At 38.4% G+C, this 144,179-nt stretch overlaps 2 protein-coding genes across 3 annotated transcripts in view; both read right to left on the bottom strand.

Moving 5' to 3' along the window:
* Positions 1-34,208, bottom strand: part of map2k5 (mitogen-activated protein kinase kinase 5) — a 92,572-nt gene extending 58,364 nt beyond the window's left edge. For both annotated transcript variants that reach the window (XM_049470984.1, XM_049470985.1), the window contains exons 1-8: positions 33,755-34,208; positions 32,751-32,799; positions 32,413-32,480; positions 17,104-17,173; positions 15,598-15,638; positions 13,676-13,737; positions 11,431-11,479; positions 7,568-7,632 (exon numbers count right to left, since the gene is read on the bottom strand). In XM_049470984.1, the coding sequence (XP_049326941.1) occupies positions 7,568-7,632; positions 11,431-11,479; positions 13,676-13,737; positions 15,598-15,638; positions 17,104-17,173; positions 32,413-32,480; positions 32,751-32,799; positions 33,755-33,886 (536 nt within the window). In that variant the 5' untranslated portion in view covers positions 33,887-34,208. The remainder of the gene's footprint in view (positions 1-7,567; positions 7,633-11,430; positions 11,480-13,675; positions 13,738-15,597; positions 15,639-17,103; positions 17,174-32,412; positions 32,481-32,750; positions 32,800-33,754) is intronic.
* Positions 34,209-87,411: 53,203 nt separating this feature from the next.
* Positions 87,412-137,991, bottom strand: smad3a (SMAD family member 3a). Its single transcript, XM_022665238.2, has 9 exons — positions 137,542-137,991; positions 114,034-114,227; positions 112,732-112,866; positions 109,588-109,662; positions 108,297-108,347; positions 106,009-106,221; positions 103,938-104,075; positions 103,557-103,701; positions 87,412-93,842 (listed from the first exon to the last, which is right to left on the bottom strand). Exons 1-9 carry the CDS (start codon positions 137,742-137,744, stop codon positions 93,719-93,721), a joined length of 1,278 nt encoding a protein of 425 aa, XP_022520959.2. The 5' UTR covers positions 137,745-137,991; the 3' UTR covers positions 87,412-93,718.
* Between the last annotated feature and the right edge of the window lie 6,188 nt (positions 137,992-144,179).

The following is a 144,179-nucleotide window of genomic DNA, read 5'->3' as shown; positions in this document are numbered from 1 at the left end:
CACCGTATAAATCAAAATGAATCATTCTGCTCTGAATCGGTTCCAAAAGAATCACTACTGAACTGAATCCTGACCAATTTAAACCCGTAACAATATGTTCTTTCTCCATGATGCAAGTATCTTTTGTCTTCTCTTCCTTTTTGATGAATTGGACACTTGCTTGCGTATTTGTGTGTGTGTGTGTTTAATTTGGAAGAGATGGCCGATCTGGTTTCTGCCCCAGACACCTCGTAACTGCCACGGGCCTTTAATTAATGACACCTCTAAAGTGAGTCGCCGGCTAATGTGCCTCACTTACGCCACGGACACTCGATCCAGTCTGACCCGCCGGACCGGAGAGGGTAGACTTCACCCTGGAAGATTCAGAGCCTTCCACCACACCTTCAGATGCCCACTGATAAGCTGCGTATTGAGGACAAGGCCAAAAAAAGAAGAAAAAAAAAAAAGAGGCCAATTTGATCCTTTAAAGGTGACGTATATTCCTTCTTTTAACATGAGTTAGAATAGGTATATGGGCTATACAAAACATGTTCATTAAGTTATTTATACAAAATCACTCTCACATAAAGATAAAGATCTCACCAGCTCTCCTCCTACCAGTTTCAGCCCCCTTTTTTCAGAATGAGCCGTTTAAGGGCTCTGTCACATTTATGTAAATAAGCTGTTGTTGGTGATGTTCATGCCAAGCGTTTACCACACGTTTTTAGCTACTTCATGCTTAACTAACAGAGAGAAGTGCTAAACTAATTGTTTGAAATTTCTTACATCTTCCTCATCTTCTGACTTTCTACAGACAGTAGTTACAGATCCCTCCCTCAGACGAAGCCTGCTGGATGGACGGGTGAGGGGTTGAGCCAGGGTGGTTCTATTTAGGTTTTCTTATTGTGGCATTACAATAAGGGAGTCATTTCTGACTGATTCCTGACACTAAACTGTTTCAGCTGATTACCATTTATTGGTGCTTGGAGTGTTTATAGGAGCAATCGAGACCAAAGTGGAAATTAAAACAAAAAAAGCATGGAAAAAAAGAGAGTTCTGCATAATATATCTCCTTTAAATATCCTTATTAAATTCTATTTTTTAAGCATTCTAGCTAATGTAATTGGAGGGAAAAAGCACCTTCAATTTTCAGTTGAAGTCAATGCAAAAAATAAAAATAAACATAAAAAAATAAAATAATAATAAATAAAAATATCAAAATTTTATCATTGTTTAGTAAGTGTGCAGTGTTTCTTTTGTTGTTTTTTTCTAATCAGTACAGTGGGGCTACAACACATATCAAGTGCAGGGTTCATACACTTTTTAACCAATAAATTTCTTTTTAACTTTTCCATGCCTTCAGAGCAAATTTTCTAAAACTAAAACTAAAGTCAGAATTGATAATATTAGGTCTAAAATAAATCTGTCACACAATCTTTAATAATAAAATGTGTGTCAGATCCTGAGAGCTCCACTCTGTGGGGCTAAATTACTAAAATAACTCAGAGTTGACGTATTGGTAGCTCAAAAAAGATTTTCTCAGTCGATAAATGGAAACACAAAGATTTGTAGAGCAAATTTTCATGACTTTTCCAAAACTGTCTGGGTATTTTTATTTTTCCAAAACTTATCCAGGCCTGGAAATTGCTATTTTCAAATTCCATGACTTTTCCAGGTATTTCATGATCGTACGAACCCTGCAAGTGGACAGATTTAAAAACAACACTTATTGAAACACTTCTGACACCAATCTAATTAACTAACTAATGATTAAAAAATTGTGATTGTGTTACATTTTTGTGTTACGATACAATTTTGCTAGCCAAAATACTGCAATACGATACTCTACCGCTCTTTTCTTACACCCACACACAGCAGCATGCCTCTAAAGAGCTGAAACAGTCATCAAAAACAGCGAATACAGAGAGAATACACTTCACGGACAGAGACGGCCACTTCACACAATATGAAAAAGTGCCTTCAATAGCACTGTGCTCAGTTATGAGTGTAATAGAGAACACATAAAGCCCACTTTATGGCTTTTTAATGTGCTCTGGATATGGTCCCTGTCCTTGACCTGTGAACTCTGCAGGCCGGCCAGAGGAAGGGATGATTGAGGACTGACAGGGTGAGGTAACTGTAGCAACGGTCGCTAACCGGTCCTGACCTCGGTAAACGTGCCTGTGTGCAGTGTTATTTAAACTCCAGCGCTGCTGTAATGAAAGCTCCGTCATGCACTATTCATGGGCCTCTTGACGGCAGCCATCAGAACACACACATACACACGGGTTTGGGTTTCAGAAGCCACCAGACCGTACACTCTCTCCCTCTCGGCCTCCGTCTCTCACCTGAGACGACCCGTGACCAGGTGATGACCTCAGACAGAGAGAGGGGTGGGAGGGGTGGAGAGGACACCAGGACAAGATATGATGAGCGAGGTAGGAGTCTCGAATTTTTCACACTGTACGGCACACTTAAAATCCTTTAATCTTTTTTTTATATTTTAAGAATTTATGGGCGACTTCTCTTTTTAAACTGACGTAAAAATGTTAACTGTGAAAAAGTCGAAGAATGAGTGAACAAAATAGAGTCTCCAAAACAGAAAGTAAAAAATAGGGGTGTGGCGCGAGATTAAAACGTGATAATATTTCTCGTCAAGCTTAAACATGTCTCGCGTGAAAAAAACAGTTTAGCGTGGACTATTTAAGAGGGATCTGGCAACACAGTAGTGATAGCAGCGAGTGTGGTGGCTGAGCAATGAGAGCTGCTCTCAGCAGAAGAGGAAAATTTGGGCATTTGTATAGAAGATGCTTCTGCTACTTTTAAGTTGTATATCTGGCTGCATTTTGGCTCCAGTGGAAACAATTAGCAAGCATTCAAGCATAGTCTTAATATGACTGGTTATGGTTATGCATAGTTAAATTACAAGAGAATTAGGAGTAAAAAAAACACAAACCATAGGCTTAATATGACTGGTTGTGGTTTGCAAAAAAAATAAAAGTTTTTTTATTCTATTTCTATTTCTTATAAAATCTGTGTGAGAGAGAACGCAGTTATTGAGTTATATGATTTTGTCAAATAAAACTCTAGTTTTCAACCATTTTTCATTTTTGATGTTTTCTTTAAAAAGTTTATTTTTAAATCTCGTCTCGTCTCATTCTCGAGAACCCAGCATCATGTGTCATCTCGTCTCGTGACATTAGTGTCTTGTCACACCCCTACTAAATAATGTACTTTTCTGCAGAAAAAATGGGTTTTGTATCATCTACACCTGTAGCCCGTATATGGAACAAGGTCTGTTAAGGGTTGAAGCAGAATAGGTAGTAATTTAGTTTGTGTGTTTACAGTGGAACTGTAATGTACTCTACCTCATTCTACCTCGCACTACTTTGCTTTGCCTCGCTCTACCTCCAGCCTGATAATGTCACATGACCACAATCTGCAGTGTGAAGGGCTCCCATTGTTGGTGTACAGGGATAATGCAGTTAAAAAATTTAATTTAAGTTATTCACTGTGGTTATATTGCAGCTCATTCAATGTGTTTATAATAAAAACTCTAGCAGCCCACTATACAATAATATCGTATATCAGTCAGGCTGTAATAATTTAACATCAGCTTGGAAACAGGAATGCATTTGGAAAAAAGAGCATTTAGCCTTTAGTGTCCCATTCAGCCGAAATCACAGCAGGCAGATAACCCTGCCCAGTCTGGACCACTGCAATAAACCACAGGGGCAGGTATTGATCCATTTCCAGATCAACACCGCAAAACAATCACCCTGCACACACCGCGGTGTAATTGTGAGCGGCTGGCTGAGGTTCATAAACATGGCTCAGATTTAAAGGCTGAGGTCAGCATCACAGCCAGCGCACTCCTGCATATGATGACTGGGCTACTAGGCCACTGTGGGCTGTTCTGCGTAGCTAAGAAGCTTTTCTTACGTTTTATTTGACGAAATAACATATAGCTGACACAATTTTGAGGACTAAATCAGGGACTGGCTAGCTAGGTAGTTAGTTAAAGCTCTCATTCCATCATTTTTTCATGTATTTGTGCTACCTTGTCAAACCGTGCTTCCCTAGTGTATATATTTAAGGTCTCTGTAAAACGTAAAATCAACCGGAGATCCGATTTAAACCTAGAATTACTTACACAAGATAGCTAACGCTAACTAGCTGGTGTAAAGAGAGCTGTAAACTCCTCCTTAGCTATAGCTCCTAAATGCTATAGCCTGGGTTTTGTTCCACCTGTGGGCGGTCCTGAGGCGAGGTGGGCGAGGCCATGAACTCACTGGTTGGCGTAGACACCCTAACGTCTCTCTGATCAACTCGTATTTCTGAGGATTTTCTTTTACTAGCTACTGCAGACAATGAAGGTTGAGGAACAGTTTCATATGCAGCATGCCAATACAACTCAGAGAGACCTATCTATAGTATTTCACAAAAAAAAAAAAACAAGACAAAGTGGATTCTAATAGAAGGACAGCTTTAACATTAACTTAACCTGTGCACAATTCTAAAAAGAAAGCTTAGCTTGGTCAGACAGAAACTAACAAGCTAACAAATTAGCACCCATTTAACCATTTTTTGATTGCATGGAAGCTTTTATACCCAAGTTTCTCCCTCATGTGTCGGGGGATGTGTGCTTTGCAGGGTGACTTTCATCGCTGGCCTTTTTTTGACAGTTAGCTTAGTGTGGCTTAGCTACCGCTAACACATTAGCACCAATTTCACCACTATCAAATTCCATCTTTCGATTGGTGTTTTGCTCTCGAGTGCTCTCCTTGGCTGGCTAGAATCTCTTTACTAGAGTAAGCTTAGTGTAGCTTAGCAACCTGGCTACAAATTAGTTTTCCAGTGGAAACAATAAACAAGCATTCAAGCATAGTCTTAATATGACTGGTTATGGTTATGCATAGTTAAATTACAAGAGATTTAGGAGAAAAAAAAAAACACAAACCATAGGCTTAATATGACTGGTTGTGGTTTGCACTTATTGTTTGCACTATATAAGACCTGGAAAAGTTTTATTTTTATTTTTTATTCTTATTTTTATTTCTTATAAAATCAATGTGTGAGAGAAAGCAGTTATTGCATTTTATGATTTTGTCAAATAAAACTCAAAAAACTCAAAACTCAGTTTTCAAGCCATTTTTCATTTTTGACGTTTTCTTTAAAAAGTTTATTTTTAAATCTCGTCTCATCTCTTGGTGTAGCTTAGCTACCTGGCTACAAATTAGTGCCCATTTCACCAGTAAAAAAGCTTATCCATGTCAAATTACAGCTAACGATTACACCTTTTAATCCCAAGTTCCCTTGTGTTTTGCGTGATTTGCAGAGTATTTTCAGATTTATACATATGGAAACATGTTCACAAAATGAAGTTGGACAATACTGTGTGTACGACTGAATTAATGAGACAAAAATATAGACGTGCAGTAATAAAAATGAGTAGGAAATCCAACCTGTAGGAGCTTTCCAGTTAATATTTCCTAATAGGAATATATACACATATATAAGCTCAAACGAAACACAGCATGAGCTCTCATTGCTAAAAACTGTAACTAGCTATGGCATATGCCATATATCTAACCAGATAGATATTTATGTGTAATTTCTTTACTGATGGAATGGGCACTAATGTGTGCGAGGCATTTCTGTTGATTTGTTTGACCTGGTCATTAAGGTCAGGTTGTCTGGAGAACCTCACCAATCTCGAGTACCCGAAGTACAGAATCCAAGATAGCTGCACTGCACATCAACAGTAGTGAAAGAAGTCGTGTTATACAGTTCACTATATAGCTGTAGCCAATATATTGACATTTTATTGGAACATGAATAATTTGCTTTAATAAACATATGAAGGAATTGTATCGTATTGACTGAAAATAAAAAAAATATATTGTCCAGCACTGCGCAAACACATACGTATTGCTACCCATGCTAACCAGAGGCAATGCTAAAAGTGATAGCGGATTTCTCAACGTTTAACTCGAACGCAGTCGACGCTAGTGTGATGTCATTCCTAACATCCGAGTTAAATGGAAAGCAGCATGAAACCCTAAATTAACTGGGTTGCCAGGTATTGAGAGCAGTAAAACTTGCCCAAAGAGGAGGCAGCAGTGTAGGACGGCGAGTAAAGCACATGCGGTAAAATGCAGAGTAAGGTGGTTTGCATCTATTTTCCAAATGTAGGTTTAAATACCCCGGGGGCGAATCGGAGAAACCTTCTTTTTTGTAAAGGTGTGGATGTAAGCAAGAGGCAGGGTTATCAAGCGCTCACGCTCTGACACATAATAACAGCACACCTGGAGGCACAGCAGGTTAGGTGAATACCCCGTGGAAGAAAAGCATACTTATTTATTTTTTAAGGAAAGCAATTTAAGCTAATCCCCCAGGCGCTGTGGAACAGACAGGCTGTGTGACGGCCACAGAGGTGTGTATTTTACATAACGCAGAGAGAGAAAGCTGGGGGGGATCGGGGGAGCATGGAGTAAAGGTGATTCAGGACAGTGGTGGAGATGGAGGAGAACATGGCCTGATTTTTAAAGCATTTGTTTGTTGTACACTTTTACATTTTACCCAGTTTTACATAATGTACTATATGTGTTTTTTAAAAAAGAATACTTATTATTAGCAGAATGTGCTGTGATTAACAGTGATTGATAGCATTTTTACTTCTTAGCGCTTCAACTTTTAACAAAATATATTTTAGGGTTTTAAGAAAATATCGATATATCGAAGTATCGCAATATTTTGTTTAGCAATACTGTATTGTTTTTCAAAAAATACAGTATTGATATTTGATTATGTGTCAGAAGTGGTTTATTTTGTGTTGTAATTAAACAGTGATCACTAGATAGCATGTTGTATTATTAATAATATAAGTATCACATGCATTGACTCAGGAGCCTCACCAATGGGACGCACAGATGGAGGACATGACAAAAAAAAAAAAAAAAACTGTGACTAATCAGAAAAAAAAATAATAATAAATCAAGATATTAGTCGACTATTAGAATAGTCATTAGTTGCATTAGTTGCAGCTCTACTTAATATATACAATATATACACATCCTGACTAGTGCTGATGGTCATTTTTGATCAAGTACGTCGGTAAATATACTGTAGCAGACAGGCGACATTAGGTCAGGCGAGGTGAGACCGAGTGTGTTCGAGAGTGTGTGTGTGTGTGTGTGTGCGCTCTACAGTGCTGACCTGTCATGTTAGCCGTTTGCCACTAATAGATCATCTGGGTAATTGAAAGCGGCTTCACAGGAGTCAAACTGAATCAATTCCATTCCTCAACGTCAAAATCAATATCGCCTGCGTTTGGCAACCTTCACTTTATCAAATAAATCATCTCAGGCTTCTCGCCTCACGGCTGCTGCGCTCCAGTGTGTGTGTGTGTGTGGGGTGGGATGTGAGGAGGGTATTGGGGGGGGTGTTTGGTCAGGCTGAGTTGCTTCAATTACAGCATGTCTGTAATTGTGTCTGTGTTCTATATGGGAAGGCCAGCGAGAGCAGAGATAAGCACATGATGGGTCTGATTCAGACCGGAGGTAAAGAAAAGGTGAAGAGCACTCACTTGTACACGGTTCCTCCGTTTCCATGGCCGAGCTGCTCCTGGTACTGGATGTCTTGTTCGTTTATCTGGCGAAAAAAAAAAAAAAAAGAAGAATTAGAGGATAAAGAAAGAATAAGTAAAAAGGGAAAAAGAGCGGGAAGAAAATGGAGGTGGGCGATATGGCAAAAATATAATATATTCACATCATTCATTTGGAAATGTATTAATTTGGAGTCGTATTTTGTGTTTTTTAGCAGTATTTAGCTGTACTTAGTGGTATACTTATAGCCCACAAGTTCAGAAAGTAGATTGCTTTTTAATATTTTGAAATATGGGCTAAATATGGATACCCTCTCCCTCTCACATACACATGCTCTCGCTCTCACATGCTCTCTCTCAAGCTCAATCTCGCTTTCACACGCCATCTCGCTCAAGCCATCTCGCTCTCACACACTTTCATACACTTATGCTATCTCACTCTTGCAAACTTTGTCTTGCTCTCACTCTTTTACAAGCTCTCACACACTCTTGCTCTCTCTCAAGCTATCTTGCTATCTTGCTCACATTCTTACACGCTATCTCACTCTCAAGCTATCTCTCATTCACATACTTTTATGGCACATACATTTATGCTATCTCGCTCTTACAAACTCTCACACTCTCGCTCAAGCTGTCTTGCTCTCACATTTTTTTTTAAATGCTCTCACACTCTTGACTCTCTCAAGCTATCTTGCTCTCACACGCTATCTTGCTTACACTCTCACACGTGCTCTCATACTCTCTCACTCACACACTCTCTCGCTCTCTCAAGCTATCTCGCTCCGACACTTTCTCACATGCTATCTCCCTTTTACACTTTCTCCCAGGCTCTTTCACTCTTACATGCTCTCGCTCTCTCTCAAGCTATCTTGCTCTCACACGCCCTTGCTCTCACACTCTCACACGCCATCTCACTCACAAGCTCTCTCAAGTTATATTGCTCTCACTCTCTCTTATATGCTCTCACACACTCTCACTCTTTTACACTCTTGCTCTTAAGCTCTTGTTCACTATCCATCTCACACTCTCATGCTTTCTCACGCTCTCAAGCTATCTTGCTCTCACATGCTAGCTCACTCTCACAAGCTCTCGCTCTCTCAGGCTTGCTTTTGCTCCCACACTTTCTCACATGCTATCTCACTCTCACACGCTCTCGCTCTCTCTCAAGCTATCTCGCTCACATGCTCTCAAAGGCTCTCAAAACACTGATTTGATGTAAAATATTATACAATTATATTATTATCTTTACTTTAAATATTATATTATGATATGGCTTGTTTTTACCCATTTAAAAAATGATGACGATATTCTTGTGTATGATAAGATATACTGTAACACACCACTAAGAGAGACACAGACATAAAACAGAAAGATGTCAGCAGGGGAGTGAAATATCTGAGGAAGGGGAAATTCTCCTGCAGGCTGTAAACTACAGACGAGCCTCTCGGGTCACTCAGCGTTCAGCAGCTGAGCGGGATCAATAACAGCACCCGCCGTCCAATTTATAAAAGGACGAGAGTTTTGGGTGGAGGGGAGCGAGTGATGGAGAGTTTAACGGACGCTTGTTCTCCTGAACCGTCCTGTTCCACTTTGATAAAAACTGTCAGAAGAAGTGTGTAATATAGTTTAGCCCCCGCTGACTCCGGGGGGCTACAGGGAGAAAACTCCATCATCAGTAAACAAAGTGACCTGCTCTCTCTTACACACACACACACAAATACCACAGAGTACACCAACAATCCCCTTGAAACATCCTACAGTGTAATCTTTTTAGGAGAGCACGCCATTGTACTGTTAGAGCTGGGCAATATGACAATACTTAATCACATTGTGATAAAATTGTTAATGTCATTTACAGGGGTTGGACAATGAAACTGAAACACCTGCTTTTAGACCTCAATAATTGATTGTGGTGACGGACAGTTCTGGTGGAAACAGGAGAGTTGAGGTGCACATTGAATTCTGCGTGATTTGATCAGCCGTGGTTTTATGTTTTTTTGGATACAATCCGGGTTAGCACCCGAACATCCCTTTCAGACAGCTTCCTCTTACAGCGTCCACAGTTAATCCTGTTGGATGTGGTTGGTCCTTCTTGGTGGTATGCTGACATTACCCTGGATACCGTGGCTCTTGATGCATCACAAAGACTTGCTGTCTTGGTCACAGATGCGCCAGCAAGACGTGCACCAACAATTTGTCCTCTTTTGAACTCTGGTATGTCATCCATAATGTTGTGTGTATTGCAATATTTAGAGCAGAACTGTGCTCTTACCCTGCTAATTGAACCTCCACACTTTTACTGCTCTTACTGGTGCAATAATGTGCAATTAATGAAGATTGAACACCAGGCTGCTCCAATTCAGCCATGAAACCTCCCATACTAAAATGACAGGAGTTTCAGATTCATTGTCCAAAAATCCTTTAATTTTTCCAAAAATCTACAGTGTGCCTTATTATCCGGTGCTCCTTTTGTATGAAGTCTACCATCTTCTAAAATTGATTTTCTCCATCGATAAACTGAAACACGAATTTGTAGACTAAATTTCCATGACTTTTTATGACCGTACGAAACCTGTTCAATGTTCTTGAACTTTTTTGAATTGACTGACCTTCATTTCTTCAAGTAGCTTCTTTCTTCATAATATGGATTACAACATTACTCAAACAGGGCTATTCACTGTATACTAATGTTTTTCTTTATAGTTTGGATGACTTTTTTTTAATAATATACAATGATAAAAATGTTTAAAATAATGAAAAACCACTAAACTTAAAGGATTGTCCAAACGTTTGACTGGTATTGTATCATATGAGACACACGCTACCTTCACTTTTTTTTGCCCACAAATATCTCTATTCTATTCTACGCCCCACCCCCTGATATTTGATCTGATTGGTTTACCAGAGAGACAGCATGTCAATACCTGGTGTTATGGGCGGACAAGTATTTTCCCCAGCAGCTGAGGTTGAAATGAAGTCAATGTCTGCTGTCAAGCCTCGTTTTAACTGGGAAATATGGCGTTCGCTCCAATGCTGGTCCATTGATTAGGCTTAAGTGTGTGTGTAGATGCGTGTGTGTGCGTGTTGTGAGGGGAAGGAGGCCACAGCTCCATTAGTTGTGCATGTTACAGGTGTCACAGGGGGCTTGACTCACTTAATTGTCTATCTGACACCACTCCCCCAATGTGTCTCCATCCCCCAATGACCGGGCGAGCGAGGGACGAGATAGACAATCAACAAAAAACGAATACAGATATCACTCCGCTCAGTCAAGATAAAGATCTCAACCGGACCGTGGAGAAAAGGGGCCAGAACAGACCCTTCAAGAGGCGATCGATACGAATCTAGTGACACACACGCACGCATTCACGCACTGTGGTCAATAGGAGCTAATAGGACAGGCTAAACGATGTCAAGCACGAGCTGATTTAATAGAAGTGAGCACTCACTGACTGTTTTTTAGGACACGGTAACAGATTTCCAGAGAAAATCAGGTCAGAACCTGTATTTATTTTGTCCAAACCAAGTCAAGTGCACGAACAGAAAGAGAGCACAGTGTAAAAAAAGCTTTAAGTGTATAAAGATAGAGTATATACTTCACACAATGTGGTCAAACGTGGCTAAAAGAACAAGAGTGGCCAAGAGAACAAGCTAAGAGTGAGTCAAAGCTGAGTCAAAGTTCAAGTATCATCTCAATAAGATTGGAGACCTCTACTTCACTTCTACTACAGCCTGTACACAGAAGAACCTCGACACTCGAGCTCTAGAGGTGAGAAATTAATCAATAATGCAGATATGTGAGGGCTACAGTTTAAAAGAAAAAAAAAAAAAAAGGCTTTTAGTACCTGGCCATTGGTCAATATTTTCTTCAGCTCCGCCGAGGACTTCTTTAAACTGTTGAAAAAGACAGAAAAACACATATAAATTAAATTAAATCCAAGCCAATCCGATCAAAATCGTTTTATTGGCACATCATATACATCACAGGTGTACAGGTGAGAAAAAAAAAGATGGTTCGTAGATGACATGTCTCCGCAATTTTCCCAAAATCGTATTAGCATTAGCCACTAACCGCAGCGCTAGCTCTTTCTTTATTGAAAGGCGAGTATAGTGGACTATAGTCTGCTTGTTTAGCTGACAGCGCCCTAGCTTACCGGAACACTCGGTGTTCCTCAGTGTAGTGCTGTCGGGTGGCATTTACTAGCACTAAGGGCTGCTAACCGTGGCTAATGCTGTTGCTAACCTAAGGTTAAGGATAAGTTAGCTTAGATAATGTTATTATCCAAGCTCTGTACAGCTTGAATCTTCAGCTACAAAAAATGATTTTAATTAATTAACACAGCTCTGGAAAAAAGGATGGATGGATGATCAAAGCCATCAAACCAAGCTAAACTGCTTGCATTTTGCACCAGGAGCAAAAGCATAAAGCATAAAGTTATCCAAAAGCACTGTGTAAGACTGGTGGAGGAGATCATGATGCCAAGATGCATGAAAACTGTGTCTAAAAAACAGGGTTATTCCACCAAATATTGATTTCTGAACTCTTAAAACTTTATCAGTATGAAATTGTTTTCTTTGCATTATTTGAGATCTGAAAGCTCTGCATCTTTTTTTGTTATTTCAGTCATTTCTCATTTTCTGCAAATAAATGCTCTAAATGACAATATTTTCATTTGGGAGAAATGTTGTCTGTAGTTTATAGAATAAAACAACAATGTTCATTTTACTCAAACATAAACCTATAAATAGCAAAATCAGAGAAACTGATTCAGAAACTGAAGTGCTCTCTTCATTTTTTCCAGAGCTGTTTGTCAGCTCTTAATTCGTTCAAAAATATATTTCTGGTAAAATATTTTCAGTTGCCAAATATTTGGTGCATCCCTTCCAAAAAACAAACTAGACGTCATAAAGTAATATTTGGACCACATTTGAAGCAGCAAGAACTGAAGCAACACCCACATGTAGTTTCTGCATCTTCAAAGCGGCTTAAAGGATGTTTATAGCCAATTACACTGTCTGACTGTCCATGCATACTCTTTTGTTGTTTTTTCCTCATTGCAAGACATATTGCAAGATGGTTGCTATGGTAATCTAGGCAAGTTGCTATACTGTTGCTCAGTTGCTCAGGTAGTTGCTACGATACTCCAGGTGGATCCTACAATGTTGCTAAATGATTGCTGGGTTGTTGATATGGGATCTCAGGTGGGTGGTTGCGCTGACCTCACTAACTGATTGTAAGATATTTGCCATGGTACTCCTGGTGGATGATATGGTGTTGTTAAGTGGTTGCTATGGGATCTCAGGTGGCTGGTTGCTATGGTGTTGCTAGGTGGTTGCCATGACCTCACTTATTGATTGTAAGGTAGTTGCCATGGTATTCCTGGTGGATAGTATGGTGTTGTCAGGTGATTGGTATATTGTTGCAAGGTGGCTACTATGGCATCTCAGTTGGGTTGCTAGAGGGTTGCCATGACCTTGATAATTGATTGAAGGTAGTTGCTATGGTACTCCTGGTGGATGGTATGGTGTTGTCAGGTGGTTGGTACAGTTTTGCAAAGTAGGTGGTTGTTATGGTGTTGCTAGAACATCACTAATTGATTGCAAGGTGCTTGCTATGGTACTCCAGGTGGATTCCACAGTACTGCTCAAGTATTGCTTGATATGGCCTAGGCAGTTGCAAAGGATCAGTCTCTAAAATGGATCCTACAGTGTTTCTAAGTGCTTGCTATAGTATTGCTGGGTGGTTGCTATGAAGTTGCTTACTGGTTGTTAAGGTACTTCTGGTGGATCCCACAATGTTGCTTAAAGTGCTTGATATGGTGTCCTAGGATAGGCAGTTCCAAAGGTTCAGTCTCTCAAGTGGAAGCTATGGTGTTTCTAAGTGGTTCCTATGGGTGGTTGCTATGATGTTCCTTATTGATTGCATTGTAGTTGCTATCATACTCATGGTGCGTCCCATTTTGCTGTTAAGTCATTAATATGGGATCACTAATTGCTATAATATGTCAGGTGGCTGTTTTTTGGTGTTGCTATTTTAGTACATGCTATTGGGTTGCCAGGTGGTTGATATGGTATTCCCGAGCATCTCACCTGTTGTTAGGCAGAGGGTCAGAAGGTCCACGGCTGCTGGACGACACGGGCCGGGTGTTCACCTACAGAAAAACAGAGAAACGAGAAAACGAGAGCACTGAGGAACGCGGGAGGGGCAGAAAAAAAAACAGAGCAAATGAAACAAGCTTGAGGAAACGGGTCACTTCATTTACTCTGTGAAATTAAAGACAATTTCGGGAACATCGTTGTGTATATAATAAAAAAATAATAATTACAAATCAACATGTCGTCCTTTACTTGTCATTCAGAAAAGGGGGATTAAGAAAACTGCCGTTCACCAGCTGGGGCTGATAAAGGAGAAAACGGGGAAAAACAAAGTGAGTAAAAATAACTCGCTTAATTGAGGTCTTTAGGTCAAGGTGGGAAGTCCAGCAAAGCAGTGATTCTCTGCTTAATTAGTAACCATGAAGACCTCATTTAAATGTCTACTGCTCCGCCCACTGTTTCAAAGCCAATTAACTTTAGATTAAAACTGAGATAAAGATAAAGAGCTTTAGATCAGCTGAAAAATGCTGAACTCTGATATTTTTTCTTGATTAACAGAATTTACAATATTGCCGGTTTTACAGTGATGTTAAAAAAAAATGAGGACACCCCATGAGAACCTCTCTGCTTGTTCGTTGCTATGGGGTTAATATGGTGCCCTAGGTAGCTGCTTTGGTTTCCCAGGTGATCCCTATGGTACTGCAAATGGGATGTTAAGTGTTTGCTTTAACATTGCTAAGTGTTTGCTACGAGGTTGATATGGTGCTCTAGGAAGTTACACTGGTCTCCAAGGTGGTTCCTCTGGTATTGCAAACTGGTTGTTAAATGTTTGCTTTAACATTGGCTAAGTGGTTCCTTCTGGGTTGCTACAGGGTTCTACGAAACTGCATTGGTGACCCAGGTGGTTCTTCTGGTATTGCAAATTGGTTGTAAAGTGTTTGCTTTAACATTGCTAAGTGGTTCCTTCTGGGTTGCTATGGTGTTCTAGGAAGCTGCCTTGGTTTCTTAGGTGATTCCTATGGTATTGCAAATTTTGTTGTTAAGTGTCTGCTTTAAAACTGACTAAGTGGTTTCTATGGGGTTGATATGGTGCTCTAGGTAGCTGCTTTGGTGTCCCATGTGGTTCCTCTGCTTTTGCAAAGTGGCTGTGAAATGTTTTCTTTACCATTGGCTAAGTAGTTCCTTCTGGGTTGCTATAGGGTTCTAGGAAGCTGCGTTGGTGTCCCAGGTGGTTGCTATGGTATTGCAAACTTGTTACGTGTTTCCTTTAACATTGGCTAAGTGGTTCCTTCTGAGTTGCTATGGTGTTCGAAGAAGCTGCAACGGTGTCCCAGGTGGTTGCTAAAGTTAAGTGTTTCTTTAAGCACTACTAAGTGGTTGCTATGGAGTTGCTAGGTGATTTAGCACTACTACCTGGTTGCTTGGAAGCTGCTTTTATGTCCCAGGTGGTTGCTAGGTAATTGATATTGTGTTGTAAGTAACTGTTTTTGTGTCACAGATGGTCGCTAATTGTTTTGCTAATTGGTTTACAAGTGTTTGCTTTAATACTGTTTGTTGCTTGGGAGTTGCTATGGCACGAGAGATAAATGCTATTGGGTTGTTAAATAGATGCTAGATGTTTGCCATGGGATTGATAAGTGATTGCTATGGTACTACAGGAAGGTTAATATGGTCTTGTCAATCTTCTACTTATCTTCTATATTTCTTTGTGTTTTTTACTATGTACAGCCAACTGCTCAATGATGAACACAATACGAGTTTCAACACTCCTTCATTTATGAATCAGAGATGATGGTCGACATGCAGAAGCAGAGACCAGGAGCACAATGTTCTGACTTCAATTGACATTTCAGTAAGTGGAACACAGCAGAAACCGTCCGTGGGCAACTCCGCTGAAACAATCATGGAACACCTACCTTCAGGCCGTGGATGTTCCGGATCCCGGGAGTCTTGCCGGCTGCAAAAGTAATTGTCTGGACTGTAAAGCATGTTGGGGACAGTGCGAGATGATGAGCAATAAAGGAATTTCTGAAACACTCCTCAAAACGAGGCCGAAGGATAAACTAACAGACAAACCTTACAGAATTAAAGCCCAGTGCAGGGACTTCCTGCTGGACCAGGGCTAGTTACTGCTGCTCCTGGAGGGCTGCAGTCCAGCACATTCTGCTGATTTCCCTGCTGAGACTCACCTGCCTCATCTCAACTGTTAATCATCATATTTACATGTAGTACGAGCTGTTCTGGACTGAACTGCAGCCGTTCTGCAGTAAATTTCAGTCGTTCTGTCATAAACTGCAGACATTCTGTATTGAACTTAGTGCTGGGCATTATAACGGAAGCCGATTTAGAACCGGTATGCGTTTCTCTCATACCGTCAAACCACTAGAGGCGCTGCGGAGCGCTGTGTAGAACAGCGCCGCCAAAGAAGAACAGTAACGACAGCTCAGCTCAATCTCACGCTGTGAGATTGCTGCTACTTGCAATATGAGTAACTATACCCCTGTTTACATACATTAATACTTTAGCTATACCTACAGAGATCGCCAATTCGAATCCAGTTTATGTAGCTTGCCATCGACTACCGGAGCCCTGAGAGAGCACAATGGGCCTTGCTCTCTCTGGGTGGGTACAGTAGATGGCGATCTCTTCCCTCATCACTCCGAGGGTGATGTCTATCAGCAAAAGGCTGCGTCTGTGAGCTGATATATCAGAACCGAGTCTGACTTTACATGTATCGGAGGAGGCATGTGCTAGTCTTCACCCTCCTGGGGTTGGGGCATCACTAGCAACAAGGGGATTCCTAATGAGTGGGTTGGGTAATTGGCCGTGTAAATTAAGATTGCCGGTTTGAATCCAGTTTATGTAGCTTGCCATAGACTACCGGAGCCCTGAGAAAGCACAATGGGCCTTGCTCTCTCTCTGGGTGGGTACAGTAGATGGCGCTCTCTCTTCCCTCATCACTCCGAGGGTGATGTGGATCAGCACAAGGCTGCGTCTGTGAGCCGAGTCTGACTTTACATGCATCGGAGGAGGCTTGTGTTAATCTTTACCCTCCTGGTGTTGGGGCATCACTAGTGATAAGTGAAGTCCTCCTAATGAGTGGGTTGGGTAATTGGCCGTGTAAATTGGGGAGAAAATGAGGAAAAACTATTGGAAAAAAAACAAAAAAAGCATGTACCGAGACTGCAAGTAATGTGGTGGGAGTATAGACAGGCTGATTTATGTGAAATCTTTTCGACTTCTCTCTCACTCTGACTTTCTTTAAATGCGTCTGTACATGTATTTTACAAAGTGAAAGAAAAATACAATATGAAACACTTGCGATTATGGATAAAAAAGTACAATAAGAAATGCCATAACCCAGCATATTGAGATGCGACCTTCTGTCAAACGTGGAATTGTGACTTAAACAATACACCTACCTCGTGGAAAGATCTGCAGCGGCTCTGGCAGGAGTCCATTCATGCGCTGCTCCATGACCGTGTTACAGTACTGTGTGTAGAAAACACACGCACACAGGGACACACACACACACACAAACACAAAAATGTTCAGCAGTTGTTTGTTTCATACCATGTTTCAATACATTACAGAAGAATAGTGCCAATAACGCTATGGACAAAAGCATTGGAACACCTGATTTTTCACCATGTCTAAGCTAAAGTGGTTTATGTGATGTGATTTGTATCCATTTTAAGTGCGTCTCAGACCATCTTGTGGTATCAGTTAAAGTAGTTGTATCCTTTTTAAATACATCTCAGAGCATCTCCTAAAGTGGTTTAAGTGATCATATTTCTTTCTATTTTGAACCCGTTTCAAACCACCTGCTGAAGTGATTTTTTTTTTGAGTGAACTGATTCATAGACGTTATAAATGCATCTCAGATCATCTTATGAAGTGGTTTGAGTGATGGGACTTGTATCTGTATCTGTATCTGTATTTGTTTTAATTGTGTCTGAGAACATCTTCTAAAGTGGTTTCGGTTAAAGTTTTTGTATCCTTTTTGAGTGAGTCTCAGACCACCTGCTAAAGTTATGTTTTTGAGCGATGAGATTTTTATCCTTTATAAACGCATCTGAAATCATCTTCTGAAACAATTTCAGGGATTAGACTTCTACTAGTGCTGGGCGATATGGGAAAAATCATATATCATGATATGGATTTTTTTATATCATGATAACGAGATATATATATATATATATATATATATATATATATATATATATATCTCGTTATCATGATATAAATCATGATACCACATTAAAGTATATTTATTCTTCAAAAAATATGACAAAATAATATCATTGCTTACTTTTTTCCGACTTAATTTCAAAGCGACATTATACCAAATTTTCACAAATGAGAGTTACTACCTTTTAGTGCAGCAAAATATATACAATGAGTCCAAGAAGTATTTGATCCCTTGCTGATTTTCTTTGTTTGCCCACTAATAAAGACACTATCCTTCTGCACTTTTAATGGTAGATATATTCTAACATGGAGAGACAGAATATCAAGACAAAAATCCAGAATATAATTTTAAAGAATATATTTTAATTAATTTGTATTTCAATGAGGAAAATAAGTATTTGATCCCTCTTGCCAAACACACTCAATACTTAGTGGCAAAGCCTTTGTTTGCAAGCACAGCGGTGAGACGTTTGTTGTAGTTAACCACAAGTTTACCACACACACCAGGCGGAATTTTGGCCCACTCTTCTTTGCAGATCCTCTCTAAATCATGAAGGTTGGTGGGCTGTCGCTTGGCAACTCTGACCTTCAGCTCCCTCCATAGATTTTCGATCGGATTGAGGTCTGGCGACTGGCTGGGCCACTCCATGACCTTAATGTGATTTTTCTTGAGCCAATCCTTTGTTGCCTTTGCTGTATGTTTAGGGTCGTTATCATGTTGGAAGACCCAACCACGGCCCATTTTCAGATCCCTGGCAGAGGGGAGGAGGTTGTCCCTCAGGATTGTGCGGTACATGGCTCCATCCATCTTCCCAGTGATGCGGTGAAGTAGCCCTGTACCCTTGGCAGAGAAACACCCCCAAAACATTATGCTTCCACCTCCATGCTTGACGGCGGGCACAGTGTTCTTGGGGTCATAGGCAGCATTTTTCTTCCTCCACACATGGCGGGTGGAGTTGAGGCCAAAAAGTTCAATTTTGGTCTCGTCTGACCACAAAACCTTCTCCCAATAACTTGGTTCATCTTTCAAATGATCATTGGCATACTTGAGGCGCGCCTCCACATGTGCTCTCTTCAGCAGGGGTACCTTTCGGGCACTGCAGGATGTGAATCCATTATTGCGCAAAGTGTTGCCAATTGTTTCCTTGCAAACTGTGGTCCCAGCTGCCTTCAGGTCATTTGCTAACTCCTGCCGAGTGGTTGCAGGACGATTTCTGACCGTTCTCAGCATCATTGCCACCCCACGAGGCGAAATCTTCTTTGGAGCACCGGGCCGAGGTCTGTTGATTGTCATGTTATACTCTTTAAACTTTCTGATAATTGCACCAATAGTTGTTACTTTCACATCCAACACCTTACTAATCTTTTTGTAGCCCATTCCAGCTTTGTGAAGGTCAACAATTCTGACTCTGAGGTCCTGTGACAGCTCTTTGGTTTTACCCATGTTGGAGACTTGAAATCTGTGTGATCTGTCTGATTCTGTGGACAGGTGTTTTTCACACAAGTGATTAGTGAGAACAGGTGGCTTCAGGTCAGGTAACAAGTTGATTGGGAGTGTCTAACTGGTCTGTAAAAGCCAGAACTGCTAATGAATACTAAGGGATCAAATACTTATTTCACTCCATGAAATACAAATCAATTAATATATATTCCTTAGATTTATTTTCTGGATTTTCTTTTTAATATTCTGTCTCTCCATGTAAGAATACATCTACCATTAAAAGTATAGAATGATCATGTCTTTATTAGTGGGCCAACGAAGAAAATCAGCAAGGGATCAAATACTTCTTGGACTCACTGTATATCAAATGAAAACAGATGGGGTAGATGCAGTAGCTAATTTTTTCAAAAGAACAATGCGTCTTCATTGTTCAGCTCTCAAGAGTTTAATAACATAAAGCATGTCACAAACCTGCGTGTCCGCGTGTGACCATCAAATAACGTAAAGCAGCGTCACGTCGCAAAACCACATTATTAAGCTTTTTTTGCGAAGATTACTTTATCACTTATATAAACCGAGTTTATGCAAAGTGACCACGCCCATACATTTCATCGTAGCCTACTTTATATATGCGAATTAATAATTGATGAAATTACTGCAGAAACGATAGGGTTTCTAAGTAGCAAGATAAACACTTTTCTATCGTCCCCACGATATTTATCATCACATCGCACAGCACTAACTTGTACCCGTTTTAAATGCATCTCAGACCATCTTCTGAAGTAGTTTCAGTGATTGGATTTGTATCTGTTGTAAATGCATCTCAGGTCATTTTATGAAGTGGTTTGAGTGATGGGATTTGTATCTGTTTTCAGTAAGTCTGAGACCATTTTCTGAAGTGGTTTGACTGATCAGATTTGTATCTGGTTTTAAATGCGTCTCAGACCACCTCGTAAAGGGCTGTGAGCGATACAATTTGTATCTCATATAAATGCATCTCAGACCATCTTGTGAAATTATTTAAGGACTGGATTTGTGTCTGTTATAAATGAGTCTCAGACCATCTTCTGAAGTGGTTTAAATGATCGGCGTAGTATCTGTTTTAAATGTGTCTCAGAACATCTTTTGAAATAGTTTAAGAAATTGGATTTGTATCTGATTTAAATGCGTCTCAGACAGTCTCCTAAAATGTTTTGACTGATCTGATTTGTATCTGCTTTATATAGCCATCTCCTGAATCGGTTTGAGTGAAAGGATTTTTTTCTGTTTTAAACGCATCTGATACCATCTTCTGAAGTGGTTTAAGTAATAGGTGTTTTTTTTTTTATCTGTTTTAGATAGTCTCCGACCATCTTCTTAAATAGTAATCTTATTTGTATCTGTTTAAAATGCGTTATGTTGAGCCTCCTTGAGGTCACACAGGGTAGCACAAATATCTAAATATTGTGTCACAAAACTGGGTTGTGTCGTAAAGCTGGCAAAAAAACTGTGGTTTTATATGATTTGTTCCTAAATATATTTAGGACAGTTAAATAAACACACACATTGCAATCTTAATGTTTGAATATTCTTAATTACCATCAGTATGTTGTTCATTAAAATGTTCATATATTATTACTGTATGAGTGCCATTAAATCATGATCATAAAATTACAATAATTCCATGTATCGCTATTTATTTAACTATAAATGGGACAATATATCATCTAAACAAAAAGTTATCGTGTACAAAACAAATGCGCACACACACACACACACATACGCCCGCGAGAGCTCACACACTTGCGAATGCCTTGCCTCCTGCCAAAGGACATTTCAATTGATGCTTATGTTAACAGAACCATCTGGCCTTGAGCTGGGCCGCCCCTCCTCTTTGTAGAGCATGAGACTTTTGTACCCAGACACAGGCCCCAATCTCACACAATCAACCTCCTGCAACCACAAATCCAGATGGACACCAGAGGGGGAGGGAGGGACGGGTGGGTAGGTGGGAGTGAGTGAGAGAGTATGTATGTGAGTGTGTGAATGGTTTATGTAGAGAAAACACTAAAAGTCAACTTAAGTCAACTGACTAACACTGACCAAGACCAGGAAATCTCCAAAAAATACCACAATTATTAATAAATGTGATAAATGGACCTACAGCATGGTAACATAGTGTGGAGTTGTTCACTGAAGACCAATAGCAGGGGTGTACAATATGTATAGAAATGTGTAAGAGAGAGAGAGAGAGAGAGAGAGAGAACACTTCAGTTTCTGAATCAGTTTCTCTGATTTTGCTATTTATAGGTATATGTTTGAGTAAAATGAACATAGTTGTTTTATTCTATAAACTACAGACAACATTTCTCCCAAATTCCAAATAAAAATACTGTAATTTAGAGCATTTGTTTGCAGAAAATGAGAAATGGCTGAAATAACAAAAAAGATGCAGAGCTTTCAGACCTCAAATAATGCAAAGAAAACAAGTTCATATTCATAAAGATTTAAGAGTCAGAAATCAATATTTGGTGGAATAACCTTGGTTTTTAATCACAGTTTTCATGCATCTTGGCATCATGTTCTCCTCCACCAGTCTTACACACTGCTTTGGATAACTTTGTCACTCCTGGTGCAAAAAATCTTCCTCTTGGTTATATTCCAGAGTTTTTCAATTAGGTAAAATCAAAGAAACTCATCATTTTTAAGTGATCTATTATTTTTCTCCAGAGCTGTAGATATGTATGTGAAACAAAATAAATTAAGATCCTAACTTATTTTAAGCTCTTCCAAAATGTAGCAGCACTACTTTCTCCCAGTTTAAGAAGTAGTTTGGATTGAGGTTTCAATGTAGAACTTTAACTCTGCCTCGTTCTACATCCAGCCTTGTTTAATCACGTGATCACCGTCTGCAGTGTGGAGAGTTTACCCTGTTTCAGCATATGAGTAAGTCAAATAGTAATCAAAAGTTAAAATCAGATATTAAACACACTAAAAAACTTAATATAAAACTCTGGGAAAAAAATAAGAGACCACTTAAAATGATGAGTTTCTTTGAATTTACCAAATTGAAAACCTCTGGAATATAATCAAGAGGAAGATGGATGATCACAAACCATCAAACCAAACTGAACTGCTTGAATTTTTGCATCAGGTGTGAAGCAGCATAAAGTTATCCAAAAGCAGTGTGTAAGACTGGTGGAGGAGAACATGATGCCAAGATGCATGAAAACTGGGATTAATATTGATTTTTGGATTTTTAAACTTTATGAATATAAACTTGTTTTCTTTGCATTATTTGAGGTCTGAAAGCTCTGCATCTTTTTTGTTATTTCAGCCATTTCTCATTTTCCGCAAATAAATGCTCTAAATGACAATATTTTTATTAGGAATTTGGGAGAAATGTTGTCTGTAGTTTATAGAATAAAACAACAATGTTCAGTTTACTCAAACATATACATATAAAGAGCAAAATCAGAGAAACTGATTCAGAAAATGAAGTGGTCTCTTAATTTTTTTATATTAGTCCAGTCTCATGATTACAGTTATATTAATATCTAAATCACTGAAAATGTACTTTTTTAAGTAATACATTAATGATTTAAGAAATATAAATATGCAATACCAGTCAAAAGTTCTCACCTTCTCATTCAATGTTTTTCCTCTTTATTTTTAAATTTCATTCATTTTCTACATTATAGGTTATATTAAAGACATGAAACCAATTAAGGGACACATATAAAAGTACACAGTAAACAGTATAAAAAGAGTTTTGATCTTCCACATTAATCCCCTGATCTAAACCTGATGAACTGAGATGGTGATTTGAGGTGAATAATTGGGATGAGCTGGAGCTTCACAGCGTAAAGGAAAAGCAGCAACTATTGTTCAGCACCTCCAGGAACTCCTTCCTTCAAGATGCTGAGAAAACTATTCCAGGTGACTCTCCCTCATGGAGACACTGAGATTAAAATCTCACCAAGAGTGTGCAGATCTGTCCTCAAAGAGAAATGTATAAAACATATTCTGGTCTTTAATATTAAATTTACAATGTAAAAATCTGGTACTGTAATACATATAAAATATATAAGCAAATAAATAAATTGATGTATTGTGCAGCATTTTGTTCTAATGGAATCACACAGGCTTTGCAATCTGCCTATGCAGTAAATTCCCACCATTTTATTCAAACCAATCAGAGCCAGCAGTGCACTGCTGTCACGCTGCTGTGTGTGTGTGTGTGTTAGGGAGAATGTGTAAGATAAATACATAAGTGTACATGAAGACATGCAGTGGAAGCAGAGCTGCTGCAGCTGTTATATTAAAAGCCCTATTTATCACTGTCACCTCACCACTGCCTTTCTCCATACTGCTCTCGCGCTCTCTCTCGCGCCTCGGGCACTGTCACCGGGTCGTTCGGAAACAATAAGGTCCTTCCAAAACATATGTGTGTTCACACACACACACACACACACAAACACACACCTTTAATTTTCCGCTCCACTACTTTATTGATTAGACGTGCAATTACCAGCTAATCTGTAAGATTTACCCCAGAAAATGGAAAGCACTAAAAACCCTACTACCTCACTGGAGTCTATTGCACACTGTGTAATAGAGTAATTACTACCTCACCTGGTCTTTTTTGCACACTGCAAAATTTGCACACTGTCTTGTTATTTATTATTCTTTGTCTGTATGGTGTTGTATTGTCTGTCTGCACTTTTGTACTGTTGCACTATTGTTCTGTCTACACTGTGTTTATGTGCACCATGGTCCTTGGAGGAACGTTGTTTCGTTTCACTGTGTACTCTGTATATAGCTGAAATGACAATAAAAACCACTTTGACTTTGACTAGAGTGTATTAAAGAAATCCCCCTTTTGTTGGACAATAACTAAAGGCATTTTGATCAGAGGTAGACGGCGGGAGCCGGAGGTGGACGCCGTGAGCCGGAGGGGACGGTCTGAGCAGACCCGTGTCTCCTGCTGGAGTATCATCATCATTAACACACCCAGAATTAGAGTGCTCCTCAATTAGTGAACCGAGACTAGGGGGGATAAGCGCTGAGAGAGGTACAATAAGTGTGTGTGTGTGTGTGTGTGTTTGTGTTATAGTCATGTTATAGTCAACACAAACACATGCATTTAACTATAATCAGGAGATCGCTGGTTCGAATCCCAGTCATGCAGCTTGCCACCAGCTGCCAGAGCCCTGAGAGAGCTCTCACTGGGTGGGTAGATCTGGGGTGATTATTCTCCTCATCACTCCTAGAGTAATGTGGATCAGCACAAGGCTGCGTCTGTGAGCTGATGTATCAGAACCAAGTCGCTGCGCTTTTCTCCGAGCTTTAGCACTGTGATGCTACTCGGCTACATGCTGCATCATGTGTCGGAAGAGGCATTTGCTCGTGTGTTGGGGCATCACTAGTGATAGGAGATATGGGTGGCTGATGCATTTAACTTTCCACCAGTTTTGAATAAACATGCATTTAATTTTTTTTCATTTAGTTTATTCTTATTTTTACCTTCTTTTACTATCAAAAAAAGGGTTTCATAAACACATCCATAGTACAATCCTAAATCAGAAAAGATCTATAGGACTACATGCAAAATGAAAATAAAATAATAAAGCAGTGCTTCTAATGTTCACTTCAGATAAATTTTATTTCACTCTGTTAAACTAACATATTTAATTGTCTTGTATTATTTTGTCTGCTCAACTTAATTGCATTCATTAATAAACCTCCATTCCTGCATTAGTGGGCCGGGAACTTTTACAAAAAATTTAATTATATAAAATAAGTTGGTAGGCAGCAACAAAAGACTATAAAATAAAGTAAAATGCTGGAATATGAGCAGTGTACACTCAACTCAACATGACTGGGTATTAGGGGTGTGTTACATTGCATCATACACAATAATAGCTAAAATTTTAGAAAATCATTATCGCAAAAATATTGGAATATGTTGATTTTATTCTAGGGGGACATGCTTCATCAGAGTACAACTTTTTTTGCTGTTTGTATCAAAAGAAAAATTCAAACTGTTTCCATTTCCCATTAAATAATATCTACTAGAGACAGATTACATCAGATTATATCTGTTCAGTATATTTTATTTTATTTTAGTCCTGGATATATGGAGAGCTTTATCAGTATCATGACATTTTGCATTATTGACCTCTATTACAAAATGTTACAAATCTCAATTAGGTGTTTGTCAAATCATACTGCATGCAATAATTTCGCCAATTAACATTTTATATTTATGTTGTTGCAATACAATACTGATGAATGTCGGTACTGGATGTTGGTGATCTTTGGGCCCTCAGGTGGGCCTGCATTTAAAACAGGCTGTACACAGTTTACTGTACTGTAATTCACTAACACAGGTTAAAGCTGAACCATGTAGAGAAAGAGCCATATTTCAACACCATCTAAAAATGCAACACAGTATTGTAAACCAAAGAGGTAATATTTCAATAGATCAATATTTTCTTACTACACAGATCAGTTCTTATCTGTTTTAACTGTGCTAGACGAAAACTGTGCCAGAGGAAACTGTAGTGGGCTTTCACCTGCGAAGAGCACAGCAGCAGCTGAATCAGAATATTAACATATTTCATCATAATACCACTTCAACCGCACAAGGCGCTGGAGAACTAGCGAAATTACTTGTTTAAGTACCCAGAAAGCAGCCATCTCTTAACCTCCAACAATTCAACATAATAGCTATCCCTTCATCTGGAATTAATGACATCAAAGCAATTCCCCACACACACACACACACACACGTCTCAATGGAGATCAAATGACCACGTAGGCAAAAGAAAACCCCATGTGCTCGAATACGAACAAAATTACGGGTAAAAATGAAAAGCACATGCATTGCAAAAGACCAGTGGCGTCTGCGGTATTAATTCATCCACTGTATTAAAAGCTTTGCTTTTTTTCCACTGCATTTTTCCCTAAAGGACTACAAGAGGCCATAAAGGGATAAAAATAAATAAATTAATTAATTAATTTTAAAAACCATCACAACTGAAATGTTTGTACTGAGCGTGTGCAGAATTCTCTGTTGTAAAGCCTTCAGTTGGCTAAAAATCTTTCATTTCTTCTCACTTTTAACTGTAAATATCCAATTAAGAAGTGTTAATTAAGTACAGCATCAAGTGTTGAAGCAAGATATAGTCTACAATAAACAATAGAAGAAAAAGAATAAGAACTGGAAATCTGACTCCCCTTGGCGTGCAGGTGTGTTATGCAACAGTATGGGTACACCAGATTATGATGCTGGTGATTCTGTATCTACTGTAACTGTAGATTAAGTATTAGTAAAAAGGTCTTACTAATAGTACAAGGGCCTGTCCATTGGTATAACATCCTTACTATTGTCCTTGAGGTCTTAGTATTAGTACAAAAACCTGTTTATAACAACAAAATCCTTACTATCAGTCTAAAGGTCTTAATTCAGTGGTCTTACTATTAATTCAGTGGTCTTACTCTTAGTCTAAAGGTCTTACTATTAATTAAAAGTCTGTACAATTAGTAGTACAAAGGTCTAACTTAGTACAAATTTATAACTATTATAACAAAATCCTTACTATTATTACAATGGTCCTACTGTTAGTAGATCCAGGGTCTTCCTATTAGTAGGGCCTAACTATTAGTAAAAAGTTTGTCAAATCAGTAGTACTATTAGTCCAATGGTTTTATTATTAGTACAAGGGTCTTGCTATTAGTACAAGGGTCTTACTATTAGTACAAGGGTCTTACTATTATTACAAGGGTCTTACTATTAGTAAGCTATTGGTACAAGGATCTTACTAATAGTAGTAGAAGGGTCTTACTATTAGTCCAACTGTCTTACTATTACTACAAGGGTCTTACTATTAGTCCAACGGTCTTACTATTACTACAAGGGTCTTACTATAAGTACAAGGATCTTACTAATAGTAGTAGAAGGGTCTTACTATTAGTCCAACGGTCTTACTATTACTACAAGGGTCTTACTATTAGTCCAACGGTCTTACCATTAGTAGTACAAGGGTCTTACTATTAGTACAAGGGTCTTACTATTAGTACAAGGGTGTTTCTATTAGTACAAGGGTCTTACTATTAGTACAAGGGTGTTACTATTAGTACAAGGGTCTTACTATTACTACAAGGGTCTTACTATTAGTCGTAGGATCTTACTAATAGTAGTAGAAGGGTCTTACTATTAGTCCAACAGTCTTAGTATTACTACAAGGGTCTTACTATTAGTAGTACAAGGGTCTTTCTAATAGTATTACAAGGGTCTTACTATTACTTCAAGGGTCTTACTATTACTTCAAGGGTCTTACTATTAGTAGTACAAGGGTGTTACTATTAGTACTAGGGTCTTACCATTAGTAGTACAAGGGTCTTACTATTAGTACAAGGGTCTTACTATTACTACAAGGGTCTTACTATTAGTACAAGGGTCTTACTATTACTACAAGGGTCTTACTATTAGTCGTAGGATCTTACTAATAGTAGTAGAAGGGTCGTACTATTAGTCCAACGGTCTTAGTATTACTACAAGGGTCTTACTATTAGTAGTACAAGGGTCTTTCTAATAGTAGTACAAGGGTCTTACTATTACTTCAAGGGTCTTACTATTAGTAGTACAAGGGTCTTACAATTAGTGCTAGGGTCTTACTAGTAGTACTAGGGTATTACTAATAGTAGTAGAAGGATCTTACTATTAGTCCAACGGTCTTACTATTACTACAAGGGTCTTACTATTAGTAGTACAAAGGTCTAAAATGTATAACTAAAAGGTAAAAAGGTAAAAATGTATAACTATTAGTACAAAGTTTTTTCAATTAGTAACTATTAGAACTAAATCCTTACTATTAATTAGCACTGCACTTCTCCCCGAAAGAATAGGGGGATAAAACAACTCTCTCTACTGAGCGTGTGCAGAAGTCCCTGTTTGTGAAGCTTTTAATTGTTTATATAAATCTATAGCTTCTCAATGCTGTAAATATCCACTCACGTATTGTTAATTAAGCAGAGCATTAAGTGTTGGAGGCGTTAGCCGTTTTGCAATACATTCGTAATACAGCTCGGTTTTAATTCAGAACGCAGTCAGAGCCGTGAATTATAAAAGCAGATGGCTGGTAGATTGAAATAAATAAAGAAATATCCACTTTCTGTTACTGAAACAGAGTCAGAAATAGTGGTTATTGAGCCCGTGGCTAGCATAGTCATTGGAAGCTGATGGGGGGTAAAAGACAACACCAGCTGAAAGTGGATTTTGAAAAATTTCTCTGCCCAGAGGGGGGCATGCTTCTAATGAGGCGAAACTTTAAGTACTGAATAATAAATAATAAAAGTTGATAGTTCATTTAGTTTCCCCTGTACTTCAGAGAGGAGCGTTTCCACGCCATTACTCCAGACGTCCGCAGTCTGAACAGTAAGTATTGAGGAATGCATTTAATATTGGCTCAAAGGGAAAGTTGAAAACGATAAGCAGAACAGGGATAAACAGCTGAGAAAAAACAAAACAAAAAAAAACATGCACGATAAACAATATTATGCTCATTTTAAGACCATGTAACTTACATAAGACTAAAACAGTGATCAAGGATACACCAATTATACATAGTTTCAGCTCCACTGATCATACAGCACACTTTAGTAGTTCTATAATAATTACAAACTGTAGTTCTGTATCTGTTTCTCTGCATACTTTATTATTCTCCTCCTCCTTTCCCCCTGTTCTACAATACTCAGAACTCCAAAAGGGTGAAAAGTATTCACATTTATTACTCTGTAGGTAGAATTATAGATACTAGGGTTTAAAATACTTCTGTAGAAGTTGAAGCATGAACTCAAGCTTTTTACTCTTTAGGTAAAATTGCAAAAAATCTAGTTTCAAAACTACTTAAAGTATAAAAAAATAGGATTAAAAAGTAGGATAGGATTTCGGCTCTTGCTTATGAATATTCATGAATGCAAGCCTATTGTCTCCGACTGGCTAACAGCACTGCAACATCAGCAAGATGAATAACAGTTAGAAGCGTTTTAAAATAAAGACATTTTTACACTAATAACAGTCTTTGAAATATCATATGTTACTTTACAACATGTGTAATAATGCCCTGCTAAGTGCAGTTCAGCCACTGAGCTAGTCTTAGAGTCTCTGTAAAACGCAAAATTCACCGGAGATCCTATTTAAACTTTGTTTGCTTGTTTGTGTTTTGTGCCATATCAGCAACATTTTATGGCATCAACAATGTTGCACACTTGAGCATCACAGACTTAAACAGTTTCTGATTTAAGGACTTTGAGAACATTAAGTATTTTAGCTGGTGAAATTTTTTCAAACAGTTCTTTTATATTTGTAATGCTATAAAAGTAATTTCTAGTGCTTAAAACAGCAGGGCAGTCTAGTAAGATGTGGTTAATAGTATGAGGAGTATCACAGAACTGGCAGGCTGGAGCCTGTTCGCAAACCAGGAGGTGGCGGTGGATAAGAGCAGTATGTCCAATTTGGCACCTAGTCATTATTGTCTGATCTGGTTTATTAAGGAAGTACATATTGTATTTAATATTAACGATTGGGGATATGTCATACAGTTTATTTTGTGGATTGCTGGACCATTCATCTTGCCATTTTCTTCTACAGTGAACTTCAACTAGATGCTAGGCATTCGTAATCAGAACATAGTTCCAAGTGAGTTCCTGGTTTCTTGCTTCATGTAAACCTATAGTTACACACAGAGGTAAGTAGTCCAGGTGTGGAAAGTAAAAATTCACCCTGGATTAACTAGTGTTAACAGAACTGTTCTAAACATACACCTACCTATCTCAATTGTATTTTGCTGGTGGTGTTCCTCCATAGACAAATTCTAACAAATTGTTTCTTACTGGGTAAAGCATATAATACTGATGTGTTATTCGCACAAATAACACAGGAATGAGCTGCATGCCGTTCCTAGCGCTGTTAGTTAGCTCCTATCTGACGAGACGGCATCGGTGCCTGGCTTAAGCACTGCCTGTGGACGGTCGCGAGCCAAGGTGGGCGGGGCCATGAATACTAATTCACGGGTTGACTTTACCTGATCAATTCGTTTTGCTGAATATTTTGTTTTACCAGCTGCTGCAGACAATGAGGAGGCTGAGGAGGAGATTCATGTGCAGCATCATACACAACTCAGAGAGACCTACTGTATTTCACAAAGAAGAAGAAAGAGTGGACCTTTAAGCCGCAGAAAAAAGTTGTATTGAAGTACAGAGTGAAAGGTGGATGATAATAAAATATACAGTCTGTAATTATTATACAACTACAAAGTATTCTATATGATCAGTGGAGCTGAATAAATGTAGAATAATAATAAATAAATAAATGTAGAAACAAGGAGATGGTCATAATGTCATGTAATGTTTGATCAGTGTACAGATGTGGTCCAAAAATGCCTCTATTAAAGAAGGTAATATTGTATAATGCGTTTTTGGCTCAGGGTGTGGAATTTTAAACCTGAACTAGAAAGGAAATAAAAATTGTATTGTACGTTTTGTCCATTCATTGTGCATATTTAATACCCGGCCTAATATAAAAATCCAGGAATGAGGCTGTCCGAGGTCACAAGTTGGCATGGAAACACCATGCCCAAAAAAATGCAAGACGACGATAAAGAGATAGGAAGAGGAATGTAGCTACTTATTATCCCAGCCAATTCGCTAAGTAATGAGAAGATTTTGCCCAAGGATGAATAGATAGATATAATAATAGATTTTTAATAGCTTTTTCCTCCTAACAAAAACACTTCCAAGACTCAAAAGCACAATGAAAGCAGGCTGAGGTTCAGACTTCAATAGTCTGAGGTCAGTAATTATAATTCACTGGGAGCACAAATACTTTGGATATTTTCACACAAAGCAACAGCTATCTTCAAATACAAGGTTTTATCATCTTTTTTAGCAATGTAAATAATGCAATAATAACATTCACCTTGTGCACATCCAATCCATTTCACAGAAAATAAAAAACTGTTTAACCTATTTAAAAAAAATTATATGTATATTCTAAGATTTTTTTTATTATTATTTTAAACAGAGATTAATAGGATTAATAGCAGCTTATCATAGTTTAAAGAAAAAATTGGAGAAAATTTAGTCAAAAGCTATATCTGCTTAATAGCATTAACATTTAGCCATTACATTACAATTACTCTAGCTCAGGCATACTTGGGTTCTGCAGCAGGACAACGACCCAAAGCATACCAGCAGTGAGACGTAAAAGACTTATTGCCAGTTATCTGCCACAACCAAGTTATTAGGTTTAGAGGGAAAATTGTTTTTTCCACAGGTTGGTTTGGGTGGATTATTTTACTTAAGAAAGGAAATTAACATTTAAAAACTGCTTTCCATGTTTACTCAGGTTATCTCTGTCTGATATTAAAATGTGTTTATTAAGGGGAAAAATGTAAGTGTGGAAAAAAAAAGCAAAAACATTAGAAATCTGGAGGGGGCAAATACTTTTTCACAGCACTGTATATATAAAAATATATATATTTTAATGAGATAACTGCTGAACGTGTTTCACGTCTAATACTTAAGGTGCTCTTGTCTCTCCACACTACCTGAGATCTCCAGTCTCCAGACTACAATACCCAGAATGCACGACACACTGACATCACTCCCTGAACAATCACACAAAAATGCACATGGCACTTCCCAAAGGCGAATCACCAGGATATTGATTTCACCTGTTACACACTACACATACACACACGCTAATTGTTCGTTGCCAAGTATTGACGGATTTATCGTCGTATCGTCATTTTCTCGATTCTGGTACATTTACTCCCTCTTGCTGCTGTTTATCAGTGTTGACCTTGCTTGTTTTGACTGCTCTCTGTGCCCAACCCTTCTTTAATAAGGTTCTTAAACTGCGTCTGCATGTGTGCTGCCAAGCCATGCCAATGTGTGATGACAAAGGGTCACATAGTTATTTAGAAAGAAATCTGATTATCAGATTACTAAAGTGCATGTAAACTGATTATTGATTAAATGCCTGAAAACGGCATTTGCTACAAGATGTTTTATGCAGTCCACTGCTGAAATAATAATTTAAAAAAATACTCACATAAGACAGCATGGCTTTGAGTTCTTCATCACTTCGGACTGTAATTCTATCACCAACTTCATCTTCATCTAAAACAGAGGAGCATTCAGAATGTGCATTTCAATCCTGCTGCCATAATGAATTTTCTATAGGTACAGCTTGTTTATGTGAGAAGAACCTGCCTGCCAATCGATACTAAAGATAATATTTACTGATTTAACCAGTTAGTTATAGCTTAATGAGCAGCATTATAGTGACTATACCAAACAAATTTGAAAAGTTAATGCTTCTATTCAGGCTAAAACTGATTTTTTGATAAATTGCAGCAAATTTCTAAAATAGAAATGATCAAACCTCACATTCAAATGCTGTAATGGTCGCCTCTGGCATGACATCTCTGATTGCGACCTGAAAAAAATACAAATAAATAAAAATAATCAGCAATTACAGCAATTAATGTATTTCTGTTCATCTATATGTGTCTATCTACTTGTCTGTTTCTGTCTCTCCTATATATATATATATAGGTGCCTGTGTCTGTCTATCTGTCTGATACTGTCTGTCTCTTTTTCTATCTATATGTCTGTCTCTCTACCTGTCTGCATCTGATTACTTGTTTGTCTCTCTGTCTGTCTTTCAATCTATCTACCTATCCCTCCATTTGTATGTCTATCTATCTGCCTGTGTCTGTCAACCTGTGTGCATCTCTTTTTGTGTTTATCTATCTATCGTCTGTCTACCTATAAATCTTTCTATCAGTCTGTCTGAAACAATATGTCTGTCTGTCTTCCTGTCTATCTACATGTCTGCGTCTGTCTTTCTATCTGTCTGTGAATCTTTATTTTTATCCATCTATCTGTATACTGGTCTAGACGTCTGTCTGTCTGTCTGTCTGTCTGTCTGTCTGTCTGTCTATCTGCCTGCCTGTGTCTGTCAACCTGTCTGCATCTCTCTTTGTGTTTATCTATCTATTGTCTTTCTACCTATACATCTGTCTATCAGTCTGTCTGAAACAATAGGTCTGTCTGTCTTTGATACTGGTCTAGACGTCTGGCTATCTGCCTGTTTATCTATATATCTATCTATCTATCTATCTATCTATCTATCTGTCTATCTATCTATCTATCTGGCCACTTCTACTGTCTCGTGTCTCAATGTTTTGGTATATTTCACTATGAATAATACTAATACTGATTTAAAGGGTACGTTAACTTGAACTCAGTCAGTTAGTGTTAGTTAGAGTTTCTGAGTGTTTAATATGAGTATATTTTCTGCAGGTGTTTAGTACAGACAGTAAGGAACCCCTCCCCTGCGCTGGTTACAGGTCTGAGCCCCGGTTTATCAGTAATAGAGAGAGTTTTACCAGCAGGTCGTTGAAGCTGAGCAGTGAGGGGCAGTCCACTGAAGAGTCCATGTCTCCTACCGGCGTCTTTATCCGAATCACTATAGCCTCGGTGTCCATGGTGCAGGCGTTACTCAGAACCAGTAAAAGCATAACAGACTAATATAGTGTGTGTGTGTGTGTGTGTGTTATAAAGAGTATAGCTGAAGCTGGTTTAGCTCTTCATGGCTGAAGTTACAGTAGCTAACCGGCTAGCTCCGCTCGCTACCCGGCCCCGCAGCTCCTAAACCCCGCGGTGTATTGCCGCAGCTCCCGGTGGGCTTAAAGCGCCGTAGTTAGGACATTTTTTCCTGAGGCGGAATTATAACGAATTAATCCCGAGTTTAGCGAAATTCCGGCTAAGTTTCCTCACGTGCTAACTGTCAACACACACTCACAGCAAGTTTACCGGAAGAGTGCAGCATCTAGCAGGAAGTGGGGAAACTATAGACGCCCCCTAGAGGCCTAGCTGCGTAACTGAGCACAGCACCACCAGCACCAGCTTTAGAGTTCTGCCTTATTGTTTTATTTATTTGTTTATTTAAGCCTTTTTACAAGTTTATTACACATTTTTAAGCTAAAAACTATAATACATTTGATTAATTTGATTAATTTATCAATTTTAGGTATATATCATACAAACAAAATGGACTTATATAATCAGTCAGAATATAATTGATATGATGCATGTAATAATATTTTTTTGGGGATGTTTATCTATTTATTTATTCATTTTAATTCGTTTTTATTGACCAAATAACATGTTTATTTGGAGTTTACTGCACATTTATAAAGAAAACATATTAATGTAACAGAAGGAAGAGGAGTGGGTGTGTGTAAGTGTAACAGAGTTCAAATATACAAGTGTTTTATTGTTAGAATTCCCCAAAATTCTTCTCCTTATATTTTGCCTGTACTGATATAGAGTGGCTAGGTTGGAATGGCTCCTCCCCTTCCCCCCTCTTATATTTCCTCCCCTCACCCTGCCTCTTCCCTTTTTGTACATGATGTGTAATGGAGAGGTAGGTGTCAGAAACTGCTTTAATTTTAATCCAAAATAATCCTATATTTTAATATAATCTTAAAACTCCAAATTGCTCTATATATGTCCCCAAGTTTATTAACAATTATTGTACATTAAAATATCTTGCTAGTAATCAATATTAAAACTTTTAGATGCATGTTTCTGCACTGCTAATGCTACAGCACATGGTCTATGCTAGCATGCAGGCTAACTAGCTAATTATTCCCTGTTTTTACATGCTTTTATACTTAAGAGAGGAGTGGAGAGGAGAAAAGAGGTGCCAATCTAGCCAGAGCTAAAGCCTGTTTCTGTTTATCTGTTTATCAGGTATGAGGAGTTTTTATTTTATATGTGTTAAAAAGTTTTGTAGAGCGCTTAGGCTAAGTGGCTAAATGGCTAAGCTAATTATGCTAGTTTGAGAATGGTCTAACCTATTAAACGCTAAGCTAAATATCTTTGACTCTGTTATTAAGTTTATTATCTTGTAAGCCTGTAAATCTCTGCAAATATCGCCCTTTTTGTACATGATGTGTAATGGAGAGAGAGGAGCGGAGATGAGAAAAGAGGTGCCAATCTAGCCAGAGCTAAATCCTGTTTCTGTTTATCTGTTTATCAGAATAAAATCCAGTTAAGACACAACGCAGAGTCTGTCATCTCTAACCACCGGTTACATATGTAAATGGATGGGTATGTAAATGAAGATAATATAAATGCACCATAGAGTGTTTTAGGATAATTTATTTGTTCGTTCATTCAGTCATTCATTTGTCTGGTATACTTAAATTATTCTTCTACTGCACTACTTCATATCTACGACTACTTACTTCCACACTTTGTATAGCGTTTTGTATTTATATATTTATGTATATATTTTAAAGTCTCAGTTTTAGAATTTTTATTTTATAGTTTTAGAGTCTTATATCCCTCACTGTGCTCTCTTATTGTACTACACTTATTGTTTGTTTGTTTCTACTGTGTTGTGTAACTGCTACTGGCTGCTAAATTTCCTTCGGTATCAATAAAGTATCTATCTATCTATCTATCTATCTATCTATCTATTTTATTATTTTTACAAGTTTATCAAACAAATTTTAAAAGAAAAATCATTAATGTAAAAAAAAGAAAATCACTTGTATGATTAATTATACGGTAAAATCTGAACATGAAAGAATCATCGTAATACACCACAAAATTTGGAAATATCAAATTTTCATGTATTATTAAGGGCTTAAATCAAACTGTTATCAAAGGACACCATTACATTCATAAAGAACCCTTTTCATACTATTAATCACTTAAGTATTGAGTGATATTACTGTAGCATTTTGGAGTACTGGGAAGTCTATTCGGTTTAGCATAAACCAGAATTTGACATGCTGAATTATTGTTCATTCTGATCAGAGTGGCCAATATGATATAAAAAAAAGGAAAATCTGTGAAAAAACAAGGAAACCACAAGATGGTCATAATGTTATGCTTGATCTGTGCATCTTCTGAGGCCTGGTCAGCTCACTCACTTAATCATAGTTACAGCTTAAGTGCTCAGACCTCGACAGACACTGATCACTCCTTAAACAAGAGACTTTTACTCTCTACTCATGCCTATGTAATGTTGATACCTTACCCGGGTGAGCGGGGTAATGCACAGCGCTGTAGTGAACAGTGATGGGATGGCTGGCTGCTGCAGGGGCTCAGGTTGCATATCGCAGGCTAAAACAATAGCGCCCTGAGGTCTCTCCGTGCCACTGGGGCATTTTAGCTCCGAGCTGCTGCTCCCTCAATGGGCCTGCTTTCAAAGGGCTGAATGGGAAGTGGAAGAATGACACTCGTAACGTTCCCGCCGCTCACTTTGTACGAGGACAAAAGCTAAAAGCTTAAATACTCCGCCGAGGTAAGTGCGACAGCGGCGTGCAGCTCGTCTCAAGGTGAAAGTTAAATAACCTGCTTTCAAACTCCTGTGTTTGCAAACTCATTAGATTCTCGTTCAGTTTCAGCAAAGAAAGAGAAAAAAAGCTTTTGCTCAGGTACGAAATAATAGGACGAGCGGACACGCGAGCAGGGGACGGTTTGTGCAGGTGAATACACACATTTAGGACGCACACAAACGCATGACCATTAGAGTAGCATTCACTAATATGGGTGGTTAACTTGGTGGTTAACTCTTTTGTGTCAGTATTTTACAAAGCAATCACAAGCTTTGTAGCTGAAAATGACAAAACAAATCACAGCGCATCCCACGATAACAATGATATCACAAAACTGTGATTCTGTGATACTCAATATTAATATATTACAAGACAATTCTCTACGATACTTCACAGCATATGTGTTGCTGAAGAAGATAAAAGAGGATAAAAAAGCAAATTCCAGGAATTATTGATTTACTGGTGTCAGTTTTAAAGAATTTAACAACCAAAATTCTGCACATTCATTTAAACATCACCACCACAGGAAGCAGTAACTTTAGATTAAAGACTAAGACTAAATGGGGGACTGAGACTAAAGACTAAGACTAAGATGAATTGGGGGACTGAGACTAAAGACTTAGACTTAAACTAATTGGGGGACTAAGACTAAAGACTTAGACTTAGACTAATTTGGGGATGAGTTTAAAAATTCATTTACTTGCAATGTTTTCTCCCGTGGTTTGGTTTGTTTTCACACAGGCACAAACCTAAATGCACCAAAATGCAAACATGTTGTCTCTTTTGATTGGTCAGCAGCACATACCGTATTCAATGGGTAAACAGCTTAGCATGTAACAAAAAAGTGTTTGTCCATAGCTTTGGTAATTATCTGGCAAATATATCAGGTTAAACTGCACCTGAACAGTCAATTAGCTCAAACAAGAGGAGTATATTGGATAGTCAGGTCGGATCGAGATCAGATCATGTTCTTACCACAAACAAACCGCTTCGGATCCAGACCGAGGTTGTCTTGTTACAGGTGATTTGGTCCACACCCATTGCTGAAATGAACCACACCAAGGGTACAGAGCCCATTTTAAACAGAACAAATAGTGCTGATGTTAAAAAAAATCTCCTTAGGGAGTTTAGAACATATATGTTTTAATAAAAGTATTCATATATATATGTTTTAAAAGTGAAGAATCCTTTGTATATAGCCGCAAAATCCAGCCAAAGTGATTTGAAGTGAAGGGCGCAGCTGAGGTATCCTTCCCATTTAAGGTATTTAGCAGATGCCCTTATCCAGAAGGACTTACAACAGTGCTTCGTTGTTTATTTCAAATGATCCATAGCTAGTTTGTAGCGAGTAGGATCAAGAGATACACAAAGCTTTATAATGTTTAGAACCCTATGAATATTTTTTTTAAGATTAGTTTAAGATTTCTTTGAAAAGACGAGTCTTCAGTCGGCATTTAAAGACTGCAAGTGAATCTGGTGTTCTGCTGTACACTCAGTTACTCACTAACCAACTTATGGTTACCCACAATTCACTGCTCACGTCCAATGAAAAAGGGATAAAAAGAAAAACAGCACCACAAAAAGATTTTGTCTTGTCTTGTCTTGTAGAAAAAAGCAGGCCATAAGTGCTGATGTTGGTGATTGTCGGGCCCTCAGGTGGCACTTCATTAAAAACAGGCTGTATTGGGCTCAGAAACAAAAGCTGTATCATGCAAAGAAGAAGCTGTAAATGCCAAAACTGTGAGCTCTGAACTTTCAATTATGCTATTTCCAGTAACGGCAACTTTCTCAACATTCTCTACTTCCTCTTTTCTTTTGGCTGCAAAAAGTTAAATACCTCCAGCTTGTACGTCTGGAGTCAAATGCAGCTTCGTCTCGGCTGAGCATATCCTTAGGGAGTTTAGAATGCCTGTTTTAATAAAAAATATCCATATTTGACACCACATATACATAATGTATAGCACATGGAATCAGTATGATATATCACAATATTGATATGTTGTCCCATCTGTAAACCTAGTTGCATTTTTTGCCTGTTATGTCATAAAAGACTGTTTTAAAAGTGAAGAATTCTTTGTATAAAGTCGAGAAATGCAGCCAAAGTGAGTTGAAGTGAAGGGCGCAACTGAGGTGTCCTTCCCATTTAAGGTATCAGGCTATTTCCAGTAATGGCAACTTTCTCAACGTTTTCTACTTCCTCTTTAAGTTAAATACCTCCAGATTGTACGTCTGGAGTCAAACATAGCTTCGTCTCAGCTAAGCATAGCTTCGTCTCGGCTGAGCATATCCTTGGGGAGTTTAGAATGCCTGTTTTAATAAAAAAATATCCATATTTGACACCACATATACATAATGTATAGCACATGGAATCAATATGATATATCACTATATTGATATGTTGTCCCATCTGTAATCCTAGTTGCATTTTTTGCCTGCTATGTCATAAAAGACTGTTTGTATTAAAAGTGAAGAATCGTTTGTATATAGCCGAGAAATACAGCCAAAGTGATTTGAAGTGAAGGGCGCAACTGAGGTATCCTTCCCATTTAAGGTATTAGGCTATTTCCAGTAACGGCAACTTTCTCAACATTCTCTACTTCCTCTTTTCTTCTGGCTGCAAAAAGTTAAATACCTCCAGCTTGTATGTGTGGAGTCAAACGCAGCTTCGTCTCAGCTGAGCATATCCTTAGGGAGTTTAGAATGCCTCCGGTTTAGTAAAATATATCCATATTTGACACCACATAGAAACAATGTATAGCACATGGAATTGATATGATATATCACAATATTGATATGTTGTCCCATCCCTGATCCTAGTTGCATTTTTTGCCTGCTATGTCATAAAAGACTGTTTGTATTAAATGTGAAGAATCCTTTGTGTATAGTCGAGAAAAGCAGCCAAAGTGAGTTAAAGTAAAGGGCGCAACTGAGGTATCCTTCCCATTTAAGGTATCAGGCTATTTCCAGTAATGGCAACTTTCTCAACATTTTCTACTTCCTCTTTAAGTTAAATACCTCCAGCTTGTACGTCTGGAGTCAAACATAGCTTCATCTCAGCTAAGCATAGCTTCGTCTCGGCTGAGCATATCCTTAGGAAGTTTAGAATACCTGTTTTAATAAAAAAATATCCATATTTGACACCACATATACATAATGTATAGCACATGGAATCAATATGATATATCACTATATTGATATGTTGTCCCACCCCTAATCCTAGTTGCATTTTTTGCCTGCCATGTCATAAAAGACTGTTTTAAAAGTGAAGAATTCTTTGTATAAAGCCGAGAAATGCAGCCAAAGTGATTTGAAGTGAAGGGCGCAACTGAGGTATCCTTCCCATTTAAGGTATCAGGCTATTTCCAGTAATGGCAACTTTCTCAACATTCTCTACTTCCTCTTTAAGTTAAATACCTCCAGCTTGTATGTCTGGAGTCAAACATAGTTTGTCTCGGCTAAGCATATCCTTGGGGAGTTTAGAATGCCTGTTTTAATAAAAATATCCATATTTGACGCCACATATACATAATGTATAGCACATGCAATCAATATGATATATCACAATATTGATATGTTGTCCCACCCCTAATGCTAGTTGCAGTTTTTGGCTGCTATGTCATAAAAGACTAGTCTAAAAGTGAATAATCCTTTGTATATAGTGATTTGAAGTGAAGGGCGCAACTGAGGTATCCTTCCCATTTAAGGGATTAGGCTATTTCCAGTAACGACAACTTTCTCAACATTTTCTACTTCCTTTTTTTTTCATGCTGCAAAAAGTTAAATACCTCCAGCTTGTACGTCTGGTGTCAAACGCAGCTTCGTCTCGGCTAAGCAGCTCATCAATACCGAGGAACAGAAACAGAGAGAGAGAGAGTTTGGGCTGATAAAACTGCTTTTAATTACCCACCACTGTGTCTTTCTCTCTCTCTCTCTCTCTCTCTCTCTCTCTTTTCTCTCCCTCTCTGATCTCTCTCTCTCTCTCTGAACTGTCTCCTAAGTTTGATTTCTGATAATTGGAACTGCTGACTGGATGTTTTAGATTCACACCAGCAGAAGGCCTTAACACCGCGCCCTCAGAGGGTCAGTTTGACAAACTGCCATCTGCATTTGTTTCCTCATCAGCACTCTCCTGCTGGGCACATTAACCCGGCTCCTCCATTAACAGCTCAGTCTGCCTCTTATAGACAGGCCTTGATTTGAAGAGGTGGGTGGGCGGATGCAGGGGGACGCCACTCTCAACACTCTCAACACTCTCAACAAAAAACATCGCCTTTTTACAGCTAAAATCCCTCACGCCAACTTTATTTGAGGGCCTAAATTAAAGTCTACAGTTTGATTGTAGCAAACTTACTTTAGACCTTCTGTAAAAACATTGATCTATATAAACTAATGGGCATCATAATCTATATATCTATCTATCTATCTATCTATCTATCTATCTATCTATCTATCTATCTATCTATCTATCTATCTATCTATCTACCTATCTATCTATCTATCTATCTATCTATCTATCTATCTATCTATCTATCTATATTTACTATATCATGATGAGTTCTGTAGAAGTAAAGTTTTTTACTTTTAAAGTCAATTTTAACACAATTTTATTTTTTATGAGTATCACAAAATCAATGCCTTGCTATTGCAGAAATAAAGGCTGCTATGAAACATCATATTAAAGCGCAGTTTTTTGTAAATAATGCTAAGTATATATTTTTATTAAGTAAAATTAGCACAGCCAAATAAAGTAGACCTTTTTAAAGTATACTGAAATATAGATTAAGAAGATAAAAAGGTAACTACAAGGAGAAAAATACTTTAATTATTCTGTATATAATTTAAGTACACTATTATTATATTTAACTTTATTAATATACAACTTTTTACAAGGGGCATTCCTTGCGCCATTAGATCTTCAAGCACTGTTCAACTCTTCAAAGCAACACAGCATGGTCCATGTGAAATTTTGACAGCACTACATTAAATTAAATTCATAAAGAGACACAGAAGGATGAAGTAGAATTTTTTTCCCATTTTTAGCCATTTTTTTTTAGTAGAAAAACAGGTACAAGTGAGTTCCTTCAGCTAACATTACTATGCTAGTCCTGTACAGCCTGAGTGGGGAAAATGAACTTAAACCTGCCATTTTCTGCAATTTATAGGGCTTTAAATTGTTTTTTTGACATCCAGAAAGCAAAATATCAGTCCTAATCAAATGGTACTTGTTAAATAAGGGAAGTGGACTGCTTATCTGAACAAAGTAATACAAAAAAAATGAACCGAAAAATGAGTGGTGTCTGTTTGCATTAGTGCATTTAGTGCATCACAATAGATCAAAATGTACGGATTCACTCTGATACTCCTGTAGTATTAAAGTGGAAGAAGAACTGTAAAGACTTTAAATGCTTCAAAACTCCAAGGCTATTGCTAAAGGCAGCCGGGTCGCAACCATGTACACAGTAACGAGGGCCAGAGACTGTAAGAATATGTATGATTACACTCTGTATCCAGTTCTGACCCTGTAAAGCATCTAATGTGCTGTTTTAGCGTGTGATTTATGGTGTCTGCAGAGGTCACGGATCATGCTCGACATTGGTTTATACATCCACACAATCAATAACAAGCCTCTCACACACTGCCTGACATTCAGCGTCAGATTTACTGCAGTGTTTTACACCCAGCACTGCATTAAGCTATTATTTACCCTGATAACCTGTTTACAGCACATTATTTACACATTGCATAGTAATAAGATTGTGTCTTAGTGTTATAAATCCAGTGGGTAAGGTAATATTTCTCTATATATAGCTCAGTTTCTGAATCAGTTTCTCTGATTTTGCTATTTATAGATTTATATTTGAGTAAAATGAACATTGCTGTTTTGTTCTATAAACTACAGACAACATTTCTCCCAAATTCCAAATAAAAATATTGTCATTTAGTGCCATTATTTGCAGAAAATGAGAAATGGCTCAAAATAAAATAAAAGACGCAGAGCTTTCAGACCTCAAATAATGCAAAGAAAACAAGATCATATTCATAAAGAGTTTTAAGAGTTCAGAAATCAATATTTGGTGGAATAACCCTGGTTTTTAATCACAGTTTTTTTCATGCATCTTGGCATCATGTTCTCCTCCACCAGTCTTACACACTGCTTTTGGATAACTTTATGCCTTTACTCCTGGTGCAAAAATTCAAGCAGTTCAGCTTGGTTTAATGGCTTGTGATCATCCATCCTGGGTTCAGGTCCCTATCTGCGTGATTTTTTGCTCAATGTGGCTCAGATCTGTTTTTTTTAATGGCAGTGTGAATGGGCAAAATCCTTTTTTTTTTTTCAAATCAGATTTGAGTCACTTTGGCTACATTTACATTAATAGGCTGAAGTGACTCAAATCTGATTTTTGGCTCAATGTGGCTCAGATCTGATTTTTTGATGGCTGTGAGAATGCGCCAAATCTGATTATTTGAAAATCAGATTTGAGTCACTTTGGCTACTTTCACATTACAAGCCACATTGCTCAAATTAGATTTTTTGCTCAGATCAGATTCTGAGCAAAATATCAGATATCTTGACGGTTCACATTCACAAGTGTAAGTGATCCGTATCTGTGTGTAATGTGAACGAATCTGTCCCTGAAACGCGTCACATGCTGCACATTGATACATGTATAAACCTTGTCTTCTTCACCAACAACGAAAAAACATATTTTTATATATTTGAGAGACGACTCACAGCTTTATAAAGGGAAATGGATGAGTTAGCAGCTCATATGCGGAGCATCTTTTGCTGGAGTGGAGAGTAAACAGCTGGTTTTGAAGCTTTTGCTGTATGTTACAGTACCATTCAAAAGTTTGGACACACCTTCTCGATTAATATGATTAATATTAAAGACATTAATATCAAAAACAATAAAGGGACACATATAGAATTACATAGTATACAGTTAAGAATTTGTTTAGTCAGAAATTAATGCAGAAAATGAGTGTAAATGAGAAAATGTCAGCCGGGATGATTTAGTACGGAGTCAGATTGAGGTTAGAAACACTTGAGAAACAGGAGGATATTTAAACCTGGTGTGGTCAGACTGTAAGTGTGGATCAGGGTCAGGATGGGCAGGAGGTGCTGACTTTCTGACCACAGCTCACTGGAGTTTCTCAGGGTCAGATTACAGCTCAGCCTCCTGAAACATTCATCACACTAAATCCTCCCAAAGTATAGCAGAGTTTGAAAGTTCCATCCCTGATCAATAATAAATACATGCTGGGTGAGGTAAACCCAGAGAGTCATGAGCAGAGCTGTGATCATGTGATTATGCATATTTGATCTACAGCTGTTGCATGGTGTTTTAAAGGGCAAATATTCTGCATTTATTTATACATAGAGGTAATTCTCTGAATGGGGCACACTTACTTTAAATATTTGCAATTGATGGAATCCACAAAATGCATTTAAAACCATCATTAAATAAAAAAAATGTCTTTGCATTATGAGGGAAAAATAAACAATAATTATGGAGAAAATTACACATTTATAAATGCTAATACCATGTGGTGCTAAATATGAAAAAATTAGCCAACTGAGTAAATCAACTCTGTCACACGCTACCATTTCACACTCAACCCTGTCACACTCAACCCCGACAGACTCAACCCTGACACACTCAACCTAGTCAAATTCAACACCATCACATTCAACCCCGTCACGCAACTCTGTCATGTTAACCCCATCAAACACAAACCTGTTAAACTCAACCCCATCACACTCAACCCAGACACACTTAACCCCGACACACTCAACCTAGTTACGTTCAACGCCATCACATTCAACGCCATTACAGTCTACTCTGTCACATTAAACCCCTTCAAACTCAAATCTATCACACTCAACCCCGTTATACTTAACCTCGACACACTTAACCCCGACACACTCAACCTAGTTGAATTCAACACTGTTACATTCAACACCGTTACGGTCAACTCTATCAAATTAAACCCCTTCAAACTCAAATCTATCACACTCAACCCCGTTATACTTAACCTCGACACACTTAACCCCGACACACTCAACCTAGTTGAATTCAACACTATTACATTCAACCCCATTATGGTCAACTCTGTCATGTTAACTCCATCAAAATCAAACCTGTCACACTCAATCCCATCACACTCTACCCCAACACACTTAACCCCGACACAATCAAACTCGTCATTTTCAACACCATTAAATTCAACCCCGTTACGGTCAACTCTGTCACATTAAACCCCTTCAAACTCAAACCTATCACACTCAACCCCGTTATACTTAAGCCCTACACACTTAACCCCGACACACTCAACCTAGTTGAATTCAACACTATTACATTCAACCCCAATTTGGTCAACTCTGTCACATTAAACCCCTTCAAAATCAAACCAGTCACACTCAATCCCGTTATACTTAACCCTGACACACTTAACCCCGACACACTCAACCTAGTTGAATTCAACACTATTACATTCAACCCTGTTACAGTCAACTCTGTCATATTAACCCCATCAAAATCAAACCTGTCACACTCAACCCCGTTATACTTAACCCCGACACACTTAACCCCGACACACTCAACCTAGTTGAATTCAACACTATTACATTCAACCCCGTTATGGTCAACTCTGTCATATTAACCCCATCAAAATCAAACCAGTCACACTCAATCCCGTTATACTTAACCCTGACACACTTAACCCTGACACACTCAACCTAGTTGAATTCAACACTATTACATTCAACCCCGTTACAGTCAACTCTGTCATATTAACCCCATCAAAATCAAACCTGTCACACTCAACCCTGTTATACTTAACCCCGACACACTTAACCCCGACACACTCAACCTAGTTGAATTCAACACTATTACATTCAACCCCGTTATGGTCAACTCTGTCATATTAACCCCATCAAAATCAAACCTGTCACACTCAACCCCGTTATACTTAACCCCGACACACTTAACCCCGACACACTCAACCTAGTTGAATTCAACACTATTACATTCAACCCCGTTATGGTCAACTCTGTCATATTAACCCCATCAAAATCAAACCTGTCACACTCAACCCCGTTATACTTAACCCCGACACACTTAACCCCGACACACTCAACCTAGTTGAATTCAACACTATTACATTCAACCCCGTTATGGTCAACTCTGTCATATTAACCCCATCAAAATCAAACCAGTCACACTCAATCCCGTTATACTTAACCCTGACACACTTAACCCTGACACACTCAACCTAGTTGAATTCAACACTATTACATTCAACCCCGTTACAGTCAACTCTGTCATATTAACCCCATCAAAATCAAACCTGTCACACTCAACCCCGTTATACTTAACCCCGACACACTTAACCCCGACACACTCAACCTAGTTGAATTCAACACTATTACATTCAACCCCGTTATGGTCAACTCTGTCATATTAACCCCATCAAAATCAAACCTGTCACACTCAACCCCGTTATACTTAACCCCGACACACTTAACCCCGACACACTCAACCTAGTTGAATTCAACACTATTACATTCAACCCCGTTATGGTCAACTCTGTCATATTAACCCCATCAAAATCAAACCTGTCACACTCAACCCCGTTATACTTAACCCCGACACACTTAACCCCGACACACTCAACCTAGTTGAATTCAACACTATTACATTCAACCCCGTTATGGTCAACTCTGTCATATTAACCCCATCAAAATCAAACCTGTCACACTCAACCCCGTTATACTTAACCCCGACACACTTAACCCCGACACACTCAACCTAGTTGAATTCAACACTATTACATTCAACCCCGTTATGGTCAACTCTGTCATATTAACCCCATCAAAATCAAACCTGTCACACTCAACCCCGTTATACTTAACCCCGACACACTTAACCCCGACACACTCAACCTAGTTGAATTCAACACTATTACATTCAACCCCGTTATGGTCAACTCAGTCATATTAACCCCATCAAAATCAAACCAGTCACACTCAATCCCATCACACTCTACGTCCACACAGTTAACCCAGACACAATCAAACTCGTCATTTTCAACACCATTACATTCAACCCTTTTACGGTCAACTCTGCCATGTAAAACCCCCTTGAAATCAAACCTGATAATTTCAACCCTGTGACACTCAACCCCTGTCACACTCAACCCTGACAAACTCAACCTAGTAACGTTCAACGCCATTACATTCAACCCCATTACAGTCAACTCTGTCACGTTAACCCCATCAAACTCAAACTGTCACATTCAACCCTGTCACACTTAACCCTATTACACTCAACCCAGTCACACTCAAACCATTCACACTCAACCCCGGTCATACTCAACCTTGTCATACTCAGTGATGCTGAACACTTAATTTTTTCCCATTAAATGTATGGAAACATAGTGTAAAAATAACCTAAACCTGTTGTTTTTTTAACATATTTTATAGGATTTTTTGTAATATTCAGAGAGACAGGGAATGTGTAAACAACAGATTTTGGCTGCTTTTTTGAATGAAACAATAGAGAAAGCACATTCTGTACATATTGCCTGTACAAGGAACAAAAAGTCTTGGCTGTTTAATCTGGAAAGTAAATCAGCAGCTTTTTCTCTACATTTTGTGAACATACAATGAGAACAATGTATATTGGGATTCCTATATAGTGCATTTATACTGTATATATATAAATATATAATAAAATGCTAATGGCACATCTTTCACCATTAAGACAAAAAGAAAAATCAGTGTATTAAAAACACACACATCCATTCCAGTTTCAATAAGAGCGGAGCACACAATGCCCAATCAATGGCTAAAACTACACAGAGACATAAAAGTGCAGATTAAGGTATCAGAGAGAGGAAGCGTAATCCTGATTTAGTGCAGTATTGATCTGGAGATGGCTCCCGTCTGCTGGATCCGAAGCGTCGCGTGATGGGCAGACTCCGGAGGGACGCTCGCCACGTCTGTAAGAATCAAACCGCATTGTCCGACGCAACAAAGGCTGCTGACATACGAAACGGGATTGTACCTGTTTTCTATAGCGCCACATTCTCATTAAAAACCACAGTCGTGCAGCTGAGGCCCCACCGAAGCCACAATACAGCGCCGGAGCACAAGGGCAAACGCCCATGACCCGCCGCCGGCCTTCCAGCCCTAATAAAACAAGATGGCTTTCTGCAACAGGTTTGAATGTAAATGGAGGATTGAATGGACGCCGGGGTTTTGCGCGAGCGTCTCTCCGGGGCGGCCTGCTGTTTGGGTTTTGTCTGGCTGCGGCATCAAATTATTGTGGTCTAAAACCAGGTGTTTCAGTTTCATTGTCCAACCTCTGTATATACCAAAATATAGCTAAACAGAAAACAGAATCATGAACTTATGTGCGATTTTAACTAATGATTTTGCTATCAGCGTTTTTGGTGGGTTCTGAGTGTGTGTCTAGAGATAAATAAAAAAAATATTGATTATTTAAAAAATTCAAACAAGCAGTGTGAATATTTTATTCCTAACTACATTGGTAATAATTCTATCAATATTTAGTGCAATGGTGTTACTTACATCTAACAGGTAATGGTCCAATCAGGACAATCACTTGTTCCCCCCCCCAAAAAATCATGTTCAAAATTTTTTTTTATTGTTTCGCTACTTTACTACTTTTACTAGCTTTACATAACATTAAAACATAACATTGAATTCAGTTTAAATTAGTTTTTTTATTGCAGGGGGGTTATATGTTGATTACACTAGTTAAGGTAAGCAAAAGAAGTTTTACACTGAAGAAATACTTTTAATAACTATTTTTCAGAAATCACTATTTGGTGGAATAACCCTGGTTTTTAATCACAGTTTTTATGCATCTTTGCATGTTCTCCACCAGTCTTACACACTGCTTTTGGATAACTTTATGCTGCTTTACTCCTGGTGCAAAAATTCAAGTAGTTCAGTTTGGTTTGATGGCTTGTGATCCTCCATATTCCTCTTGATTATATTCCAGATGTTTTCAATTTGGTAAAATTTGGTGCTCTCTTATTTTTTTCCAGAGCTGTATTTTGTTAAATATATATATATATATATGATTTTTTATACTATTTTTCAGTGTCTCAAGATATGGATATTTCTTCGAGTAGGTGAATGAGGTGATTTATTATAAAGAAGATATTTATAAGGATGCTTTAAGAGGCCTTTGGTAGAATTGATGCTCCTCCTGTATGCTGTCCATTAAATGCTGCCCTCTAGTGATGGGACACATTTGAACAGCAGACTCCTATGATACAACCTTCTTGTGATGATGAGCCAGATCATCCAAGGCTTTGTCTCAGTTTATTCGCCACTATTAGCATCATATGCTAAAGACACATATTATTATGTTAATATTATGTTGTTTTTTTATTTTTACACCATCATATTTTAATATTACAATAATAAAATAAATAAATACATGTAACTACAACATAATACATGTGAAAGCATATATACAGCTCTGGGAAAAAAATTAAAAAATAAAAATGATGAGTTTCTTTGATTTTACCAAATTGAAAACTTTTGAATTATAATCAAGAGGAAGATAAATGATCACAAGCCATCAAACCAAGAAATTTTGCACCAGGAGGGCAGGCATAACGTTATTCAAAAGCAGTGTGTAAGACTGGTGGAGGAGAGAACATGACGCCAAGATGCATGAACTCTGTGATTAAAAACCAGGGTTATTCCACCAAATATTGATTTTTGGACTCTTAAAACTTTATGAATATGAACTTGTTTTCTTTGCATTATTTGAGGTCTGAAAGCTCTGCATCTTTTTTTTTTTTTGTTATTTCAGCCATTTCTCATTTTCTGCAAATAAATGCTTTTAATGACAATGTTTTAAATAAATATTTTTATTTGGAATTTGGGAGAAATGTTGTCTGTAGTTTATAGAATAAAACAACAATGTTAATTTTACTCAAACATAAACCTATGCATAGCTAAATCAGAGAAACTGATTAAGAAACTGAAGTGGTTTCTCTCTATCACTCTTTATCTCTCTCTCTTTCCCCCTTTTCTCCAGGGACTTTCTGTTCTGTCCCCTCCCTGATTGTCCAGAGTCTAAAGGTTAGAGGTCAGACCCTAAAAGGTGGATTAGTTTATTGATACAATAAGACCTGGCACTTTATTTGATGTTCCATCACCCCATTTTCCCGCCTATCTCCTGTTTATTTCTCCATCTCGCCAGTCCCCCGGGACCCCCAGAGACGGGGGCTACTGAGAAAAGCCAGCCCATACTCTCACTGCCACTGTTTACTGTGGTTTAACCCGGTGGGGCGGCAGTGGGACGAGGCCCGGTGCTGGTTGTTATAGCGGGTATTATTTCAGAAGGAAAGTGGGCTCGTTCTGATGATGCGTGTTTTACATTCTGGCAGTATGTTGCTGGCTCAGGACACATCTGTAGTGATTATGCTCCTGGAGAGCTGCTTGAAAAGCATTTAACCCATGCTGCACACGAGCATCTGCTCAGCAAACGAGCAGCCTCGCAACGCTGTGATTTCTCTACTTCATTCAAACAATCATTTCTGAGAACACTGGAGACATATGTTCACCTAATCCAAACACCAGGCAGTCACTTCAGCTTTTAAAAAAAGGGGTTCAGAGGGTTTTATTGGGCTTTTCTGGTTCATATTGGTCTTTCCAAGAGGCCAATAGGGCAGTGCAGGGCTACGTTCACACAGCAGGTAAAAGTGGCCCAAATCTGATCCTTTGTGGCAGTGTAAATTAACAGGAAACATTGGATCTGACATTTTCTATTCAAATTTGGGTAGTTACGATATGTGATATTAAAATGCTGTTCACACAATGACACGTCTTTACGTACTTACGTCACATGTACAGACTCTGAAAGAGATCTCGTTCAGTTTTCTGTGAGCACACTCTCGTCGCTTATCGATTCTTTGGCTCGTTTTCTGAGCTACAACTGTACACTCGCCGCTTTTCAATTGTTTGGCTCATTTTTTTGCACTACAACTGTACACTCCCTGATTTTTTAAATGTTTGGCTTGTTTTCTGAGCTACAAAAATTTTACATTTTCTATTCAAATTTGTTTTGTTATGATATGTGTTATGACAGTGTGCTGGAACGACCATCCCTGCTAAGCCTAATATAGTCATTCTAAAAACTGGGGTGTCGGGTCGCTTTTTGTAGAGTTCTTCCGGCCACGTCACATGTCCTTTGGCTTATTTTCTGCGCTTCAACTGTACACTTTGCAGCTTTTCAACTGTTTGGCTAGTTTTTTCCCTACAACTGTACACTCTTGCCGCTTATCGACTCTTTGGCTCATTTTCTGCTTTACAACTGTGCAATCGCCGCTTTTAACTGTTTGGCCATATTGGAATTCATACAACTTTTAGATCAAAAAGAAGGTAAAAAAGCCAAAAGGTGAAGAGAAAATGAACGAGAGAAGCGAGTAAGGGCTTCAGTGCCAAAAAAAAGGTAACAGAGTGGCCCAAATGTGATCTTTAACATCATATGTGAGACAGATTTGTCAGTTGTGTTGCAGTATAAATTACAAAAACATTTTTAATGCATTGAATCTATGACATTTGACAACAAACCATTAGCCTTGGTTTTGACCACAGTGAGTTCTCTACGAATGGATTCGTTGGTTGGTGAACGTCAATGGGTCTCCAAAAGTGCCTCAAATGGATGTTTAAACTTCTACATTTCTTGATTACAATTGCAAGAGATGAAGAACCTTTCTTTATATTCTAGAGACCCTACACATTATGGCAAGGTTCAAAAACCTCTAAAATCAGTCCTCACACTCTTTCCCATCCCAATCTCATTTACAAATGCGTTTTTCTCAACACCTCCCCATATTTTCATCTATTAAAACATTCTTTTTGGAACCACAAGTGCTTTTTTTATGGAATTGCACCAGAGGAAACTTTTGGCACCTTTATTTTTAAGAGTGTACCCACTGTGTTAGCGGCGCCAACATGGGCGATAAAGTGTTGAAGGTAACAAGCCATTATCAGGCTGTCACACAGCAACCTAATGACAATTACAAAGGACCACGTCTGCTGTCTAACAGCTTCTTTAACTGTCTCTCTCTCTCTCTAACACACACATACACAAATAAACACACTCTCTACCTTCCTGGATCCGTTCCGCTCCCTCTTTTGGAGCAGGTGATGAATGCCTATGCAAGCCGATCAATCGTCCGATCAATCAGAGGTCAGCTGGCCCTCCTCTGATCAATACCACTCTTGTTCCTGCTGCAGGAGGAATGGCACCACGACTTTAGCACTTAATTATGTTGTTAATTGCTGCGTTAAGCTTTCTGCAGGAGGTCCCCCAGGTTGGTAATTGAGGGTGGCTGGGCCCGCAGATTCCCAGCACGATGCATTAATTCACAAATTCAATAAGTGGAGCCGAGTGTTAATGACTGTCTATGGAGAGCCCGGCTCTCCGATGCCTGGCCTTACAGTTAACCTGCGCTCGCCAAAAACATCGATACCGCCGCCGCACAACTGCAGATCCCTGCTAACGTGAGGTAAACGGGGTGTTTTTAAAGATTCCAAACCCTTGAAAAATGTTAATGTGGTCGAGAAAGGACATGGTTACTTAACTCAGCGCTCTGTGTGTGTGTGTGTGTTTGTGTTCTCCTGCTTTAAACACACTCCTGTAAATAAAGTTAAATAAAGTTACTAAAACTGTTTTTTTTGTTGCGAAACTGAAGAACTGAAGATTTATCGTTACCACTTTAAAATAACACTACTTTTATGCATGGTTTAATAACGAGTTTATTAATGAGTTTATTGATTAGGTTGCAAATATAAAAAAAAACTAATAAGCAGTTAATAAATATATAACAACACATAAATAGAATGTCAACAGTGAGCTATAAATTTGCGAATTTGATTCCACCCTCATTTATACTGTCAAACCTCAGATCTTCTTAAATACTGATCTTACTTTGTGCTTTCCACAAACCTGTCATATTAATATATTTGTAAGTATGTTTAACTATTTAATAAATTAAATATAAATTAAATAACTAAGTTGAATTAAATGACTAAGCAACCAACGGATCACTGTGGCCTTTTCGATTGATGTGTTGTAACTGTCTATCAATGTTTTTTAAAGTATTTACAACTTAATCAATAATAATTAATACACTCATTTATAAACCATTTATAAACCCTTTATAAGGGTAGTCTTATTTTTATGGTACCAATTTTTTTGAGGAATATTTTAGACGAACCTTAAGGATAAAGTATTGTAGCGTATAAAGCTTATCTGAGGCTTGATTATTGCTAGTTGTCAGAATCCATCCATCCATCCATCCATCCATCTCTTTTGGACAAAATCTTTTTATAGGGCTGCCAAGGAATCACTTTCATGCCCTCTTGTAACAAGACCCAGGCCCCTATTTTAGTAATCTATAGGCAACAGGTCAATTGTGCATGGCACAGCTGGATTTAAGGTGTGTCGTGTGTCTTTGGTATCCTGATGGCGCAAAAAAAATACACCTTGCACAGCTTAAAACTCACAAAAGGCATGCACAGTACTAATTATCTTAATTAATCATTGGTTTGTTTTGGGTTTAACAAGAAATAAACCAATCAGTGTGTCACTTGCCTTTATTCCCTTTAAGATGCAGGTGAGCTCTGACTTTGGCACGTTGGTATCTTAACAGCGTGGTGCTTTTGCACGTCTCAGGAAAGAAAACTGACCTGCACCTGTTAATACAAAGGTGTTCAAGTATCTCCTTTTATTACTCTGTAGGTAAAAGTATAGATACTAGGGATTAAAATACTTCTGTAGAATTTGAATAAGTATCAACTCAAGCTTTTTACTCTTTAAATGAAGGTGTAAAAGTACAGCTTTCAAAACTACTTTAAGTATTAAAGTAAAAGTAATGTAAGGGGAAAAAAAAAACCATTAAGAACAAAAGCTACCATAGTGCACTATCCCTCCCCCCCTCCCCAAAACACATTTTTATAAAAGCCATAATGACTCACTAGTGTTTCTTCTGCATATATGCCCATTAAAAAATGAATGTTTGTCAGTACAATGTAAATATATTAAATATATTAAAGAATCTTAGTTGGACTGGAGTTTATCGGGAGTTCTCTTGAGTTTGTGTGTGGGGGGGGGGGATCACAGTATAAATAGGGAGTCGGAATGGTATATGTTTATACTTCTCTACATCCAATCACATTCAGGTTCACTCTATCTGGATGGAGAGATTTATCTAGATAGGGGTTTTATTGAACGATAAGAAGCCGGAGTGAAAACCAGCTGAAATGAAATAGGAGCAACAAGGCTGTTTTTATTTTATTAAAATGTAAGGAGTAGAAAGTTCAGATAATTGTGTGAAAATGTGAAAATGTAAAATAATTACTGTAGTAAAGTACCTTCTGTTTACCAGGTTCTACAGCCTCGTTTCTCAGGAACATCAGCAGCTGTGTCTCCTTGTCGTGTCCATTATGTGAACCTATGCAGGCCACACTGTCCCCAGAGGCCTTTACAAGTCAACAGTGTTAAATGCCCTGAGGACAACACACACACACACACACACACACACACACACATATATACACACAAGCACTCCATCTTACATAGCCTCAGGCAATGTAACAAAACAGGGTCCAAACAGTCAGATCAACAAGAGGCACACTTCCCACAAACACATACACACGGTACCACTTTAAAATAAGACTACCCTCATAAAGGGTTTATAAATGGTTTATAAATTAGATTAGATTATTAATAATTAATGATTTGGTTGTAAATGCCTTGAAAATTTTGCCTTTGATAAGCATTTACAACACATCAATTCAGAAAAAAGACATCAGTGATCCGTTGTTTACTCCGTAGTCATTTGATTCAACTTAGTCACTTAATTTATAGTAAATAGTTATAAATATATTACTATGACTGGTTTATTATATGCTGATTGATGGAAAACACAAAGTAAGATCAGGATCTAGAAAGATCTGAGATTTGACAGTAGAAATAAGTGTGGAATCACTATGTTGCAAATCAGCTTATTGTTGCCATTATTTTTATTAACTGCTTATTAATGGGTTTTAAAGTATTTGCATCCTAATTTATAAGTATTAATAAACCCATTATAAAGGTAGTCTTATTTTAAAGTGGTACCCATACACACACACACACTCCAGCCTCCCGTCAGTGTGATTCTGCAGTGAGACATTTGGTTTTTAATTCTCCTCCTCCTCACAGGAGGGTGTATTCTCCTCTTCTTCTTCACGGCGAGTTTTCCGACCCGCCCCCCCGCCGAGCCCCCCAGCACAGACAATAATTAAGCAACATGCTCACAGGCTGCTGAATAGCGGGGGCCTCTCCGCGTTCTCCTCGGCCGGGCTGGAGAGGGCCCTTCAGGGCCCGGCGCTGCTGGAGCACGAGGACCGAAGGCTGAGGCTACAGCTGCGGCACTAACACTTCCACCATCACCATTAACACAAGCTGTAAACCAAACACTCCAAACACGCCATTAACACAAGCCGTAACATTAGAGGCTCTAACAAACCAACTGACTGAAGCGGCAGAATGAGCTCACTGTGCTGGATTTCTCTTCGCCTATAATTGGTTCAGGGACCAATCAGATCAATCTTTAATATTTCAAGGTCAAGTCAATAAGTTTTATTATCAATACTGCCAACACTGCATCTGTACAGGACATACAGAGGATTGAAATTACGCTACTCTCCTTCCCAAAGTTACAGCAAGTACAGCAAACTATAAATATAATTAAAGAATGAGAGACTCGAAATGTACAATATAACAAGGTTACAGATATACACATACAGTTGCAAGAAAAAGTATGTGAGCTCTTTGGTATTACTTACTCACAACAATAGATAAACACTTAAACTAATACCACACAAAAAAATATATATATATATACGTTTGCATGATTTTATTGAACACAACATGTTACTATTCACAGTGAGGGGGAAAAAGTGTGTGAATCCCTAGGCTAATGACTTTTCTAAGAGCTCATTGGAGCCAGGATGTGATGAGATTGGATGTGTTAGTCAAAGCTGCCCTGACCTAGAAACACACACCAGTTTTGGTGGTCGTCCTGTAAAGTTGACTGCAAGAGCACAGCACAGAATGATCAATGAGGTGAGGAAGAATCCTAGAGTGTCAGCTGAAGACTTACATAAATCTCTGGCACATGCTAAGATTTTTGTTGACAAATCTACAATAAGGAAAACATTAAAGAAGAATGGAGTTTATGGGAGGACAAGATATTCAGTTTCTGCTTTTAATTACATGCTATCCAGTATGAATTGTTTAGTAAATACTTTAAGATATTCAGTATCCGCTATTAATCACATGCTATCCAGTATGAATAGTTTAGTATCTACTTTAAGATATTCAGTATCTACTACTAATTACATGATATCCAGTATTAATTGTTTAGTAACTACTTTAAGATATTCAGTATCTGCTATTAATTACACAATATCCAGTATGAAATGTTTAGTAACTACTTTAAGATATTCAGTATCTGCTATTAATTACACAATATCCAGTATGAATTGTTTAGTAACTACTTTTAGATATTCAGTATCTACTACTAATTACATGATATCCAGCATTAATTATTTAGTAACTACTTTAAAATATTCAGTATCCGCTACTAATTACATGATATCCAGTATGAATTGTTTAGTAACTACTTTACGTCATGCAGAATATGATATAAACCATTCTGTTTATTGTCTTCTTTGAATTCTTCAGTATCCGATATGAATTCTTTGGTATCCACTATAAATTACTCTGTATTCCGAACAAATTATTTAGTAACTACTATTCGATACTATTATGAGTAACGTATGTTGTTTGAGAGTCTAAATAGTTACAAAATAAGACATTTGAGCTAATAACTATTAATTGTACTTTATTATTAACATTCCCAGATTAAGAGAATTGGAATAGAAGCCAAATAAGAGCTCAAATTTCATAATTTCATTATTTCATCAAAATCACTTTAAACTTTTATGAACGCTCTGGCCTGTGCGCTTTAACAATGGCTGTTTACGGCGCGCCATATGAATAAGTTATGGTCTATTGACGGCCGGGCGAGTGACGAGGGGAGCGACGGGGAAAAAGTGGGCTTCTACAAAAGTGCGAGAGGAAACAAAGCAGAGCAAATAGTCCAATGACACATTCTAACCCCTGCTACAACCCCTGCTCTCGCCATCATGTGAGCGAGCTTGCCATTGATTAAAACAGCAAGGTGTGCAATAAAGCGCAGGCAAAGTGCTGTCTCCATATGGCCTTACAGCCTGGGGCTGTAGGCAAGCGAGTAAGCCTGTCTCTCTCTCTTTCTGTCTGTCTGTCTCTCTCTTTCTCTCTCTTTCTGTGTGTGTCTCTCTCTCTCTTTTCGTTCCCAGATGGTGGAAACACAATTGAAAGCCCCGCCGCAATAGGTCCCTGGCAGTGGCTCAACCGTTTACTCCAGTAATTAACAGCGCCGATACCACAACCACAACATTTTTGGGGTCGGATGTAGTCACAGCTTCTCCCACCTCCAAACCCCCAAACCCCACATCCCACTATACACACACACACACACACACACACACACACACACAAGGAAACACACACACACACATATACACACACACACACACAAAGCCAGCACCACGGGAAGCTAATAGCTAATAGCTCCAGGGTGCTGATGGGAGTCTAGTAGCTACACTACACTTGTGAAAAGTGGGTGGCAGCCGCGTTTTTAAAAACGCCTTTCAAGGTAGAATTTTTTTAAAACTCCACTTCCAGCAAGGCCGTGCAATCTCCAGTCTCCAGACTACACTACCCAGAATGCACCACACACACCGACATCACGCACTCACCTGATCATATGATACTGCCCACAGCAACACCAGGTAGTCTTTCTCCAGAATACTAATTACTCTTAGTATACTGTAAATAGCCCTTCAGCACACACACTTTTTGCCAAGTATTGACAGATTTATCCTCATACAAAACATTTACCAATCGCCTGTGTAAACTCTCTCGTTTTTAACTTGTTTGTTTTAACCGACCCTGATTTTTTTATTCTTTTTTATCTTTTTATCCTTCCCAGTTGGCATTTTAACGTTGAATCAACGCTGATTGTGAAAAGTGAATCAACGTTGATATGGCAACCTTGTATCAAAGTCATACGTTCAACCTTTAATAAACAGTAGCTCACTAAAACTAAAAAAAATTCTGTGATTAACAGAGTGTTAACAATAAACGTACAACACTGTAGTAAAGCTGAGTATAAAGAATATTACCCACCACTACCAATCTGATTACTGAACGTCGGATCTCAAAAACACTAAAACAGTAAAACTAACTGACTAAACTAAGAATATTTAACATTATACAACAGTTAGTTTCGACCGCACAATCTGATTGGTTGAGAAGTGTTCTAGCCGTGATGATATTTCTGATAACATCACGGCCTTCTCACACTAAACCTGTATCACTCCGCCGACGCGTTGCCGAGTAACCACGTATATACATAGGACAGCTTAGAATCATCAACGGCATCAGCAGCAGCATTAGCTTAGCATAGGCTAGAACTCAGCCGTGGCACGCTCGCCCGCAGCGCTGGCTGTTTTTTTTTTGTGGAAAAAAGGGAAGGAAAATCGCTCGGCTAATGCCGTCTGACAGCCAGAACGATAACTTAACCAGCCAGGCTAGGCTAAGCTAATGCTGAGCTAATGCTGAGCTAAAGCAACCTACGCTAACCTAACCACAGTCCAGCCGGCTAGCTAAAACCAACACCACCCAGCAAAACAAGCAGAAATGCTCAAAAAATGCGCAGCGTTCAACTGAAGACGACTCCACGGAGCAGGAGAGTATTAACGTTATTTCACGCTCCTAACGTTACCATCTTCACTTATTCCCAATTTTGATTTCAAGCTAACTTTCGTGGTGTTAGTCTGTATGAACCATACACCGTTTTGTAGTTTAGTTTCAGTTCTATTACAGTTGTGGTGGAACTACTTTTTGGCGGAAGGCACAGTCCATATTAAAGCATATTCAAACTGAATTTCTTAAAGTTCTTTGATTTATTTTCTTTATTCATTTTGTAAAAAAAGAAACTGTTGTATAAAAGCAATAGAACACTCGAGGTCGTGTGTTATCACGTATGACATCACGTGATGTTTTTCGCGAAATCACACTCCCTCTTGTGTTCTATTGCTTAATTAAATGTTGTTTCAATGTTAAAACATCAACAGACATTACTTTAGTCATATTTTAACCACATTTTAACGTTGAAGTTCGGTTGTGTTCCAGCTGGGTTGCTTGTTCTTAACTACGATTTTTGTCTTGTGTTCCATATGTGGTTTCTTGATCTCTGCCCGATTTTGACTATATGATTTCGGTGTTTTTGGACAATAAACTTGATTGCATTTGCATTCATTTACTCCAGTAATTAACAGCGCCAATACTACAGCCAGAACATTTTTTTGGATCGGATATAGTCATGGTGTTGAGCGCCTCCAAACCCCCAAACCCCACATTCCCCCATACACACAAACACACACACACACACACAGAAAGACAGCATCACAGGAAGCTAATAGCTAACAGCTAATAGCTCCAGGGTGCTGCTGGGAGTCTAGTAGCTACACACTACACTTGTACACAAGGTGGGTGGCAGCCGCTACCTTGTACAGCCAAATTAAACCAAGGTGAAAAACAACATGCTCATGCGCTCGCACGATGATCACCCTCATAATTAGTTTACAAAAGCTTCCCATCTAGCGCCGATTCGCAGTAATTAACACGTGACAGAAAATCAAAGGCTACTTTGTAGCCCCGGAAAAAAAAAATAAAGAGAGAGAGTGAGAGAGAGAAAAATTTACATTTCCTGGCCCGAGGCTGTATGTACTGATTACAAACATATTAAATCAATGCATTGCTAACTGCTGGCACAAATAAGCCGCTCGGCTGAAGAGCCCATAATTGCGGCAGAACGAAGGACGGCCCCGGCTTCCTTCAAAACAGGCAGGTGAGGATTGGACGACGGCTGAATTATGGCCCCTGCTTCTGCCCCAAGTGTAGCCCCATACCCACCTACGATTATCTATTGTTCAACACGGGAAGGGCTTTCCTACAAGCCCCCCCCCCCCCCCCCCCACGTCCACCACACACACCAGACGGGCCCACAGATCAAAGCCCAGTCTAACACTAATTACACTATAATTACGGCTCCGGCCCACTCGAATTACCCACCGCGCTCAGCACAGATTATGTAAAAGGATTTTAATATCACGCACACAAAAGCACATTAGTAAGGACATTCTTCAAACAGAATCTGTGTTTTCAACTCTCGTCCAGGTTATAATTAATAATATCATAATAGCATCAATAACATTTGACCCAATGGTACCATGGTCTAGGCCTCTAACTGTCTGGCCTCATCAGTCTGAATGGTAACTCAATCACATACTGTAAAAGACGTGGATAAGGTGGTTTTGGAGGTTTTGGAGATGTTGGAAAAAACTGGGATGAATTAGGCCCCGTCCACACAAATTTAAATATTGAAAAAAAGGTTAAAAAGGTTTTTGTCTCCATTTAGGGCATTTCTTCTACATGAAAACAACGTTTTCCAAGGTAGAGACTTTTAAATACTCCACTTCCAGCAGAGCCGTGTTGGCAGAGGAAACAAAGCTTTCAGAAAACTCTGAGGTTTTCCCACACTTGCAGAGCTCTGCCTGCAATCTTCAGTCTCCAGACTACACTACCCAGAACGCACCACACACTGGCATCACACACTCACCTGATCACATGATATATATCTACATAAATAGATTAAATAAGAAAACAAAGAAAACCATTGAATGAGTGTGCAAACTTTTGACTGATAATGTACAGTATCTTTACAAATGATATGATATGAGTTGAACAAAAAAATATATGAAATATCTTTGGTTTAAACCATTTGCAATCAAATAAAAGCCAAAAGTAAATGTAAGAAATACTGAGAGCTTTTAAATTTGTATTTTTAAACTCAAAACAATTTTCAGATTTTAAAAAATCAAATCCATATTTTTTCAGATCAACAAATTCAAATCTATATGCTTTTCTGCTGGTTTAAACTTGTATATTTTTTAAACAAATACTTTAGAATTTATGCAGTTAATTTTTTAAAAATCTAAAAATGTATAGATCTCATTTTTTTATCTAAAAAAGTACAGATCTTATTTATTTTAATCTGAAGTTTATATCTAAAAAATGTATTTATCTGAATTATTTTATCTGAATTTTATCTATCTGATTATTTTATTTTATATTTTATATTTTATTTTATATTTTATTTTATATTTTTTATTTTATATTTTATTTTATTATTTTATATGTATTGCTGTTTTTTTATCTAAAAAATTATTATTATTTAATCTGAATTAAATAGATCTGGTTATTTTACAGAAAAAAATACAGATCTGCCTTTTTATCTAAAAAAAATGTATGTATGGAAGTTATTTTAATCAGAAAGTTAATCAATCAGATTATTTAGAATCTGAATGTTTATAAGTCTGTATTTTTTGCCTAGATCTAAATGCCAAGATCTACATTTTGTTTAGTAAAGTAATAAGTTTGTAAAGTTATAAGTTTAAAATGTATTTTTCAACACTAAAGTTCAAAACACAAGATAAAGCATTTTTAAAATTCAAATTATTGAATTACACCATTAAAAAGTTTAAGTTGACCAAAAGGTTGGGTAAATGTAATTTAAATATACAAAAATATACAAGATTTAAATACTTATGTCAGCTTTTAAGTTCAGTAGATATTTGGTACATCAGTGTATGTACATATATAAGAAAAAGTTTTTTTAATCATATAAACCCTTTAAAAAAGGAATTTCAGCATCCTCTGATTCATCATATCCTCAGTGTAAATCAGTGAGCTGCTGGGAACACAGCTAATTGCTGCACATCTGTATTTATACAGCCTGTGCGGAACACAGGCCTTCTGTCAGAGACATACGCCAACACAGATTCATCTCTCTGACACGCCGGGCAAATTTAACGTCAAACAGGAGACAAAATCAATAAGAAAAATGGAGAGGAAGAGGAGAAATCACTGGCGTCTGCACTTTTCTTCCTCTCAGAGAAGAACAGAGCGTGATGGAGAACACACACTCTCACGAGGAGAGCAGGGAAATGTTCTTTAATGTTCTTTAAGGCTCTGCTGAAACAGGTGATGATTCAAAACTGTGTGATTTATGGCAGAAAAGCTCAGAAATTATTATTATACACTGTGTTTTAGTGCAACAGCAAAATGGGCCCACTAATAAATCAGCAATTCATAGACTTAAATCAATAATATTAAATAAAATTACATTTATAATGGGTGTATTAAGTGAATTCTGAACTGCTTTATGCTGCGTATGCACGGTTTCTGCACAACAGCTTCTGATCAGAGTAAATGATGCAGAATTCATGACTGAATTAAAGTAGAAGACTACAGCAGCGCCACCTGCAGGACTCTCAGAGAACTGCACCATAATCTCAAATTCTGAAATGGGAAAAATGGAGAAAATAATTTTCTTGCACAAAACTTTCTGCATGTTTATATGTCATCCTATAAAAAAGCTGTTGTCACAGATAGATAGATAGATAGATAGATAGATAGATAGATAGATAGATAGATAGATAGATAGATAGATAGATAGATAGATAGAAAGGTGTCAGAGAGTAATGCCTTAAAAGGTGCACTAATACTTCTAAAACATAGATTTTTCTTAGTATGAAGAAATAATTTCTGCCCAAAACATACAGTACAAGTCAAAACTTTTCTTCTCTTCTCAATAAATGAGTTTTCTTCCTTTTCATGATTTCTTTACATTGTAAATTTAATATTAAAGACTATATCAAAGCTATAATCTATAATCTTAAAATTAATCTCAGTGTCTTCATGAGGGAGAGTCACCTGGAATGGTTTTCTCAGCATCTTGAAGAAAGGAGTTCCTGGAGGACGTGCTGAACAATAGCTGCTGCTTTAATATATTAAATAAATTATTAATAAATTAAATAAAGAAATTGTTGACCAGTACAGTAGGATATCAATTTAATAAATTAAAAATGTAAACATAAACCACATTTTCATTACTGTATTATATTATATATTTTTATATTATTTATTATATTAAAATTTTGACAATTTTAAGTTTACTACATAATTTGATCAGACAAACTGTCCCCTACACTGTGCCAACATTTCTTGACGAATGAACCAATAGAAACTCGTTAAAATGATCTTAAATAAACTATTTTTACATTGACTTCTATTGAAAGTTTACGGTTTAATGTTTAAGGTTTAAGGTTTTTTGTCTATCCTGTAAAGTTGCTGTTTTGGAGATAAGTGTTTTTCATTGGGCAGCGATGAGCACATTAGACAATATTCAGTCTCTATTAAAAGATAACACCTCATAACTTATACAAATGTGTGTTTTCCTAAAAAAAAAAAGTCACCTCAGGTAACACTTCCAGTAATGATCAATTTTCATTTGTGAAAAAAACAGAAACCCAGCTGGCAGAGTTGTGTCTATTACGGATCTTATCCACTCTCAACAGTTCTCTACACTACGCTACTGTAGAACGGCTGCTCTTCAATCTCTGGAAAGCAGATTTTCTCTTTGGAGAAGTCCCATAATGCCGGTTTGAAGTGCTGCTGAAATTCCTGCAGGATCAGAGCTGCAGTTTAAAAGCACACGGCTGGAAATGAAGTGATCAGTGACGGCGTTAACGGCTGATAGCTGATATAATCCTTATGACTCCATCAGAAACCTGGTGAGCTGCTCTATCTGCCTCTCCACAGGTAACCTATAGCGTTCAGACTAAAACACACACACACACACACACACACTAACACACACACAAATAAACAATACACACACACAAATAAACAATACACACAAGTACACTCCAAACTATAGAAGGTGAAGGGTAACACAATAGAAAGTAGAGGAACTGCTATAACAGTAGAAAACAGGGATGCTCATTTTTACAAAAGGAAATAAGGAACACTTTTTAATAAGGAACACAATTGGGGAAGGAGGTCGAAAGAGTACAAGGTTTTTGGCACCTCTAAGTACTCCAAAGGTCCTTTTGGACATCTCCAAGTGCCCTTTTGGGCATCTCCAAGTGTCCTTTTGGGCATCTCCAAGTGTCCTTTTGGGCATCTCCAAGAGTTCTTTTTTTTGGGGGCATCTCCAAGTGTCCTTTTGGGCATCTCAAAGTGTTCTTTTTTTGGGCATCTCCAAGTGTTCTTTTTTTTTGGGCATCTCAAAGTGTCCTTTTGGGCATCTCCAAGTGCCCTTTTGGGCATCTCCAAGTGTCCTTTTGGGCATCTCCAATTGTCCTTTTTTTGGGCATCTCCAAGTGTTCTTTTCTTTTGGGCATCTCCAAGAGTTCTTTTTTTGGGGCATCTCCAAGTGCCCTTTTGGGCATCTCCAAGTGTCCTTTTGGGCATCTCCAAGTGTCCTTTTGGGCATCTCCAATTGTTCTTTTTTTTGGGCATCTCCAAGTGTTCTTTTTTTTTGGGCATCTCCAAGAGTTATTTTTTTTGGGGGCATCTCCAAGTGTCCTTTTGGGCATCTCAAAGTGTTCTTTTTTTGGGCATCTCCAAGTGTTCTTTTTTTTGGGGCATCTCCAAGTGTCCTTTTGGGCATCTCCAAGTGTCCTTTTGGGCATCTCCAAGTGTTCTTTTTTTTGGACATCTCAAAGTGTCCTTTTGGGCATCTCCAAGTGCCCTTTTGGGCATCTCCAAGTGTCCTTTTGGGCATCTCCAATTGTCCTTTTTTTGGGCATCTCCAAGTGTTCTTTTCTTTTGGGCATCTCCAAGTGTTCTTTGGGCATCTCCAAGTGTCCTTTGGGCATCTCCACGTGCTCTTTTGGGCATCTCCAAGTGCCCTTTTGAGCATCTCCAATTGTCCTTTTGAGCATCTCCAAGTGTCCTTTTGGGCATCTCCAAGTGCCTTTTTGGGCATCTCCAAGTGTTCTTTGGGTATCTCCAAGTGTCCTAATTTAAGCTTCTCCAAGTGTTCTTTGGGCATCTCCAAGTGTCCTAATTTAAGCTTCTCCAAGTGTCCCTTTGGGCATCTCCAAGTGTTCTTTGGCCATCTCCAAGTGTCCTAATTTAAGTCTCTCCAAGTGTTCCTTTCGGTATCTCCAAATGTCCCTTTGGGCATCTCCAAGTGTCCTTTGGACATCTCCAACAGTCCTTTGGGCATCTCCAACTGTCCTTTGGTCATCTACAAGTGTACTTTTCTTGGGCATCTCCAAGTGTATTTTTCTTGGGCATCTCCAACTGTCCTTTGAGCATCTACAAGTGTAATTTTCTTGGGCATCTCCAAGTGTACTTTTCTTGGGCATCTCCAACTGTCCTTTGAACATCTCCAAGTGTCTCTTTGGGCATTTCCAAGTGTCCCTTTGGGCATCTCCAAGTGTCCTAATTTAGGCATCTCCAAGTGTTCTTTGGGCATCTCCAAGTGTCCTAATTAAGGCATCTCCAAGTGTCCTTTGGGCATCTCCAAGTGTTCTTTGGGCATCTGCAAGTGTCCCTTTGGGCATCTCCAAGTGTCCTTTCGGTATCTTCAAGTGTCCCTTTGGGCATCTCCAAGTGCTCTTTGGGCATTTCCAAGTGTCCTTTGGACATCTCCAACTGTCCTTTGGGCATCTCCAAGTGTCCTTTGGGCATCTCCAAGTGTCCTAATTTAGGCATCTCCACGTGTTCTTTGGGCATCTCCAAGTGTCCTTTGGGCATCTCCAAGTGCCCTTTTGGGCATCTCCAAGTGTCCTTTTGAGCATCTCCAAGTGTCCTTTTGGGCATCTCCAAGTGTTCTTTGGGCATCTCCAAGTGTCCTTTGGGCATCTCCACGTGCTCTTTTGGGCATCTCCAAGTGCCCTTTTGAGCATCTCCAATTGTCCTTTTGAGCATCTCCAAGTGTCCTTTTGGGCATCTCCAAGTGCCCTTTTGGGCATCTCCAAGTGTTCTTTGGGTATCTCCAAGTGTCCTAATTTAAGCTTCTCCAAGTGTTCTTTGGGCATCTCCAAGTGTCCTAATTTAAGCTTCTCCAAGTGTCCCTTTGGGCATCTCCAAGTGTTCTTTGGCCATCTCCAAGTGTCCTAATTTAAGTCTCTCCAAGTGTTCCTTTCGGTATCTCCAAATGTCCCTTTGGGCATCTCCAAGTGTCCTTTGGACATCTCCAACAGTCCTTTGGGCATCTCCAACTGTCCTTTGGTCATCTACAAGTGTACTTTTCTTGGGCATCTCCAAGTGTATTTTTCTTGGGCATCTCCAACTGTCCTTTGAGCATCTCCAAGTGTCCCTTTGGGCATCTCCAAGTGTCCTAATTTAGGCATCTTCAAGTGTTCTTTGGGCATCTCCAAGTGTCCTAATTAAGGCATCTCCAAGTGTCCTTTGGGCATCCCCAAGTGTACTTTTGAGCATCTCCAAGGGCCCTTTTGGGCATCTCCAAGTGCCCTTTTGGGCATCTCTGAGTGTCCTTTTGGGCATCTCTAAGTGCCCTTTTGGGCATCTCTAAGTGCCCTTTTGGGCATCTCCAAGTGCCCTTTTGGGCATCTCCAAGTGTCCCTTTGAGCATCTCCAAGTGCCCTTTTGGGCATCACCAAGTGTACTTCTAAGCATCTCCAAGTGCCCTTTTGGGCATCGCCAAGTGTCCTTTTGGGCATCTCCAACTGTCCTTTTGGGCATCTCCAAGAGCCCTTTTGGGCATCTTCAAGTGCCCTTTTGGGCATCTCCAAGTGTCCTTTGGGCATCTCCAAGTGTCCTAATTTAAGTCTCTCCAAGTGTTCCTTTCGGTATCTCCAAGTGTCCCTTTGGGCATCTTCAAGTGTTCTTTGGGCATCTCCAAATGTCCCTTTGGGCATCTCCAAGTGTCCTTTGGACATTTCCAACTGTCCTTTGAGCATCTCCAAGTGTCCCTTTGGGCATCTCCAAGTGTTCCTTTGGGCATCTCCAAGTGTCCTAATTTAGGCATCTCCAAGTGTTCTTTGGGCATCTCCAAGTGTCCTAATTAAGGCATCTCCAAGTGTCCTTTGGGCATCTCCAAGTGTTCTTTGGGCATCTCCAAGTGTGCTTTGGCCATCTCCAAGTGTCCTAATTTAAGTCTCTCCAAGTGTTCCTTTCTGTATCTCCAAGTGTCCCTTTGGGCATCTTCAAGTGTTCTTTGGGCATCTCCAAATGTCCCTTTGGGCATCTCCAAGTGTCCTTTGGACATCTCCAACTGTCCTTTGAGCATCTCCAAGTGTCCCTTTGGGCATCTCCAAGTGTTCCTTTGGGCATCTCCAAGTGTCCTAATTTAGGCATCTCCAAGTGTTCTTTGGGCATCTCCAAGTGTCCTAATTAAGGCATCTCCAAGTGTCCTTTGGGCATCTCCAAGTGTCCTTTTGGGCATCTTGAAGTGCCCTTTTGGGTATCTCCAAGTGTCCTTTTGAGCATCTCCAAGTGTCCTAATTTAAGCTTCTCCAAGTGTTCTTTGGGCATCTCCAAGTGTCCTAATTTAAGCTTCTTCAAGTGTCCCTTTGGGCATCTCCAAGTGTCCTTTGGGCATCTCCAAGTGTCCTAATTTAAGTCTCTCCAAGTGTTCCTTTCGGTATCTCCAAGTGTCCCTTTGGGCATCTTCAAGTGTTCTTTGGGCATCTCCAAATGTCCCTTTGGGCATCTCCAAGTGTCCTTTGGACATCTCCAACTGTCCTTTGAACATCTCCAAGTGTCCTTTTGGGCATCTCCAAGTGTTCCTTTGGGCATCTCCAAGTGTCCTTTGGACATCTCCAACTGTCCTTTGAGCATCTCCAAGTGTCCCTTTGGGCATCTCCAAGTGTTCCTTTGGGCATCTCCAAGTGTCCTAATTTAGGCATCTCCAAGTGTTCTTTGGGCATCTCCAAGTGTCCTAATTAAGGCATCTCCAAGTGTCCTTTGGGCATCTCCAAGTGTTCTTTGGGCATCTCCAAGTGTCCTTTGGCCATCTCCAAGTGTCCTAATTTAAGTCTCTCCAAGTGTTCCTTTCGGTATCTCCAAGTGTCCCTTTGGGCATCTTCAAGTGTTCTTTGGGCATCTCCAAATGTCCCTTTGGGCATCTCCAAGTGTCCTTTGGACATCTCCAACTGTCCTTTGAGCATCTCCAAGTGTCCCTTTGGGCATCTCCAAGTGTTCCTTTGGGCATCTCCAAGTGTCCTAATTTAGGCATCTCCAAGTGTTCTTTGGGCATCTCCAAGTGTCCTAATTAAGGCATCTCCAAGTGTCCTTTGGGCATCTCCAAGTGTTCTTTTGGGCATCTTGAAGTGCCCTTTTGGGTATCTCCAAGTGTCCTTTTGAGCATCTCCAAGTGTCCTAATTTAAGCTTCTCCAAGTGTCCCTTTGGGCATCTCCAAGTGTCCTTTGGGCATCTCCAAGTGTCCTAATTTAAGTCTCTCCAAGTGTTCCTTTCGGTATCTCCAAGTGTCTCTTTGGGCATCTTCAAGTGTCCCTTTGGGCATCTCCAAGTGTTCCTTTGGGCATCTCCAAGTGTCCTAATTTAGGCATCTCCCAGTGTTCTTTGGGCATCTCCAAGTGTCCTAATTAAGGCATCTCCAAGTGTCCTTTGGGCATCTCCAAGTGTTCTCTGGGCATCTCCAAGTGTCCTTTGGCCATCTCCAAGTGTCCTTTCGGTATCTTTAAGTGTCCCTTTGGGCATCTCCAAGTGCTCTTTGGGCATCTCCAAGTGTCCTAATTTAAGCTTCTCCAAGTGTCCCTTTGGGCATTTCCAAGTGTCCTTTGGGCATCTCCAAGTGTCCTAATTTAAGTCTCTCCAAGTGTCCTTTGGACATCTCCAACTGTCCTTTGAGCATCTCCAAGTGTCCCTTTGGGCATCTCCAAGTGTTCCTTTGGGCATCTCCAAGTGTCCTAATTTAGGCATCTCCAAGTGTCCTTTGGCCATCTCCAAGTGTCCTTTCGGTATCTTCAAGTGTCCCTTTGGGCATCTCCAAGTGCTCTTTGGGCATCTACAAATGCCCTTTTGGGCATCACCTAGTGTACTTTTGGGCATCTCCATGCGTCCTTCTTGTTTTTTGGTCATCTTCAAGTGTCCTTCTTTTTTTGGGCATCTCCAAGTGTCCGTTTGTCTTTCGAATGACCTTATGACTGGGCACTCATTCTCAGGTTGAATATCTGGCATCCTAATGACCTTTGAATGTTTGATGGCAGCGTTCGCCAGACGTAACGCTAGGCTAATGAAAGCTGTGATGCTCAGATATCAATCCGAACTCAGAGATAGAGGTTTGGAGGAGGGAAAGACATGGCAGGAAGAGCACACATGTAATTAAATAATTAAATTAGCACTAATTAACATTTGGGTGATGAGTATTACAGCGTGTGAGAGGAGAGTTGTGGGGAAAATACCCTCAGCTCAACTTCCTAATGATTCCTGCGGCTGCCGCATCTCTCTGGCTCACTTACCCTAAGCGCAGATAAAGCAGCCATCTGCTGGTAATTAGATCTAAATAATATCAGACGCTGGAGCTAATCATGTTGACTGCACATTTGATTAAAACAGCGATGGATTTCTCAGGATGTTCCTGCCCTTTCCAATCACAACACCTCTCTCTCTCATCACTGCAGGCTTTCCCGCTGCAGTTCCACTGTGTTAGCAGTGCTGGTGACCAGGCTTACAGCTAGAAACAGCACACGGGCCCAACCTGCATTAAAATAAAGCATTCATCATTCCACACCGAAGAGCAAAAACATGAAAAAATACACACTAACATCACCAACACACCCAATACCAATCTTTTATAGCTCATTTCCGTTAAATGAGGGAGCATACCGGCCTGTAACAGCAGCCCGCGACTGCAGTAAGGCTCCCCGTAATGGCTTTTTATTTGCTTAATCTCCAAATTAAATGGTGTTTGAAGCTGAAGACTCGCTCTCTTCTCCTCCGCTATTATCACCATCATCATCATCATCAGTGCATTTTCCTGCTGAGACCAATTTGAATAAGACGAGGAGGCCGTCTCCAGGCTCTCTGATGGGTGTGTGTAATGAAGAGAGAGGGAGAGAGAGGGAAAGAGAGAGAAAGAAAGAAAGAGAGAGAGAGAGAGAGAGAGAGAGAGAGAGAGAGATTCTAGCTGGCATATGTCCGACTTTCATTGTTTAAATTCGGTTGAAATAATAATTTTTGCTGTATTTTGTAAAAAATATGTATAAATCAAAATGTTTTAAATTTCTGCCTGATATTTTACCTCATAGGCCTTAATCTTGATGATTTCTGTTTAAGCATTACATATAAAGGTTTATGTTTGATAAGAAGACATGTTAGAGAAAACCCTAATTGTATTTGTAATAAAAAGTATATAAAAAAACTGACAAAATATAATTAATAAAAATCATAAAACTTTCCTAATCTTCAGTATAAAATCAATATTTTATTAAATCAAATATTTCAAGTCTTCCACCCCTTTCGTTTCACTGTGGTTGTCTAGTTTCTATGTCTATATTCAAACATATAGAATTTGAGTTGGTTCCTCTCTTACTGATCTGAAATGATCAGTAATAGTGGAGCAGAGAGTGAACATGCAGCATATCTGGACCAAGACCTGTTAGTACGTCAATTGCTTTGAATTTCTTAATATTTTGTCATATTTTGATAATCAGAAAGTTTTTCATTCAAATTATCCCAATATTCGTGAATTCAAAATTCACAATAAATACTTTACTGTACTTTTACACGGCAGGACCAGTGGAGACAAAATAAACTCAATAAGAAAGAATCCTCACCTTTATTTGTGGTAAAATACTGTATCATGCTAAATAAAATAATTTTAGAAAATCTAAATGTATCTTTAAAACAGAACAAGAAGAGAACCCATGAATTTCCCTTCATTTTCATAAAAAAGTTATTTAAATCTAGTCTGAATGAGTGAGAGAGAGAGAGAGAATAAGAGAAAGGGAATGACAGAGAGGTGAAGAATAAGAGAGAGGGGGAGAGAGAGAGAAATGGAATAAATGAAAATAGGAGAGAGGGAGAGAATGAGAAAGAGAGAGAGAGTAAAAGAGAAAAAGGGAGAGAGAGAAAGAATAAGAAAGAGAAAGATTATGATTGAGAGAGAGACATAGAGAGAATAAAAGTGAGAATGGGAGAGAGACCATAATCGAGCAAAAAGAAAGAGAATAAGAAAGAATAAGAGATTCATTATAAAGATAATGAATAAAAGACAGTGAGAGAGAGAATAAGAGAGAATGGGCGAGAGACAATAAGAAAGTGACAAAGACAGAGAATAAGAAAGCGAGAGAAATAATGAATAAAACAGAGAATGAGAGAAAGAGAAAATAAAAGAGCAACAAAAAGAGAGATAATGATAGAATAATATATATGGATGGATCAGTGACAGCAGGGTTAAGCCTCTACAAGCTCAGCATAATCGATGATCTCCTGTTAAATTCATGTAGTGGTTTTACTTTATTTACTTCTACAGCTTCCCACAGTGCAGCTGCCCACTGCACCAACCTCTCTCCTGAAGAACGGACCAATAGAAAAGCCCGTAATTAACTGCAAGAGGATCTTCTTCCATTAACATGCGTTAAACAACAGAGACGCTTGTTGTATAAAGTTTCAATTTTGATCAGGAAAGGTTTGATTACATCAGTCACGAGCTTGCGTTCCTTTAACACGAACACAAGAAGTGTCAATTATCTGACTAATTGAATCAGTTGCAGAATCTGCTTCAGACAAATTCATCTTTAAAGTTCAATTAGTCTCCAAGGTGGTGTTACTACTGAGGCAACTTTTATGGGCGTAATTATCCAAAAATTAATGTCTCAGTAGGACACACACACACACACACACACACACACACACACAGAAAAGCATATTGTGAATGCATCAAACTCTCCAAGACAAAAAAAAACACCAAAAAAAGAGTTTAATATCAGGAATCATAAGTTTCTATAAGCCTTTTGGATGCTCCCGTATTCTAAAGTCACAATAAGGAAACCTGCAGAAAACCACCCTGACTCCACCCATCACCCAACAACCCCCACCATAGCCACGCCCACTAGAACTGTTAAAGAAACACCATTTTGTTTATTTGGCAGACTTTGTCTGAGTGAGGGATCTATACTGTCTACACTATAAAGAACAAGAACAGCGACCATAAATAACTCAACATGTATTAACTCTAATATAACAACTACTTTGGATTTCTTAATATTTTATTATATTTAAATCATCAGATCAAATATTTCAAATATTTTTTTCTGCAGATCATCCCAATAAAGTTATTTAAATTTAGACTGAATGAGTGAGAGAGAAAGAATAAGAGAAAGGGAGAGAATGTAAGAGAGAGAATGAGAGAATAAAAGATTGAAAATAAGAGATATAGGATAAGATTAAGAGAGAGGTTAACTACATTTTCATCAAATACCTCAAAAGGTCTCATGAATACCGAATTTTTTGCACTATAAGGTGCACTTTAAATCCTTTTTTTACCAGTACGGTATTAAGTAGCAGTAAAACCACTCCACTGAAGTACAGCTTTATAAAGAGTTAGCATTGTTGCGAACAGTTTGAGCAGAAAGTGATTTAAGTTTTCTGAAACTTTCCTTCACAGAGAGTTTATAGAATTCAGTAAAAGTTTAAGAACAGAAATAGAAAGTTGGTGTTTGAAGCTGAGAGTCAGCAGACCGTGTTCACCTCTGGGCCGCTGCAGTCCTGCTCTGCAGATGCTGACGCCAGTAGTGCCACCCTGCCTGCAGCTGCATCTGAGCATGCGGGCAGTGCCAGCGCAACTCTCCGCTCTGCCCATGTGTTTCTGCCATGCTTCAGGTATCTGCCAAGCCAAAGCCTTACTTTCAAACGCCTTCATTATTCATCACACTTTCACTCTTCCCTGATGGAACTGCTAACTTAAAGTGAGTAGCAATTTGTCTTATATTAAAAAGATTATATCAAGAAAAATCTTATTCTTATTATCGCCCATTATTTTAATATGTTATGTTCCATTTCATTAATGTAATTTTATTGTATAAACTACAAACAACATCCCAAAGTCCAAATAAAAATATTATAATATAGAGCGTTTATTTGCAGAAAATGAGAAATGGCTGAAATAACAAAAAAAACATGCAGAGCTTTCAGACCTCAAATAATGCAAAAATGAAAACAAGTTCATATTCATAAAGTTTTAAGTTCAAATTTCACCAGTATTTGGTGGAATAACCCTGGTTTTACAGTTTGTATGCATCTTGGCATCATGTTCTCCTCCACCAGTCTTACACACTGCTTTTGGATAACTTTATGCCTTTACTCCTGGTGCAAAAAATCAAGCAGTTAAAAATTCAGTTTGGTGGTTTGATGGTTTGTGATCATCCATCTTCATCTTGATTATATTCCAGAGGTTTTTAATTTTCTAAAATCAAAGAAACTCATAATTTTGAGTGGTCTCTTAAGTGGTCAGCCAATCAGAACAGAGATGAGTCCGGTTAATATAACATATAATATATTATTAATATAACATGCTTACATGCACAGAAGAAAGTCACCATGTAAGTTTTTAAAATTAAAATAGATTTATGGGCTACAAAAAAAGCATTCTCACATAAAGCGATTTCACCATCTCTATATAAATATTTTTAAAAAGTACTTAAATCTCCCTTATCTTCTGACTTGCCACAGACAGTAGGTACAGATCCTTCCCTCGAAAGAAGTCTGCTGGATAATCATGCTGTGTACTGTGTACTTGAATACTATATCCCCTTTAAGTCGTAGTATTCTGATGAAGATCCAGGTCACAAAAATACAGATCTATTTAAGTCTAAATAGAATAAAACTCATTCCTTTCACCATCACTTCTTCACCCCATCACCCTGTCCCATCACTCCAGCACAATACATCACCTCTTCAAATGTAGGTACAGATCCCTCCTTCAGAAGAAGTCTGCAGGATAATCTTAATTATGAGATTCCAGTAGACACAGTATTCTAATGAAGACCTAGGTCACAAAAATACAGACCTATTTAAGTGTAATTTTTAAGATACAGTGTCATAATATGTCATAATTCATCCCTCCATCTCTCATTGTCATTCCTCTCACCACCACTTCTTCACCCCATCACCCCGTCCCATCACTCCAGCACAATAAATCACCTCCTTAAATGTAGGTACAGATCCCTCCTTCAGAAGAAGTCTGCTGGATAATCCTGCTGTGTACAGTGTACTTGAATACTATATACCCTTTAAGTCTGATAAAGTCCCAGGTTTAAAAAAAAACAAATATATTTAAGTCTTAGAATTTAAGTCATTCCTCTCGCCACCACTTCTTCACCCCATTACCCCATCCCGTTACACCATCCCATTATACTTAAATAATATGTTGGGATTCATCCCTCCATCTCTCATTGTCCTTCCTCTCACCACCACTTCTTCACCCCATCACTCCAGCACAATACATCACCTCTTCAAACGTAGGTACAGCCTCAACTCTGGAATAATCTCCCCGAATATGTTCGGGATCTTTAAGTCTAGACTGAAAACTTACTTGTTTAGTTTAGCTTTTGGTAATTAATGTTTTTTCCTTTAGATAAGGCTGCAGATTCAGGGGTTCATGGACAGAGGAAATTGTGGTAAACTGAGATGCTGGTGCTGCTGTTCTCCCACTGCACATGGTCACTCAGGTTTGTGGACGGTGGAGTGGGTGGATGCCAGTGTTTCAGGGAGCCTCCGTGTCTATGTTACCTTCTGGCTCTCTGCCTTTAGTTAGGCTGTTTTATTCAGTTCTGCCGGAGTCATTTGCCACACTCTGATAATGTTTTATATTCTCTGTTTTACATAAATCCAGTCAAAACTAATTCCATCTCTCTGCCTTCCTCCGAGTTACTGACTGCCCACCTGTCTGACCTGATACCGAGGGATGTTGGACCCTCAGGCTCTCATGTCTCCTGTCCGGCCAGACTGGAAGTTTCTGAAGTCAGCTCTTCTCCACCCACCACCACAGATCAGCTGCTCATCATCCATCTTACTCTATAAGCCATTAGTGGAGCTGCTATACACCTGAATATATAAAACCTATGTGGATGTATGAAAGACTTTTTAAAATTAATTTAAAAGCCATTTGACCAGTGGTAGGATGGTCCCCCCTTTAATGTGAGTCTTGGTCCTCCCAAGGTTTCTTCCTCCTCCTGCAGCTCTGAGGGAGTTTTTCCTTGCCTCCGCGCTCACTGGGGGTTCTGTATTCTGTATTTTCTATGTTTAATGTTTTGCCTGATTCTTTGTCCTGTAATCATGTTTCTGTAAAGCTGCTTTGTGCCAACACATGTTGTAAAAAGCTCTATACAAATAAATTTGATTTGATTTGATTTGATTTGATCCCTCCTTCAGAAGAAATCTGCTGGATAATCCTAATTATGAGATTCCAATAGACACAGTATTCTGATAAAGACCCAGGTCACCAAAATACAGGTCTATTTAAGTGTAATTTCTAAGATACAGTGTCATAATATGTCATAATTCATCCCTCCATCTCTTATTGTCATTCTTCTCACCACCACTTCTTCACCCCATCACCCCGTCCCATCACTCCAGCACAATACATCCTCTTCAAATGTGGTGCCAGCTGTCCTGAGTTAATCACTAACTGCAGACTATATCCACGGGGCTGAAGCTGCACTCCACGTATGCAGCTACACCAAAACATCTGGTAGGAACAGACAGCGAGACAAGCCAAGACGACAGCAGAACCGGAACCAGAACCAGCGCCTCAGAGTTTCATTAGCACCCAGCGTCTGTTCCTCTGTTCCCCGCAGCCATGCTGGCACACCGCAGGGACAACACACCACTGCTAAATGAACAAGCTGCCGCCATACTTTCACACTAGTTTTCTACTTAAACGTTTCTCATTCCTTCCAGATAGTGTCTGAGATGACAGTGACGTGGAAATGCTGGAGAAAAATATAAAAATACAAAAGTATTTGTCAAAATCAGTGGAGAGATGGTCTGGTGAAGTCTGCGTTGCTTTTTATTAGACTGTCTGTCACTTTTTATTCAAGCTTAAAGCTTTTATTGTTATGGAAATTGTTAAGATATAAAATAGATTAAGAAGACAGTTTGTGTTAACCAGATGACGATTCCTGCTTATTATACCAATATATTTATTTACAGTTCCACTAACACAGCCTATTTGGTATATTTGCTATTAACTATCATTTTTGAGAGGTCTTTAGAGTATGTATATTTTAACTACTAGACTTTTTATATTTTATATGTAAAACCAGTTTACATGTACAATTTAAACAGTGTTGCATAAACATCTAAACCAATATTTCCATCACTAATCAATTTAAATACATCTTTTTATACAAATATTTAGCAATTAAGGTGTTGTTACAAGTGGCTTGGGCAGATTCCCATATTATACTTGGAAAGCAGGGTCTTGGCACACGGGGCCGGGGCAGATTCCCATAATATACTCAGTAAGTGGGGCGTTGATGCATACAGCAGTCGATCTGTATTATACTTAGCAACCAGGGTGTTTTCATAAGCGGCTTGGGCATATTTCCATGTTATACTCAGAAACCGGGGTCCTGGCACATACGGCTTGGGCAGATTTCCATATTATACTCAGAAACCAGGGTCTTGGCACATGTGGCTTTGGCAGATTACCATATTATACTTAGAAAACAGGTGCCAGCGTGTGTAGCTTGGGCAGATTAACATTATACTCGGAAACCAGGGTCTTAGCACATACGGCTTGGGCAGATTTCCATATTATACTCAGAAACTGGGGTCCTGGCACATATGGCTTGGGCAGATTTCCATATTATACTCAGAAACTGGGGTCCTGGCACATACGGCTTGGGCAGATTTCCATATTATACTCAGAAACTGGGGTCCTGGCACATACGGCTTGGGCAGATTTCCATATTATACTCAGAAACTGGGGTCCTGGCACATACGGCTTGGGCAGATTTCCATATTATACTCAGAAACTGGGGTCCTGGCACATACGGCTTGGGCAGATTCCCATATTATACTCAGAAACTGGGGTCCTGGCACATACGGCTTGGGCAGATTTCCATATTATACTCAGAAACTGGGGTCCTGGCACATACGGCTTGGGCAGATTCCCATATTATACTCAGAAACCGGGGTCTTGGCACATGCAGCTTGGGAGGATTCCCTTTTATACTCAGAAAATGGGTGCTGGCACTTGTGGCTTGGGCAGTTTCCCATATTACACTTAGCAACTGGGGTGTTGGCATAAGCGTTTTGGGCAGATTTCCATATTATACTCAAAAACCGGGGTCTTGGCACATGCAGCTTCTGCAGATTCCCATATTATACTCAGAAACTGGGGAGTTGACGCATGCGGCAGTCGATCTGGATTATACTCAGCAAGTAGGGTGTGTTTTTTACAAGTGTCTTGGGCAGATTTCCATATTATACTCAGCAACTGACGTCTTGGTACACACAGATTGTCATGTTATACTCAGCAACATGAGTGGGTGTTGGTGCATGCGGCACTCGACCAGCTTTAGGGGCACTACAAGTCATAGAAGTGCCAAATGAATGGGAATTAGATTTTTGGCCTTCCAAACTGGTTAAAAATGGAATAAAATAAAAAATAATGTATGGAAAAAGCCAAACAAAGAACCATTTTATACAAACTCTTATTTTTAAGTATACATGTGTTTGTTCAAAGTGAAAAACCAACAAACTTAAATCCTACCTGCCTGTTTGTCATATACTCTATCATACACACAGACCCTGAACCATTTCTCAGACTTAACTGTGGACCTAACCTTTAAATCTGAAAGCGTTCCCCAGGCCTTGCCGCTTCCTCAATACTTTACTGTTCATCAGTTACAATCAGCCCACTGCACTCCCACTATATTATCCAGGTCACTGTTCTCCCCTGCTGCCCACAGGAGTGGGCAACCCCCAAGTTTAGATTATTAACCCCCTGGCCTGTCTCACTTACGGCCCATACCGCCATCAAGCAGCACAATAAACAGTGGCGCTCTGCGCTCGATAGCCTGCTCAAGTAGAATGTTATTAGTTGCGGGTCACTGCCTGGATTTCTCCGCCGTTCAAAATGGCTGCCTTTCAGCAGGCAGAGATATGGGCAGCCATAAATCAGAGCTCTGGCAGCTGCTGGAGTCAAACTGAATTCTCAAGACTTTTGTTCTGAGGACGGAAAAGAGCTGTGGAGGACTGGACTCTGAGAAATTTGCAAAAGATCTGTCATGGTTGTCGATGAACATGGAAAAGAACAAGATGCAGAAGGAGTAGGAGAACTCAATAGGCTAGGACAGAAACCAGTAGTTAATTTACACCATTACCAAATAACTCAATGGGCAATAAAATATAAAAATTATATTCAATGAATAAAATGTAGCTGCTTAACCAGGAAAGGTTACAAAACTTTATATTCTGAAACCGAGGTGTTGGCACTCGTACTATGGGTAGATGGATGTATTATACTCAGTAACTGGAGTATTGTCACATTCAGGTTGAATTCAGGTTCGACTGATTCCCATATAACACTAAAAATGCACGTGTTGTTAGCACATGTGGCTCAGAACAATTGTCATAGAATACTCAGCAACCAGGGTGTTGGCAAATGAGGCCTGGGCAGATTCCTATATTATACTCCGCAATCGGGGTGTAGAGAGCTGTGGAGGACTGGAGTCTGAGAAAGTTGCAAAAAAATCTGTCATGGCTGTTGATGGTGAAATGATCAAACCAAGCTGAACTGCTTGAGTTTTTGCGCCAGGAGTGTAAGGCATAAGGTCATCCAAAAGCAGTGTGTAAGACTGGTGGAGGAGAGCACACCACGATGCATTAAAACTGTGATTAAAAACCAGGGTTATTCCACATATTCCAAATATTGATTTCTAAACTCTTAAAACTTGATAAATATTAACCTGTTTTCTTTGCATTAATTGAGGTCTGAAAGCTTTTCTGTTATTTCAGCCATAACAATGTAACAGGTAATAATGTCTGTCCCATTCATCTGGCACCTACTTTTAGGCCTCGTATTAATTATCTACCTATACTATAACTACTGTATATCTAATACTAGTTAGGTAAGAATGTTCCCAAGCCACCCATGAGGAAACACCTTATGATCAAAGCTACTCAAATATTTGAATGTGTGTTTTAACTAAAATATTTAAATTTCAGTAATATTGTATAAATGAAGTAATTGTAATTAGGTAATATTGTATGCAGAAATTAAGTAAAGTTTACTAAAAGAAAGGATTGACTGAAGTTCAATTCACTTATTTACTCTATTTTAACATTTAAGTCTTGAAACAGAGTTGAAGTCACTTAAATGTATCTTAAATTAAATTTACTTAAAAAAAGCAAATGCAGAATGTTGCGAAACTTTTTTTAAGTAAACTTTACGCATCATTTTTTTTCAGTGCAGTGCTGTCCCAGGACAGGACTATTGGAATGTAAAGAAAACAATATTTTTTAGTCTTTTTGAGCACAAAACAAGTAACTTTTCCATTGTTTTAAGCCCCCCGCAGCTCCAGACCCTCACTGACACGGTGTCGCTCTGCAGGTGGACACGTTTCCACGCAGGAGAGACAACAGCAGCTTCTGTCTCCATCACAGGAGGACAGAAGGCCTAAGGCTGGGTGGATGGTGCTGGCGAGAGCCGCTGTGATGTGGACGCTGGTGGGCAGGGGTCCAGCGAGCGGCAGTTGGAGAGTCGAGCGCCGCTTCTATTGGCATGTAGAGGCTCCAGTTCTGGGACAGCTGTGGCGCAGCAGCGCGCAACGCCGCAATCAGGTGAGCGTTACTGCTGCAGAATGCTGATACCCAACAATCTGCAACCCGCCCGCCAGATCTGACAGATTTTCCTCCTGACCAGAGACAGCGAGCAGAGGAGGAGACAGCGGAGAGAATCACGGCAGGACAAATGGCGACCTTTCAGAAGATTAATCTGTTTACCAACACAGGCAGCGGCCGTCATCACCGCGACGCCTGACCTTTACGCGGCTGTCAGCAGGTTGTGGAGGAGTTTTGTAGAGTCATCTGTTCAGGTTAACCTCCCTGCCAGTCTCTCACTGCCGGCTCACAGCAGCTAACAGAGTGTACACCGGCACTTTATCAAAGATAAATGTGGTGGGATGTGCTGGAATGTTCTGTTTAATACTAAAAGACAGCTTCAAAATGTCACTGCTTTGGACATGCAATCATACAATCGCGGCAAATACAGATTTACTTCGTTTTAAGATTGAGAAAGACTGAGAAGATTGTGTATTTGAGTGTACATCCTAATCTGATTAATGCTAAAAAAAAAAAAGTTTCTTTGATTCTACCAAATTGAAAACCTCTGGAATATAATCAAGAGGATGATGGATGATCACAAACCATCAAACCACCAAACTGAACTGCTTGAATTTTTGCACCAGGAGTAAAGCAGCATAAAGTTATCCAAAAGCAGTGTGTAAGACTGGTGGAGGAGAACATGATGCCAAGACGCATGAAAACTGTGATTAAAAACCAGGGTTATTCCACCAAATATTAATTTCTGAATTTTTAAAACTTGAATATTGAATATGCATTTGTTTTATTTGCATTATTTGAGAGCTCTGCGTCCTTTTTTGTTATTTCAGCCATTTCTCATTTTCTGCAAATAAATGCTCTAAATGACAATATTTTTATATCATAATATTTTGTCTGTACAGATTACAAATGTAGAGAGTAAAGCATTTTTACAAAAGGAATCACGTAGTAACTTAAAAGTGTTAAACAAACTAAAATACTCTGTGAAGGATTTAGGTGAAGGATCTGGGGAGCTGTTAACTTGCAGTTTCTGAGGACACAGAGTCCATTAGTGCACTAGTATTTAATGAACTAGGAGTAACGAGTCTATTTTTAAAATGTAAGGAGTAGAAAGTTCAGATAATTGTGTAAAAATGTAAGGAGAAGAAATAAAAAGTCACCTGTGAACAATTAGCACCATGACAGCCAACCAATACTGTAGAAAATCATACGTCTGCAAAGAGAAAAAAATAACAATGAACTCATTGAACAATTGAGACACACATGAACTCTGACATGCATGTTGTAGCTGCTAGACAAGAGCGTTCATTCATCCAGCCCATAAACGTCTAGCTGGAACGAGTCCAGTAACACAATACAGGAGTGTAACATAAGGCATTAATGATGGTCTGAGCCGCAGTTCAGCTGGAGGAAAACCAGGTGTTGGGTATTTTGGGTGAACAATGGCCGTCGACAGGTTTCAAACAATCGGCTTAAGAGCTAAAACCGTCCAGCCTGTCTGAGTGTCTGAGTGCTGCTTTCTGACTTTCTGATTCAGAAATCTGAGACACTATTGTAAATGACATTACTGATAACAGTAGAGGGCAGTGGATCACTGTGTTACAGTCTTCTGCCAACAGAGGGCACCATCGCTCAAAGTGTGTGATTGAGTGGCGCGTTAATACGGTGATTTGAACCCTTTAAAATATATGGGGAAAGTTCTCAGACAGGGAATAAGCCTAGTCCTGGACTGTGCAGCATTTTAAATGGAGATTTCCCACTCAAAGAAAAATAAAGTCTAACATAGTCTAAGAATACGCCTAATCCTAGCTCTGGAGATTCTCTATTGAAAGAGATATGTAGTTTATGATAAAGTTTAATACCTGTCCATGAAACCAAACCTATGAGTCCGTTTCCCAGACAGGGAATAAGCCTAACCCTGGACCACACAGCATTTTGAATGGATATTTCCCATTAAAAAGCCTAGTTCTGGAGATTCTCTACTCAGACATGTGGCTGTGAACTATGTCTTATCCCTGTTTAGTGAACCAATTCCATTCTGAATGGAAATCTCCCATTGAATGAACAATATATTAATATAGACTAAGACCAAGCCTAAGCCTAGTCCTAGACAACAGAGCCTTTTGAATGGATGTTTCCTATAGAAAGGCCTAGGACTAGACCTAAGACTAGATCTGGTGATAATCTATTAAAATAGACATGTAGTTTTGGACTAGGTTTAATCCCTGTCAATGAAACCCAAACTATGAGGCAGTTTCTCAGACAGGGAATAAGGCTAATCCTGGACTGTGCAGCATTTTAAATGGAGATTTCTAAGATTAAGTGTAATCCTAGTTCTGGATATTCTTAATTGAAAGAAATATGTAGATTTTGACCAGTTTTTTTTCCTGCCCAGAAAACCAAACCTATGATGATGGCAGTCCTGATGAAAAGCCTAGTAATATGCCTAAACCTAGTTCTGGAGATTCTCTACTCAGATAATCCCTGTTTAGGAAACCAAACCTAGTTTCCCAGACTGGGAATAAGCCTACTGCTGGACTATGCCGCATTTTGAATGGAGATTTCCCACTAAAAGAAAAAAAACATATATTCTAATGCTAGGCCTAATCCTAGTTCTGGAGATTCTTTATGGAACGAGATATGTAGCCCAGGACTAGGTTTTAATCCCTGTCTAGGAAACCAAAGCTATAGGGCAGTTGCTCAGACAAAGAATAAGCCTAGTCTTGGACTATGCAGCATTTTAAATAGAGATTTCCCACTTCCCAAATATAGTCTAAGACTAGGCCTAAACATAGCTCTGAAGATTCTTTATTGAAAGAGGTATGCAGCCTAGGACTAGTTAAATTCCTGTCAAGGAAACCAAACCTATGAGGCAGTTTCCCAAATAGAGATTAAGCTTAGTCTAGACTACACAGCATTTTGAATGGTAATATCCCATTGAATTAAAAATATAGTCTAAAACTAGGCCTAATCCTAGTTCTGCAGATTCTCTATTGAAAGGGATATGAAGCCTAGGACTAGTTTAATCCCTGTCCAGCAAACCAAACCTTTAAGGCACTTTTCCAAGACAAAAATTAAGCCCAATCCTGGACTGTGCAGCATTTTGAATGGAGATTTCAATTGAAATGCCTCGGACTAGGCCTAATCCTAGTTCTGGAGATTCTCTACTCAGATATATGGCCTTGAACTATGTTTAATCCCTGTTATTAACAAACCTAGTTTGTTAATAAACCTAGTCCTGAACTATGCAGCATTTTAAATAGAGATTTCCCATTTAAAGAAAAACAATGTCTAAGACTAGGCCTAATCCTAGTTCTGTAGATTCCCTTTTGAAATAGATATGTAACCTAGGACTAGTTAAATTCCTGTCCAGAAAACCAAACATATGAGGACATTTCTCAGACAGAGATGGGATTAAGCCTAGTCTAGACTACACAACATTTTAAAGGGAAATCTCCTATTGAATAAAATGTATTGACTAAGACCAGGCCTAAAGTCTAGTTCTGGACTATACAGCACTGTGAATGGACTGATATTTGGCCTAGGACTAAACTTAATCCCTGTCTATGACATCAATCATATGTGGCAGTTTCCCCAGACAGGAATCAATCCTAATTCTTTAATAAAATACCCTAACCCCTAATCTACTAAAACACTAAACACATGAAAATATAAAAAATGAATGAAGCTATGAATAAATTAGGCCCATAACTGCATCCTACCCACCTCTGCACGTGACTGAGGCTGTAGAAGCTTCTGAAATGGCTGTGAATCATTCATGAGTTTTGGGGGGGGGGGGCTGACCCTGAATCTGTTTATCCAGAACCAGAGCAGTGAGGAGTTCAGGGCTAAACTCTGAGATGCCGTTGTTGCTGGGTTGGAGATGTGGATGGGTGGAGATGTGGATTGGTGGCGATGGGGATGGGTGGGGCAGTGAGGGCTGTGTTGCTATGCAGAATATGTAAAGAGTTGGAGGTCAGGGACCCTGAGGGGGCTGGGGTTTGGGCTCAGGTTATGATTCTCATGTTAAAACTGGTTTAAACTGAATTTCTTTCTACATAAGTAAAAGAATATGTTGGGCAGGCAATAGACTAAAAACAGCTACAGAAGAGAAAAAGTTAAATATTTGCAGCATATTTGGAAAAAAAGATAAAAAAAAGATAAAGATAATTCTCGTCAATTTTGTTTTAGGCTTTTTGATTTTATTCAAGATTATTTATTATTATTTTGGATGTATTATTATCAGTATTATGATCAGATTTTAGTAAAATAATAATATCCACAAGGTATTTTACAATGGGAGAATTATTGTTTTTTTTTAATTAATGAGTTATAATTTAGCTAATTTTGTTTGGAAGTTTTATTTTTTCTGCCTTTTTTATTTCATTCTGGATTCATTTGTGGATTGTCTATTTTTATCAGATTTTTCAAATATTTCATTAAAATATTAATATCCACATGTACTTAACTTATAACAGCAGAACTGAAAATGTCGAACACTTTTAATACAATACTGGTGTCTGTTATTCACCTGCCTTTTTTAATGTATGCAATATTATTTTGAATGGGTTATTATAGTATTATTATAGTATAGTATTATAGTGATAAGGTATTACACATAGTTCAGATTAAAGCAGAATAAAAAGTGTAAATTTTACAACTGTTTTGGTGCAGTTTGGAGATGGGTGTTCCCTTGCCATAAATTAAATAAATGAAAAAAAAAAAACTCTTGCTCATCATTCTCTTTAAGGATTGCTCTTTAAGGATCTGACTTTGGCGGATTGCTATTTTAACAGTGCAGCTACCTGGACGTGTCCAACGCTTCTCAGCAGAGGAAACTGCAACTACTGAGGAACCACTTAACAACACCCTAGCAACCACCATGGATACTATCACAATACCCTAGCAACCGGTTAGCAACACCATAGCAACCACACTGCAACCACTTAGCAGGGTCATACCATGATCTGGAATACTGTAGCGATCAGTGTGAGCCATGTTATCTGCACAAGCATTCTAGTTCGTAATATATTTACTACAAAATGCAACAAATTATTGTAGTTTAACATTATTCAGATCGTATTCTATTTTTTTTATAACGACACTAAAATAGAAGCACATATTTGGAGTCAATTCATTATGTTACAGTGACAGTTTACATACCTGAGCGGATAAGGTGGGTGGGTGGTATCTGTCACTGTGTGGGAGTTTAAAACATGGAATGACTCACCTAAATGCACACCTGTAGTGCTCAGGTGAGAGTGAACACACTCAGCTTTTGTCTCACTGTTATACTACCTGTGTAAATGTGTGTGTGAGAGAGAGAAAGAAAGAGAGAAAGGGATTAGACGGTTGATCACCCTGCCCTGAGGGTGGAAGACGAGCGCACTGTCTGTGGTATAGTGTGTTTACTGGGTCAGATACTGGAGTTCTGTTACCTGTAACCTAGCAATACAAACACAGAGCGGGGAGCCAGACACCTACAGACGTCAGGATCAGTGTTATTAGGGGGATGTGTCTGTAATTGGCTCTGTGTGACACACCCAGTAAAGGTGCTGATTAGCACTGTAGCTGCTCACCACAGGATATATACTGTAGGATAAATATATGCCGGAACACTTAATAGTATAGTATATGTAGGCCTACAAGAAAAAAAAAAAAAAAATCAGATAATATACTGGTAGCAACAGTACATGCCAAAAAATTTATCCAAGTTTCATTTAAGAAAAATATGTACATGTGCATTTGAAAAAAAAAAAAAAAAATCAGTAATTAAGTTAATAATTTAAAACTCATATATTATATACAGCTCGTGAAAAAAAGAGATTTTACCAAAAAAAAAAAAAAAAACTCTGGAATATAATCAAAAGGAAGATGGATGATCCCAAGCCATCAAACCAAGCTGAACTGCTTTTTGAATTTTTGCACCAGGAGTGAGTAGCATACAGATATTCAAAAGCAGTGTGTAAGACTGGTGGAGGAGAACATGTCAAGATGCATGAAAACTCAACTGTGATTAAAAAGCAGGGTCATTCCACCAAATATTGATGAATTATTAATATGAACTTGTTTTCTTTGAATTATTTGAGGTCTGAATTGGTGATGATTTATGGATTACAGACAGTAAAAAAAAATCAGTGTCAGAAAATTAGAATATTATATTAGACCAATTGGCACTGAAATTCCAGGAAAACACTGCACTGACTTTGGATCCCTGCCTCTGCTACCTGATTAAAATTCACAAATTATGTTTTTTTGAAAACTAATAACTATTATTTAGAATTTATTGCAAGGATATACCCTTTACCCTTGTGTGGTGTTCGGGTCAGTGGGACCCGTTTTCATTTTTCATCAAATGATACAAAAAAAATATTTTTTCTAACTCAAACTCATTGGCATTGGCTCATTTTTTGTGAAAAACATATATCAAAACACATTTTCAATAAACACACACTGTACACCCCCCCCACACACACAAACACACACACACATTTATATTACATACAGTATGTTTGGCCAAGGGCTAATAAACATTGCTTCATTTGTAAATTTGAAACTAAACAAATGTTCTACTCATATCTTGAGTTTAATTCATTTTCTTTTACATTTTATTAAAAAAAACTAATAAAAAAAAGAGTAGCACTTTTTGAAAGAAATGTAACATAAGAAAGGTAAAGGGCAAATATTAACCATGTAAGCTGTTTATATTGCTTGCAATTTAGGTGAAGCAAGCATGTGTAAAACATTTTAATGTAAAATTGCTTAATTTTGCTGAATTAAATACAAGTAACAAAGTAAACGAGTAACAAAAATATGAACACCACACAAGGGTTAAGATGTAACATCTCATTTTCAAGGTGGTCCTATGAACAAAAAAACACCAACATTTACATACAAAACATACATTACACAAATGTGGACAACTCAAAATAATAGTAATAATTAGTTGCATCAAAATGCAGTATAGAGTACAAACAAATAATTGTGAAATTATTTGAATTAATTATAACATTAGTGAGATGAATATAAATATTTAAGTTGAAGTCAACAGTATGCATAACTGTACTTTGATCTGAAAAAAGTTTCTAATGCTGTATAAGAAATTCAACCCAACTAGTTACCATAGTTTTGGCACTATAAGGTGCACATAAAATCCTTAAATTTTCCCCAAAATCGTCAGTGCTCCTTATTTATGAATTCTACCAGTCAGGTATTAAGGAACAGTAAAGCCACTCCACTGAAGTACTGAGTTATACAGGAGTTTCAGTTTAGTTCTCCAACTCTGATGCTGGAGCAGCATTAGCATTAGCTGCTAACTAAAGAGACTGTAGTCTGCAGATTTTCCATGCTAAAATAAGCTACATGGGCAAACTGCTAGATAATATCACCCTGGTTTACCGGAACTCTCAGGGTTCCTTAGTGTAGCGCTGTCAGGTGATATTAACACTAATGCTGCTGCACCAAGCCTTACTGTGTATCTGGAAATCTATATAATATAAGTAAGCACTTAATTCACCCAAATAATCAATTTTTAGGAGAGAAAACTGTGTAGATTACCATCCAGCATCCTTTATTTTTTAAGAATTAGTTTTTTTAAGGTTTACAGTTTTTTTTTTTCTTTACAGAATTATAGCTTAGTTTAACAGGTGGTGAGACCTGCTGAATTATAAAGGAAACATGGCAACATGCGCCTTATACTGTATAGTGCGAAATATTCGGTAATCATAAAAGCAGGATAATGTATAATAATCTCACAATGGTTCAAACCTTTAAATAGTATTTTATGCATTATTACATATTTATATTTTTCTCACAAAACAAACTCAAATCTGAAAGCGTTTGTGATATATCTTTTTATTAAAAGTACAACAATAACAAATACAATGAAGTATATAGGTGACAAACATTTCGGATGCAAAGAAAAATAATAAAACAGAATATATTTAATATATAAATTTATATATTTGTATTTATACAAAAAAAAAAGAAAGTAAGATTTAAAGCATAACAAACAGCTAAGCGCAACGTCACAGAAAAAAAAGCAAAGTAACACAATCAACAAATAACACAAGCACAATAATGCATACTACTGAAAATTAACTCAACAATTTGCTGATAAAATTCATATGAGATCTTTGTTCTTATCTCAAGGATGACAGTTCATGTTCTTGGAGCATTCGCAGTTTTTTTTATTGACGATGGGAAGACTTCAATGTGAATATCTGTTTTTTAACAATTATTAAACATTATGAATAATTCACTGCCTGCTGATCATATATCAATATAAATTATTGCTTAATAAAATAATGCTAAAAAGCATTATTGCATCTAGTAGAAATCGGACGTCTTTTGTCCATTTTGTGACAAACTGAATTTATTTATAAAAAGCAAACAACATATTTTATGACAAGTACTGTATATAAAAATTCAGAGCTTTGAATTGATATAATTTTATTCCAAATCATGTTGGAGATCATAGAAATGAGACAGAGCAACAAACGCTGAATAAGATATACAAAAAAAGGTACATTTTGACAAACATTTCCCTTTTATTAAAACCCCACCTCTCCTGTTAACAGTATAAAAATACATGGCTATTTAATTTTTATTCTTATTTTTTAATCTGCCAGCAGTTTTGCCTCCATTGAGCCTTGGGACATAAAAGAGTACAATATTAGCATTACTGTTTTCTCACAAAAATGATCGGTAGCAAAATAGAAATCTGGTGTAGAAACGTACTGAATCTCTGAAAATAGGCATGCAGTCATTTACAAGACATATTTACAGACTGTTTAATCTGAAAAAGGGATTAAAACAGAGAGTAGTTACTCTGAACTGGACAGAGTAATTTGCGATTATGATATAAAATATGAAACTTCATGCAAAGGCACTCATTCCACAGTTCAATGGAGTTTAATGGAGATTAGTAGAGTTTTTTTCCTATATTATAAATGAATAGTAAAGTGATTTAGACTATGAAGGAACACATAAGGAATCATGTAGTAACTTAAAAGTGTTAAACAAACCAAAATACTCTGTAAAGAAGCATTTAGGTGCTCTTATCTGGGAAGCTGTTGAAACTCTTGCTTTTCTTGCAGTCCTGATGAGTGCCAGTTCCATCATAACGTTTTTTAATGGTCTTTCTGTGACTGCATTTGAGGATACTTTTAAACTTCTTTATTTTTTTCATACTGACTGTCCTTCATTTCTTAAAGCATTTTTCTTTTTTCTTTATTTAGTTGAGTAGTTCTTGCTTCTCATAATCTGGATTAGAACATTACTCAAATATTCACTATTCACTGTATACCTGTAACTCTACCTCTTCACTACTTTACTTTAACTGATGCTCTCAAACACTTTATTAAGAGGCAAGGAATTCAAGTAATTAACTCTTGATGAGTTCAGCGCAGCTGTTAACTGAAAGCCTGAATTCCAGGTTACTCTACCTCATACAGCTGACTGAGAAAATCCAGCCAAAGCTGTCATCTAAGCAGAATTTAAAATATAAAACATATTCTGGTTTGTTTAGCACTCTTTTATAGTTTGGATAACTTTAGTCTTAATCTACAATGCAGAACATTTTAAAATAATGAAAATTAAATTAAACCACTGAATTTAATGTGTGAATTAATAATTTGGAGGTGGTTTTATGTGATTTTAATTGGATTTGTAAAGATGTGTCTCAACGTATCTTTTGCATCACTGAAACCAGGCTCAATACCACAGCAACCCATGCAGATACATTTGTGATGTTCAGACAGGCAAATCCGATCTGATCACTCGCAAATAACAGTGCAGACAGAGCTGAGAAATAAATCTGATTTACCTGCAGTCTGAACACAGCCAAACTGTACCTAAACTTTAGGATATGTTTAACTGTACAATGAAACTGGCTGATTTGAAGCTTTCCTATAATATCACAACAGCATAATATAATTTACAACAGCAAAATCACAATTTTACGAAAAGCAATCTGAGATGAACTGCGCAATTAATATCTGAATGCCCGCTATTCTGGTAAAAGTAATGCCCATTCAACTGTCAACAGTCTTCACAAAAGCTATGTTCACATTACAATCCTGATTAATTCAAGAGCATTCACATTCATGTTGCACGCTGAGCATGAATGAAACGCGTGTATCTAATCTAGAACACACATATAAGTGAATCAAAGTTAATTTGAAAAAGATCAAATTTGATATGTCTACACATGCCCTCAATTCCAATTTTTTAAATTTGGGTATGCACAGGCAAAAACACATATGATTTGATCTAAACACATATGATTTGGCTTTGCAAAAAGACCGCTCATATTCATGTTGTGTGCAACAAATCAGATAAAAAGCTTTGGGAAAAAAAATAAAAAACCTCTGGAATATAATCAAGAGGAAGATGGAGGATCACAAGCCATCAAACCAAGCTGAACTGCTTGAATTTTTGCACCAGGAGTAAAGGCATAAAGTTATCCAAAAGCAGTGTGTAAGACTGGTGGAGGAGAACATGATGCCAAGATGTATGAAACCTGTGATTAAAAACCACCAAGGGTTATTCCAGCAAATATTGATTTATGAACTCTTAAAACTTTATGAATATGAACTATTTCAGCCATTTCTCATATTCTGTAAATAAATGCTCTAAATGACAATATTTTATTTGGAATTTGGGATAAATGTTGTCTGTAGTTTATAGAATAAAACAACAATGTTCATTTTACTCAAACATAAACCTATAAATAGCAAAATTAGAGAAACTGATTCAGAAACTGAAGTGGTCTCATAATTGTTTTCCAGAGCTGTATATCCAATCTAAGGCCACACAAGCCACCAATTCTGATTTACTGATTAAATATCAAATCTGAACACTCACATTTATGTTGCATGCCCACAAATGAAATGAGTTTCTGATCTAGGATTTTTAAGATGTTCACACAGGCCATCAATTCCAATTTGTTTCTTTAGATCAGATCAGATTTGGCTGTTTCTTAAGGTTTACATTCAAAAATGTACTGTATTTGTCCCTGAAACAGCATTTATAGTAGAGTAGCAAGTTGCATGACCGGGATTCGAACCAGCAATTTAAAATTCACTTTAAAAAATGTAGTTTAACCTTCTTTTCAGATTATTTTGCTTTACTCTGTCCCTTGTTTAAACAGATGTGAATGGAAAATACAGTGGAAAATGAGTTTATGCAGCTTTTCTTAAGTATGGAGGCACTCGAGGAGGTTTCATTTTAGTTTCTAATGTAAATTATGGCACAGTTAATCAGATTTTAATCAGATTTGGGTCACTTTTAGTCTGGTAATGTGAACGCAGCCCAAGAGACTGCGAACAAAATGATACAGTAAAATTAGGACAATGCACAAAAGCTTAAGCCTGGAAAAAAAGCTTCCATACCTGAATGAGGCCTGTTTTTTCTTGCAGATACGCCTATTTGAACTCAATAGGTGGGCATACACACACAGACACACACACACACAGCAATCATACACTCACACACACATACAGTACATAAACACACACATCAGAGACAGCTGGGCTGGACAGATTAAACTGCAACCATAAGCACATCTTAGGAAAACCTTCTCTCTTACACACACACACACACACACACATACACATACACAGAAACACACACACACAAACACACACCCACACACAGTGAGACTTGGCATGGCTCCAAACAGACAGATTAAACACTACTACAGGAGGAATAACAGCCTTTCTTTCATCTTTCAGTCGTCTACAACTCAACAACTCTCGCTCAAACCCATGCTGTTTCCATACAGCTATATAATGCACAGGACAGTATATCTGCTTACATGCACAGCTGTGCTGAATGTGTAGTAAAGTGTGTGTGTGTGTAAAGTGACCTTCAATGCGTTGCAGTGAAATTGAAAGTTTAACAGGTTCATGTTGGCATTTCCACTTTTTGCATGGCAAGGCACTGACCGATTGCGGCGCTCCTTAACGGGTGTATTTCACTCATTTTTAAACACTTAGTTCACTTTTCAAGAAGTGCATTTTTTCAAAGATGCTCATTTATGCTCCTTTTACATATGAATATATATCTATTTTCATATATATCTATTGAATATATCTATTTCACCCACTGTAGCCTACATACTTGTAATACTATGCAAGGGGTGATCAATGGAGGCGGGAACTCCAGCCAGAGACATTTTTTTCATTATTAATGAGGACACAGTCCACTGACTGAGATACACTGTGTTTGAACAGGATTCCACGTAATGCTTAATAAACAAGTTAATGGATAAAGTCCCACCCTTCAACAAAAAGAGCCAATCAGCTTGCAGCTTGCGTGGAGAAAGGAGGAGAGTCAGTTTGCTGTGGAGATCTGCGCAGGCGCATTAGCCATAAAGACTCTTTCCTTATCCATATTCATAACTCTACTGAACAGTACAGAATAAATGAATGAGCCTTAAGCTGTTTAGATGTTTAGATTTCATAGAACATTCATAAATACTGATGAAATGAACACAGGTTATGGACAGAAGTCTCTGTCCGTATTCGTATGCATATCCGTTCTTCAACCTCAAAATGAACACATTATATCTATCCGTCTCTGTATCCATATCTATATTGACGTCACACATAATTGAGCCTTAAGATGTTTAAAAAAAAGATTTCAGAGACAGAATTTAGAGAATGTTAATAAATACGGACAAAATAAATGCAGATTACGGACTGAATGCCCTATCCGTATCTGTGCCCATACTTAATACTTAACGCTAAACACAAATGAGCCTTATCTTGTTTAAATCTTCAGATTTCAGTTCATAAATACAGATTAAATTAAAACAGATTTATGAACAGTAGGCTATGTCTGTATTTTTATATCCATATCCATATATAAGGTTTAGCCTAATGAGCCTCAAGATAGATTTGAGAGGTTTAGATAGGTTTAGATAGATTTGAGAGGTTTAGATAGATTTGAGAGACATTGCAAAATTACGGACAAAATAAACACAATATGGAGAGAATACTTCGTCTGTATCCATATCTGTATCTATATCTGTATTGACATCAATTATAATTGAGCATCTATTTGTTTATATAGATTTCAGAGAATGTGAATAAATATGGACAAACTTTACGCAGTTCACGAACAGTAACCTATAGTAGTCCATACCTGTATCCATTTTCATACTGTACTGAGTATAAATAAGCCTCAATATGTTTAGAAAGATTGGTGAAATACTTAAAATAAAGACAAAATGAACAAATTCAGATCCATATCTGTACTAAAGTTAAGCAAAAAGAGCCTTGAGATGTTTAGATAGATATATGAGATACATTTCAGAGAATAAGCATAAATACGGACAATGTTAACGAATATTACGGACAGCTGGCTTCTTCCTGTATCTGTATCTAAATGAATGAATTAATGTATTGAGGGCAGACTCTTATTGAGGGAAGTGCTTTTCCACGCTGGAGGAGAGATCTCAAGTTACCTTAACATGACTGGAGACTCTCCGATCACATTAAACACGTACAAAAATGGTACAAATAACAACAGGGGGTAATCTTCTATCATTTTGTTCGACACAAAACAAAAAAAGCCCCTAAAAAAATAATAAAATTAACTGAAATTTATAAAACTTCATTATTATTCGACTGTACACAGAAAGCACTTGACTGTTATTTCATCATTCAAGGGTGACCTCATTCACCTTTTGTGTAATGCGACCAAACAATGAGCATAGAAATAATAAGAAATAATAATTAAAAATAATTATTATAATATAACAAGGGTACAGTACACATGCTCGGCAAGCAAAATGACGCTAAGTATCAAAATCTCACAAGCTATAAAGGACGATGCTAATAAACAATATGTACACGATGTGAAACGAAAGCGTATAAAGAGACGTTGTTGTGTACTGCGTACTGCAGCACACTTCCTCTTTGAGATGATGACGATGTGGTGTGTATGCGCGCGCGCGTGTGTGTAAAAGTGCTACTGGATTGTGATTTGTGTCAGCTGTGGTTTGCTATTGGCTGATGGGTTTCTGGGTCGTCACCCACCACTTCCCATAAGAAGCTCTTCTGGGTTTCGGTTCTGGTTTTGGTCTGGTTCTCCCTGTTGTTCATGTTTATTGTGATAGTTGTTGGTTCTGGGTATTTCCTAGGACACACTGGAGCATCGGATGGACGGGGAACCCATTTGGGTCAGGACCTTGTCCAGCCACTGCAGGGGTCCATTCAGGTGAAGCTCTATCCAGCAGGGGGTGCTGGTCACTGTCTGCCGCCTGGAGAGGAAGAAGAAGAGACGGGGAGATGGGATGAGAAGAAAAAAAGAATATATGGGATGGGATTATAAAAAAGAATATATAATATAATATAATATAATATAATATAATATAATATAATATAAAATCCACTAAAGACAATTATTAACTCAATTATCCACATATAGGGTGCTTCACACATGCCTTATTTGGTCTGGACTTTCAGACTTTTTTCAGTTTGTGAATAGCTCTATTTGAGTAATGTTTTAATTCATATTATGGCAAGAACGACTCAACTAAGTACCACATTTTTGCACTATTATTGAACTGGATTATGAGGCACATTGTGTGACACTAGTAAGGAACAGGGGTGTTGCCATGTTTTCCTTCTAATTCAGCAGGTCTCACTGCTGGGTGGTGGTGGTGTATAACTAAGTAAAGTAAAGCTAAGCTAAGTAAACAAAACTGTAATTCTAAAAAAAAAAAAAACTGAATATTAATCTACACAGATTTATCTCCTAAAAACTGTTAATTCGGGTGAGTAAAGTGCTTTTGTTTATTTACAGTAAGGCTAGGTGCAGCAGCATTAGCATTAGCAGCTAACTACTTAAGCTAGCCACAAGTACTTCAGCAGAGTGGCTTTACTGCTCCTTGCAACCTGACTAGTAAAATGTATACATATGGGCCACCAGATTATAAGACGCACTGAAGATTTTTTGGAAAATTATAGTTCCGAAACATACTGGAAAGGAAATTACTTTAAGAAATAAAGGTCACTCAATCCAAAAAGAAAATTTCAAGAACTTGAAAGTATGAAAGTATCCTCAAGTGCAGCCACAACAAAGACCATCAAAAATGCTATGATGATGAAACTGGCACTCATCAGGACCGCCCCAGGAAAAAGAAAGAGTAAGAGTTTCCTCTGTTGTACAGAATAAGTTGATCAGAAAAGTTAATCAGCCTCAGAAACCGCAAGTTAACAGCTCCTCAGATAAGAGCACCTAAATGCTTCCTCACAGAGTATTTTGGTTTGTTTAACACTTTTAAGTTACTACTTTCATGATTCATTATGTGTTCCTTTATAATCTGGATCACTTCAGTATGGGAAAGTGTGTCCAAATTTTGCTGTACATTGCAAAAAATACATACCAATAACTAAACAGCTCTTTACTGACTGACAAATGCTAGCTAAGTAGTGGTTATGTATATTATTAAGTCATGTTAAACCCTAGAACAAAAAAGTATAGTTAGTTAACAAAAAAACTTCAAAAATACAAGAAATTGTCCAAAATCTCTTGGTCTGCTGAAGCATTAAGAGTGGCTTTCACTGGAACTAAGAGGCTAGGCTTGAAAACTCTTAAAAAACCACCCTGCACATAATCCCCCCTCTACCAAACTTTACACTTGCAGGAACGATGCAGTCAGATAAGTACTGATCTCCTGGAGACCACCAAAGCCAGTCTCGTCTGAGAATGAGAACCGGACCAAATCTTAGTTATACGCTTCCGATATAATTACGGAACATTTTAAAGCACTTACTGAATATTATGCTTTAAAATTCCCAGCAGTAATAATAAGCGTGCAGTTTAAATTGGAGGGGGGGTGGTTAGCCCCTCTCCTTCCCAGATAATGATCTGCAGTGATATTATTCAGGCAGTAAAGCAGCGGGGCAGCAGGCAGCTGATTGGGCTGCAGTGACAGTAGCAGTGCCGGGTCTGCCAGGCCATCTGGATTTCAGCTCTGTGTGTGTGTGTGTATGTGTGTGTGTGTGTGTGTGTGTGTGTGTGTGTGTGTGTGTGTGTGTATAAACCCGCCTCAGTACGATCCAGCTCCACAAAACTCCACACAGGTCCGGCCCCACAGGACCGCCGTCACTGCCAAACACACTCCTACATTCCACACTGCTTACACAATGCCTCACACTCCTTCTCTACTACACACACACATTTAGACACACACACACACACACTCAGACACGTGCACAGAAACACACTTACACACACTTACACACACACATCTCATAGACCTGGACCCCGATTCATGCCACAGTGTGTTCTTTTCCTAAAACACACACACGCATACACACACACACACACATACACACACACACACGCACACACACACACACACACACACACACACACACGCATACACACACACACACACATACACACACACACACGCATACACACACACACACACACACACACACACACACACACACATGCTCGTACTCCATATAATTCCTCATTTCCATTGTTCCCTTTTTCATCTTTCTCTCTCTACCACTCTACCACACACACACACATTGACACTATAATACAATACTTCACTATAATACATTATCTTATACTATACTGCTCTCTCTCTCTCTCTCTCTCTCTCTCTCTCTCTCTATATATATATATATACCTAATATTCTGTCATTCTCCTACTTTCTTTATTCTCTGTCTATCACTCTATTACACACACTGACATTATATTACAATGTGTCACTATAATATATTACTTAATATTCTACAGTTTTTTTCATATTCCATCATTCTCTCTCTCTCTCTCTTTCTCTGTCTCCCTCTCTCTACCACACACGAGTAGTTCCAATGGTACTTCATAATCAGTATCTCTTTTTCTCTTTTTTCTCTCTCTCTCGCTCTCTCTCTCTCTCTCTCTCTCTCTCTCTCACAAAAACAAACTGGTACTTCCATTAGTACTTAATATTCCATCATTCTCTCTCTTTCTCTCTCTCTTTCATGCACAATTAGTTTAAATCATACTTCATAATCAGTAACTCTCTCTCTCACACTCATATTCCGTCATTCTCTCCCCTCTCTCTCTCTCTCTCTCTCTCTCTCCCTCTTTCTTTTTTCTCTGTCTACCACACACTGACACTATAATAAAATACTTCACAATAATGTATTACTTCATAAACCCTATTGTTCTCTCTCTCTCTCTCTCTCTCTCTCTCTCTCTCTCACACACACACACACACACATACACACTGGAATCTGCAATTGTAGTTAATATTCAATCATTCTCTCTCTCCTTTTTTTTTCTTTCTCTCTCTACCACTCTACCACACACAACGGCACTTTAATATAATACTTTAAAACTTACTTTAAAAAGATATATTACTTCATATTCTATTGTTTTCTCTGTTGTTTTCACTCCTTAACTAATTCACCCTCACACACACTCCTTCTCTCTGACACACACACACACACACACACACACAAACAACACACAGTAATCCCAGCTCTTCCTCAGTGTGGCTTCCGCTCTGTACTCCTAATAGAGTTTAATAGCTGCTCTGACACTTCAGGATATGTTTAAACTAACAGCAGCTCCTCCACTCTTTCCTCCCTGAGTCTCCATCTCTCTCTCTCTCTCTCTCTCTCTCTCTCAGTGACTCTCTCAGTGACTCTCTCAGCGATGGCCTTCAGCTGCCAGCAGCTCCTCCAGCCGCTCCAGTGAAAAGACTGGGAGTCAGAGGAAGTGTGAGGTGGTTAGAGTCATTGGACGAGTGAGGGATGGTGAAAGATGGGTATGAAGGGAGCAACCGATTCACTTTTTTTGCCCCCTTGGAATCACTAAAATGCCCTATTGGATGCACTTTTCTTGGTAAAAAAAATGGATCATTGGTCCACTAGGATGCCTCTTCTTGCAATAAGAAGTATCGTAATGAGTGTCCATCTATCGGTGCACTCCTGCCAACCTTTCCAGTAGTAAAGACTGTTTTATCATATGTGGTGCATCACAGCTTTTTAAGATATATTATACCTCTTTTAACGAGTTAAACAAGTTAGAATAGATCTATGAGTATACAAAACATGTTTATTTAATTCTTTGTACAAAATCACTACCAGTTTAAGTTCCTTTCAGAATGAGCCGTTTAAGGGCTCTGTCACTTTTATGCAAATAAGCTGTTGCTGGCCTTGCCCCATGTTTATGCTGAGCGTTTAACACTCCCGAACAACTCAAACAAGCTTTGTTATGCTAATTTGTCATAGAAACACAAAACGCATTATTACATCTCCCTCATCAGCATACCAAAATGGCGATACAACTGTAATAAATCTGTACCAATGTGTACTTCACCAGTAGTTACATTATTATTACATGATTGCTAATGAGACACATTATAAAAAGGGACCCATTTAAAAAAAGTGTCATTAATCCTAATTGTTTCATAATATATATATAAATATACACATAGTACCCATTTTCTACCCAGTTTACACAACCAATTACCCAACCCACTCATTAGGACTCCCTCTATCACTACTACTGTCCCAACACCAGGAGGGTGAAGACTAGCACATGCCTCCTCCAATACATGTGCTATACATACATGTCAGACTCTGCCTCTTTTTGAACTGCTGCTGATAGCTATAGCATGTCCGAATAGCATCACAGTGCTAACGCTCGGAGGAAAGCGCAGCGACTCGGTTCTGATACATCAGCTCACAGATGCAGCCTTGTGCTGATCCACATTACTCTAGGAGTGATGAGGGGAAAGAGCGCCATCTACTGTACCCACCCAGTGAGAGAGAGCAAGGCCAATTGTGCTCTCTCAGGGCTCCGGCAGCTGATGGCAAGCTGCATGAGCAGGATTTGAATGTTTTCAACATACAGTATTATCACCGTATATTTTGATATGAGTCATATCACCAAATTCTTGCCAGCATACAGCCCTTCGACTAAACAGTAGTTTAGAGATAGAGAGATGAAAAGAAAGACAAAGAGAGAGAGAAAGAGAGCTCATGCTTTATCCCCCTCTCCTCAGATTATCTCTCTCCACTGCTTTAAATGACTCCTCTCACCCTGTGAGTAACAGGGAGAAATATGAGTTACTGACTGCAGTAATGCAGGAGAGCACGCCGGTCTAAACACTGCCGCTGGCACGGCGCCGCGTGTGGAATTCGGTTTAATGTGCAATGCTGCTGATGAAGTGTTCAGTTATTCCAACATAAATAAGTCATAAGTAATAATTTTTTTTGCATATTTCTGAAAGAGCGCAGTAGTATAGTCTGGGAGTCTGCAGGCCTCGGCTTTGGCTCCTTTACCATCAAATTAGAGTCGGCACTGCCTCAGTTCAGCACAATCAGAAATTCAGAAGTTATGCCCTGCACTGTAAACTCATACGTTGTTTAAACTCAAATGATTTAAGTCTGTTTTACATAAAATTATTTCTAAACATAACTCAACTATTTTGAGTTAGTTGAACATCGGTGGGCACAGATACTGTACTATTCAAACTGAGATCTTTGAGATTAACCCACTTATAATAATAACTGAGTTTAGTATGTTTTGCCATTAACAGCTTCTTTTCCATTGGCTTCTGTCACAATCTATTTGCATACTGGGTGTGTCCAACAGTTTCTGACAGACACTCACCATCAGTGTGTAGTGATTCTTTTCATTTCCCATTACTTAAAAAAATTGAGCAAACTGGCTAAACTCAACTTATCTGGTCTTACAGTATAACACAAATAAAAAAAATTAAGTCAACTTCCCATTTAGTTGTAATAACTTGATGTTCTAAGTTATGCTAACTTTTAAAGTTTTCATTACCCATTACTTAACTTTTTTAACCCTTGTGTGGTGTTCATATTTTTGTTACTCGTTTACTTTGTTACTTGTATTTAATTCAGCAAAATTAAGCAAATTTACATTAAAATGCTTTATACATGCTTGCTTTATCTAAATTGCAAGCAATATAAACAGCTTACATGGTTAATATTTACCCTTTACCTTTCTTATGTTACATTTCTTTTAAAAAGTGCTACTCTTTTTTTTATTAGTTTTTTAATAAAATGTAAAAGAAAATGAATTAAACTCAAGATATGAGTAGAAAATTTGTTTAGTGTCAAATTTACAAATTTACAAGGGCTAATGTTTATTAGCCCTTGGCCAAACATACTGTATGTAATATAAATGTGTGTGTGTGGGGGGGGGGGGGGGGTGTACAGTGTGTGTTTATCGAAAATGTGTTTTGATATATGTTTTTTACAAAAAATGAGCCAATGCCAATGAGTTTGAGTTAGAAAAAATATTTTTTTTGTATCATTTGATGAAAAATGAAAACGGGTCTCACAGACCTGAACACCACACAAGGGTTAAGTAAATTCAACTTATCTGGGCTTACAGTGTACTCTCTGAGTCTAACTTTGTTTACTGGTGCTCATGGGTAAACCCTTTATTCTTGCTTTCCTTTTTATCCTTTTCTCTCTTCTACTGTTTTTCTTTTTTGGCTTCTTCCTTTTTTATACTTTCCTCTCTCTCTCTCACTCCTTCACATTTTGTCCTTCACTCTCTCCCACTCACTTCACTCTCTCTCTCTCTTCTCTCTGTGGTCAACGTCACTGGTGGAAATCCACAACTGGTTTCGATTATGGTCTTGGTTACTCCCTTTCCAGAGGAAAAGAAAGAGAGAGAAAAAGAGAAAAAGAGAGAAAGAGAGAGAGAACACAAGGGGCTCAAACCAGGAAACTCTGACACTTCTCGGAGCACATTGGTGGTGGGCGTGTATTTGTTTTTGGAGGGCTGTGATTTGCTATCGTAGACCTAATAGTTTACATGGCTGGCATGCTCTTACACCTAGACAGCTGGACCTCTCGCGCAAACAGCCCAATCCGGCCAATCACGCACCGGCAGCCCTCTGCGGACATCTGGGTTCACGTGGGAGTCGCACATTCGTACACTCTCTCTGACTCATCTGAGCCATATATAGCTAAGAATGGACATATCTGGTGTTTTTATGCACAATTTAAGCGTAACATTACGAGCACCTGCTTGTTTGCGCCTCCCATATTGCGCCCTCTTGTGGCAAGACCCAGGGCCCTACCTATTTTAATGATCTTTAGGCAAGCTGTCAACCCACACACACACACATGCATTATGCAGCTTCGCTATCGTAACGACAGGAAAAGTACACTTTGCACAGCTCGAAACACACAAAAGCCATGTACTAATTCTCTTACTTTTTGGGCATAATGTAAAATGATCCAATCTAGGGCTGCACAATATATCATTTAAGCATCGTCATCGCGATGTGCTCATGTCATGTTGCAATGTTTTAAGTCTCAAGGTAATTGCGCAACCTCCATCCACATGGTTGACCACCTGATTGTAAACGTGAGCACGTGTTGAAAGCTGTGCATCTCAGTCCAGCACAGTTTTGTAGCACAGATATTTCCAGTTACAGCTGAATTCACGCTTTTAATCCCAGAAAAACGCTCTTATTACCTTTTAAATGCCTGATTAAGGGGCTGGTGATGTCATGGGACCTGCATTGTTTAATATCACGATATATATCATCAAAAAAGAGCATTTGCAATGTAAAATCCAATCAGCGTAACACTTGCCATTACCTGTAAGATCCAGGTGCACTCTGACTTTGGCAGATTGCTACTTTAACAGTGCAGCTACCTGGACGTGTCCAACACTTCTCAGCAGAGGAAACGGATCTGCTTGTTCAAACTTGTTCGTTCTGTTTATTGTTGATGTTAATGTATGCATAGTTACCATCAGGCCCATGCTATTGCTTTAAACCAACGACCTTCGGCGCCCTTATTGCCATTCGGTTCCCTCACCTGCTCCAGTTTTAAGCTATCCAGCAGCTTGATTAAGGGTGTGTCAGTGTGTCTTTGCTATCGTAACGACAGGAAAAGTACAGCTTTTGTTTAATTCTCCTAATAATCATTGGTGTGTTTTAAGGCATAAAGTGAAATAAATCAATCGTCGTGTCACTTGCTCATCATTCCTTTTAAGAGCCAGGTGTGCTCTGACTTTGGCAGATTGCTATTTTAACAGCGCAGCTACCTGTACGCATCCAATGCTTTTTAACAGAGAGGTGCCCAAGCTGTTTATTGTTCATGTTAAAGGATGTAAAAGTTGGGTTTGTGCACTGCTGTGTGTCTATGTGTGCGCCTGTGTTGCCAAGATAGCAATGAGCGTCTGACTGATGACACCTATCAAGGTTGTATTCAGTGAGTGGTGCATTTGGTGGTGTTTTTTCCGATGCCAACATAGCAATACGCCAGAAATTTACCTGAACATACCTTATTTCCAGACCACCATGCCTATCAGCGTAGATATATTCATAAGCACTGTTGTTATTTAAACTACGCATGTAGGAGGCATTAAAATACATTGCTGATGAGATGTAAGATAGCAATGAGCTATGAGAACACACCTGTAGTTATACATATATCTGCCTGAAACTGACTGAAAAAAAAAAGTCATTTAATTGCTACGGGGCACCTCGGAGGGTTAAAATAATAACTTGTAATGCATACCACAACTTCCAGCAGCTCCAGTAATGAGAGAAGTTAACTGTTTCCAGAAACTATTCAGGCGAAAGCCAGCGATTTTATTCTGCACTTAAATATATTTAACGACTGCAAAAGCTGAGAGGAACAGCAGATGTGTAAAAGACCGCAGAGATCAGGAACATGGAAACATCCTTTCGTTTTAACTCTTAATACTTTACAGAACATTCTGTGCCTGAAAAGCAGTTTGAGGGTGATTGTAAATGTACTGTAACTGTTTTTACAGCTAAAGATAATTTGCGTCTTTGAACAGTGTGGTCGTGGAGTGAGAGAATACTGTAGGACTGTGGAGGGAGAGAACTCAAAGAGCTGCTGGAGCTGTGGTGGGTTTCTGCTTTTAGCTAGAAGGACAGATTTTGTCTTTGCTATCATAACGACGAGAAAAGTACACCTTGTACACCATATAATAGTCCTCGTTTATATATTTTTAGAATATATAAATAGAATTAGTAACGCGTTACTATTTTTTTAACACGAGTTAATTAAGGCACCAAGTTTGACTCCTACTTCCGCCATTATCTCCCCCTCCCCCGCCCAATGCACTGATCTGCTGTCCGGCTGAACAATTAAAAGACTTCCAGCTCCGACCCGGTTAGAGATCTCTCTCTCTCTGTCTTACTCATACACGTGCGCACACGCGCACACACACACACACACACACACACACAGACCCGCACTCCTGCACACTGCACTGCTCCTTATCTCTGATATTTTTTACTCATCAAATTAAATTCGAATTCAGAAATCCTCACAACCAATTTTACATCCAATTTATCATGCATTCTTTATTCCAGCACCCTGCGTTGATTTTATCTGCCCTCAAACATACAAGTATATACTATTATTTTAATTGACACGACTAATATACATATAATTGCATTTTACATTTCTTACATTCATTCTATTATTTACATTTAAATATTCACTATAATAATTTACATCTGAAGAAAAACAAATGCGATTAATCACAGAATTTTGTTGTGATTAATTTTTTTAATCAATTGACGCCACAATTTTTTGGGGGGTAACATAAAATAAACAAATCAGCGTAGCACTTGCCATTACCTTTAAGAGCCAGGTGTGCCCGGATTTTGACAGATCGCTATTTTAATGGCGCAGCTAAACAACATCAACAAAATAAATAAATAAATAGGGCTGTCGATTGCCTAAAGAAACTTAATTAATTGGACAATTTGCTATGAATTATTATGATTAATTGCATTATTCCATCTTAACACTGCTAATATGTCTCCAGGCTCTGTAAAAGAATGCAATATGGCACCTCAACTCTCCTGTTTCCACCAGAACTGTCCCTCAGGACAATAAACTATTGTGCTCTAAAACCAGGTGTTTCAGTTTCATTGTCCAACCCCTGTACTTCAAAATCTAGTACATAGGAGCTCACCTGTACTCTGCTCCCCAGCCCTTAACGAAGCTCATGCGGATGGTGCACATCCTGGTCAGCTGGTACACGGCCTCGAAGCCTTGGTTCACAGACTGAGCCAAAAGAGCGGCGAACTCCTGATTATTAAAGATCTTCAGATTACAGCCTGAGGAAGAGCAAAAAACAGATTTATAAAGTACTGGTTTGTGTGTAAGAAATCAAGAAAAAGATACTGTAGATAAATCATAAAATAAAATGAATTATAAATGATGAATCAGGGTGTGCCGATCTGATACTCAGTACATGGTATAGAACCTAAGAGCTTTAAGAGCTATATTCATTCACTATAGAAACAGAGGAAGCCTTCAAGTGCTCTTAAGTGCTCATTTCTCACTCTCTGACCTGGAGGAATCTTGCAGACGGTGGCCGGGTGCCAGCCGTAGCGCTGGTTACAGTTGGGACTCTGAACAAAGATGGCACTGTCGCTGAGACACTCTGCAAACACCTCGCCTCCGATGTAGTATAAACGCACACCTCTACCTGTTAAACACACACACACACAAAACAACTGCAGTTATGAAAGTGTAATCACACACTCTAATACTTATTTGGACAGCTTCTGCAATGTCACAAGATTTATTTCAATCCAGTGTTGCTGGATTCATTTTTCACCAAGATCTTGCAGCAGCATTGATGATGGTAGAGTCTGACCACTGCACAAAGCAGCTCTTCTCCATCCAGCACATCCCAAAGATTCTCAATGAGGTTAAGATCTGGACTCTGTGGTGAACTCTCTCTCAATCCATGTGTGAAAATGATGATCTCATGCTCCCTGAACCTGAAACTCTTTCACAATTCCACAATTCCCCATGAATCCTGACATTGTTATCTTGGAATATGGCCGTGTTCATCAGGGAAGAAAAAAAATTCATTGATAGAATAACCTGGTCTATATTCAGTATATTCAGGGAGTCAGCTGACCTCATTCTTTCAGCACATACTGTTGCTGAACCTAAACCTACAGACCAACTGCAGCATCAACCAACCCCACATCATTTACTTATTAAAACCAGGTGGAGACTTTTTTTTTTGGCCAGGCAGTGTATAAATAATATTATACCACAGTTAGTTCCAACCCTGCACTGTGATTGGCTGAGAGGCGTTCTGTGAGGACCATTATCAGCTGGTAATGCACTGTAACCGAAGCTCATCACATACAGGTAACCTAACAACGATGCAGCGCTTACAAGCCAAACAGCGCAGCTACAAACTGAGTAGCAATAGAAGTACTTTAACTTGCAGAGTGTTTATAACTAAACAGATCCTATTTTCTCCTCCTCTTTAACTCAAAATCTTTCAATAAACAGAGATAATGGAACTGTAGTATATTTGCAATAAGACACTCAAGGTTCATGCTATAACATGTAATATTTGCACTGCTGTGCTGATCTAAGGCACTCGGCCTGTGCCAATATTACATGTTATAGCACTCCCTCTTATATATTACTGTTTAATTATGATGGAACATTTTAAACTGCTGTTGTGTAAACACTAGTTTATGCCCCTGAAGCATTATATCAGGTTTCTTGCATGTTTGGCACAATTGTGCTGCGTTAAGTGTTTCCACTAATGTTGGAACTTGCATTTTCCCCAGTGTAAGCATATTATTATATTATATGACTCTGACTTACAGTTCTTTTTATAATCTTCTTCTCATTATTATTGCCATTGTATAACAGCTTAGATTTTTCCCATAGTAATCCTCTCCATAAAAGTGTATATAAACTTTTGTCAAGTATTTTAAACTTTTATAAACTTTGTTCAATGTTTTTAGTGAACTTTTCTGAGCCAAAAAAAGTTCCTTTTTAAATTTAAGTTGTTGTAATTGTGTTAAATCAAATAACTCATGATCCAAATTTAACTTTACTTTTACATTTATCGTTTATGGATAATACTGTAATGAACCCCCCCCCCAAGTGGTTAGTTACTATAGTTACTATTACACTGATATGCCGAAAGTCATGGGACAGCAGTGTGTAAATCACTTCATCAATAATTACGTGTTAGCTCAGGGGACGCATTGGAAAAACACACACACTTGTATAAGCCGTGAGGTGATATCGTGTGAGTGTGGTTGAGAAACACTGGCCAATGTGCTCATGGCAAGGCTACAGGAATTATTACAATTTAAGCCAGATGGATGCAGGCTTTAGCATTCCTCGATCCACAGTGTAATGTGTGTAGTGGAAATACATCATAGAATGCTAATATTACCACCCACAGTGGACAGTGCAGTGGGTAATGTGGTAAGGATTGTAACCGGCGGAATCTAGCTAGAATTGTCCATGCCACAGACAAGCAATTCAGAAATCAAGGTCACATTAAAATCTATCATATATAATGCAGTAGACCGGACACTCATATGAGGCATTCTTTAGCTTTTATGTGACACAACTCGAGTTTCCAGGCGTACCGATGTGTCTGCGGGTGAGCTCCACTGCAGCGTTGCGGTTGACGTTGGACAGCAGGCCCAGGCAGAAGCGCTCTGAGTTGGACGGGTCGGTGAAGCCGTCGACTGTGAGGGAAGGCTGGGACGCGTGGAAGATTTCCCCGACTCGCTGATTCAGCTCATAATACGATATTGAACACCAGAACGCTGGCTCACAGTACGTCACAGGCTGCAGGTCTGAGGAAAAGAGACAAACAAAGAGATATATAATATATTTTTTTATTTTTTAATATCTATTACAAAAAAGAGAACTTAAAAATTATGAGTTTCTTTAATTTTACCAAACTCAAAACCTCTGGAATATAATCAAGAGGAAGATGGATGATCACAAGCCATCAAACCAAACTGAACTGCTTGACTTTTTGTTAAAATTATCCAAAATCAGGGTGTAAGACTGGTGGAGGAGAACATGATGCCAAGATGCATGAAAACTGTATGATTGCATGATTAAAAACCAGGCTTATTCCACTAAATATTGATTTCTGAACTCTTAAATCTTTATGAATATGAACTTGTTTTCTTTACAGTATTCAAGTTCTGAAAGCTCTGCATCTTTTTTTGTTATTTCAGCAATTTCTCATTTTCTGCAAATAAATGCTCTAAATGACAATATTTTTATTTGGAAGAAATGTTGACTGATGTGGTCTCTTAATTTTTTCCAGAGCTGTATATTGCGATATATAAAATACAGAAAAAAAATTATGGAGGTTTCATTTTCCAGCAGGACTTGGCACACTGCCAACACTGCCAAAAGTACCAACTGGGTTTTTATTGGCTATAAGCCATAATCATGAACAATAAAAGAAATAAATGCTTAAAATAGATCACTCCTGTGTGTAATACAGTTATGTAATATATGAGTTTCACACTGAAATAAAGTAACTTTTTGAGATGCACTAATATATATATATATATATATATATATGAACAGACAATTTTCAGTTTGAGCAGTTTACAGAAAGCTTTAGGACAGGCTTTTGGGACATGTGCATCTCTAAATTAGGGACATAAAGAGTCAGAGGACAGAAAAAAAATCAGAAATGGCTTAAAATATCACATGGGTGGAGATCGATGACCCAGTGATGCAAACTGCCAGAGTCCCAGATTCCCAGAAATAAAAGGCCGGGGCAGTGGAAACACCACCATCATTTGGAGTCGAGAAAATGACTGCCTTACGGCAAAGAGCTTTATAAACACACCAGCAGTTCCTGTAAACGCTTCAAAAAAAAGAATAAAGGAAGAGAGAAAGGAAGAGAGAAAGAAGGGCCAGAGGATCCCGGCTGGACGAGTGTTAACGCCCTGCTGAAGAACGTGGGACTGGGTATTTATTATTCCAGCAGTGAGGAAGACAAGCGCCCTGTGGGATTCTCACTTCAGATAATGAGGGACAGGATACTGTCCTGCTAGAGGAGTGTGGGCGGTGTTTGTCCGAGTGCTGGAGATCAGAGATCGAACTGAACAAAAACAAAAGCCTAATTCAGCTGATACTTCCTGTGGGACCGCCACCGGAGGGACAAACTCAAAACACAACTAACCATGTGTATATATACACCCATAGATCTATATACTTAAACATACATAACACAACAATACATGTGTATATATACATAAATATATATATATATATATACACACCCACAGATCCATACATAGTAGTGCATCTCAAAAAATAAGAATATCATTGAAAAGTTACTTTTTTTTCAGTAATTTCAGTTCAAAATTTGAAACTAATTTATTATATAGATGTATTACACACAGAGTGATCTATTTTAAGCTTTTATTTCTTTTATTGTTGATTGTTGATTATGTCTTACAGCCAATGAAAACCCAAGAATCAATATCTCAGAAAATTATAATTAGAATATTATAGAATATTAAGACCAAATGGTGCTTTTGGCAGTGTGGCCAGTGTGCCAAATCCTGCTGGAAAATGAAATCCTCATCTCCATAAAAAGAGCTCTGGTCCCTTGATTTCCAAATGAATTGCAAAATTTACTGATGGTCAATGATGGTTTGGAGATGCAGATTTCATTTTCCAGCAGGACTTGGCACACTGCCCACACTGTCAAAAGTACCAATTGGTCTTAGACACTGAATTTTGTTTCCAATGGCTGTAAGCTATAATCATATACAACTAAATGAGTTAACGCTTAAAATAGATAACTTTTTTGAATAGTATTCTATTTTTTTGAGATGCACTAGTGACACATAACCATAAATTGTACATTTACACACACAGTTAAAGGTCTTACCTAAGTTGTTGTTTGCTGGAGATACAGGACTTGGAGACAAGTTTGGAGAGCCTATAGAGGAACAATAAGAAACAGCTACAGATACAAAGCACTGAAACGAGAACTAAGAAATGAAACAACCAAAACAACATATACTGCACTGAGAGTAGGGGTGGAACAATAAGTATTGTTTGTATTGCATCTTATCGATATGTTGAGAGATATATGTATCATATATATCATTTTATTGAACCAAAGGTGCTCTTAACTCCCTAAGACTCACTCCCCAATTACATTTACTAAAGTTACTGCTTCATTACTTCATGTGGTGGCGCTATATTCAAATGAATAGGGTTAAATACAACCAAGTCATTTTTTCTTTATTTAGTTGAGTAGTTCTTGCTTCTCATAATCTGGATTAGAACATTACTCAAATATTCACCATTCACTGTATACCTGTAACTCTACCTCTTCACTACTTTACAACTGATGCTCTCAAACACTTTATTAAGAGGCAAGAAATTCAAGTAATTAACTCTTGATGAGTTCAGCACAGCTGTTAACTGAAAGCCTGAATTCCAGGCAAATCATAAAGCTGACTGAGAAAATCCAACCAAGATGTGCAAAACTGTCATCTAAACAAGAGGAGCTACTTTAAATAATCCAAAATATAAACCATAATCCATATGTTTTTCTTCATAGTCTGGATGACTTTAATAAACTTTTAAGTTGAACTGTTTTGAGGTATACAGCTCTGGAAAAAGTAAGATACCGCTTAAAAATGAAACATTTTGAGTTTCTTTGATTTTACCAAATTGAAAAGCTCTGGAATATAATTAAGAGGAAGATGGATGATCACAAGCCATCAAACCACCAAACTGAACTGCTTGAATTTTTGCACCAGGAGTAAAGCAGCATAAAGTTATCCAAAAGCAGTGTGTAAGACTGGTGGAGGAAAACACGCCAAGATGCATTTAAGAAAACAGTGATTAAAAAGTTATTCCACCAAATATTGATTTCTGAACTCCTGAAACTTTATGAATATGAACTTTTTTTTTTTTTTGTTATTTTAGCCATTTCTCATTTTTTGTAAATAAATGCTCTAAATGACAAGATTTTTATTTGGAATTTGGGAGAAATGTTGTCTGTAGTTTATAGAATAAAACAAAAATGTTCATTTTACTCAAACATAAACCTATAAATAGCAAAATCAGAGAAACTGATTCAGAAACTGAAGTGATATCTCATTTTTTTCCAGAGCTGTGTATATTTTCACATTGTGTAAGAGGCAGGATGTCTGCAGTCTACACACCTGTGTCCATGCTATGGTTCATCTGATGGTCGCTGGTCTCCCCATCCTCACTGAGGTAACCTGGAGGAGGCGTCTCTGAAACACACACACACACACACACACACATGGACAGACACGTTCAATAATTTGCACAAACACACAATTTCACACCCAGAGCACGGTGAGCATGCTTCATTTCAGAGTTCCACATGTGCTGAAACACAGAAGTGTTAACAGGTGCAGCAGATAATGGGTCTAATGAGTTTTTTCCTCAGGTTTCTATTTAGAGTCTCAGCAGTTCAGCAGCAGGAGCAGGAGCTCGGGGTCTGAGCAGGAAACGGAAAAATAAACTCCAGTATTACAGTAACTGACCACGCTTCCAAACCCTGAATCAAATACTCCTCCAGTGACGCAAGTAAAGGATCCTCCCTGAGGCACAGAGGTCATGCAGAGCTGAAACTCTTTAAAGCTTTTAACTGTTTCTGAAAATCTTCTATTCACATTTTATCCACATTTACTTTGAGCTGAAAAAGGCACATCTAACAAAGTAAAAAAAAAAAAAAAATCCCCAAATTACACATTCCGTTCCCTGAACTTATGCATACTGTGCATGTACTGTCACTGTTGGACAAAAACCTTGTATCTTATGATCAGGAGATCGCTGTTCTGTTCGAATTCCGGTCATGCAGCTTGCCATCAGCTGCCGGAGCCCTAAGAGAGCACAATTGGCTTTGCTCTCTCTGGGTGGGTACAGTAGATGGCGCTCTTCTCTCTCCCCTCATCACTCCTAGGGTGATGTGGATCAGCACAAGGCTGCATCTGTGAGCTGATGTATCAGAACCGAGTCGCTGCGCTTTCCTCCGAGCGTTAGCGCTGTGATGCTACTCGGCAATGCTATAGCTATCAGCAGCAGTTCAAAAAGAGGAGGCGTGTGCTGATCTTCACCCTTCTGGTGTTGGGGCATCACTAGTGATAAGGAGAGTCCTAATGAGTGGATTAGGTAAAATGGGTTGGGTAAAATGATGAGAAAATGGGATAAAACATAAAAAAAACTTTTGTACCTTATATTTACAGGAGAGGCAAAAATATCTTCTTAAACTTCAATAGCAGTCAAAATAAAACCTTTTAATTCCAAGTAATACTGGAGCATTTCTATTGGCCCATTCATTGTAACAATTTTAACACAAGGTAAAGAACAATAGTCAAGATTCACATTATTGGCCCTATCTTACAGCCCACCAACCTTCCACCTTCACACCTTTAAATAGCAACGGTGCTTGTGAATATATCTACACTGATGGGTGTGGTGGTCTGGAAATGAGGTGTGTTCAGGTACATTTCTGGCGTATTGCTATCTTGGCATTGGAAAACACAAGTGCTCAGCTCACCAGACATCAACAGTCAGACGTTCATTGCTATCTAGGAAACATGAGTGCATTTTCAACGCACTTACATGCAGCAGTTCAAACCCAACATTTACATAAAAAATAAACAGAATACCAAAAATAATAACATAACATTGCTGTTTCTGTAAGTGAGCTACTTGCACACCTTAAACAATCAGATCAGTTTCGTCTGCTGAGAAGAGCCGCACCGCTAAAATAGCAATCTGCCAGATTGAAGGCAGAGTGTACCTGGCTCTTAAAGGAATGGTAAAAGACACACAATTGATTTATTTCACGTTGCACCTAAAACACAACCATGATTCCTTAAGAGAATTAGTACATGCCTTTTGAATGCTTTGAGCCGAGCAATGTGTACTTTTCCCGTTGTTACGATAGCAAAGACACACTGACACGCCCTAAATCAAGCTGAATAGTGCACAGCTGAAGGCTCACATATAGATCACTAAAAAAAGCCCCCTAATGTTTTACATTAGCTTTACCACTAAGGACTGAACAGTTCTCAAATTTACACACATACTCTTACTCTGAGAGGGTGTGTGTAGGTGTGTGTCTATGAGGCAGTGTCTGCTGGGCTCTGGAAGTGCTCTCTGGGGTGCCTCAGTTCCACGTGTATGAGGCAGTGTTGCTGCTGCTGGTTTGTTGGAGTGGACGCAGGAAATGGACTGTGGGCCGAGAGCTAAACTGTTTCTCTGTCTGTCTGTCTGTCTGACCTGCCAGCTCACTGCCTCACCACAACCTCCAGTACCTGAAACAGCTCAGACCACAGACCCGGCTTATTCTAGTGCTGAGGGACACAACCTCACTTGTCCTGATGAGTGCCAGGTTCATCATCATAATGTTTTTTGATGGTCTTTATGACTACACTTGAGGATATTTTCTTTATTTAGTTTAGAGTATTTTTTGTCATAATATGAATTAGAACATTACTCAAATATTCACTATTCACTGTATACCTGTAACTCTAACTCTTCAATACTTTACAACTGATGCTCTCAAACACTTTATTAAGAGCACAGCTGTTAACTGAAAGCCTGAATTCCAGGTGACGCTACCTCATAAACCTGAATGAGAAAATCCAGCAGAGATGTGAAAAGCTGTCATCTAAGCAAAAGGTGCTACTTTGAAGAATCTAGAATATAAAACATATTCTGGTTTGTTTAACACCTTTTTGGTAGTTTTATAATTAAATATATGCATAAATAATAAAGAAATTGGTACTGTATATTTGTTCACAACATTTATTTCTAATTTTACCCAATTTTTTTCCCAATTTGGGGGAGGGGCAATTACCGCACACACACTTATTAAGACTCTCCCTCTCAGTAGTGTTGCCCCCTAAAACTATAAGAATTAAGCATTACTGGGCAGCCAAACGTATTTAGAGGAAAGTGCCAGATCTCCACAAGTAATGTGAGAAGAGAAAACACCTCCACCCACCCAGAGACAGCATAGCCAATTGTGCTTTCTCTCTGAGTCTGGCTGCTGATGACAAGCATTATAATGATCAAGAATTTGAGCCATTGGACCACTTGGAGCTCCCTATGAATAACCGTAAAACCATTATTTAATGAAGACAAGTGCTCAACACAAGTATGATTAATACAATCATCTTGTCTTCAACCTATTTTTGCCTTAAGCCCTTTTTTGCAGTGCAGGATCTAGGGTTTTGCTCAAGGGTTTTGCTCAAGGGCCCAACATTGGCAGCTTGCTAAGCCCAGGTCATTGAGAGACCTGTATACATGTACACTTATACACTTACCTGGTATATAGTTGCTCTGAGGCTCGATGCCCGCGGGGAAGTTGGTGTTTTCGGGGATGGAGTGGCTGTAATCGTCTAGAGGAGGAAATTCACTGGGGATCTCTGTGTGACGAGGTACCAGCACTGGCGGCAGAACTACACAGGAAAGAGAGAGCAGGGTTTATCAGCATTACCACTAACTAGAGTCTTTAATTGAGGTTCTCCCTCAATTATAAATGTGCATGTTTAAAACATATCGATGAGTTCCTGATGATAATTTTGATATTTCTCATTTTACCGTAATGTCTGGGCTATTGAGTGCACCTGAATATAAAATCCCAGAACAGTGTTCAGAACACACACCACATACTGCATTAACTCTATCTGCATGGGCATTCTCTTCTGAAGCTGATGCACAAGAAAGCCTGGAAGCAATTAGCTGAAGACAAGCAGTAGAAGAAGATGTTATACTGGAACCATGCCTGTTGTATCAAAAGATACACAAGATTAACTGGCTGACTGGTTTGGCTGCTATAAAAGCTAGAAAACCTGTACACTGCAAGCTGTACTACTCTAGCGTGTATCCCAATTAAATTTCTATAGTGTTTTCTCATGAACATATACAATATAACATGTGGTTCCCTATTTTCTGCCACCTCCTATTTTCGGCCATTTCAGCCTATTGCGCAGTTTCCTTTACCTCTCTGCCAATCGCATTAAAGAAATTGAAAACACATCACCTCCTGCCTTAGATAAACACCTAAACTTTATTTTTACAAAAAAATCGTGTCATACAATATTATTACATTTTCTTTTAAAGTCAAATGAGCACTGGACTGGAAATCTACACAGATTTCTCTCCAGAAAAACATTTATTTTGGTGAGTAAAGCTCTTACGTTTATTTACAGTAAGCTTAGATTTCCCATATATATATATATATATATGTGTATATATATGAAACTGAAACACCTGGTTTTAGAGCACAATAATTTATTGTGGTGACGGACAGTTCTGGTGGAAACAGGAGAGTTGAGGTGCACATTGAATTCTGTCGTGATTTGATCAGCCATGGTTTTTTGTTTTTTGGATACAATCCGGGTTTGGATACATCCCTTTCAGACAGCTTCCTCTTACAGCGTCCACAGTTAATCCTGTTGGATGTGGTTGGTCCTTCTTGGCGGTATGCTGACATTACCCTGGATACCGTGGCTCTTGATGCATCACAAAGACTTGCTGTCTTGGTCACAGATGCTCCAGCAAGACGTGCACCAACAATCTGTCCTCTTTTGAACTCTGGTATGTCACCCATAATGTTGTCTTACCTGGCGTCTCCACGCGCTGGTAGTGGTACGGGTTCACGCATACTTCGTCCTTCTTCGTGTGGAAGGCGTATTCACACAGCTCCACTGCTCTCAGCTCGTGGTGGGACTGCAGGTCTGGCCAGCGCCACAATCGGCAGTAAATCACGTGGGGAAGACCTTTCCGATGAGACACCTGCAAACGTCCATCCAGCGACCTGCCATAAATAGAAATTAAGAAATCATAAATACATTTTTTTATTCATTTTTAATAGCAGGTACTTTATGACAGTGCTTACAAAGTAAATCCCTATATTGTTTTCCATTGATTTTATCAATGTTTGTAGAATCTGGGCTCGCAGCAAGCACCAAGTCGTGCATCTCTGGCCATGGAAGTGGTGGGAACTAAATAATAGTGTCTCTATGTATCTATAGTATCCATTTATCTACATATTTCTAATTTTCCAATTTAAGCAATGCTTAACACCTTACAAACCAATCCATTCATCCATCCATCTCTCTATCTGTCTAAAGTGACCTATTCCCAATGTGCTTGTTTTAGGGAAAATAACCCTACTCTAAACCCACACAGCTGATTGGTCTAATGCTGATAAAGCAGGCAGACCCTCCTTATGCTGCTCCAGACGAGCAGAAAGCCTCCAGCATCCTCAGAGTCCACTCAGCCATGCTAACACCATCTTACACAGGCTTAGGAGACCACCAACAGGCACCCCCCTCACCCACCAGCACACAAGCACACACCACACTGTACACTATATATATATATATATATATATATATATATATATATATACAGCTCTGGAAAAAAAAGAGAGCACTTCAGTTTCTGAATCAGTTTCTCTGATTTTGCTATTTATAGGTTTATGTTTGAGTAAAATTAACATTATTGTTTTATTCTATAAACTATAGACAACATTTCTCCTAAATTACAAATAAAAATATTGTTTTTAGAGCATTTATTTATTTGCAGAAACTGAGAAATGGCTGAAATAATAAAAAAGATCCAAAGCTTTCAGACCTTAAATAATGCAAAGAAAACAAGTTTTTATATACATATATTTGGTGGAATAATTTTGTTTTTTAATCACAGTTTTCATGCATCTTGGCATCATGTTCTCCTCCACCAGTCTTACACACTGCTTTTGGAAAACTTTATGCCTTTACTCCTGGTGCAAAAATCCATCCATCTTCCTCTTGATTATATTCCAGAGGTTTTCAGTTTGGTAAAAGCAAAGAGACTCATCATTTTTAAGTGGTCTCTTATTTTTTTCCAGAGCTGTATAAAGTATATATAGTAATACACCTGTTTTTGTTATTGGGAAGTCATCAGAATAGTCTTATTAATGTTAATAGTGTTATTATCGTGTTTATTGTGAGATTTGTCTAAACAGACACAAAGATTACTCTAAAAACTCTTTAGGCCGCGACTCCAATGTAGTTATTCAAAATATTATTATAAGATTTCATATTGATTTTTAATTTTTACTAATGTAAAGTACGATATCAGTATGATACCACAGCTAGTTTTGTTACAAGAACCAGTGAGAACTAAATGCACACAAGAGTAGCAATGTCGTACCAGAGAATCTCTAAAGAGGAGAATACCCACTTAAAGTGAGTCCAAAATGAAAAGGTTTATATGGAGCAACTGAGCAAAATCAAAGTTTCATTTGCTGATTGTAAAACAGGCTAAAATCAAGTAGTGTGAACTTGGCTGATATTCTATTAAACTAAACCGGCAGCCAATCAATATATCATCCATTCTTTAGACAGAGTTATGAATTAAGAGATGTGTCCAACACATTCACAGTACTTACAGTTTATTCATCAGTTATTATCAGTTTTAATCAACTTCCTGATGATGCTTATAATGTATTTACCGTGAAATTATCTACAATGGCAAAAATATCACGTCATCATAACACATCACCCAAACACTACTCAGGACCATCTGCAGGAGCAGGACTGAGACAGGACAGCCTAGACGCTGAGACCGTCACCAGGACCTGAACCCCCGCCAGCTGCTGCTACAGAGCTCTGAGTACAGAAATGTGCTTTAAATTTTTCATAGCGGAGCTTTCACTGCACTGCCAGTCCTGCCTCAAAAAACACACAATGAAGAAACCAGAAAACCAGATGCCCCATAGACAGAGAGAGAGAGAGAGAAAGAGAGAGAGAGACCAAGAGAGAAAGAGTGTATGAGTATGTGTGTGTAAAAAGAGAAAGTGAGAGAAAGAGAGGGAGAGAGACAGACAGAGAGAGAGAGACCGAGAGAAAAAGAGAGAGAGAATGTATGTGTGTTTAAAAAGAGAAAGTGAGAGACAATGAGAGGGAGAGAGACAGACAGAGAGAGAGAGAGAGACCGAGAGAGAAAGAGTGTATGAGTATGTGTGTAAAAAGAGAAAGTGAGAGAAAGAGAGGGAGAGAGACAGACAGAGAGAAAGAGAGAGAGTATCTGTGTGTGTAAAAAGAGAAAGTGAGAGAGAAAGAGAGGGAGTGAGAAACAGAGAGAGAGAGCAAGAGAGAATGAGACAGAGAGAGAGAGAGAGAATGAGACAGAGAGAGAGAGAGAGAGAGAGAGAGAGAGAAATTCCTACAGTAAATGTACAGAATAAAAAGCTCCATTAGAGATGAATTATGTAATACAGATATTGGTTTATTCAGCCGTGGCCTGGTTTTAAAATAAAACACACAGCAGCAGCAGCCCTAATTCACCCTAACACACACACACACACACACTCTGAATCAGTGGTGGAGCTGCAGGAGGAAGGGCAAGCCGGCGCATGTAAACTCACTGTCATTTCCTCTGGTTTACACTCCACCGCTCTACACCAGCTACAGCGCAAATTAAGGTTAATGTAGAGAGAGAGAGAGAGAGAGAGAGAGAGAGAGAGTAGCAGAAGGAAGTAAAGAGAAGGAAAAACATAAGAACAGAGAGAATCGAGAGAAATAGAAACGAGAAAATGTGGTAAAGAAGAGTCAGAATAAAAAAAGAGAACAAGAGAACACACAAAGAAAATAGCAAAAAAGAGATAGAAAAAGAGATAGAAAGAGATAGAAAGAGATGAAAAACAAAATTAGTAAGACAAGAGAGAGTAGCAAAAAATGAAAAAAAAAATAAGTAGGAGGAGAAAACTCAAATGAAATGGACAGAAAATGAATTCAGAGAGATAGAGAGAGAAAGGACAGAAAAAAGAGAGAGAAATGAGCGAAAACAAAGTGAACAGAAAGAGATAAGAAATAAAATTAGAAAAACAAGAGAGGCAGAAAAACATGAGAGAGAAAGAGCGGAAGAGAGCGAGAGAGAGATAGAGCAGAGAGATTGAGCAAAAGAAGCAAAAAGAGCTAGAGAGAATAGAAAGAGAAGAGCGAAAGTGAGAACAGAGAGAAAGACTGAGAATAGAAAGAGAAAGATTTTGAACACAGCTTTAGCAAAATAAATGTGTATATTCTTTCAGAATTTCTATCTATCTATCTTTTCATGCTAATAAACCATTTTTTAATTGAAATGAAAGAATGAAAAAACAGAAAGAAAAAGAGAACTAAGAAAAAGGCAAAGAAGAGCAAGAACACAGAGAGAGAGAGAGAGTCAGAAATATGTGTATAATATATAGATATTATTTTTTATAATTTGTTTATAGTTTGAACACTGTAGATACTTTAGATCTTAATTAAGAAGCTTAGGCTTCTTCACATGATACACAGAAAATTCATCATCTGTAAACATCCTGTAAACTAACGCAGACCCTTGTGTTGACAGTAGATTGAGAGCAGTCAGCACAGTGGACTACAGGCTTCTAACATCTCCTAGAGATGATCTGTGGACCACTAGAGGGTGCTTCATGGCCCACTGATTGGCCCACTGGCACATTGGTTGAGGAACCCTGTTGTAGGCTCGATCTAAAAGCTTCATTTGTAAAATCCATTAGACATTTTTACTAATATAAATATATAGGACATCTACAGGGGTTGGACAATGAACATTTGACACCTGTAATTTTAGTGTGGAAGGTTTCATGGTTAAATTGGAGCAGTCTGGTGTATTGCACCAGTAAGAGCAGAGTGTGAAGGTTCAATTAGCAGGGTAAGAGCACAGTTCTGCTCTAAATATTCCAATGCACACAACATTATGGGCGACATACCAGAGTTCAAAAGAGGACAAATTGTTGGTGCACGTCTTGCTGGAGCATCTGTGACCAAGACAGCAAGTCTTTGTGATGCATCAAGAGCCACGGTATCCAGGGTAATGGCAGCATACCACCAAGAAGGACCAACCACATCCAACAGGATTAACTGTGGACGCTGTAAGAGGAAGCTGTCTGAAAGGGATGTTCGGGTGCTAACTCGGATTGTATCCAAAAAAACAAACAAAAAAAAACACGGCTGATCAAATCACGCAGAATTCAATGTGCACCTCAACTCTCCTGTTTCCACCAGAACTGTCCGTCAGGACAATTAATTATTGTGGTCTAAAAGCAGGTGTTTTATTTTCATTGTCCAACCTCTGTGATGTTTTTTTTTTTTTTTTTTTTGCTACACTGTGAACCGTAACTCCTCAGGAACGTCTACACACACACTCCCATCCCCTGAAGTCCTGCTCCTGCCACTCCACACATGAATTATGCATGACTGCTGCATTATGCATTTTAGATATGCATCAGTGGCACTCATGACACGCTCCTACCCCACATACCCCAAGAGAGTGAAAAATAGCGAGAGAGAGAGAGAGAGAGAGAGAGAGAGAGAGAGAGAGAGAGAGAGAGAGAATTTACGGAGCTGGATAGAGTTCATCGTGGTTCAGCAATGCTCCCAAAGCCTTTCAGGAATCCAGGGCACTCATACCTTATTCCTGACTGACAGACAGCGAGCGACAGAAACAGAAATACAATATACAGCTCTGCACTTCAGTTTCTGAATCTGTTTCTCTGATTTTGCTATTTATAGGTTTATGTTTGAGTAAAATTACATAAACTACAGACAACATTTCTCCCAAATTCCAAATAAAAATGTCATATTTACAGCATTTATTTGCAGAAAATGAGAAATGGCTGAAATAACAAAGAAAAAAAAGATGCAGAGCTTTCAGACCTCAAATAATGCAGAAAAAACAAGTTCATCTTCATAAATTAGTGTTAAAGAGTCCAGAAATCAAAATTTGGTGGAATAACCCTGGTTTTTAATCACAGTTTTCATGCATCTTGGCATCACATTCTCCTCCACCAGTCTTACACACTGCTTTTGGATAACTTTATGCCACCACTCCTGGTGCAAAGATTCAAGCAGTTCAAGCAGCTTGATTTGAAGGCTTGTGGTCATCCATCTTCCTCTTGATTATTTTCCAGAGGTTTTCAATTTGGTAAAATCAAAGAAACTCATCATTTATACATGGTCTCTTATTTCTTTTCCCAATAATTTCACCAACATTTTTGAATATCGTGAAGGATATTAAACCCTGAAATAACGTGCCACCCCTAATTATCACATCATTGCTGTTTTTAGCAAAAAAAATCACACTGTTCTCATTTCCCATTATATACAGTATCTACTAGAGACAGATTATATCTGTCCAGTATCATTTATTTTACTTTAATCCTGGATATATGGAGATATTTGGAGTACATTATTAGTAGTATCATGACATTCTGGATCATTGACTTTCTGTTACATACAGTATCTAATTTTCTTTTTTTTTATATCCCAGTAAGGGATGTGCAATATCATATCATATATAGTAATAAAGTTTAATTTTCATTTAATTTTCATGTTTTGTCATATCGCCAAGAGTATCGTTATCATGAAAATACCGTGAAATATCGCGATATTATTTTAGGGCCATATCGCCCACCCGTACTCAGATCTATGGTTTAGTACAGAGAGCAGAAGTGGAGAAATCAGAGAAAGGAATACTGACTGATTATTGATTTTACTCTGGGAGGAAATAAGGTGAACAGAATTATGGGACCCATTTACACACTATACAAAAATACTCATGTCCAGAAGGAAGATCTGTCCCACTAACTCTCCCACCGTCCCCCACCCCTCAGCTCGCCTGCTGTCACTGGACTGGAGAGACGGGTGGGGGTTTGAGGGGGGTGAAGAACCGAGGAGTGGGGGTGAAAGACATGATTTCACAAGGATCTGGCGAGCAGATTTAATCTGTTGAGCTCAGAGAACAGAGAATCCGCAGATACTGTGAATGTGAGTGTCTTGGGAAACCTTTCTGTTTAAGTCTGAGTCACAAATCTGTACTGCATTAAAGCATCAGTACGTAACATTTCTTAATCTTAACCCTCCTTTTATCCTGTTTAAAGTTTGAGAAAAAATTGGTTGAGACTAGTTTTGTGATTATATATCATATTTATGGTCTTTTCTTAATTTGATAAAGACAATAAGTAAAAAATAAAATGTTTTAAACCAGAGAATAGAAATGTTAGTAAATTTAAGGAATTTAAGGATAGCAGGAGGGTTAAACTGAAAGTAACAGTATTCCTGAGTTTTAAAAGGAATCACAAAATGTTCTGTCTTCAGAGCATTCTAAAAACCACTAAAACGTTGTCTGGTAGGTTTGTGGGATATAATTGCTCTCTTTATTTAAAACAAATATTTCATAAATGAACCAAATTAATTAAACAATTGAATAAAAACACAGAATTTCGCACACATTTTTGTTACTTTAAAAGTATTCTTCCACATGTTCTTTGCAATTACACATTTTCACCAAAGAGGTCCCCAAATCCCTACATCCCCAAAACTTACAGACTGTTGCTTTAAGTACATATTACTAGGGATGCACTAAATGTTTGGTAACCAAAATGATTTGTTAGAAAACTGCAAAACAAGGCATATTTATTGATTAACCACAAAAGTGAGAAGCCAGGATAATTTGTAACTAAGACATTAAATAATTTTTTATATGAAATGTCCATTCAAAAAGTTGTGTAGCTTGATAAGTGTTTGGGAAATTACCTAAACTACATTGCTTGTTGTTGGTAAATACTTTTACATATTAGTTTTGTAATGATATTGTCTTTAAAAATAAAGACAAAACACAGTAAGACTAAATGAATGCAGGCAAAGGCGAAAAGGTGGCAAAAAAAAAAAAATCTGCAATAAGATTTTTAAATTCTGGTTGGAAAAAAAACATTCATTGCAATGCTAAATATTACAGCTTCAACTGCGAGGAGATAAAAATATAGTTTCTATATATTTTATTCAAGCCTACAGCACATTTAATATATAAAACACTTTGCAAAACATAACAGGCTTTGCATAACTGACAGGTTTTTAACAAATAGCAACTGATATTTCCTCTGGCAGCTTCTATATTTATATGTATCTTGATTATTCCATTTTAAAAATTGCATTAAAACTGTGATTCGATTAACTGCCCTGCACTAATATATAAACACAGACTTTGACCTTATTAAACAGACTGGGTATAGGGCCCATACATAACTAGACATGAACAGACATCCAGTATCATCTGATATACTAAGTTCAGGTATCAGTACTGATTTAAAAACTAGCAACACATACTATTACTTCTTTATAATTGTATTTACTAACCATCTCAAGAAAAACGCATTTAAAAAAATCTTCTTTTAGAATTATTGATTTAATTTAGTTTCTATTACAGTGTATATGAGAAAAGCACTGCAGGCTCTTAGGAAGGGAAAGCTCTGGAAGTTTGAGAAGACGTGAACTTGCTGAACTCGGCTGTATGCAAATGTGATGCACAGAAGCAGACTGTTTGAGTTGGGGGAGGACAAAAGCAGAGGGGCTGACAGACCAGACTTCACCCCTCCTCTGACCCCTCCAGCCCCCCAAAATACCCCTCAAAATACTACTTCACAATCACTAAATACCCCTCCCCCAGCCCTAAAGCCAGACAGCAGTGTGACAGCATGCAGGCCACGGTCAACAGCAGGTCCATCATCTATTTCAGGAGGAATTTCTCCACAATAAAACGTGATGTGTGGTAATAATTCTGTTGAAAATATTGATATTAATGATCAATTATGATCAATTAAGTTTAAATTGTTTTCAAATTAGTTTAATCTCCTAAAAAGTTTTTTTTTTACATTTTTTTAACGTAGTTTCAGCTGCACTATTTTTCTCAGTATAAGAAGTAGTTTGGTGTTTGCATTCACTGTGGACCTCTACCTCACTCTACTCACTGTTTCTCACTATACCTCATTTCTACCTCACACTCCACCACGCTCTGCCTAACTCTACCTCACTTTATCCTGCTTTACCTCACTCTGACTCTGATTTATTTTCATTCTACCATCACTCTGCCTCTCTCTGTCTAGCTCGTCCTCAATCTGACTCATTCTGACTTATTGTACCTCCCTCTAGCTGACTCTACCTCACTCTGTCTTACTCCACAACTCTCTGCCTCACTATACCTCACTCTACCTTGGTCTACATCAATCTGCCTCATTTTACATGACTCTACCTGGATCGTTCTCGCTTTGCCTCACTCTACCTCACTCCACCTCGCTCTGCCTCAGTCAGACTACCCCACTCTAGCCTACTCTACCTCACTCTTTCTCACTCAGACTCATTTTTACTCACTCTACCATCACTCTGCCTCTCTTTGTCTAGCTCGTCCTCAATCTGACTCATTCTGACTTATTGTACCTCACTCTAGCTGACTCTACCTCACTCTCTGCCACACCAAACCTCACTCTACCTTGCTCTACATCGCTCTCCCTCACTTTACCCCACTCTAACTGACTTGTCCTTCCTGTACCCCACTCTACCTCACTCTAGCCCACTATACCTCACTCTGCCTTACTCCATCTCACTCTGTCTCACTATATCTCACTACCTCACTATGCCTCATTCTACTTGGCTCCACCACACACTGCCTCACTATGCCTTTTTCTATCTGGCTACACCTCACACTATCTCGCTACGCTTTGCTCTATCTCACTCTAGCCTCTCTCCACCTCAGTCTGTCTCACCATACCTTACTCTACCTTGGTCTACATCGTTCTGCCTCACTTTACAAGACTCTACCTGGATCTTTCTCACTCTGCCTCACTCTACCTTACTCCACCTCACTCTTTCTCACTCAGACTCATTTTTACTCACTTTGCCATCACTCTGTCTTTCTCTGTCTGGTTAGTCTTTCTCAGTCTAACTCACTCTACCTCACTCTAGCCAGGCCTACCTCACCCTCTGCCACACCAAACCTCATTCTACCTTGCTCTATATATATCGCTCTCCCTCACTTTACCCCACTCTAACTGGCTTGTCCTACCTGTCCTACCCCACTCTACCTCACTCTAGCCCACTATACCTCACTCTGCCTTACTCCATCTCACTCTGTCTCATTCTACTTGAATTCCACCTCACTCTACCTCACTCTAGCCTGCTCCACCTCACACTGCCTCACTATGCCTTTTTCTATCTGGCTACACCTCACTCTATCTCGCTATGCCTTGCTCTATCTCACTCTAGCCTCTCTCCACCTCAGTCTGTCTCACTATACCTCACTCTACTTAACTCTAGCATCACTCTGTCTCACTAAACCTCACTTTACCTCACTATGCCTCATTCTACCTGGCTCATCCTCACTGTAGCCCACCCTACCTCATTCTGCCTTACTCCACCTCACGCTGTCTCACTATACCTCACTATGCCTCATACTATCTGTCTCCACCTCACTATACCTCACTATAGCCTCTCTCCGCCTCAGTCTGTATCACTATACCTCACTATGCCTCATTCTGCCTGGCTCCACCTCATTCTATCTCGCTGTCCCTCACTCTACTTAATTCTGACCTCACTCTACCTCACCCTGACTCACTCTACCTCACACTATAGACTGAGAAAGGAAGACTACATTTAAAAAGCTTGATAAAAGTGGTAACAAGTCTAGAGGACATACACCATATGGACAAAAATATTTGGACACCCAGTAATGCAGGGTAATTTTATATATGTATTTTATCCAGTCACTCAGAACTGAATGTACACGTACTCTTGCAATAGTGAGAGACATGTCCGGAATAAGTGAAGCAGCTCACAATTTTCACAAATCTGCACTGGGTTGGGTTTCTCCCCCTCTGCTAAAGCCATTAGGGCCCTCCTTGTGTAAACAGAAACGAGCTGCAGTCTGATCCATAGGTGATATCACTGGCCGGCTGGCGGTGGCTACGGGCCCAATCTCAGCAGGGGTGCAGAGTAGAGCAGAATAAACTCCAAAAAAAGACAGACAGACTCACTCTACAGGCCTGAGGCCAGTGTAAATTTGGGAACTGTTGATCTATTAGCTGATCTCCAACAGAAAAGAAAAGATTCTGGATAAAGATCACAAATGAAAAAAAGCTCATTGCACAATTAGGCAACGCAATTAGACAACATTTTCTGGCAACAGATGTTGAGATACGGGTCTACAACACTCTAAACCTAGCTTTAAATGGGAATTTTCAGTTTTCACACCTGCTATTTTGGTTCTAAAGGTTTGGTTTTAGACCACAATAATTTATTGTGGTGACGGACAGTTCTGGTGGAAACAGGAGAGTTGAGGTGCACACTGAATTCCGCGTGATTTGATCAGCCGTGGTTTGATGTTTTTTGGATACAATCCGGGTTAGCACCCGAACATCCCTTTCAGACAGCTTCCTCTTACAGAGTCCACAGTTAATCCTGTTGGATGTGGTTGGTGCTTCTTTGTGGTATGCTGACATTACCCTGGATATCGTGGCTCTTGATACATCACAAAGACTTGCTGTCTTGGTCACAGATGCTCCAGCAAGACGTGCACCACAATTTGTCCTCTTTTGAACTCTGGTATGTCGCCCATAATGTTGTGTGCATTGCAATATTTTGAGCAGAACTGTGCTCTTACCCTGCTAATTGAACCTTCACACTCTGCTCTTACTGGTGCAATGTGCAATTAATGAAGATTGATCACCAGGCTGCTCCAATTTAGCTATGAAACCTCCCACACTAAAATGACAGGTGTTTCAGTTTCATTGTCCAACCCCTGTAGATATGAAAGCAAGTCAATGTGTTTTCCCTCTGGCATATTTTCACACTTCTGCTATTTAAAAAGTTTTTTGCACCCTTGGTGTTCAAACAGTAAATGCATCGAGAGAAGGTGATCTTGGTCCACCCCCAAACAAACTGCAGAGCTGTTTGTTTTTGCTAAAAACATGATCCGACTTGAGTTTAAGATAAACAGCTGTTCAGGTGCAGTTTAACCTGATTTATTACCCAGATAATTACTATAGCTATTAACTAATGACATATCTGCTGTTGCTCCATTCTAAAACTGCACTGCACTGAATTCAATACAGATTATATCTTCAAAGTCGGGCTAAATAAATTGTTATTGTTTTTATCGTTATCTTGATATGAGTTTTAAAAATTCAAAACACACAATTACACAGAATTAGATTGAGGTAAAGTGAGGTACATTGAGGCAGAGCAAGACAGAGTGAGGTAGATCAAGGCTGAGTGAGGTAGAGTGAGGAAGAGTTTTATAGGACAAGGTAAAGTGAGGTAAAGAGAGGTAGAGTGAGGTAAAGAAAGGTCGAGCAAGGCAGTGTGAGGTAGAGTGAGGCAGAGTGAGGTAGAGTGAGGCAGAGTGAGGTAAAGTCAGGCAGAATTACATAGGGGAAGGTAGAGTGCAGTACACAGAGGCAGAGTGATGTAGAGAGTGTTAGAGTTAGACAGCATGAGGTAGAGCGAGGCAGAGTTACAGTACATAGGGCAATGTGGAGCGAAGTACAAAAAGGTAAAGTGATGTAGAGAGCGGTAGAGTGAGGCAGCATGAGGTAGAGTGAGGCAGAGTGAGGTTACAGTGAGGCAGTGAATTACATAGGGGAAGGTAGAGTGCAGTACACAGAGGCAGAGTGATGTAGAGAGCAGTAGAGCTAGACAGCATGAGGTAGAGCAAGGTAGAGTTACATACATAGGGCAAGGTAGAGCAAAGTACAGAGAGGTAGAGTGATGTAAAGAACTGAAGAGTGAGGCAGCATGAGGTAGAGCAAGGCAGAGTTACATAAGGCAAGATAGAGCAAAGTACAGAGAGGTAGAGTGATGTAGAGAACTGAAGAGTGAGGCAGCATGAGGTAGAGCAAGGCAGAGTGAGGTAGATTGAGCAGATCAAGATAGAGTGAGTTAGAGCATGGTAAAGTGAAGTAAAGAGAGGTAGATGGCTGTAGAGAATGGTAGAGTGATGCAGCATGAGGTAGAGCGAGGCAGAGTGAGGTGGAGTGAGGCAGAGCAAGATAGAGTGCAAGGTAAAGTGAGATAAAGAGAGGTAGAGCAAGGCAGAGTGAGGTAGAGTGAGGCAGAGTTACATAAGGCAAGGTAGAGCAAATTACAGAGAGGCAAAGTGACCTAGAGAGCGGTAGAGTGAGGTAGAGAGTGGTAGAGCGAGGCAGAGTGAGGTAGAGGTCCACAGTGATTCTCAAACCAAACAACTTCTTTCTTCTGCTGTGAAAAAAAATGACTATAAACTAATTTAGGATTGTATTTTATTGTATTTTACTTTAAAATCAAAGTTATTGTCCATCATATTTTTCGCATATATCGTAAAACCCTACTTCAAAGTCACAAAACAGGAAAAAATTGAAAGAAAGGGTAGAAATAGCCTATTGGTCTTTGAATAAACGAAATAAACAAATGGCTGCTCTGCGATTAAGTGGATTAGTCTCGCTGCAGACTTCAAAGTAAGTCTCCCGAAAAGTTCAGACAGACAGATTTTAAAACATCCCTCGCCAGCCGCCCCTCCTCACATCTAATGCACACACAGACACACAGCGCATACATTTACAAGCCCTTCTGAAACACTCCAGAGTCTCACAGAAGTGCTATTCTGGCACGGCCGTCTGCGGCAGCCCGAGAGGCAGCGGTGGCAGCGGTAGTGCGCGTGGTGCCGGCCGTGATGACAGAGCAGCACAAAGCCGGCTTGTTGTCTGCTGTACAGAGCGTGTATTATCCCGGCAGATACGGAGGCGGCGAGGAGCTTTCTAAACCTTCAACCCCAGCAGCAACCGCAAGCCAAGCACTGGCCCACGCCCTCCCCTGGGTACACACACCATTCCAGAGGGATGACTAACAAGAGTGTCTACATATACACACACAGACACACATACAAACACACACACACATATCAGGATATCACTGGTTCAAGTCCTGGAGATGCCACAGCCACCCATTAGTTGTCCAAAAACAGGTCACTAAAGCCCTATCTGGACGGGATTAGTTTCTCAGGGGGACGTCTGTGAAAAGTATTTTACACTTCAACTCAGGGATAAAACTCCTGCATAAAAAAAAAAACAGGAGGACCAGTGAGTTTTTAGGATTTCTCAGTCACATGACATCGCGTTCAGTAGCTCCTCCATTTCCACTCGCTGTTGGGTTTTTAACATGGATCTCCATGGAAACGTACGCGCAAAGTGTAATTACGGTGCGTGGCAGTGGACAAATAGCTACAGTATTTTATTAAACGCGAGAAGACGAAACTCAGAGATGTGGATCCGGACGAGACTAAAATTGCAAAAAAAACAGACGAAACAAACGAATTCCGTTCGGATTGGGCTTACTACTGATTTTTCACTAAATGTCTAATAGTTTTTCAATAATGCTATGCTGCCACTTAATGCACACACCACTACAAGCTAAGAAAAAGCAATACAATTTAAGCTTCAAAAGCTACTTTAGAAATATTTACTGAACACCTAATGTTTTCAACATCCCGGTTGATGTATTTATTTATTTATTGTCATTTATAGGCAAATAATTTTGTCTTCAGTTCACATACAGGTAATTAGCTTAATAAAGACAGATTTTGTATGTGTTTCCACTTTTTTTTTTAAATATGATCTGTATTGGTATACAGTGAATATCTCTATTTGAGTAATGTGTGAATCCATGTTATGGCAAAAACTACTCAAATAAATTAAGAAAAAAATATTTTAAGAAATAATAAATGTAAAAAAAGAGTATTTTGGTTTGTTTAACACTTTTAAGTTGCTACATGATTCCTTATGTGTTCCTTCATAGACTCAATGATTTCACTATTAATTCATAATGTAGGAAAAAAAAAAAAAAAAAAATATATATATATATATATATATATATAGGAAAACTTTGAATGTGGCTGACTAAGGGCAATCACTAACTGAGGCAAATCTCCACATCACAGTGCCTCAGGATCTCTGGCACCAGGTAGCAGAATAAAACAAACCACATTGAAAGCATAAAAAATAAATGCACAAATAAATAAAAAGCATAAATTTACACATAAAATTGCAATATTGGGCTCCCTATCTCCTTATAAGGTCGTTTTTCCAAGCTGTGTCTCAATTCACTAGCCGGGGCAGCGGTAGGGCATTGAACCTTACCAGCAGGAAGTACAAATAGAGAGAAATACATGAAAAAAAAACACAATCGTGACTAATTAAACAATAATTGGCAGATTAGTCGATGACTATAACAGTTATTAGTTGCAGCCCTAATAAAAAGAGGAAGAGCAGGTCAGAGTGAGGTAGAGGTCCACAGTGATCCTCGTACCAAACAACTTCTTATCCTGGGAAAAAAGAAATGTGCAACCAAACCAAGTGCTTTACATTCAATTTCCAATTTTTCTTAAAATGGCATAACTGCAGTATAATGTACAATATTACATTATCATTATACCAATGGTGTAAAATGACAATAATGTTGTTTATCGCAGTTATTCACTGGACAGTATATGGTCTATAGTATAACAGTTATGGTGGCAGGCCGTTCAGGCCGTTGTAAGTTCATGCCGGGTATTTTTAGCCTGTAACTGGCGCAGTTCTCACTTCTGAAATAAGTCAGGCAGTGTGTGTACGACCGCAGTGACGTGCTGGAGCGCAGGTGCCAGGTTTCGCTGCGGTTGTGGCGAGGAGTAGCTGTGCTGAGCTTTGTCTGTGCCCACGTGCAGAATTACTGTGCAGGTTTAGTACTGTGGGTTTCAGACATACTATGGGTTTGAGCTTTAGTGAAGTATTAGAGCTTTGTAAGAAATTTAAACAGTAGAGGGCATCTCTCGGTACAATATTCGATCATGATACTGTTATTTTGTGATACATATTCTTCATTTTCTACAATACTTCACAACACCTGTGGTACTGAAGAGAATAAAATAATCCTTAATAGTTTCAGTTTTATAGAATAGAATTACACAACCAAATTTATTCACAGCAGGTTTAATAAACCTATTCATTTCATTACAGCGCCACCATGTGGTGTGCTAACTTTAATAAATCAAATTGAGGGGCCTAGAGAGTCCTAGAGCAACTGCTGTATGTATCAATGCAATTTGATGCATCACGAAACTGTAGAATACAATCAAACACAATATAATATTTCGCAATATTGATATATTGTTTCGTTCAAAGGGTCGATTACTATTTATTTATTTGAAATATGGATAAAATATGGATCTCTTTGCGTTAGTCTCTCTCTCTCTCTCTTCCTCTGTCTCTCTCTCTTACTCTCACACCTTCTGACTCTCACTCACTGTCTTTCTCACTCTATCTTTCTTTCTCATTCTTACTCTCTGACTCTTACTCTTTCCCTTTCTCTCACTCTCACTCTATTTCTTACTCTCAATCTCTCTTTTCTCTCTCACTCACTGTCTCTCTTTCTCTCTCATACTTTCTTTTACTCTCTCTCCTACTCTCTTTCTCTTATTCTCTCTCTAACTCTCAATTTCTCTTTCTTTCTCATGCTCTCTTTCACTTTCTTTCTCATGCTCTCTCTCTCTCTCTCTCTCTCTCTCTCTCTCTCTCACTCTTACACTCTCGCTTCCTTTCTCTGTCACCCTCTGTCTCTCGATCTCTCTCTCTCACCTCTCTCTTACTCTTACACTCTCTCTTCTCCTCACTCTCTCTCACTCTTATACTCTCTCTTCCTCTCTCTTTTACCCTCTCTCTTATTTCTCTCTCACTCTTACACTTTCTCTTCCTCTCTCTTTCACCCTCTCTCACTCTTACACTCTCGCTTCCTTTCTCTTTCACCCTCTCTCTCTCTTTCTCTCTCTCTCTCACTCTTACACTCTCTCTTCTCCCCTCTCTCTCTCTCTCTCTCTCTCACTCTTACACTCTCTCTTCCTCTCTCTTATTTCTCTCTCACTCTTACACTTTCTCTTCCTCTCTTTCACCCTCTCTCACTCTTACACTCTCGCTTCCTTTCTCTTTCACCCTCTCTCTCTCTCTTTCTCTCTCTCTCTCTCTCACTCTTACACTCTCTCTTCTCCTCTCTCTCTCTCTCTCTCTTGCTCTCTCTCTCTCTGTCTCTTTCGCTCTCCCTCCCTCTCTGACGGTTAAACAGTAAAACCACACGTCCTTAATCAGACCATTAACTCAACTCCACAATCTCCTCATCACTCAAACACTCCAGCGACTGGAGCTGTCAATCACATGCTGACTTTACCGTCTGCCTCCTCCAAACAATACCCATCATTCATCTCTCAGGTTCAACTGCAGCCTCAACTTCACTCTGAAGATGAGCCACGCCTACACCAGAAACTCCAGACAGATCAATTAAAAACCACAAAATCTGATCTTATCAAAAGCATATAGGGTTGGGTTTCAGGATGAAGAACCTAAAGCCAGACATCTCCTCAGGGTGCAGACAAACTCGGCCTCAAGGACAAAAGAAGAAAATATATACCAAAAAAATTCTGTAGTGACAGCAGTAAGGTTATCGTTATTGTATCCTTATTGTCCATTGTATTAACATTATAATTTTTCAAACAATTCATTTTTAAAAATTTAAATCTGTCTATTTTTTTACATGTTTACTTTTGCTATTCTACACAAAACCCTACTTTTATTCTAATCATTTGTATCGTTAATTTATTTTTATGTGAAATTGTTTATTTTATTTGATTATTATTTAATTTTATACTAAGTCTTGATGAGTTACAAGGTAGATTACGTTTTAATTATTCTGAAATGTGGATTAAATCTCATAACTAACTCTCACTCTCTTACAACTCTCTCTCACTCTCTCACTCTCACACACACACATTGGTTTTGCTATTCTTGTAAAGACCTTCTATTCACATAATAATAACAAATGTAGCTAATGTATACTACACTGCAAAAAGTGCAGTCAATATACAAAAATAGGTCGACAACAGTAACGAAACGATACAGAGGGCAAGACAAAACAGTTGTCGCAAAACAAAAAACAGTTCGGAATCAAACGCAAAAACAAAGAAAACGTGTCATAGAAGAAATAGCAAGCTAGATCCAATACTTGTCCATGACCTAAGGAAACTGAAGGGTATTAATAAAAACAGACCAGGTGTAAGCAATCAGAAGCGGGGGGAGCGTGAACACCCCTCAGTTTTCCTTGAATGTTCCTTCTTTCCTTGAATCTGTGTGCAAACTTTAAAAAGATACAATTAAAAGACACATTTGACTATAACTAAAAATATTCAACGTTTTTGTGTGATTAATCACTGCAATTTTTTTATTGAACAATAGCTATTATTAATAGAAAATGGCCTCCCTATATTTTTAGGTCTGTCGATCTAAAAAATCTTATTTTAAATGGAAATGACCTCAATATTATTAGATCATTGTCTATTGTTATATGGTCTGTTATGTTTATTTGCATGTGTTCATATATATATATATATATATATAAAACGGTGAACAGACTTTTATACAGTCATGCTTTAATAACTGACCAATGCTTCAATAACTGCGACTCCATACACACAGTTTGAACTGCAGTAGGTGCAGAAAAATATATATATATATTTCCCAAACTATGATTAATTACAATATATGATAATGCTTTGCTATCGCATTATTATAGTGTCAATGGTCCTAAAATGAAAATAATATTGTTTATTGCAATAATTTCTTGGACGATATTTCGTCTACAAAAATGGTAATTGTGAATACTCTTAAATATCATGATATTATTGTAAGGGCCATATCGCCCACCCCCAGAAAACAGCAGAAGTGTCCTGTGCTGGTTCCTCTGATAAAGCCTTGCTGTTTGCACAGTCGTCTGAATCTCTCACAGGCTTCTGAAGCTGCTGCTGAGGGGCGTGTTCTCAACCCCAGACTGCGGTTAGAGATAGATCAGCTTCTCGGAACGCAGATACAGACAGATGCATTGTGCAGACATCCTCTGCACTGCAGGCTCTGCGCTGGGTCAAGCAGGAAGTGAGTGGGTCCGGAGGACAGGTGCAGAGTATAGCTTTAAAACACCAAGCCCCCAAAACTAATCCGCCTGCGGGCTGAAACAGTACGGGTGGGTTTACAGACCTGACCCGGCGTTTACAGAGGGGTAAGAGGGGGAATACCCACTGATAAGAGGTGTGATAACGCTGATAGAGACACTGATATCATGTGATGAACAACACGATAAATTAAGATCATAAATTAATTTAAACTTATCAAAGTTGACTGAACTATATTTTTTCCCAGGATAAGAAGTAGTTTGATGTGAGCTGTTGAATTACCTCATTCTACCTCACTTTACCTTACACTGTGCTATCTCGCTCTTCCTTACTCTATATTACTCTACCTTACTCTACATAATTCTGCTTTGCTCTTCCTTATTCTGTCTCACACTACAATACCCTACCTCACTCTTCCTCACTTCCTCTTCCTCCGCTACAATACATTATCTCACTCTTCATTACTTTCTGGCTCTACCTCACTCTACATTACTCTACCTCACTCTACATTACCCTAGCTCACTCTACCTCGCTCTTTTTCACGTTACATTACTCTACCTTACTCTACATTATCCTGCCTTACTTTACATTACCCTGCCTCACTCTTCCTCACTTCCTCTTCCTCCACTACAATACATTATCTCACTCTTCATTACTTTCTGGCTCTACCTCACTCTACATTACTCTACCTCACTCTACATTACTCTACATTACCCTGCCTCACACTACATTACTCTACCTCACTCTACATTACCCTGCCTCACTCTACATTACCCTACCTCACTATACATAACTCTACATTACTCTACCTCACTCTACATTACTCTACATTACTCTACCTCACTCTACATTACTCTACACTACCCTGCCTCACACTACATTACTCTACCTCACTCTACATTACCCTACATTACTCTACCTCACTCTACATTACTCTACATTACTCTAAATTACCCTGCCTCACACTACATTACTCTACATTACTCTACCTCACTCTACATTACTCTACTTTACCCTGCCTCACACTACATTACTCTACCTCACTCTACATTACCCTGCCTCACTCTACATTACCCTACCTCACTATACATTACCCTGCCTCACTCTACATTACCCCACACTCTTCCTCACTTCCTCTTCCTCTACTACAATACATTATCTCACTCTACATTACTTTCTGGCTCTGCCTCACTCTACCTCAGTCTACATTGCCCTGCTCTTCTTCACTCTATATTACTCTACCTTACTCTACATTACACTACCTCACTCTACATTACCCTGCCTTACTTTACATTATCCTACCTCACTCTACATTACCCTACCTTATTCTACATTACCCTCCCTTACTCTGCCTCCCTTTATCTCCCTCTGTCTCGCACTGTAATACTCTGTCTCATTTTACATTACCCTACCTTACTCTACATTACACTGCCTCCCTATATCTCCCTCTGTCTCACACCTTAGTACTCTATCTCACTCTACATTACTCTTTCTCACTCTAAATTAAGCTACATCACTTGCTCTGCATTACTCTACCTTACACCAGCCTTGTTTGGCCCAGGCCATGGCTGGAAGATATGGTGAATATATATATATATTATTATATATTTTATTAAGTATTCCAGCATATCCAGCACATAGAGGCTGGTCTGGTTTCTGGAAGCCAGCAGTGACCTGCAGCCTGGCTCTCTCAGAAAGCTGGTGTGAAAAGAGGGAAGCAGGTGTGAGGAATCTAACGCCTCCGAACCGCAGAGAGGCTGCCGTCTGCCCGTCCACAGATTGGATATGAACAGAGGACCGGACTGAACACTGTGCTGATTCAGGAAACGCAAACAACCCTGAGGGAAAACTACACACATGCTGACGTCTAGAGCAATAATGCTTTCACCTCGAAGTCCAGCCCAGAGTCTGAACTATGGTTGTATTTTGTGTTGTATACTGCACATTTGGTCAATTTAGTTTTGGTTTCACACTGCGGTTTAACTTTACTGAATCTTGTGATCACTACCTATGTGGGAGGCGTCTGTATATTCTTTCCACTGATTGGTTTGTAGAATGTTGTCAATTTGCAAAGTTGCCTTTCTAGGTATTGTGCCCAACCCATCTACTTTTGCACGCAGGGTAACAAATTCCCCCTGAGATTATTTTTATTCTGTTTAGAAAAAAGGGTTATTCAGTTAAAGTTAGCATTCAATAGCATTATTTTTTGGTTCTATTGTTTAACGTGGGACGATAGCTAGCCTCAACGTCCTGTGATTGTTCCAAAACCAACCAGTGTTTTGAAACTTTGTTGAGGTTGGCTATCATCATTCTACTGTAAACAATAGAAAAAGAAAAAGAACGGATAATGTTTTGAAATACCTAAACAGCAGCATGGGTGTAAACACAGGTACAAATTTGGCTATTCTGTATCTACTGTTTCCCAACAGCAGGAGTGTTTGCAGTGGTGCAGACTGAGTCCTAACACCGCTACACCAGAAGGGCAGCAGTGGGTTAGACCACAAAGCCACAGGCCTGCTCCAGAGTGAGTAAGACTGATCCCTGGCTCCGGGCCCTGATTTCACTCGTCTATCTGCTATTTAGAAACAACAGCAACAACAGATCTGCAGGCAAAACCACAGCTGTTTAGCTCTGGAGCGCAACACACTTTCCACCACCACAGGTTCACTCAGTCTAAGAACACAAGCAGAGCCTTCTATATAAAGGCAGAGTGTGAATCCTTCTGGTTATAACACCTGTATAGCGTGAAGTTTGGGTTACAGGGGAATTCCGGTGTTGTGCTGAATTCAGCGCCCCCACCAGGAAAAGCACCCTCTCTCAGAGCATATTTCAAAGTAAAGTTAAAGCACTTGGACACACTTTCTCATTCAGTAATTGTTTTTTATTATTTTTTTCCAATTTAAATCCCCCATCACTAGTGATTCCACAACACATGGAGGGTAAAGACTAGCACATGCCTCCTTCAGTACATGTGAAGTCAGACTCCGCCTCTTTTTGAACTGCTGCTGATGCAGCATTTCCGAGTAGCACCACAGCGTTAACTCTCGGAGTCTAAGTGCAGCGACTCGTTTCTGATACATCAGCTCACAGCTCACTATGAGTGATGAGGGGAAAGAGCGCCATCCGCCCACCAAGAGAGAGCAAGGCCAATTGAGGTCTTTCAGGGCTCCGGCAGCTGATGGCAAGCTGCATGGCCGGGATTTGAACCTGGAGTATGATCCCGATCATATTTTTCCTAAACTGTAAATAAATACTGATGTCATTCAGACTATAAAGGAAGACATAAGGAATAATGTTGCCTTGACCAATTCAAATATAAATATTTCAATTCAAGGGTTCCCCCTTTGTATATAGAGCTCATTTTACATATTACTTCTAACAAAACTGGTTCTACAATAGGGCTGAAATTAATGATTATTTTGGTAGTTGACTAATCTGATGATAATGTTTTCGATTAGTCAATTACTCAACGATTATTTCTGCCATGTCCTCCATCTCTAGAAACAACAGAAAAACAGCTGAACATGAGATTTAAAAGGCATTTAAATGTCCAGATGTTGTGTAAACATGGAAAGTATTGATAAATGGAAAAATCAACACACAAAACAAGCTTAAAGAAACATAGTAACGGCTCAGTAGGAGTTTAATAGGAGTTTCCTTTTATATCCTCTTAAGACCCAGTGTCCTCATATGAGGACTTTACATTTCTCCTTCTCTGAACCATTGACCCTTTGGCCTCATACAGAGACACTCCTGTACCATCTAGTGGTCACAACATGACAATATGACACTTAATTGTTTGAAAACAAAAGGCGGGAAGCCCAGTCAAATGTTTTTACAGCCCATATAGACAGAATAGAGCCAGATAAAAATATCCTCCACTTGTATGTTTGAAACTAGTTTATTTTCTTCCTTTTTGGCACTAATTGTGTCCTTCTGATCCCAAATGGTAGGGATAATTTTTTAAATGTTAAAATAAACTACTGTCCCCATTTTTTTGCACAAATGACTTCCTGTACAAAGACAAATATTAGTTTTTATACTTCTTAGTTCATGGTAATTCCAAATAGCTAGGAAATATAAAAAAGTCAGGCAAATGTCAAGGTCTCAGGAGCATGTGTAAAGTTGACCCGCGGCAAAATGTACTTTTTTACTGTTTTAAAGCTTAAAAAAGGCAGAGAGGCCGAGCCTCGCTGTACAGTAATACAGCTTTTCCGTTTCTAAAAGCAGAGCAGCAACCAGAGCCACTGTTAAAACCATCCCAGCTGGAAGACACCAGTGGAACTTAAACCCACTCGCCAAGGGAAAACATGGAGCAGAACAGCCTGATCCAGCGTAGGCCTCTCAGTTTAACCCCAGAAACACAAACGCTCACAAGACGAAGCCAGACTACACTACTAGTGCTCCAGTGCACTGTTTACACTGCTGCACACTGAGCCACAGTGCACACAGTCAGCCCGTCGGCATCAGCCGCTGGGTGACGTAACAAGATTATCTACAGTGTAAACCTCGAGCAGACAAACTCTACACATTAGAACGTCTTCAAGCGCAACAGCACGAAGTCTGATATGATATTTTCATGAAAAAAATGGCCAAATGCAGTCTGGTAATGATGCAAATACAGAAAAACACACTAATTTCCAGCAATAATGCAGCTTTAAAACAGAAAACGCACAGTAGCTAGAAAGCTCTGGAGATTAAGGTCATGCTGTGTTATATAACATTATCAGACAGTGGACCACAAACTGGGGAAAGAATGAGAGGCAGTGGAAGACTGAGGAAACTCCAGGGTCCATAATCACTGCTAATTTGAGTTTCCTAGATGGAAACAAGAGGTTAAAAACAGGGTTTCAGGGGACTGTGGTTTGGGTTAGTCTGGTGTCTGATATACAGAAGAAGGCTGCACTCTTCAACAATAGCTAAAAAAAACTCAAAAACAAATAAACAATACTTTCCACATGATTACAACATTTTAATATATACTAAGGCTGCGCAATGGACAGCTCTGAAAAAAAAATGGATACTTTTTGGAATAATCCTGGTTTTTAATCACAGTTTTCATGCATCTTGGCATGTTCTCCTCCACCAGTCTTACACACTGCTTTTGGAAAACTTTGTGCCTTTACTCCTGGTGCAAAAATTCAAGCAGTTCAGCTTGGTTTGATGGTTTGTGATCATCCATCTTTCTCTTGATTATATTCCAGAGGTTTTCAATTTGGTAAAATCAACGAAACTCGTCATTTTAAGTGCTTTTTTATGTTTCTTTAAGTTTAGGTTTAAGTTTATCTTTGATGAAGCTTGTTTGATCTTACCGTGGTATAGTAATGCATTTGGTGTTGACTATCTGAGTTGTGATGGCTTTCTCCAGCTCATCCAGCTGTCCTGTCTTCTTCAGCTTCTTCACCAGGCTCTTCACAGCCTTCTCACACCATTTCTCCTCCTGTCCGTTCTGCTCTCCCTTCTTCCAGCCCAGCAGTCTCTTCACTATGGGGGGAGTAAACGGCAAAATTGACATTTTGTTGCAACTTCAGCTTCTTCTCTTCAGCTGCGCTCCTCCTTTTATGCGCGCATTCAACACAAAACCAGAAGAAAGTGAGTTCAGGTAGAGTTCCCAGCGAAATCGAGAAGAAAAAACTGGGTTTAAACCGGTTTATTTGCGTAAAAAGTCATGAGAAAAAGCGCTTGAAGCAAAGCGAGTTGAGATTAGTCCGGCTGCTGTAGTAAACAGACCCAGCAGCGCCTGCCTTCACTATAGCCCACCCCTGCACGCGAGCGATACTGAGTCAGTTTGAAAAAGATCCGGCTCTGTGAACCGACTCCTTAAAGTGAACCGATGCTTTAGAACCGATTCTTTTTCTTTCTTCATTCAATTAATCAATCAACCTTTATTTACAAAAAAACAGGAATTGACATGCAAAATAATTAAAAGAAAATAACTACATTTAATCATTTTAAATAACAGTAAATAAAAGATAAAAATAGATAAAAATAAAAATACAATTAGAATGAAATAATAATAATAATAATAAGAATTATAATAAAACTTTGGTTAATTGATAAGAAATTAAGATTAAAAGAAGATAAGATTAATACAACAAAAAAACTGTTCAAATTAAGCTAAAACTAACTTTTACATAATACAATAAAAAATACAATTAAATAAATGAACTAAAAAAATAAATACAACAATAATAATAAAAATAATAATAGTAATAATAATAAAAGAAAATCTAAATAAGTAAAAAAACAATAGTACAAAACTGTTAAAATAATTTAAAAAAATGAAATAAAGAACTAAGAGAAGAACTTAAATAAAAAAAAAGTTAAAAGAATAAATAAGATTAAGTAAAACAGTTACAACAGTTAAGTAAAACAGTTACAAGTTTTAGTGTTTCCTGTATTGAATTCACTAAAAAACTCTTGGAACTTGGTAGCTGATCTAATCACCTAGTGATTCAACACATTGTATGCTTTATATTAAACTTTACTTATATTACATGTGTAAGTAGGTTGGATCTTTGTCTCTGTTTGCTTTCTATTTGCATACTCTTCGTGTACCTTATTGGTCTTGCAATGTAGAAAAGGATATTTAAATTAAAGCCTATGTATTAATATTATCAATATTAAGCATATTAATAAATATATTGATATTTTATCATATCAACAATAAAGCATATTAAAGATATCATCAAAAATTTACATTCAATATATATATATTTTTTTTGCTATGAGAGATGTGATTGGTCAAGATGTGTGGTCAAGAGGGAAGGAGTTCACACACACACACACACACACACACACACACACACACACACAGAGAGCATAGTGAGCACACTAACAGGAGGTTTTACTAAATATTATACAAATAATATACATAAAAAATATTATATATATATATTTTATATGCACATTTTTTATCATTTATTTCTGTAGGACTCCTTCGTGTAGTTCCATTTTAAGTATATAAATAAATACATTATACATTTACATTTATAATTACAAAACAAATTGACACCTTCCTAAAATATTTTTTATCATTTTTTTTCAGGAAAAAAATGAACCAAAAGTTTATGAGAAGATGATTTAGGCAAAAAAAAACTTTTTTTTTTTCAAAAATTACTTATACAATTGTTTAAGTAAAGTGGAGATTTTAGCAACAAAACATCTAAGGAGTCGCTTAGGAGCTGAAAGATTCGGTTCTTTTTAGTGAGTCGAACGAAAAGAACCGGATCTCTAAAAAGAGCCGGAATTCCCATCACTGACTGCACGCGCTGCCCGCGCGACACAGTGAGCACGGGCTCTCTCTCGCTGTGTGTATCTCTCCGCTGAGAAATGTAGTCCCTGTCATCACACTGTCATTACTGTCTATTATATTAATAATAGTATTTTAAAACACAGAACGCGTCTTTTATATGAACTGAACTGTATATATATATGTGTATAAGTACGTTGATTATGTATTATTATTTTTTACCTGTTTTCCCAAATATCAACGCCGTATTTAAAGTTTGCTGAAGTTCACAGTCCTCCGCCGGAAGGGATGTAATGCGGTTCTGTCTGACGTCACACGCTGAGTCTGCTTCTAATGCAAATAAGAGCAAACCCCCCAAAACAGCAAATCAGCATCACCACAGTAAACCTCCCACTGTTATAAAGTGGGTGGGTTTCTCAGGGTTTAGGTTAAACAGACTCACAGACCTGAAAATAAAAATTATAATAAAAATAACTCGGTTTTCTTAACTTAGATAACCTTTCTTACCTAAACTTAGTCCTGCTGCTGATGTTTCAAGGTCCTGTAGACACAAGACCTTCTTTAAAAATGGAAAGAAAAAGAATATCTAACAGTATTTTAATGTTTTATCTATGGAAGCTCATTTCCAGTCCTAATTATGAGAATCTAAGTCATTATTATTGAGATAGTAAGTCATAATTGAGATATTAAGTGATAATGATGAGATGCTAAGTCATTAATTTGAAATGTTAATTTGTGTTAATGAGTAATAATTGAGATTCTAAGTCATAATTGGGAGATACTAATGAGATGCTTAGTGATTATTAATAAACGTTCAGTTGTACTTATGAGATAGTAAGTAATAATTAAGATTCAGAAGTCATAATTGTGAGAAACTCATAAGTCATAATTGTTGAGATAGTAAGTCATAATTCAGTTACTAAGTCATAACAATGAGATGCTAAGTCATTATTATTAAATGTTAAGTTGTACCAATGAAAATAAGTAATAATTAAGATTCTAATTCATAATTGTGAGATAATAAGCTATAATTATTGAGATACTAAGTCATTAATATAAGATAGTCAAAATTGAGATAATTATTGAGATAGTAAGTCATAATTGAGATATTAAGTCATAATGATGAGATGCTAAGTCACTATAATGAAATGTTAAGGTATACTTATGAGATAGTAAGCAATAAGTAAGACTCTAAGTCATAATTATGAGATACTAAGTCATTATTATGAGATAGTAAGCCATAATTGAGATACAAAGTCATAATTTTGATTCTTATTTATGATGAGATATGATGAGATGCTAAGTCATTATTATTAAAAGATAAACTGTACTTGAGATAGTAAGTAATAATCGAGATTCTGTCATAATTGTGAGATACTAAGTCATGATTATTAGATACTAAGTCATTATTAGGCTATAGTATTATAACACTACTTTATAAATATGACTTTGTATCTCATAATTATGATTAGTATCTCAACTACGACTTACTATCTAATAGTAATTACTTTGTATCTCATACTATCTCATAATTATGACTAAGTATTTCATGCTTATGACATTGTATCTGGCAATAGTGGCTTACTATCTCATAAGTATGACTTATGACTTATGACATTTGATAATTATGATAAATTATGATCTCAATATAATGATTTAGTATCACATGATAATGAGTCAGTATCACATAATAATGATTTAGTATCTCATTATAATGAATAACTCTCATAACTCTTACTTAGTACCACACAATACTGACTTAGTATCTCATAATTATAACGTAGTATCTCATAGGTATGACCGAACAACTGAACAATAAGGATTTTGTATCTCATAATTATGACATCAGGCCAGAAAAATGAGAATCTCAGAGGCTCTAGCTACAAACAATAAAAAAATATTTTATTTTCATATTTATACAATAACACTATAGTCCTGCAAATGACATTTGTTTTGGAGGAGAGTTTAAAAGCTGGTCATTTCCTCCTCATTCCGTTCCCCCACATCCACAGATTGTTATGAATGCAGTAGCCGGGCTCATTGTGCCGTTTTTATTGCGCCACTTCCTTCACAATTTAACTCGCTTGTAAAGCCTGGACAATAATTACCATTAGACGCTGACTCACAGGAAACCAGAGGGAGAAATTCTAATTTACCAGATGAAGTAATGAAGTGCCTCTTTCCCTCACTCTCTGCTGCAGAGATTTATAAACATATGTAAGTAGTTCCTTTAATAAAAGAGAGTTTCTCTGTGGATGGAGCTGCCAGACATTCATTCATCTGATATCCTTCATGACTCAGCAGAGCATGGGCTGCTTATTTTAGAGATTGAAAAGGGGCTGAAGGATGCCACACCAGGCACGCATTAAACCTGCCCCAGCCTGCCCCCTACAAGATACAACTCCATGGGCCCTGAGTAAAGTGTGTTGTGATGCTCATTGCTATGTTACACCAGTCAACAGTCTATTTTCACACTTCGTTTGAAAAGCAACAGTGCTTGTTGATAAACCCACACCTCAATGGAAATACCTACCAACCTATCTACCTACCTACGTACATACCTACCTACCTACCTACATACCTACCTATGTACCCACCTACATACCTACCTACCTACGCACCTACTTACGTACCTACATACCTACCAACCTACCTACCTATCTACCAACGTTCCTACCTACCTACCTATTTACCTACCTATCTACCAACCTATCTACCAACGTACCTACCTACCTACATACCTACCTACCTACCTACATACCTACCTACATACCTACCTACGTACCTATCTACATACCTACCTACCTACGCACCTACCTACGTACCTACCAACCAACCTATCTACTTACCTACCTATCTACCAACCTATCTACCAACGTACCTACCTACCTACATACCTACCTACCTACCTACATACCTACCTACATACCTGCCTACCTACCTACCTACCTACCTACCTACCTATGCACTTACTTACCTATGTACTTACCTATCTATGTACCTACCTACCTTCCTATTGTTATCTTGCCAACATATACAACAGACCACTGACTCACTGTTCATTGCTATCTTGGCAACACAGGTGCACCCAAAATTTCCCAGAATTTCTCTCGGGGATCAATAAAGTACCAACTTACCTACGTACCTACCTACCTACCTACCTACATAGCCTACCTACCTCCATACCTACCTACCTACCTTCCTACCTACCTACCTACCTACCTACCGACCTACCTACCTACCGACCTACCTACCTACTTACTTATCTTGGCAACGGATACAACAGACCACTGATTAATTTGAACCATGACAACAGTCAACACTGTTCATTGCTATCTTGGCACCCAACATTTCCCAGATACCTACCTACCTACTTTCCTACCAACCTACCAACCTAAGTACCTATTGATATTTTAGCAAGGGCCACTGACTAAAGACCACTGACTAATTTGAACCCTGACAACAGTCAACAGTCAGACGTTCATTGCTATCTTGCCAACTCAGGCGCACATAGATTTATCTACGTTATAGGATGTGAACAGTGCCTTTTAATACACTTCTTGTGCACTTTTAAAATTCTAAATGCCTTGTTTTAAATGTCAGGGCTCTCCGGATTCTAGCAATGAAGTGTGGAGCTACTTTAAACCTGAATAACGGTGTAAAAAGCGATTTATCTGCAGGTGCAAAATATGCCCCGTATCACTCATTCTAAAAGCCTGTTTGGGTAGAGTGAGCCCTCGCAGCCTCGCTCTTCCTGTTCCCAGGAACCCATGTGTTTGCACATGTGCTCACACGAGTCCCTTAAGCATATGCCGAAGGGGTGATAAGGTCAGAGTGCAGAGAAAAGAAGTGTGCACCAGAGGGCCAGACGTCCCCCTGAAAAGCAAACAAGGCAACACACGGCTCTCAGACACCAAATTAAACTCGTGTCTGAATGATTGAGGGTGTTTTATCATTTACGATTGATGCTGATGCATCACCAGCTGCACTAGCTTTGCTTCTGAATCAGTTTCTCTGACTGTCAACACCAAATGCATTACTATACCACGGTAAGATCAAACAAGCTGCCTCAAACATAAACTTAAACCTAAACTGGATTTTATCAAATAAAAAACGTCTGGAATATAATCAAGAGGAAGATGGATGATCACAAACCATCAAACCAAACTGAACTGCTTGCATTTTTGCACCAGGAGTAAAGCAGCATAAAATGATCCAAAAGCAGTGTGTAAGACTGGTGGAGGAGAACATGATGCCAAGATGCATAAAAACTGTGATTAAAAACCAGGGTTATTCCACCAAATATTGATTTCTGAACTCTTAAAACTTTATGAATATGAACTTGTTTTCTTTGCATTATTTGAGGTCTGAAAGCTCTGCATCTTTTTTGTTATTTCTGCAAATAAATGCTGTAAATGACTATTTTTATTGTTCATGTTAATTTTAGATAAATAGCAAAATTAGAGAAACTGATTCAGAAACTGAAGTGACCTCTTAAATTTTTCAAGAGCTGTAGCTTAAGGATTTCTATTCAAGCATAACATAAAAAAGTTTCATGTTTGATGAGAAACATTACAGAAAATTCTAATATGGATTGTTATAGAAAATATTTAACTAATTGAAGTAAATCTGCAAAACTGTCAAAATACAGCTCTGGAAAAAAATAAGAGACCACTTCAGTTTCTGAATCAGTTTCTC

The sequence above is a fragment of the Astyanax mexicanus genome, chromosome 23 (genome assembly GCF_023375975.1).
Source record: "Astyanax mexicanus isolate ESR-SI-001 chromosome 23, AstMex3_surface, whole genome shotgun sequence".
Classification (NCBI taxonomy): Eukaryota; Metazoa; Chordata; class Actinopteri; order Characiformes; family Acestrorhamphidae; genus Astyanax; species Astyanax mexicanus.
The sequence above is the reverse complement of the archived record's forward strand: the minus strand, read 5'-3'. Positions and strand labels throughout refer to the sequence as shown.

Bases quoted from the DNA above. Each gene is read 5' to 3' on its own strand.
- smad3a (XM_022665238.2), bottom strand. From the start codon at position 137,744: ATGTCAATTTTGCCGTTTACTCCCCCCATAGTGAAGAGACTGCTGGGC. The intron at 109,663-112,731 runs GTAAGTGTATAA...TGTGTGTTTCAG, and splicing joins TCAGAGCAACTATATACCAG to AGACGCCTCCTCCAGGTTAC. The intron at 104,076-106,008 runs GTACGCCTGGAA...TGTGTTTAACAG, and splicing joins GCTCACCCGCAGACACATCG to GTAGAGGTGTGCGTTTATAC.